Raw genomic sequence first — 128,960 nt, 5'->3', positions numbered from 1 at the left:
GCAATCCTTAGTCCATCTAAAAGCAAACTACAAAACAAGACTAACTAGGGTAAAAACATATTTAGTCTATGTAATAGCTACCTAGAATTTTAGCAGAGTACATCCCCTGTTTGATATCCTGGCAATCGTGACAAAAACCAACTTTTGGGCACAACTTTAAATGCACTAAAATTTGGCCTACCTTTTTTTATAGTCATTTTTACATGCAGTGAGATGGGACATAGAGCCTTATCTCAAGTAAGGCGGGGCTCATAAATCTCAAATACTATAGTTCTGAAGCTGATCTTTGCTGCTTTTTTTGTTGTTTTTTTTTTTTAAACATCATTTTACAAAGCCTACATGAATTGTTGCTCAAGTTCACATGAATATTATCACATCTAAAACATTAATTAAAGAAAGGCTGAAAGCTTTTAACCTTTTGTAGAAAAGTAGCAAAGTACTTTTGTGTTTTGCAATAAAACCTTTACATAGATTAGGCTCTCATTAACTTAAAAATACATTTAAATTGTATCTCAGTGTAAAAAGTAACATGGAACTTTACATAACTTATTGATAATAAGTACAGTTATAGAACACAAATGATATAAATGAATTTCCAACATGTTTTTCTTTTAAGCCTAAAATTACCATACACTTTTAGAATACCAGCTTGATATAATGTTCTTTTTAAAGCTTCTACCTTACAGACTTGTATACCTGGAAAATATGAACACATTAATGGCACCAATTACATTGATGTTTTTATATTAACCAAATTTAGCTTTTAAAGAAATAACATAGCATAATTCTTTAAAACGACAGCACTTGTTTAACCAGTTGCTTAATGTCTTTAAGATTACTTGCTCAAAAACTTACACAGACCTTTTTTATATCATTTACTTAAACTTTTTTAATTACTTAATCATATAGACTTTTATCCAGAAATCTAGAACCTTTTAGTTTCTCTTTTTACCTGTTAATCTCCTTCTGTTCACATTTTGAAACAATACTTGTAAATTTTTGAATTTAAGCAGATTTAACATTTTATTAAGGCCTTTTTGAACACCTAGAAAAACTTATAAGCTTAATTCTAAAGACATCTTTACTTTTATCTGTTTACCCAATTTAAATTGAACCATTTGAATCACGTGAATCAAAGATATTTGGATCCATTTTTAAATTTTCATGAGCGCTCCTCATCTGTTAATTGTCATATCACTGCAGGATATATGGACATACACACAGACATACAGACATACAACACGCAACACAAGTGTAACACATAACACAAAAGGCAAAAGAACTCCAGTTGATCAAAAATAGAACTTATCAGAAAAACATTAGCTTGTCTGTAGAATAAAAATCATGAGCTCAAAAAAACATAGAATCTAAGAAAAGGCAAAAGTCCTAGAGAAAATTGACCGGCCAGTAATTAGTAAATGTCATACAATTTACTCTTTGTTTTAATCTGGTTTGAGTTCCCATAAAAAGACATTTTTACCTTTTTTTTTTTTTTTTTTCCTTGGGCTTCAGATCTGTCTCTTACTGAGTGTTCCAGGCTTCTTTTATTTGCATATCAATTTAAGTCCTGGCTGAGGTCTGGAAGGAACTGGGAAAACTGGAATTTTGAGCAGAAACTTCATGTCTAAGGCATTTTAACCATAAGTCACAATTTTCAGGTTTGGAAGTTGAAAACATGGTAAAAGTTTAAGATACATGAATTATCTGAAATCACAAACTAAACAATTAAACCTCAACTTTTAACTGCAAAATTATGTAAATGAAAGACCCATATTAGTTTCAGTCAGAAGGAGGAAATAAAGGGTTAAGACAGATACAGCAGAGTTTCAGTCAGAAGGAGGAAGTAAAGGGTTAAGACAGACACAACAGTTAAAAAGACTGAACAGAGAGAGAGAGAGAGAGCTGCGCGTTGCCGGCAGAAACCGAACCGAAACCGAAACCTGACAGTTCAAGGGGGAGCCGGCATTCCCCCCCTTTACTTACTTACGGAAACAGTGTTTCCCTTGGAAACACTGGGGTCCCAGAAAAGAAAAACAAAAACAAAACAAAAAAAATGGACCCTACAGACCCCTGGGACGTCTCCCAGGGCGGCAGGCAGGGGAGAAGTCCGAGTTCGTCAACTCCTTCTCAAGCTGCCTCAGAATACAGAGCGATTACGCGTAATCGTACAGTCGCTGCGCAAACACAGACACAACACAACACAACACAACACAACACGACACAATAGCTCGAGCTGGCCAGCTTACCTCCCAGTGATGCCAAGAGTTCCTCCGGACAGGGATCTGGAGGGGGGGAAAGCTGATCCCGGACGAGCCCCCAAATGAAAGACCCCCGGACCCTCAAATCCCCCGTCCAAAAGAACTAGCGTCACACTGGCTGCAAAAGCAAGAGGCAAGTTTATTAATACACAGGCGCCTGCGGGTGCACAGCAAAACCTCAGCCGAAGCTTTGGTGAACTGGCACACCGGGCTTTGGGGTACAGATCTTTTATAGGGAAAAAGGAGTTGTTTTCCACCTAGCACAATAACAGGTATTTTTGAATCCAGCATACACGTCACTTATAGGGTAAACTTGTTTTTCACTATGATAAACTTGTTTTTCACTATGATAAACTTATTTTTCACTATAGTTTCCCGAAAAACTCATTAATCTCACAGGTTTACATTGTGTTTCCTCCCTGTTCCCGCTTATGATCCCAGTTTGCTCAAGCATGTCCTGTGATGTGGTCAGGGTGCCCTTTCTAACAGGTCATGTGGTGAGCTCACCTGTTTACTACATACTTTCTACTTTTTATAATCAAGCCTTAGGTTATGGGGCTGGGGTCTTTCAGTACATATACACAATATTACTCAGGCATAAAAAAATGAAATTATGACATTTGCTGGTAAATTGATAGAACTGGAGACTATTATGCTAAGTGAAATAAGCTAATCCCCGCAAACCAAAAGCCAAGTGTTCTCTCTGATATGTGAATGCTGACTCACTACAGGTGGGAGGGGGGAAGTTCTCTGGAATGGACTAGAGGGAGTGGGGAGAAGGGAAGGGAGATGGGAATGGGAAAGACAGTGAAATGAATCGGACATTCCTTTCCTATGTTCATATGTGAGTACACAACCAGTGTACCTCCACATCATGTACAACCACAAGAAGGAAAGTTATACTCCATGTGTGTTTGAGATGCCAAAATACATTCTACTGTCATGTATAACTAAAAAGAACAAACAAACAAAAGAAAGGCAACACCTTTTCTCAGTTAGCCTCTCTGAGCAACACTGGAAGGAAGAGGTATAGGTAAATTAAAAGAAGTTGTAACAAATGAAAAACAAAAAAGAAATAAATAATTATTTGTTGTTAATCCTAAAATCAAATTGATCTGTCCTGTGAGATTTATTGGCTAAACCTGGCAATTCTATCCAGGGATATGTAGTAAAACTTGGGCACATCTGCATATTACAGTTCTAAATAAATAAAAAATGGGTTTGCCATGGGCATGTAACTCAGTAATAGAGTGCTTGTCTCACATGTGTGAGATCCTTGGTTCAATCCTATGTGGGGGGAGGGGGAGAAGGAAAGACTATGGTTTACCATAATAAAGATAATGGAATTTACATAATTTTAAAATTTTAGTAGTAATATTAACTTTATTTATTTATTTATTTTTATGTGGTACTGAGGATCCAACCCAGGGCTTGCATGTGCAAGGCAAGTGCTCTACTGCTGAGCCATAACCCCAGCCCAATATTAACTTTTTAAACTGAAAACATGTGATGGGTGGTACATGCTGGTAATCCCAGCAACTCTGAAGGCTAAAGCAGGAGGATCACAAATTTGAGGCCATTCTCAGGAATGGGGATGTAGCTCACTGGTAAAATGTCCCTGGGTTCAATCTCCCAATACCAATAAATAAATAAATAAATAAATAATCATGTGTTATGAAATAATAAACTTTGTGGTCAAGGTATCTGCATCATAATTATAGTGTGTTCTTACAAAATCCTGAATTTCTTTTTTTTCAGTGGTAGGAATTGAATCCAGTTCTTAGTGCATGCTAGGCAAGCACTCTTTCATCTGATACTTTGTTCATAACATAATCATGGCTTTGTGATTCACCATCTTCAGTGGAACTGCCATTAACATGCAGATTTTCAAAAAACTCTTATGTGGAAGCCCTTCATTCCCCAGGTTGTTGAACCTTCTGATAAAATAAATAGAAAATGTAGACATCTTTCAGGATAAGGTAGCCTTTCTTCCTGATTAGCTAAGACTGATTTTTGGTGGCAAGCAATTGGAAGGTAGATGTGCTTTGTCTGAGAAAAGCATTAGGAGTCTAGACACACACACATCTTTTTTCCCCCCCTTCCCCTGGTGCTGTGGATTGAACCCAGAACCTTGTAGACATTAAGCCACACTTCATCTTCTATTGGGACTTGTATTGGTTGTCTGACCCATTACTTCAACAAGCCAGAAAACAAGTCATTGTGCATGGGTTAAAAAAAAAAAAAACATTAAAAACACACAAAAAAATGAAAACAAGAACAAAAAACCACAGCAATAATAACAATAACAAAACAACCATGGTTGGTATATTAGTCAGCTTTCTGTTGCTTTGACATAATATCTGAGAAGATCAAATTAAAAGGAGGAAAGGTTTATTCTGACTCATGGTTTCAAAGGTTCAGTTCATGGTAAGTTGGCCCCATTGCTTTAGGTCTGTGGTGGGGAGTGAGTGGTGGTATAAGCTGTTCATCTCAAGGTGGCAAAGAGTGAGAGAGTAGGAGACTGGGTCCCACTATCCCTTTCATGGCCATATCTCTGGTGACCTAACTTCCTTCCAGTTGAGTCCTCACCAGCTCCCAATAGTGCCATCAGCTAGGGACCAAGCCTTTAACACATGAGCCTTTGGGTGACATGTTAGGTCCAAACCATAACACATGGCATTTAGAACTTGAAGTTATAAGCTCAAGTTAATGAAAATATTGCTCAGATAAGCTATTTGAGCAAGTACACTTGAAACAATAAAAATAGTTTCTGTTAGTATTATTTACATAAAAGAAGGAACTTTTACTTTAGTCATTATTAAAAAATAACTGTATCTGCATCTTACCACTCTACCTCAGCTCTACCACTGAGGATCCAGGAACTTGCACATACTAGGTAAGAGCTCTACCACTGAGCTATATCCTCAGCCCTTTTAAAATTTGAGACTGATTCTGGCTAATTTGCCTGATTAGTCTCAAACTTGTGATCCTCCTGGCTCAGCCTCCAAGTAGTTGGGATTATGGGAGTGTACCACCAAATTCACTGTAACTTGAATTTTTTATTTTTTTTTTATTTTTTAAAGAGAGAGTGAGAGAGGAGAGAGAGAGAGAGAGAATTTTTAATATTTATATATTTTTTTAGTTCTTGGCGGACACAACATCTTTGTTTGTATGTGGTGCTGAGGATCGAACCCGGGCCGCACGCATGCCAGGCGAGCGCGCTACCGCTTGAGCCACATCCCCAGCCCCTTTATATTTTATTTTGAAACAGTCTTGCTAAGTTGCTCAGTGCCTTGTTAAATTGCTGAGGCTGGCTTTGAACTTGTGATCCTCCTGCCTCAGCCTTGAGAGCTGCTGAGATTACAGGTGTGTGCCACCTTGCCTGGCTGATATTTTGTTCTTAGAGTTAAAAATCAAGGTTTTGCAATCTTACCATCTGCGATGGAACTGCCATCATATTGTGTACAGTGGTGTTCACTCCTAATGTAAACATCTGTTAGCAGGCACAGTGCTGATATTGACCTTTCACGGTGTATAGCCTGATTCTGTGTAATGTTTAATAAAGAATTTTACCAATAGCTTGTTATACTTTCTTTAAGCTAAATATTTGTTTTTAACTTGTAGCTATTTGTACAAATATCTCTGTAACAAAATGACTTCTACCAACTTTTTTTTTTTTCTATAAAGAATGTAAACTTCATCTCTTTTATCCAGAAAATTCATTCATGTCATGCTAGGAAACATCGTTTTGCATTTTTTTTCTGAGAAAATAAATTTTACTCAGTAGAGAAGTTGTATTACATTTTGTTTTAAAAAAATGTCTTGGAAGCATCAATGGTTTGCTTTTTATTTATTTATTTATTTATTTATTTTAAAAATTTTTTAGTTGTAGATGGACACAATACCTTTATTTTATTAATTTATGTGGTACTGAGGATCGAATCCAGTGCCCCTGCATGCAAGGCAAGCACGCTATCACTGAGCCACAACCCCAGCCCCAATGGTTTGCTTTTTAAATTGGTGCTTTAAAATTATGCATAAGCCCGGTGCGATGGCACACACCTGTAACCCCAGTGGCTTAGGAAGCTGAGGCAGGAGGATTGCCAGCCTCAGCAATGGCAAGGTGCTTAGAACTCAGCGAAACCCTGTCTCTAAATTAAAAAAAATACAAAATAGGGCTAGGGGTGTGGCTCAGCAGTCAAGTGCTCCTGAGTTCAATCCCTAGTACCTCACTCCCAAATTATACATAATAGTGGAAACAGTTATATTTGCACATACACAGAACATAATTTGATCACTCTCATTCCTCTATACCCTCTATTTTCCCTCCCCTATGTCCACCCACTTATGCTTCAATGGTTTTTCACATCATTGACTGACAAAATTTTCTAATAGGGAAAGTGCAGCAGGCAAAGGACAAATGGATTGATTGCTAGTCCAATAAAATCCAATTGTTAGATATTCATAGTTGTACTTCTTAGTTACCTTAAAATTTTTGGCTGCTTTCATGATCTTACCATATTTATTTTTTTCAAATATTTTTTGTTTGGGCTGGAGTTGTAGCTCAGCAATAGACACAATACCTTTATTTTATTTACTTATTTTTTTGTAGTCCTGAGGCTCAAAACCAGAGCCTCACCTGTGCTAGGTGAGCACTCTACCACTGAGCTACAACCCCAGCCTGAACTTACCATATTTAAGACACACACATTCACATTCTATATCTGCACTGGAGTCTTTCTTAATTAAATTCAATTGTAATTAATTTTTTTAGATGGACACAATACCTTTATTTTATTTGTTTTGATTTTTATGTGGTGCCGGGGATCGAACCCAGCACCTCAAGCATGCTAGGCAAGTGCTCTACCAATGAGCCACAACGCCAGCCCCTCAATTATAATTTTTTTGTTTGTTTGTTTTTTTGGTCTTTTTTGGAACTGAGGGTTGAATCCAGGGCTTTGCTAATGCAAGGCAGATGCTTTGCCACTGAGCTACATCCCAGCCCCCCCCCCTCAATTGTAATTTTCAATTGAAGTATTTAACTTTTTTCATAATATTTCTATGCCTTAGTGTACTTCTTTCCATATTTTTATTTTTGTAGGTATTGGAGATTGAACCCAGGGGCACTTTACCACTGAGATATACCCCTAACTCTTTTTCTTTGGAGACAGGATCTTAGTTATTATGTAGGCTGGCCTGGAGCTTTCGATCCTCCTGCCTCAGCCTTTCCAGTTGCATGCACCACTGAACCTATCTAAGTGGATGACTTTTTTTTTTTTTTTCCTATTTGGTAAATTAGAAATATAACAACAAATGGTAACAAAGAATTAAATTTTAACAAATGTAACCCATATGCAAAGTATTCTACAATGTATTGGCTTTTAGCTAAATGAGATAAATGAATCAATGTAATCTTTATAGTACTCGTAAGAATAGCATAATGGGGGGCAGGGGTTGTGGCTCAGTGGTAGAGTGCCTGCCTCATACATGGGTTCGATCCTCAGCGCCACATAAAAAACATCTAAAGAAAGTATTGTGTCCATGTACAACTAAAAAAAAAATTAAAAAAGAATAGCATTATAGGATTTTTTGTTAAAATTCTAATTAAATTCATATTAAACAATTTGTGAAGATACATGAAAAGGTAGTAGTACCCGTAGTGCTAAATCTGTAGAGCTCAGAACAGGGGGATAGGTGGAAAATGTTTCTAGTCTCAGACTCTTTTATTTTGCCTCCCACACCACTACTGGATTTACTTGCTGGATGTCCCTTGATTAACCTCTTTGTTTCTATTTCCTTAGCTGCAAAATGAAAATAACAGTAGAATAGACCTCATAGTGTAGTTGTAAGAATTAAATGAGAAAATACATATAAGTAGTCTAAAGTGCTCAGTGCTTCCTATTACTAGAAAATCAATCTGTGCAGTCAGCATGTGATCACTTCCTTACTGAAAACCTGTCACTTTATTCCTTTTATTGACCAAAGGATGTTATTCTATTCACCTTAATCAAAAATAACTTCTTCAATGCCTCTGGTTTGGGCTGTCACTGTGTCCTTTACCAGATCATAGATGCCCAGATCCTTTTACCCTACCAGATCCATTAGAAGTCTTTCAAAAATTAGTTATTGAACTTTTTTCCACTAGAGGACAAGCCACCTTGTGAGGTATTAGAACACCTAAAGAAGATTTACGAAATAAATAGTCCGCAGGGGAATACCCGGTCGAACTGACTACCAAGTCAAAACTTTTTAGTGAAATGCCCATTTTTCATTGCTTTTCACTGACGTCAACTGGTCACTGACCTCCCTCTGACGCAAAAAAGGCGTGTTTAGGGAGACAGCTGGACTTCTTCCTCGCCCTGCCTTCCAGGGACCGGCAGGCGCCGTCCCCAGCCCTGCCCGCTAGCCACTTTGGACACCATTGGTCCGCTTTCCCAGAGAGGACGGCTACAGTATGGCCCCGCCCATCAGTGGGCGTGGCCTCTCCTCCCCGGGGCCGGGGCGGTGGGGGTTGCTGCGTCCGCCATCTTGGGTTCCGCGGTAGCGGTGGCGGCAGGGGGGCTCCGCTTCTGGGGAGTGGCTCTTCTCTCCCCTCCCTCCTCCGGCTCGGTGGCGGCAGCTCCTCCCACTAGGGGGGTGGGTGGCGCGGCGGCGGTGGCATCTAGGCCATGGCGGCGACTACTGCTAACCCCGGTGAGGAGACGGAGGACTGGGGCTCCCCTCAAGGGGGAGGGGCCGAGGGGCTGACGACTGAGGAGACCCGGGGCTGCGCGGCGGTGGCGGGGCTGACGGCGCGGGGGCGGGCGGGGCACTGGGCGGTGGGGGAGGGGTGCCATGGGGGAGGGCCCGGCCCCGGGGACCGGGGAGTCCTAGCGGGAATTGGGGGTCCGCTGAGTGAGAGTGGCCGCGGCGGCCGGGCAGCCTCCTCTCGGGCGCCGTGCCGGTGTGTGCTGAGGTCGTCTGTCACCCTGCGCCGGCGGCAGCTGCCTGGGGCCGGCTCCGTGGGCGCCGTGGCTGCGCTTACGTCCAGAGTAGTTGGGTTCATAAACACCGGACCACGTTGCTGTTGAGCTGAGGCGTTGCTTTTGGAGTTTAGTTTTCATTTTAAAATTTAAAATTCTTGACGATCTACTCAGGGGTCTCTAGGCTTTCCCTCCCACCACCACCCCGGGCTGTATTTTGAGATTTTCTTTTTAAGTGTTAGGAGGGCCTGTGCTGAGGGCAGAGGTTTGGGTCATGGTGGGGGTTCGGGACCCCAGGTTTAAACTTTATCAGAACTAGGTCGAGACAGTTCCCATTCTTTCAGAAAAAGTTTAGTTCCTTGACGTTTCTCAGTGAACATTAATTAAAGTCTCGCCGGCCACGTCTAGGACATGGAGTAGGGTGTAATGCATATCTAGAGAGTTCAAATCTTCTAATTTTTACTTCCAATCCTTTTTTCGCTATATTACAGTTATTTCTCCCTAGGAAAAAATTTTCTTTTCAATATCCTTGGTCATTGCCTTGCAAAGTAAAATATATCCTTTCCCAGAAATCTTTTTTTTTTTTTTTTTTTTTTTTTTGATCGGGTGTGATTGCACCATAAACTGACACCGGAAAATCACAAGTTCCAGGTTAGCTTCACAATTTATTTTGTCTTAAAAAAAAAAAATGTACTGGTAGAGTGCCCCTGGGTTCGATTCCCAGTACTAAAAAAAAAAAAAGTGGAGTGGGGAATGGAAGAGGAAGAATTCCTTGCTGTCATTCACTGTTGAAATTTAAATTTGAATTTCTTTATGTCTCTGAAAGGCAGGTTTTTTTTTTTTTGAAAGAGAGAGAGAGAGAATTTTTTAATATTTATTTTTTAGTTTTCGGCGGACACACATCTTTGTTTGTATGTGGTGCTGAGTATGGAACCCGGGCGCACGCATGCCAGGCGAGCACGCTACCACTTGAGCTACATCCCCAGCCCCTGAAAGGCAGGTTTTGATACTAAAATTGAAATCACCTGAAATTTACTGTCTTTTTCACAATGCTTCTGAGAGCAGAGCTATTTTTCAAAAATATTTTTTTAGTTGTAAATGGATCTTATATTTATTTATTTATATGCGGTGCACTGAGGATTGAACCCAATGCCTTACACATGCCAGGCAAGTCCTCTACCACTGAGCCACAACTCCAGCCCCCAGGAGAGAACTATTTTAAGATGTTGATATGTCACACATCAATATTAACATTTAATCTTCAAAAAATTTTTATGGGAAAGGTCAATAAAATTAATGGCTAAAATTCTCTTGAAGAAAGTGCTGAGTGATGGAGTAAAACTATTACAATTGGCAAAATGCTGTTAGAGACACCTAACCTTGGAGTGAAATAACTTATCTGTGAACTAGGGAGCAAATAAACAAGATTTTAAGTTGATCACACATTGCAAAATTCTTATATAACCCTAGTCAAATTGCAAAGCATTTCTCTTATTAAGAAGTGGCCTCTGTAAACAAGTCTTAGTGCATATGTCAGAAGCTTTTTTCCAGCTGTGTGGGTGTGGTTGCTTTATTTTGTTTTGTTTTTTTTTTAAACAACACTTACCAGAATGACAGTCTCTTGATGGTATTTTCATTAGCTGACCAATATCAGCTTAAATTTCTAATCAGAAAATAACATTTTTTGGTTCAGGACCCTTTGTTAATGAAACAGATGATTTTATTTATTGTTTTTTGCTTGCTTATGCAATTTTTAGATGTTTCTCTTTAAAAAAAATTTTTTTTTAGTTGTCGATGGACACAATGCCTTTATTTTATTTATTTTTATGTGGTGCCTTACATGTATGAGGCCAGCACTCTACCACTGAGCTACAACCCCAGCCCTTAGATGTTGCTTTTAATGTTAAAAGATTCTTCTGTCTCTTCTAAGTTTATCAATCCCACAGTCAGTACATGATAATTAAATAAGAAAATGTATTTTTTCTTCATTTTTCCCTTTACCCCTTTCTATCAAAAGGAAGATCATAGATGTATGTGTAATGGTTGTTGTGTAATGGTTGGGGTTCGCAACATATCTTTGGTCCAGAACCCCAGGTTTAAACTTTATCAGAACTAGGTTGAGACAGTTCCCATTCTTTCAGAAAAAGTTTAGCTCCTTGACGTTTCTCAGTGAACATTAATTAAAGTCTTGCCGGCCACATCTAAGGCATGGAGTAGGTTGTAATGCATATCTAGAGAGTTCAAATCTTCTAATTTTTACTTCCAATCCTCTTTTTGCTATATTACAGTTAATTCTCCCTAGGAAATAACTAGATGACTTTGGTAGCTTGTTGAATTTTGGAAAATGAGGTCCATGAATGGATGGACATAGGGTAGAAATGTACTGTGTTCAGTGAAAAGAAAGTAAATGAGGGCTGGGGATGTGGCTCAAGCGGTAGCACGCTTGCCTGGCATGCGTGCGGCCCGGGTTCGATCCTCAGCACCACATACCAACAAAGATGTTGTGTCTGCCGAGAACTAAAAAATAAATATTAAAAATTCTCTCTCTCTCTCTCCTCTCTCACTCTCTCTTTAAAAAAAAAAAAAAAAAAAGAAAGTAAATGAATTTTTAGTCAGAATCCCTTGCTGCAACATACCTTTTTACCTTAGAATCCTTTTAGGGACCAAGAAAATAATCCTATTTTTTGAAAACTTTCTACTTTGTGTTTTTGCTGGAGTTGAATACTGGTTGTTTCCCTATAGTCCTTGTTAGTTCTGTCTTATATGTTTTCAAAAGATTTTTTTTTTTTTAATTCACTTTTCAGCTGGATGCAGTGGTACATTTCTGTAATACCAGCCGCTGGGGAGGCTGAGGCAGGAGGATTGATAGTTCAAAGCCAGCCTCAGCAAAACTCAGTGAGACCCTATCTCTAAATAAGATACAAAATAGGGCTGGGGATGTGGCTCAGTGGTGGAGTGCTCCTGAGTTCAATATCTGGTAACACTCCCCATGCCAAAAAAAAAAAAAAAAGAATTCACTTTTCTCTTAAGCTTTATTTAAGTTAATCTTTATTTAGGGTTAATAACAACATTTCATCATGGTAATTGTACTTATTCTGATTTATTTAATATTTAAAGTGCTGGAACTTGAACCCAGGGCTTTGTGCATAATAGGCAAGAGCTCAACTGCTGAGCTACATTCCCAGCCCACTTATTCTGATTTAAAGACTGCTGGTGGGCTGGGGATGTGGCTCAAGCGGTAGCGCGCTTGCCTGGCATGCGTGCGGCCCGGGTTCCATCCTCAGCACCACATACCAACAAAGATGTTGTGTCCGCCGAGAACTAAAAAATAAATATTAAAAATTCTCTCTCTCTCTCTCTCTCTCTCTCTCTCTCTCTCTCTCCCTCTCTCACTCTCTCTTTAAAAAAAAATTAGAAAAAAAATAAAGACTGCTGGTGGCAGTCTTTCTTCATTTTTATCATATCTCAATATGGTGTTGGATCAGAAGAGTATGATATATTTTGTAGTCTGTTATGTTGCAGTGATATTTCTAAGATGATGATGATGATGACTTTTTTGTCTGTATGAATTGGTAATTCTTCATACTTTATTATTCATTAGTTCTACTTACTAGTGGCAAATAGTCTTTTTTATGTATAGATTGCTAACAATTTTTTTGGGGGGGGTTTCATTCACTTTATTATTTTTGTATAAAAACCCTATGTTGTAGCTACAGCTGGAGCCTGGGTCCTCTGTACAGAGACTCTGGTATGGGTTTTCACAAGATGGTCAGTGAATTCCTGATAAGGAGACTTGGTGAACACAGTCTCTTTCCAGAGATCAGGGGTCAAATAGCTGTATGTCTTGGAGATGGCATCAAAGGTGGCCTTGGCAAAATTGCCCAAGGTGGCAGTGCAGCCCCTGGCAGAAGTGTAGCAATCATCAATACCAGCCATCATCAGTAGCTTCTTGGGTACAGGAGCTGAGACAATGCCAGTACCTCTGGGGGCAGGGATGAGCCCTACCAGCACAGGACCACAATGTCCTGTCACCTTGCAAGGGACAGTGTGAGGCTTGCCAGTCTTGTTCCCCCAATAGCCTCTCCGCACAGGAATGATGGAGAGCTTGGCCAGGATGATGGCCCCTGGGATAGCAGTTGCTACCTCCTTGGAGCATTTTACTCCCAGTCCAACGTGACCGTTGTAGTCCCCAATAGCTACAAATGCCTTGAATCTGGTCCGCTGGCCAGCACGAGTCTGTTTCTGTAGAGGCACGATCTTAAACCTCATCCCCAAGAAAAAGTCAGTGATCTCAGACTCCTTGATGGGCAAAGAGAAGAGATAGATCTCCTCCAGGGACTTGATCTTCATGTCCTTGACCAGGCGGCCCAGCTTGGTGACCGGGATCCACTCCTTGTCTTCGGCCTTGCCTCCACGAGCCCCGCGGCCACGGCCACGGCCACGGCCCTGGCCACGGCCTCCGCCTTGGCGGCGGCCCGCGAAAGCCGCCCCGGCCACCCATTCCGGGCCCCCCGGGACCTCCGGGACCTCCAGGACCTCCCGCTGCACCGGCGTCATCCGCCATTAGGTGTTTTTCCAGAGAAGAAAGAGATTGCTAACAATTTTGAGGAACACTTTAAAAAAAATTAAAAAATATTTTTAGCTCTAGATGGACATGATATCTATTTTTTTAATGTGGTGCTGAGAATTGAACCCAGGCCCTCACACATGCTAGACAAGTGCTCTACCACTGAGCCACAACCCCAGCCCAAATTTATTCCTTTTTAAAAAAATGTTACTTTAATTTTTTTATTCTTTTTAGTTATACATGACAGTTGAGTGTATTTTGATATTATACATACATGGAGTGTGACTTCCTATTCTTGTGGTTGTATGTGATGTAGAGTTTTTCATATATGAACATAGGAAAGTTATGTCTGATTTGAGGAACATTTTTAAAATTGGATGTGCAATTTGAAATGCACCAAAGGACTAGTTGGGAAAAGATTAGTTTTCTTTTTTTTTTTTTTTTTTTTTAATATTGTTTTAGTTGTTGATAGACCTTCATTTTATTTATTTATACACAGTGCTGAGAATTGAACCCTGTGCCTCACACATGCCAGGCAAGTGTGCTACCACTGAGCCCCAGCCTCAAGATTAGATTTTGATTTGATTTACAATTTAATATTCAAACATGATATGTGAATTAGTTGGTAATGAGTGTAGGTTTTTCCTCTCTTGATTCTGTTATTCTCATTAGCAGAGAAGTCTTTGTGTTCTATTATGCACAGTTTATTGTGGATGGAAAATATAGCAGAAGGCAAAAGAGAAATGCTGTTTGGGTTTGTAAAGGCTGACATTTAGGGAAAAAAAATTCTTTTAATGTAATTCTCACCAGTATAATTATAGTTTTAAAAAGCATCAATTAACAAAATTCTTATCCATTACCTTTGTTTGCCTTTTTCAGATATAGGAAAATAGTAATTCAGGCAGCATAAAATTAAGATGTCAAGATACTTCTTAAGAGGATTGGGGATATAGCCCAGTGGGAGAGCACTGCCTAGCATGTGTGAAGCCTTGGGTTCAATCCCTAGTACTGCCAAAACAAGCAAAAAACACCAAACTTTTAAAAATATATTAAATTGCAAAGACCGTTCAAAAATTCATTAAGTGTATTTTACTAATTCAACAATTGAAATATAATTAACATTTTGAAAAGAAATCCCAATCTGCCTATCTTTTATGCAGTAGATTAGTGGTGGCATCCTGAATATTCTGTATTTTCTTAGAAATTAAGAAGTAGAGAGGGACTGGGGATGTGACTCAAGCGGTAGCATGCTCGCCCGGCATGCGTGTGGCCCGGGTTCGATCCTCAGCACCACATACAAACAAAGATGTTGTGTCCGCCAAAAACTAAAAAAAAAAAAAAGAAGTAGATACTTCAGCATTCTTGGAACTTTAGTTTTCTTGTTGCTTTGAAATAGTGGTCTCAGCTTAGTTTTTGGCATGCTATTCCCCCTCCGCATTCAAATAGTTTACTAAGAGATGAGAATAATATGTTGTTTTGTGGGTATTTTGAGAAGGTGTTTTGTGTTCTTTGTGTGGACCTTGAGAGCTTGTTTGGAGATTCTAATAGGGGAGGGCAGCTACTTGTATACTATCTATCTATCTATCTATCTGTCTATTTATTTATTTATATTTATATATGACAGTGGAATCGTACAATTCTTATTATACATATAGAGCACATTTTTTCATATCTCTGGTTGTATGCAAAGTATATTCACACTAATTCATGTCTTCATACCATACTCGTATACTCTTGACTGAAGAACAGTCCTCCTGTACCAGGGAAGGTTGTCCTCTTTGACCAAGCTGACAGCTTTGGCAGGATGCATTTGGAGTGGTGACAGAGGAAGGGAACACCCACCTAGCCAGCCAGATCAGTCGAGTCAACCCTGGGGATCGTGGGGTGACAGATGTTGTATCCAGATTGCCCTTACATCCTGTGTTTTCTGTGTGGATGACTTTCTTCTAAGGCAATAACAATAGGAATTTCAACAAGCCAAGTGGTAGTTCTTCAAAAACTAAACTGCAGTAATCAAGAAAATGAAACCAGCTGAGAATGTAGCTTAGTGACTGAAGACTTGGCTAGCATGTGCAAGACCCTGGGTTCTACCCCAGTGCAGCAAAAAAAAAAAAAAAAAAAAAAAAAAAAGAAATCCTTTATTCTTGAGTTAGGTCATAACATCTTGAAGTTGCTTAATTCCAAAACTAATAAAATTAAATCCTCCATTGTGGAAACTATCTTTGGAGCCATCTTTTTCCCCCTTAGGCTAGTCAGAATATTTATTTTAAATGTTAATTCTCTAGCGGTACAGTCCTATAAAGGGGTACAATTCTGTCCAATGTTTCTGTGGTTATGTAGTTTATTTTACTTACTTGTAACAATAAAAGAACACATTTAAGGCCCTTCTGAAAACCACATCTAATGATAGGTACTACTTGTAGTCCACCTGTTTTTAAGAATGTTGTCTCATATCATGGTGATTTCAGTAAGTAGACATCAGTGAATGAACTTTTGAGTTGGAAACAAGACAGTTCTCTCATTTTCAAACAAGATAGTTGTCAAATAAGATAATTCTTTGGTTCATAAGAAAACGGGGGCTGGGGATGTGGCTCAAGTGGTAACACGTTCGCCTGGCATGCGCGGGTCGCTGGGTTTGATCCTCAGCACCACATAAAAAATAAAATAAAGATGTTGGGTCCACCGAAAACTAAAAACTAAAAATTAAAAAATTCTCCCCCCCCCTTAAAAAAATAAGAAAAAGAAAACAAACCCAGGGCTGGTACTGTGGCTCATTGGTAAAGCACTTGCCTAGCACGTTTGAGGCCCTGGGTTCGATCCTCAGCACCACGTAAATAAATAAAATGAAGGTATTGTGTCCATCTACGAATAAAACAATATATTTTAAAGAAAAAGAAAACAAACCCAGAGAAAGGAATGGACACATTTATTAATTTCCTCTGTATGCCAGAGTACACTTTCCTATTTTGTTATTTAGTCTCTACATCAGAAACTTATCTCTGACTTTTCAGATAAATTCTCTTAATTTATGTCTTGTTTTGTCTTTTTTTTCCTTTTGTATTTTTTCTCCACATTTTCACCACAGTTTGAATGGACAAAGTAAGTTTTATGGCTTCAATAATGTAATTGGAACATAAGTTTAATGAGAGCACTTTTGCTTTCCATATTCACCATAGTATGCCAATTCTTACAGTAATGTCTAGTATATAAGACCAGAGTTCAGTGCATGTTTGTGGATTAAATGAATGAATGTAAAACCCAGCATTGGTGGTTTATTCTTTTTTTTATTTAAATAGTTGTACACAATACTTTTGTTTTTATTTTTATGTGGTGCTGAGGAACGAACTCAGGGCCTCGAACATGCTAGGCAAGTGGTCTACCGCTGAGCTACAACCCCAGCCCTGTCCAATGTTTCTGTGGTTATTTATTTTACTTAGATGTAACAATAAAAGAACACACCGGAAACCACATCTAATGATAGGCACTATTTGTAGTCCTATCAACTTAGCAACTTAATGAAATCTCGCAGGATCTCACAGAGTTGCCCAGATTCTCATTAAGTTGCTAGGGCTGACCCTGTCTCATAATATATATATGTATATAAATAAATAATTAATTAAATAAATTATTCTTTATGTTAATATGAAAATACTCTTTGAAGAAGGAACACTGATACAGCCATTGACATCGATAATTCATTTATAATACTTTAGTAACTATTATTAAAGTTTATTAATAGTATGATAGATGTTCTAAATGTATTATTTCAGTCCTCATATGTATTATTTAATTTAATTTAATGTTTTTTGGAGGTAATGGGTTACTGGGGACTGAATTCAGTGCTTTACAACTGAGCTAGTCCCCAGTCCTTTGTTTTGAGACATGTTCTCGCAGAGTTGCTCAGATTCTCATTAAGTTGCTAGGGCTGACCTCACACTTGTGATCCTCCTGCCTCAGTCTCCCAGGTAAGTGGCTGGATTTACAGACATATTCTCACTGCACCCAGCATAGTCAGCATTTTTTTTTTTTTTTTTGGTAGTGCTGGGGATTGAACCCAGGGCCTTGTGCATGCTAGGTAATTACTCTACCAACTAAGCTATGTCCCCAGCCCTAGTCAGCATTCTTAATTGCTAAATTACAAGACCTTTTAAATTATGTCTTGGTATTATTTACTACTGAGATGTACTACAATGGATAGCTTTTGAGAGGAAAAAGGAGGGCAGGGTATTGCTTTTTTTATTTTATTATTATTATTTTCAGTACTGCGGATTCGAACCCAGGAACTTGTGCATGCTAGGCAGGTTCTCTGCAACCATTGAGGTACATCCTGGTCCAGTATCACCTGTTTAGCTGATGAAGAAGATGAAATATCACATCAGGCAGCCTGTAGGACAGTATTACTTGGGATGGAGAAAGAGAGTGCAGGGTGCTGAACAAGGAGCTGAAGGAGTGCAGTTTCCTAAAATCTTTTGTGTAACTTTCTATGTTCTTTTCTCATAGTTCTGTGTTTCAGCTCTTTCAGTAACTTTTAAGGTTTATACTAGAATCCTTCTGAGTTCTTTTACTCCATAATTGAACCTGTTTTGATGAGCTGCTTCTTGAAACTTAGTTTCAGAAACACTGTGCTTTGCCAGGTGTGGTGGCACATGCCTGTAATCCCAGTGGCTCAGGAGCCTGAGGCAGGAAGATCACAAGTTTAACAACTTCGATCACCCCCCTCAGCAATTTAGTGAGGCCCTGTCTCATAATATAAATAAATAAAGAAAGAAGAAATAAAGAAGGGAGCAAGGGCAGGGGCTGTAACTCCTCAGTGGTTGAGCACCCCTGGGTTCAATCCCTTGTACAAAAAGAAATCAGAAAGAAACACTTCATTGCTTGTTCTTTTTGACTGTCTGTACCCTTCTTTATCCCTTTGCCTGTTCATTTTCATTTTCTTGCTCAGTATGCTTCTATTATTATTCTGTCATTCCTTGGGCTAGAACTCCTAACTAGATAGTAAGCCAAGCAGCTTCCTTCATTTCTACCTGTTTGCTAACTTACTTGCCTTCTTTTTTAGTACCAGGGATTGATCCCAGTAGTGTTTAATGATTGAGCCCCAGCCCATATGTATGTATGCCTCAGCCTCCCAATCTGCTGGGGTTATAGTGCCCCTGTGCCCGTCTACCTACCTGCCTTTTTAATTGCTGCTTGCCTTTCTACCTTGTTCAGCATTTACTTTTCTATATTTTTATCTATTTTAAACACATCTCTGTTTGAATAATGTTTAATGTACTACATAGTTCCTCATTAATATTTCCTTTAAAACTCGGCCTTTCCTAACTTTTCTGTATCTTTCCTAACTTTTCTGTATCTTTCATGACAAGTATAGATTTTCTAATTTCCCAAGATGAACAAAGAGCAGTGTTTTTCATCTTGGTTGATATCACATATATATTATTTAAAAATTTATTTTTTAGTCTGGGCATATAACTCAGTTGGTTTTTCCTAGACCAGAGAATCTTTGGTTTATACTGTATGGGAAGTAAATCTTTGGGCACAGTGAGGAAGGGCCACTTGCTCAGGCCAGAAAGAATGGAGGTTAGGATCAGAATCCACATCTCTCCTGAACACTGTGATTAATTCTCCTTTTAGCTTTCATTCTCACTGCCCTGCACACCCGCTGGTACCTGGAACTACCAGCTTTAGGGTTTAGGGAATTCTGTAGTGTAAATTAGGTTGGTTTTCTGCCTTTTCCATTGTTGTTTTAGAATTCAGTTCTTGTGGGTCTACTAAGGCAATGTTCTATTTGATCTCTAGTTTCAAACTTGACTGCTCCTCTTTCCATCCTTGTGGTTTTATGTCATAAATTCTTTCCTTTAAAAATATATGTGTATATATATATATATTTGTTGTATGTGTGAGGAGATGAGGGAGTAAAAGTAGGTGCATATATTTAGTCTACTATCTTATTCAGAAATCACATAGTTTAAAATTTTAGCTGGCTGGGGATGTGGCTCAAGCGGTAGCGCGCTCGCCTGGCATGCGTGCAGCCCGGGCTAGATCCTCAGCACCACATACCAACAAAGATGTTGTGTCCGTCGAGAACTAAAGAAAAAAAAAAAATTAAAAATTTTCTCTCTCTCTCTCTCTCTCTCTCTCCCTCTCCCTCCCTCCCTCCCTCCCTCTCTCCTCTCTCACTCTCTTTTAAAAAAAAAAATTTTAGCTGGGCGTGATGACACACGCCTGTAATATAAGTGCCTTGGGAGGCTGAGGCAGGAGGATTCCAAATTTGCGACCAACCTCCTCAAGTTTCGAGACTGTGTCTCAAAATAAAAAAAGGACTGGGGATGTAGGTTAGTGGTAAAATTTGATCCCTAGAATAAATGAAAGAATGAATGAACAAATAAATAAAATTTATTTTAGAGGTATCTTTATCTTTTCATCTTGTTATTCTCATTTTGGCCTTTATTGCTTCATTTTTTATGAGTCTTAATTCATCCACATACTTCTGTAATTTACATTTAAATCTTGTTACCACTAACGCGTCAGATCTATAAGGGTTGGGATTTTTGTCTGTTCTATTTATTGATTTATCTCCAGAGCTTGTAATAGTACCTGGCATAGTAGGCACAAATAAGTATGAGACCTTTCAGACTTTGGTTATGAATATAATATATTAAAAATTATATTAATATACTTTTCTGTAATTTTGTTTTTGTTTTGGTGCTGAGGATTGAGCCTTTATCACTGAACTATAGCCTCAGTATTTTTCATTTTTTTTTTAAAGAGAGAGTGAGAGAGGAAGAGAGAGAGAGAGAGAGAGAGAGAGAATTTTTTTTTTTTTAAATATTTATTTATTTATTAGTTATTGGCGGACACAACATCTTTGTTTGTATGTGGTGCTGGAGGATCGAACCCGGGCCGCACGCATGCCAGGCGAGCACGCTACCGCTTGAGCCACATCCCCAGCCCGAGAGAGAGAATTTTTAATATTTATTTTTTAGTTCTCGGCGGACACAACATCTTTGTCGGTATGTGGTTCTGAGGATCGAACCCGGGCCGCAAGCATGCCAGGCGAGCGCGCTACCGCTTGAGCCACATCCCCAGCCCTTTTCATTTTTTAATTTGAGACAGGGTCTTGCTGTGTTCCCAGGCTGGCCTCAAAATTGGGATTCTCCTGTCTGAGGCCTCTCAAGTTGCTAGGATTACAGCATACACCACTGTACCCAGCTGTAACTTGTTTTTGCCATGGTCATATATGTAGTGGATATCCTATCTCATTAATATTGAACAACTTGGAATTTTTTGTTTTTGTTTTATTTTGTTTTTAGAGATGCAGTCTTGCTATGTTGCCTCAGGATGGACTCAAGCTTGCAATCCTCCTTCCTCTGCCTTCTGTGTAGCTGGGATTATAAGTGCATGCCACCACACTTGTGTGGCGCGCGTGCGTGCGTGCGTGCGTGCGTGTGTGTGTGTGTGTGTGTGTGTATTCCCCCCTGTACTGTGGATTGAACCCAGGGCCTCATGCATGGCAGGTGCTCTACCACCGAGCTACATCCTCAGTCCTTTTTATTTTTTTAAGATAGGGTCTTAACTAAGTTGCCAAGGTTGACCTGGACGCAAGCTTGTGGACCTCCTACCTCTGCCTCCTGAGTAGCTGTGATTCCATGTGTGTCCACATGCCTGGCTTTTATTTTATATTTTTTATATATATATATGTATATATGTATATGTATATATGTATATGTATATATGTATATATATAAGCATATGTGCATATTTATTTAAAATTTTTTTATAGCAGAAAAATACACATAGTGAAATTTATCTCCCTAACCATTTTTAAATGTATAGTGTTTTGTTTTGGTTTTGGGTACTGGGGATTGAATTTAGGGGCACTTGACCACTGGGCCTCATCTATAACCCTATTTTGTATTTTATTTAAAGTGAGGGTGTTGGTTGCTTAGTGCCTCACTTTTGCTGAGGCTGGCTTTGAATTTGTGGTCCTACTGCCTCAGCCTCCTGAGCTGCTGGGATTACAGGCTGGCTGTAATCCATTGAGCCTGGCTGCAAGTATATAGTTTGATGGCACTGAATACATTTATATAGCTGTACAACCATTACCGCAGTTTACCTCCAGGTCTTTTTTTCATCTGAAACTCATACCCATTAAACAGTAGCTCCCCATTCCTCCTCCTCCTAATCTCTTGCAACCACCATTCTGTTTTCTGTTTCTAGGAGTATGAAATGATGTAGGTACCTCATATAAATGAAATTATACATTGTTTGTCCTTTAGTAACTGGTTTGTTTCATTTAGCATAATATCTTTAAGGTTCATCTATGTTGTTTATGTGTCAGAACTTCCTTTTTGAGGCTGAATGATGTTCAATTGTATGTCTAGACTACTTTCTCTTTATCCATTCATCTTCATCCCCATATTTGGGGTTTTGATACTATTTCCAAGAATTCTTTGCCAAATTCAATGTCATGAAGGTTTCCCTCTGTATTTGTTTTTTATTTTTTTTCCTCTACCTTTAGGTATTTGATCCATTTTGATTCAGTTTTATTATATGGAGTAGGGTCATTCTTTTGCATATAGATATCCAATTTTCTCCCCACTATTTGTTGAAAAGACTGGTCTTTTCTCATTGAATGATTGTGGCACCCTTGTTGAGAATTCATTGACCATATTTGTGAGGTGTTTTCCCTAGATTCCTTTCTTTGCTCTGTTCTATTCCATTGATCTATATATTTATCTTTATGTGAGCACCATACAGTGTTGGTGATTGTAGCTTTACGATGCCTCATTATTTGGGGGGCATGTAGCTCAGCAGTAGTGTTTATCTAGTATGTGTAAGGTCTGGGGTTTGATCCCAGTGCTGCAGAAAAAGAAAAAACAAAAACCCCCACACATACAAAATTACAGACATATCACTATTTTAATATTGGCATTTCAGTGTGTTCCCTCCCTTCTCCCTCTCTCTGTGTATCTTTCCTCTCTCTGGTGCTGGAGATCAAACCTGAGGCATGGTAGACTGAGCTACATCCCCAGCCTTTTAAGTATTCTCTATCCAGTATTAAAGTGAATATGTATTAAAGATAATTATATGTGCTTTACTCTTGTATTAAAGACATGTATTTTGTGTTCAGCATTTGATACAGTTTGTTATAATTTGTAGGAAATTGTTTTTTCTTTTTTTTTTTTTTTTTTTTTTTTTTGGTACTGGGGATTGAACCTAGGGGCACTTTACTACTGAGCTAAATCCCCAGCCCTTTTTATTTTTTAAATTTTGAGACAGGGTCTCACAAAGTTGCTTAGAGCCTTGCTAAATTGTTAAGGCTGGCTTCAAACTTGCAATCTTCCTTCCTCAGCCTCCTGAGTCACTGGATTATAGGTGTGTGCCACTATGTCCAACAATGGAGGTATATTTTTAAAAATAAAATTTGAAAAAAAAATTCCTAAGTGGTTCATTTGTTATACAAATTAGGCATGTCATGAGTCATTGCTACCATCATTTCTTTTTGAGCATTTTATTATCTGTTAGTTTTGTAATGCTTCCTTTATCACTCCTGTTTTTGGTGACTTACATTATTTTTTTCTGTTTCAGAAAAGCAAGTTTTATTTTTCTTAATGGCTATTTTTTTAATATAATTTTTTATTGTTGTTTATTTTTTATGTGGTGATGGGGGTTGAACTCAGGGCCTCATGCATGCTAGGCAGGTGCTTTACCACTGAGCTATCTGCCCAACCCCACACAGTATCTTTATTTTTATTTATTTATTTTTATGTGGTGCTGAGGATTGAACCCAGTGCCTCACGCATGCGAGGCAAGTGCTCTACCATTGAGCTATACAACCCCAGCCCAAGTTTTTGTTTTTTTTTTAAGAGAGAGAGAGAATTTTTTAATATTTATTTTTTAGTTTTCGGTGGACACAACATCTTTATTTTTATGTGGTGCTGAGGATCGAACCCAGCACCCTGTGCATGCCAGGAGAGCGTGCTACCGCTTGAGCCACATCTCCAGCCCCCAAGTTTTATTTTTTAAAAAATATTTTTAGTTGTATGGGGCTGGGGATGTGGCTCAAGCAGTGGCGTGCTCGCCTGGCATGCGTGCGGCCCGGGTTCGATCCTCAGCACCACATACAAACAAAGATGTTGTGTCCGCCGAATACTAAAAAAATAAAATATTAAAAAAATTTTTTAGTTGTAGATGGACACATACATTTATTTATTTATTTTTATGTGCGCTTTTGATTGAACCCATTCTTTTTTTTTTAAGTAAGTATTTATTCTTTAGTTGTAGTTGGACACAATACCTTTATTTATTTTCATGTGGTACTGAGGATCGAACCCAGGACCCTGTGCAAGCTAGGCGAGCGCTCTAAGGCTGAGCCACAATCCCAGCCCTGAACCCAACTCTTTTTATTTTTTTAAGTAAGAGTGAGAGAGAGAGAATTTTAATGTTCATTTTTTTTTTTTTTTAGTATTTGGTGGACACAACATCTTTGTCTGTATGTGGTGCTGAGGATCGAACCCGGGCCACACGCATGCCAGGCAAGGGCGCTACCGCTTGAGCCACATCCCCAGCCCTGAACCCAACTCTTCACACGTGCTAAGCAAGCACTCTACCACTGAGCTACAACCTCAGGCTTCAGAAAAGCAACTTATATTTAGAAATAAGTTTATAAATTTGGGAGAATATGTTGAGTGATTAAAATCTGTTGCTTTAATTTCTGTCAGATTGTGTGTGTGTGTGTGTGTGTGTGTGTGTGTGTATGTGTGTTTGGTACTGGGAATTGAACCCAGGGCACTTTACCACAGAGCTACAATCTCCAGCTCCTATTTATTTTGACTCAGGGCTTTTATAAATTGCTGAGACTGACCTTGTACTTCCGATCCTCATGCTTCAGCCTCCCAAATTGCTGGGATTAGAGGCATGCATCATGGTGCCTGGCTAAACTGGTTTTTATAGAAGGTACTTGAGTTCAGCATACTAAAAATACTCCTTAACCTTGTTACCCTTGATGTCACAATAAGTTTCTCTCCAATTTTAATGGAGTTAATCCATCTGTGGCCGTGGTTTTGATCTCCAGAATGAATGTATGAATACAATACATAGAACTAATCTTAGCATACCAAATCTAGCAGTTTATTAAATGAACCATACATTGTTATTGTGTAGTTCCCCAAGGTTGCTAAAAGAACACAAATTGGAAAGATTCTCTTGCAGTTCTAGAGTCTCAAGATCTGAAATGAAGATATTGATAGGGCTGGTTCTATATGAAGGCCTTGAAGGAGACACCGCTTCCTATCTTCTAGGTTATAGATCAACCACTCCCAATTTCTTTGCCTCTATCTGAATATTCTTCTCTCTCTGTCTCTCTTTTTTTTCCCCCTTAGACAACAGTCTTTGGGTCTAGAGCCCCTAACCCCCAATCCATTGTGACCTCAAGCTTAACTAATTGCATCTGGTTTTTTTAATATTTGTTAATTGACATTTATTTATTTATATGTGGTGCTGAGACTCGAACCCAGTGCCTCATGCATGCCAGGCAAGTGCGCTACTGCCAAGCCATAACGCCAGCCCAACTAATTGCATCTTGAGAGACCTTATTTCCAAATAAAAACACATTCTGAGGTTCTGGATGACATGCATTTTTACAGGATGCAACCCATTACTATTTTCAAGTAGGGTTGTTCCAGGAACTAAAAAATGGTTCCGAGTAGCCAGCAGTTGTGGTACATGCCCGTAATTCCAGTGACTCAGGAGGCCGAGACAGGAGGATGCATATTTGAAGCTATTCTCAGACTTAGAGAGACCCTGCTAAAAATTTAAAAAGTGAAAAGGGCTGGGAGTGTTTCATGTCATTAGCAAACTAAAGGGAAGATATGATTTTATTAACAGATGTTTTATAGAAGTATTTATTTCTGATAAAATATCATATTTGCTTTAAAAAATGAGAATCAAGTCCAGAAAAAATAATAAACAAGGTGAAGATTTCCATATTCATTGTGGAAATTCTCTAGGTCGTTTTTTTTTTTTAATATTTTTTAGTCGTAGATGGGCACAATACCTTTATTTTATTTATTTAATTTTATGTGATGTTGAGGATGGAACCCAGTGCTTCACATGTGCTAGGCAAGCACTCTACCACTGAACCACAACCCCAGCCTCTAGATCAAGTTTCTTAGTCTTTGTATGCTATGAACCCTCTTGGTAGTTTGGAGACACCTATGGAACTCTTCTTACAATGTTATTTAGTACATATAGCAGGGTGCAGTGATGCATGCCTGTGATCCCAGCGACTTGGGAGGTTGAGGCAGGAGGATTATGAGTTTAAAGCCAGCCTCAGCAACGTAGGGAGGCACTTAGCAACTCAGCGAGACCCTGTGTCTAAATAAAATATAAAAAAAGGACTGGGGATGTGGCTCCATGGTTAAGCACCCCTGGGTTCAATCCCCAGTACAAAAAACAAAAACAAACAAACAAAAAGAATGTTATTCAGTACATAAGATGATAGTGTATCAATCGATTTTTCTTTTTATTGCAATGGTAATGGCATGTTTGTTTAATCATTCCTCTGTTGAAAGATATCTTTTTTAAAATCAGTTTTTGGTTATTACAAATAAAACTGCTATGAACTTTTGTGTACACTTTTTTTAAAAAAATATTTTTAGTTGTAGATGGACATAATACCTTTATTTATTTTTATGCGGTGCTGAGGATTGAACTCTGCCTCACATGTGCTAGGCAAGTGCTCTACCACTGAACCACAATCCCAGCCCCTTGTGTACAGATTTTTGTGCAAAGGTAGGTCTTCCATTTTCCTATGAAAAAATGCCTGGGCCAGTCATCTCGGTACCTGCCCCTAATCCCAGTTATTTTGGAGGCTGAGACAGGAGGATTACAAGTTAAAAGTCAGCCTCAGCAATTTAGTGAGGACCTAATGAGCTTAGTGAGACCCTGTCTCAAAATTGAACAACAATGACAACAACAACAAAAAGTACTGGGGATGTGGCTTGGTGATTAAAGTCAGAATGAGATGAAACTAGATTCCCCACATCACCAATTTTCCTTCTGGGTTATTGTCTTGAAATCCACGTACAATAAAGGAAAGGAAGAATAAATAAAGTATGATGTATTTACATGAGAAGAGAGAATGAGAGGGGACCAGATAGCAGATAAACCCATTTTTGTGTGCTAACTTAGGGGCTTATGTGGTTTGGGGTAGAGCATGGAGCTAAATCTGTGTTAAACAGGCATTGAAAAAGTATCAAGGCTATTGGTTGTGTCCTTCTACCTGAATTTTAATCACCTCTCATTTGGGTTTACCCCCACCTTCTATTTTCCTCAAAAATGTAATGTTCTTTAGTCTGAATTTTAATCCTTCTTGTAACTCCGTTTGGGTTTTTTCCCATCTTCCATTTTCCCATGGTTGTACATGATGTGGAGTTTCACTGGTGGTATATTCTTGTATGAACAGAGGAAAGTTATGTCCAGTCCATTGTACTGTCTTTCCTATTCTCATTTTCTCTCCCTTCCCTTCATTCCCTTTTGTCTAATCCAGTGAATTTCTGTTCTTCCCTCTGCCCCTAACTTATTGTGTTAGCATCCACATGTCAGAGAGAACATTTGGTCTTTTTTTTTTTTTTTTGGATTGGCTTATTTCACTTAGTATGATAGTCTCCAGATCTCTCAATTTACTGGCAAAAATTATAAAGTCTTTCTTTTTTATGGCTGAATAATATTTCATTGTGTATATATACCACTTTTTTTTTCCAGTCATTTGTTGAAGGCACCTAAGTTAGTTCCATAGCTTAACTATTGTGAATTGAGCTGCTGCAAACATTGATGTGGCTCCGTAACTGGAGTATGCTGATTTTTAAGTCCTTTGGGGGATACACTGAGGAATGGGATAACTGGGTCAAATGTTGGTTCCATTCCAAGTTTTCTTAGGAATCTGCATACTGCTTTCCAGAGTGGTTGCACCAATTTGCAGTCCTACCAGCAATGTATGAGTGTACCATTTTCCCCACATCCTTGCCAACAATTTATTATTACTTGTATTCTTGCTAATTTCTATTCTGACTAGAGTGAGATAGAATTTCAGTGTGGTTTTAATTTGCATTTCTCTAATTGCTAGAGAAGTTGAACATTTTTTTCCTATATTTGTTGATTATTCATATTTTTTCTGTGAAGTGCCTGTCCAGTTCCTTTGCCTGTTTATTGTATTATTTGATTTTGTTGTTGTTGTTTTTTGGTGTTAAATATTTTTGGGTTCTTTATATATCCTGGAGATTAATGCTCTGAGTTGCAGGTGGCAAGGATTTTTTCCCATTCTGTAGGCTGGCTGTTTATGTTCTTGATTATTTCCTTTGCTGTGAAGAAGCTTTTTAGTTTGATAATCATTTCTTTATTGATTCTTGATTTTACTTCTTGCGCTTTAGGATCTTGTGTAGGAAATCGGTTCTTAAGTTGACATGATGAAGATTTGGGCCTACATTTTCTTGTAGTAGGTGCAGGGTTTCTTGTCTAAGGCCTAGGTCCTTTATCCACTGTGAGTTGAATTTTGTGAGAGATAGGAGTTCAATTTCATTCTGCTACATATGGATTTTAAGTTTTCTCAGTGTCATTTGTTGAAGAGGCTATCTTTCCTCCAATGTATATATATGGTGCCTTTGTCTAGTATGAGGTAACTGTATTTATGTGGGTTTGTTTTTGTGTCTTCTATTCTGTCCTGTTGATTTTCATGTCTGTTTTGGTGTCAATACCATGCTGTTTTTGTAACTATAGCTCAGAAGTAGAATTTAACATCTGTTTTTGTGATGCCTACTGGTTCACTTTTCTCACTATATCTTTTCATGACTTTTGCCCATGTTATATTTGAACTGTTTGCTTTTTTAGTGTTGAGTTTTGAGAGTTCTTTTTATACTTTGGATATTAGTTTTTTTGTGGATATATGATTTGCCAATGTTTGCTCATCTCTGTAACTTGTCTTTTCATCCTTTGATGGGTTCTTTTTTTTTTTTTTTTTAGTTTTCGGCAGACACAACATCTTTGTATGTGGTGCTGAGGATTGAACCCGGGCCGCATGCATGCCAGGCGAGCGTGCTACCGCTTGAGCCACATCCCCAGCCCGTTTGATGGGTTCTTTTGCAGAGTCTTTTAGGATCTGTATACCTTTTATTTCCTTTTCTAGAATTTTTGTTTTGGCTATAACTTCTAACTTCCCACACTGTTTAAATTGTGAAAGAAGACATTCTTGCACATTTTCCAGTCTCAGGTGAAAAACAGAATCCTGTATTTTATCGTGAGTACAATATTAGCTGAATTTTTTTTTTTTTAATGGCCTCAGATCTGGTCTACCTTGGCATATTTTTCAGGGACACTTGTATCTCCAGATGTGTTGATACATGCCTATAATTCCTGGAATTTAGGAGGCTAAGGCAGGACTGTTGTAAGTTTGATACCAGCCTGGGCAATTTAGCAAGACTCTGTCTCAAAATGAAAAATAAAAAGGATTTAGGATGTATCTTAGTGGTAGAGCACTCCTGGGTTTAATCCCTAAAACCACACCCAAAAGAAAGAAAAGAATGTGTATTTTCTGTTGTTGGTATGTTTCTATAAATGTTAATCAGAGCCTGTTGGTTGATAAAGTTGATTTCCTCCATTTCTTTATGGATTTTCTTTTCTTTTCTCTTTCTCTCTCCATTTCTCTCTTTTTACTATTTTTAGTTGTAGATGGAAACAATACCCTTATTTTATTTATTTTTATGTGGTGCTGAGGATTGAACTCAGTGCCTCACACATGCTAGGCGAGTGCTCTATTACTGAGCCACAACCAGCATCCCCCCCCCCTTTTTTTTGAGGTGATGGGGATTCAACCCCTAGCCATCTTTGCTGATTTTCTAATTGTCATTTGTTCAGAGGGGCTTTCAAGTCTCCAACTATGATTGTTTTCTCCTTTCAGTTCTGTCAGTTTTTGTTTTGCATATTTTGCACTTTTCTTGTTTGGTGCATGCCGATTTAGAATTGCTGTATTTTCTTTTTCTTTTTTGGTACCAGGAATTGAACCCAGGGATGCTTAACCATTGAGCCACATCTGTTTTATTTTGAGACAGGGTCTTGCTTTGTTGCTTAGGACCTTGCTAAGTTGCTGAGGCTAATTTGAACTCAAAATCCTCCTGCCTCAGCCCCCCGTGCTGCTGAGATTACAGGTGTGTACCACTGTGTCTGGTAGCTGTGTTTTCTTGGCGAATTGCCTTATTATTTTAATTTTTTATAATTTTTTAATTTTTTTAAACATTTGTTTATTTATTTATTTATTTGAAATCTTTGGTGGACACAACATCTTTGTTTGTATGTGGTGCTGAGGATCGAACCCAGGCTGCACGCATGCCAGGCGAGCGCGCTACCGCTTGAGCCACATCCCCAGCCCTGCCTTATTATTTTAAAATCTCTTTTATCTAATAAATTTTATTTGCTATTTTATCTGATTTATTTATAATCAGTTTTATCTGCTTATTGCTAAATATAGCCACTCCTACTTTCCTTTGATTAATATGTACATGATATATTTTTCTATCTTTTTACTTATTACTTGAAGTGAGTTTCTTAGGGTTTTTTGTTTGTTAGTGCATTGCTGGGGATTGAACCTGGGGTCTTGCACATGCTAGGCAAGCACTCTACCACTGAGTTACACTTCTAGCCCTGAAATGAGTTTCTTGTACATAACATGTATTGTTGGGTCATGTTTTCTGATTCACTCTGCCTATCTTTGCCTTCTAATCGGTGTATTTAGACCATTTACACTGAATAAAATTATTGGTATGTGAAAGCTTAAGTCTGCTACTTTATTTTTTCTTTTCTCTTTGTTTTGTTTCTCTGTTTTTTTTCTTGCCTTTCTGTAGGTTAATCTTTTTTTTTTTTTTTTTTTAATGACAGGCACCGGGTATAAACTGTGCCATTGTGTTCTTTTTTTTTTTTTTTAATTTATTTTTTTTTAGTTCTCAGCAGACACAACATCTTTGTTTGTATGTGGTGCTGAGGATCGAACCCGGGCAGCACGCATGCCAGGCGAGCACGCTACTGCTTGAGCCACATCCCCAGCCCCTGTAGGTTAATCATTTTACCAATAGTGTTTTATAGTATACCTAATTGGATAGCCTTCTAGTGACTGTTTTAGGCATTACACCATATATAAACTACATAGTCCAGTGATGTCTTCATTTTACCATTTTGAGTAAAGTGTAAAAACCTTACCTCCATTTGTATGTATAACCCTCTTATAAAATTATATTAAGTATATGGGCTACATATTAGAAACACATTGGACAGTGTTGTAGTTTTTACTAAACATAATTTAGAAAACACAAAATAAGTGAAACTATTGATTTTTACCTGAATTTTGCTTACTGTGGTCTTTCTTCTTTTCTGATGTTGCAAAATTCCCTCTTTTATAATGTCCCTGGTGTTTAGATGACTTTCTCTAATCAGTCTGTCAGGATAGGTCTGCTGTTGGCAAATTCTTTGTAATTTTCCTTTATTGGAGAATGTCTTAATTTCCCCCTTATTCCCTAGTGATATTTTTACTGAGTGTTAGGATTCTAGGTTGGCAGTTCTATTCTTTCATACTTAGAAAAAAATGTCATCCCACTTATTTCTGGCCTCCCATGATTATTGATGAAAAGTTAAATGTCATTTGAATTGTTTTCCCCTTGTAATTAAGGTGCCATTTTTCTGTATCTATTTTCAAGATTTTTCCTTAGTTTTTACTTTCCAGAAATTTAATTATGATGTTGTTTTAATGGATTTTTTGGGGTTCATACAACTTCTTGAATCTGTAGGCTTATATCTTCCACTAGAGTTGGTAATTTTCCAGATGTTATCTTTTCAGCCCTGCCTTCTTTCTCATGTCTTTATAAGATTCCAGTGACAGAAATGTTAGATGTTTTTGTTTTAGCACCAGGGTTCCCTAGGCTCTGTCAATTTTTTTTTCATGTCTATTTTTTCCTACAGTCTGTTTTCTGTCATTAAGATTAGGTAATTTCTAGTGTTTTGTCTTTCATTTCACGGATTATTTCTTTTATGTCCTCTGTTCTGTTGCTGAGATCATCATGAAGTTTTATTTCAGTTATTATATTTTTCAATTCTAAAATTTCCATTGAGTTCTTTTTTTAAAAAAATATTTATTTGTTTGTTTTAGTTGTTGATGGACCTTTATTTTTTATTTATATGCAGTGCTGAGAATTGAAGCCAGTGCCTCATGACATCCAAGGCAAGCACTCTACCACTGAGCTACAACCCCAGCCCTCATTGAGTTCTTTTTATAACCCCTATTTTCTTGCTGAAATTTTTTTTCCCTTCATTTATTTCAACTGTGTTTTTAGGTGCTTTTGAAGCATTTTTATCATACATACTTAAAAAATGTTTGTTAGTTAATTGTAACATTGTCATCTCAGTGTTGGCATCCATTCATTCCATTTGAGATCTTTCTATTTCTTGGTATTACAGGTAGTTTTTTAAATTAAAACCTGGAAAATTTTGTGTTGTGTGATGTTGCATGTTTAAACCTTCTTTTTTTTTTTTTTGCTGCCTTTCATTGACATGACTTTGGCAGGAGAAAGGGAAGCATTATATAGACTGCTAGGTAGAGATAGAATTTGAGGTTCCCACTTTGCCTTTTTTTTTTTTGGTACCAGTGATGATTGAACTCAGGTGCGCTGAACCGCTTAGTCCCATCCCTACCCTTTTTATTTTTTTAAAAAATTTGTGACAGGATCTCACTAAGTTTCTTGGGGTCTTGCTAAATTGCTGAGGCTGGATTTGAACTTGCCATCTTCCTGCTGCAGCCCTCCGAGTTGCTGAGATTATGAGTGTGTACCCCCGCACCCAATCTCATTTGCCTCTTTTGACACCTGAGGTGAGGACATCTTGTTATGCTGAGTGATGATGGGAATTACAGATCATCCCTCCCATATACACGTGGTAAAGGGTAGGTCCTTATTTCTGACCAGGGAAGATGAAAGTTCTGGATCTCTACTTGGCCTTCTCTGATGGTGCCCTATAGGTATGTTGAGGTGCCTTGTTGTAGCTTTACAAGTGCAGAAGTCTACACTCCCCACTCAGCTTTTGCTTATATAGGTAAGACTGGGGTCATAGTTTTTCCTGTCAAAATTGGCAGTTCCCTAAGTATTATCTTGTTTTGAGAAGGTGTCCCTTTTTCTGATCCTTTGGTTAGAGAGAACAGGCTTTTGAGGGGCTATTTTTGTCTTTGCCCCTTGGCATTTCTAGGTTTCTGACTTCTTCAGCCCCATGTCTGGAACATAGGAGATAAAAAGAGAATTCTGGGAACTTATCTCTATGTCATTCCTCTAATCATGAGGTCTCTAGCTGTTCTGCCTTTCTCACCAATTTTCAAAGTACTCATATTTGTTTTATATAACGCACAGGATTTTTGTTGTATTTAGCAGAAGGAATAGGGAATGGTATATCTACTTCATTGTTCTGGAAGCAAAAGTCAGTGTGTGACACTTAAGAAGAAAATGTTATAAAAAATGGGGAATACAGTTTTTCTATTAGGTGATTAGGATATAATGTAAAGCTGATATAATCAAGTGTTTAGTACTGACATAGGATTAGAAAAATACATTAATGCAAAGTGCAAGTGTAGAAAGACACCAAATGTCCACGGCCATTTAATGTATAATAAAGGATATACTTTTAAATAAGTGAGGAAAAATGGAATATTAAGCAAACAATGTTGGTATAATTAGTTGTACACTTGGAAGAAAATAGTCACGTTGCTTAATAACAGGATAAATTCTGAGAAATGCATCAGTTGGTTTTGTCATTGTGTGAACATTGTAAAGTGTATTTACAATCTCTGATGGCTATGATATCATTAGGTGATATAATCTCATAGACTATCATATGTAGTTCATTGTTCACCTCAACTATTAAGCAGCACCTGACTGTAATTAGCATCCCATAAACCATATCCAGTAAATTCCAGATGAATTAAAGATCTAAAATGTGAACAAAAATGTATTAAGAAAATGTAGAAGAAAGCCAGGAGGTAGGTGAACTTTCCTGAGCAAGGCAGAAGTCTAGGAACTATTTAGAAGAACATTGGTAACTTTAACAACGTAAAAATGAAAACTGTGGGCTGGGGTTGAGGCTCAGTGGTAGAATGCTAGCATGTGTGAGGCATTGGATTTGATCCTCAGCGTCAATAAAAATAAATAAATAAGTTGGGTGCGGTGGTACATACTTGTAATCCCAGTGGCTTAGGAGGCTGAGACAGGAGGATTGCGTGTTCAAAGCCAGCCTCAGCTATGGTGAGGCACTAGGCAACTCACTGAGACCCTGTCTCTAAATAAAATTCAGAATAGGGTTGGCGATGTGGCTCAGTGGCTGAGTGCCCCTGAGTTCAATCCCTAGTACCGAAAATAAATAAATAAATAAATAAAGTAAAATATTATGTCCGTCTACAACTAAAAATATTTAAAAAAATTTTTGTTGTTGTTGTAGATGGATAGAATGCCTTTATTTTATTTGTTTATTTTATGTGGTGCTAAGGATTGAACATGTGCTAGGCAAGTGCTCTGACACTGAGCTACAGCCCCAGCCCAACAACTAAAAATATTTAATAAAAATGAAAACTGTATAGTAAAGGTAATATAGATGGTGATAATATTCTTTTTAAAAAATATTTATTTCTTAATTTTAGGTGGACACAATATCTTTACTTCATTTTTTTTTTTTAACGTGGTGTTGAGGATCGAACCCAGTGCCCCATGCATGCTAGGCGAGCACGCTACCACTTGAACCACATCCCCAGCCCAAGAATATTGTTAGTACATAAAAGACAAAGGGCTTAATCTTTTTTTTTTTTTGCTGGGGTGGGGGTGGTGGGGGTGGTTACTGGGGATTGAACTCAAAGGCACTCAACCACTGAGCCACATCCCCAGCTATTTTGTGTTTTACTTAGAGACAGGGTCTCACTGAGTTGTTTAGCATCTTGCTTTGCTTAGGGTAGCCTTGAACTTGTGGTCCTCCTCTCAGCTCCCTAGTCACTGGAATTACCACGCCTGGCTTAATCTTTGCATACTACAAATTTATCAGAAAAGGAATAGTCTGCTTTATGTTGCTTTAATGAAATACCTGAGGTAACTAATTTATGAAGAGAAGAGATTTATTTAGTGATAGTTCTGGAGGTGGAAAGGCATGTTGCCTATATCTGCTCAGTTTTGTTTAGGGCTGTGGATGTTAGTGCGTGTATGGGAGTTAGTGCATTGTGAGCCAGAAGACAGAGGGAGGAGGAAGTAAAGGAAGAAACATGATGGGTGAGTTTCTACAATCCCTTTCAGGGGTATGACCCCTATGACCTAGGGACCTTCCATTAGACACCACCTCCCAAAGGTTCAAAAACACTTCCCACTAGTGCTGACCTGATGATCAAGCCTTTAACAGTGGACCTTTGGTGGACACTCACATTAAACAGTTAAATGATATCGAAGCCATAGCACACATTATTCATCATAAAAATATGAAAACTATGAAGAGTCAACTCTTATTTCAGATGACTTCCAAATCTAAAAGGAAACATAATGTTAGGGAAAACAAATGTATCATTTTTACCTTTAAGATTTGGTAAAAATAGGGGCTTGGGTTGTGGCTCAGTGGCCTTGCACTTGCCTAGCACTTGTGAGGCACTGGGTTTGATCCTCCAAAAATAAACAAATAAAATAAAAGTATTGTGTCTATTTAAAAAATGTTAAAAAAATTGGTAAAAATAAAAAAGACTTAGTATCCCTTATCTGAAATGCTTAGGACAAGAAGTGTTTTAGATTTCAGATCTATATCTATATCTATATCTATATATATATATCTTGTGGATGGCATTCAAGTATAATCACAAAATACATTGTTGTCCTATACTTTATTTTATTTTTTTTAGTGAGAGAGGAGAGAGAGAGAATTTTTATTTTTTATTTTTATTTTTTAGAGAGAGTGAGAAAGGAGAGAGAGAGAGAGAGAATTTTTAATATTTATTTTTTAGTTCTCGGCGGACACAACATCTTTGTTGGTATGTGGTGCTGAGGATCGAACCCGGGCCGCACGCATGCCAGGTGAGCGTGCTACCGCTTGAGCCACATCCCCAGCCCGAGAATTTTTTTTTTTTTTTTGAGGTTTTAATTCATTTTTATAAAATCCGAGCTGGCTGACATTCAGGGTACAGCAGCAGCTCAGGGAAGAGTGGGATTATCTGCTGGTCCCCGTCTCCCCACGTCGGGGAGAAGGAGGTTTCAAGCCAACAGCTGCAATTCCTCTCAGTTCCCAGTCAATGCTCAAGGCTCAAGCACGGGGGAGGGGTTGGGCATGGAGGGAGAGGGAAGCTCCTGAGGCTCACACACTGCTTGCTTCTCCTTCTCCCCATTCCCTTCTCTTCCCAGCAGAGCCTAGCTACCTGGCTGGCCTGGGGCAGGGCAGAGGCCCAGGAGCAGTGGAGGGAGGTGGACAGGAACAGAGCACCAAGGGGAAGGGGCCCTTGGCCCAAGGGGGGGCAGGGAACTGGCCCTCCCCATTAGAGCTCCCCCACTGAATTCACAGCACAAAACACCTCTAGTCCAACAACTCCACATGGAGGTATACTGAGTCCAGGGTCCAAAGGGGCAGGCAGGTGAGATGGGAAGGGGCAGTGAAGACAACAGCAGGCTCAGGAGGGAAGGCGGCAGAAGGCAGAAACTTCCTCCTACCCATGGGAGGAGACGATGGGGCGACTGATATTGCTGTTGGTGGTCATGGCATTCAGCTCCCACCTGATGTCATGGGGCAAACAGGACTGGTCCAGATTATACTGAATCACCGCAAGTTTGCACAGAGTCTTCAGACTAGGGCTAAAGTCCAAAATGTGTAAATCAGAGTGATCTATGAGGTCAAATTCATCTCCCAGGCCTTCCTCAGGAGACGGGCTGGTACCCCCAAAGAGGACAATCTTGTCACCAACAATGCAGCAGCACTGGCGCCGGCGGGGACATGGCCCCTTCCCCTTCTGTTCAATTTTTTTCCAGGTAAAAGACACAGGGTTAAACTTCCAGAGATCATGGAAGTGCCGGTTCAGCCTTGCATTATAGCCACCAAAGATGTACAGCTCTCCATTGTAGCCAAAGGCTGAGTGGCTTCGGCGTCCCTCAGGCAGCACTGGAGTGGGTGGGCAGTCCAGCCAGGCCTCAGTTCTGGTGTCAAAGACGCGAATACGGTTGCAGTAAATCTCATTGTTAGAATGGAATGGCCCAAAGCGGTCAGCACGGCCTCCAAAGACATACATGTGATTGCCCAGCATTGTGGCTGAGTGGAAGTCCCTCCAGCGTGCAGGATTGCCCTTTGTACAAACAAGGGTCCATGTCATGGTGCTGGTATCCAGCTTATGAATGTCATTGGAAAAGCAGTCCGCTGACATCAAAGGCATAGAGTACGTTGCAGGCCCCTTCGGTGTCATTCCGCCCGCCCCAAAGGAAGACTGTGTCATCGATGAGAACGGTTGAGTGTCCATACCGCATGTAAGGTACCACAGGAGCTTGCCCACGGATGGCAGGCCTCACTGGAGGCAGCTTTGTCCAACGCAAGGACACTGCATTGAAAATGTGCACATCTATCTGACGCAGTGTCTCGTAGTCTTCACCAGAGCAGTAACCCCCGAAGGAGTATACCCGATGCCCAACAGCCACTGCAGCATGGTTCACCCTGCGGGGCCCGCCCTCCAGATGCACCGTCCACCGTAACATCCCCTGGGTCACTGGTTACAGCAACATGCCCCCCCCCGCACGGCCTGCTGCCTCTGCTACCTGCCAGGCCGGGCCGGGGCGGGGCCGCGTGTCAGAATTTTTAATATTTATTTTTTAGTTCTCGGCGGACACAACATCTTTGTTGGTATATGGTGCTGAGAATTGAACCCGGGCCGCATGCACACCAGGCGAGCGCGCTACCGCTTGAGCCACATCCCCAGCCCCTGTTTCCTATACTTTAAACATATAGTTTAAAGCAGGGCACAGGTGCACGCCTGTAATCCCAGCAACTCAGGAGGATTTTGTGTTCAAAGCCAACCTCAGCAACAGCGAGATGCAGCAACTCAGTGACACCCTGTCTCTAAAAAAAATACAAAATTGGGCTGGGGATGCCGCTCAGTGGTTGAATGCCCCTGAATTCAATCCCTGGAACTCCCTGTACCCCCAAATATAGCTTAAAGGTAGTTGTGTTTTGACTTTAGCCCATTACATTGAAGTCAGGTATGAGATTTTCTACTTGTGCTCTCATATTGGCACACAAAAAATTTCGGTTTTTTTGGAGCATTTCACATTTCAGAATATATATATATCTGTATATATAGTTGTCGATGGACACAGTACCTTTATTTTGTTTATTTATTTTAATGTGGTGCTGAGGATTCCCGGTACCTCATATGTGCAAGGCAAGCGCTCTATCACTGAACCACAGCCCCAGCCCCACATTTCAGATTTTTTTAAACTAAATTGAATGCCAATGAGTGAAATAGGTTTTCTGATACCGGGTTAGTTTAGGTATGTCGTGTTGTGGTCTTTTTAGAATGTAATTTAGTAGTAACCATCAAAATTTTAAGTGCTTGGGGTTAGAAATGATGGTGGAATATGATGGACATTATTATGCAAAGTACATGTATAAAGATACGAATTGGTGTGAATATACTTTGAATATAATTTTAAATTAAAATTTTAAATTAAAATTTGTTACTGCAGGAAAAAAAAAAGAAAGAAGTTAACATTGTGCAAAGAATGGGTCTGAACACCCCCAATGAATATTCATTGTAAATGGAAATGTGAATCATTGCTCAATGGTTTCTATGTAGAAATATGAATCATTGCTCAATGGTTTCTATGTTCTCATTTACTAATCACTTTATAAAAATGTGGGAAATAATGTGAAACTGTTTTCAAGTAATTTTACTAGCAGTTATTAAAAATTTAATAATATCAAAAATTTTAAGTGCTTATATGCTTAGAAACAAATTTCACTTTTAGAAATACATCCTAAAAAGCAAGAGTACTTAAAGCTTTATATGTAAATGTATATTATTTATAATAATGGTACATTATTTATAATAGTTAAAAATTGGGAATAACCTTAATGTCAGTCAGTTGGAGAATGGTTGAATAAAATATGATACATTTGGAGGCCTGCAGTGTCAGACAGAATGAGTTGACATAACCAAAACAGACCGGAGCTACTGCTGTAGCCATGGCCCATGGTAAACAGTGTGAGCCCATCCCAATGTGAACAAGCAGTACAACTCTGAGGGTAATGGTCCAGGTGATGGGTTTCTGCTGCTGCCCACATAAGCAAAGGGACTTGGAGATCATGCTGCTGAAGCAAACATAGGCAAACAAGAAGGAGCCCAAATAGCTTTGTGTCCAATTCCTTTGCTCTTTGCCTATGAACTTGGAGTCAGCCCCACCATGCTCATGATTCCTTGTGTATTGCTTAGGTCCCAGCATTGATGGCATTCCCTTTACCTTGAGTCTGTAGGAGGTCCCTTTCATGTTTCCATACTTCAGGTAGCCTCTCTTTTCCCCTGGACCACTCCTGGGACTGAGAGGTTACTTTATCCTAGTGTTTTTGTTGTTGTTGTTGTTGTTTTTTATCCCTGTGGGACATATCCTAAAATATTAAAATTTGCTCTGTAATATAAAAAATTCCAAATACATACATACATACATACATACATACATGGTACATAGTTAAACAATATGAATCAAATAACATGAAGTCATAAAAAAGAATGAGGTAGGCTGGGGTTGTGGCTCAGTGGTTGAGAGCTTGCCTCGAATGTGTGAAGCTCTGGGTTCCATCCTCGGCACCACATAAAAAAATAAATAAATAAAAGAAAGATATTGTGTCCATCTACAACTAAAATAAAATGTTTTTAAAAAAGAATGAGGTATATGTGTGATTGTATATTATTTATAATTTTATATTATGTATAATACACATACAATATCTATGATATATATTTAAATGACAAAAAAGAAGTTGCAGAGCAAAATTTCATTTTTACTATGAAAAGAGGTATCTGTTTTTTATTCCAAAGATAAGTTTATATAAACTTAGAGAAAATTGATAGAGAGATAAGATGTACCTGTTAGCAGTAGTTACTCCTGGTAGATGGAATTGAATTGGAAGGAGAGGTGAGTTGTTAGAAGCAGGCAAGAAAGACAAAGTGAGGGACTTTCAGTTTTACTCTGTTTCTTCCTTTTTTTAAAAAAACTTTTATTTACTTTTCAGTACTGAGGATTAATCTAGGAGCACTCTACTATTGAGCTACAGTCCCAGACCTCTTTATTTTTTATTTTGAGACAGGTGTCACAAAGCTTCACAGGTTGGTCTTGAACTTAATGATCCTCCTGCCTTTGCCTCTTGAGTAGCTGGAATTACAGGTGTGCAGCACCCAGTAGCTTGCTTACTTGCTTGCTTGCTTGCTTATTTATTTATTTATTTTTGATACAGGGTCTCACTGTATTGCCTAGGCTAACCTTGAGCTCACAGTCCTCCTGTTTCAGCCTCCCAGGTAGCTGGGTGTATAGGTTTGTGCCAACATGCCCAGCTTCAGTTTTACTCTATATAATTTTATTTTAAGTATTTGAATTTAGGTTATTATTAGTATCAGGCTTTTCAGTTTGCTTTTCTAATTAAAATATATAAAAGTAGTTCAGTTACATTTGTTGCATGAATAAATGTATAAACCAATATGCATTTTGTGTATGAGTTTGTTTTAAATTAATATTATGTCACTGTTAAAAGCTTATTATGATCTGGGTGCAGTGGCGAAAGTTTGTAATCCCAGCGGCTTGAGAGACTGAGACAGGAGGATTATGAGTTCAAAGCTATCAGCAAAAGCAAGGTGCTAAGCAGCTCATTGAGACCCTGTTTCTAAATAAAATACAAAATAGAGCTGGGGATGTAGATCAGTGGTCAAATGTCCCTGAGTTCAATCTCTGGTATCCCCCCAAAAAAGCTTATTATGGCTCGAGAGCCTGAGGCAGGAGGATTGTGAGTTCAAAGCCAGCCTCAGAAACTTAGTGAGGCCCTAAGTAACTTAGCGAGACCCTGTCTCTAAATAAAATGCATAAAGGCCTGCGAATGTGGCTCAGTAGTTGAGCATCCCTATTCAATCCCTGGTACCTAAATAAATACATAAAACTTTTTAAAAGTGAAGGCTACAGAATATGGTACTCCATATTCTAAACTTTACTAAATGGGGAAAACTGAAATATGGTAAAACCATTTCCCAATGTGAAAATTCAAGGAGACCAATATGGATATGAATATTTGGCAGTTCTAATAAATAACCGAGATTTTATCTATAGCTTGAACCTTTCATAGACCCAAGCAGAGATCTTATTTTTTTAAATGTTTTTCTATGACAGAAATGACATCAGATGTACCATCATTAGGTCCAGCCATTGCCTCTGGAAACCCTGCCCCTGGGATACAAGGTGGAGGAGCCATTGTCCAGAGAGCTATTAAGCGGAGACCAGGGTAAGTTTGAGTATAGTGTCATGAATATTTCTCCTATAAACAACACTGATTGAGTTAGTTGATCAACCCACTTAGCTATTCCTAACTGTCTCACTTCAACTACTTACTTAGTATACTATGATCATATATCTCCTTAGCACCTGGATTTTTCCTTTTATAGAATTGATGTTTTTATCTAAATTTCTTATAAGTAATTTTTTTAAAAAGCGAAAACCTACAAGATGAAGGACTGTGGCTAAGCACAGAGATTTCACTATTGCTGAGAAAACTATTGGCTGCTTTCATTAAGCTTTTAATCTGTTCTCAAAATCATTTTGATAAGCTTCTTTTTTAATATTTATTTTTTAGTTATAGGCGGACACAATGTCTTTATTTTACTTTATATGGTACTGAGGATTGAACCCAGTGCCTCATGCATGCTAGGTGAGTGTTCTACCTCTGAGCCATGACCCCAGCTCGATGCTGAACTCTGGAATATTTCTTTTCTAAGTTATTGATTACTTTTTGTGATATGGAACACAGAGCTCATTTCAGTTCCAAAAGTATTTATTAAGTGCCTCATTAGTATATGACATTGTACTGATTGCTAATAGGATCCAATGATAAATGAGATATACTCCTTGTTTCCTAGTTGCTTGAATTCTGACAAGGCTAATCATTGCATATATAAATAAATATAAGGGGGGGTTGGGGATGTGGCTCAAGCTGTAGCGCGCTCACCTGGCATGCGTGCGGCCCAGGTTCGATCCTCAGTACCACATACAAAACAAAGCTGATGTTGTCCGCCAAAAACTAAAAAATAAATATTAAAATTCTCTCTCTCTCTCTCTTAAAAAAAAAATATATATATATATATATATATATATATATATATATATATATATATATAAAATATAAGGGGGGACTCAGCGGTAGAGTGCTTGCCTAGCAGGTGCAGGGCCCTGGGTTTGAGTCTCAGCACCACATATAAAAATCAGTAAAATAAAGGTATCATGTCTAACTACAACTAAAAAATAAATTTAAAAAATATAATACAAGGTAGATTACACCAAGTTTTATAAGAAAGAAACGAGTATAGTGCCTTTAATGTATGAAAATACTGCATTTAGTTGGTAAAAAATGGGAAAAGCCTAAGAAAGGAGGTTGCTTTAAACGGGCCAGGAATGATGGATAGTATTGTGTCCGTTTTAAATATAAAATTTTCCTTTTTTCTTCGTGTTTTTTTTTTTTTTTTTTTTTAAATAATGTAGTTAATAGCCAGGTGCAGTGATGCATGCCTGTAATCCTAGTGGCTTGGGAGGCTGAGGCAGGAAGATTACAAGTTCAAAGCCAGACTCAGCAACTTAGCGAGGCCCTAAGCGACTTATGGAAACCATCACTAAATAAAATGCAAAAAAAAAAAAAAGGGCTGGGGATGTGGCTCAGTCCTTAAGTGCCCCTGAGTTCAATCCCTGGTACCAGGAAAAAAAAAAAAAAGTAGTTAATATTATAACTAGTTGCTATCAGTAGTAATGCAAGAATGATCCTTGGGTCAAGTAATGAAATGAATAACATATTAAGACTTGTTATATGTACAAGAGTTTTATAAATTTTAACTCATTTACTGAGGCATGAGATGAATAAGTAAATTTCTAACCAAAGTTAGTAAGTGTCAGGATATCAATCTAGGATGTGAATCTTAGGAGTTTAGCATTAGCTTTCACTCTCTAAAACAATGTGTTGTAGTTACGTATAGTAGCAAACAATCAGAAGAAATGTAAATATCAAAATCAGGGCATCATTTGAGAAAGTTATATATAACTTATATATATAAAGTTAAATATATATATATATATATATATATTTTTTTTTTTTAATATTTATTTTTTAGTTTTCGGCGGACACAACATCTTTGTTTCTATGTGATGCTGAGGATCGAACCCGGGCCGCACGCATGCCAGGCGAGCGCGCTACCACTTGAGCCACATCCCCAGCCTGAGAAAGTTATATTTAAAAATGGAATACTGTATAGCTATTAGAATTGACAAATATATATCAGTACAGGAACTTTCATATATTAAAAGAAGTAATAATATATGTAATATTTCACTGTCAGGAAAAACAGAATGTGTGCATAGTGAAAAATTAAAAGAATACTTATCAGATTTCTGGATAATGGGGTTATGGGTGACTTATTTTCTTTTGTTTTTCATTATTTTCCAGATATTCTGAAATGAGTATATATTATTATTAATCAGAAAAATATATTGTCTTTTAAGTATTTTTTTTAAAGAAAGACTAGAAAATATAGAAGTTTAGAAAGAACGATAAGATGGCCGAAGTCAGCAGTCATAGATTTTTTAGTGTATTTCCTTCAGTCTTTTTTTTTTTTAAGTTTTTTAGTTGTGAGTGGACAACAATATCTTTATTTCATTTTTATGTGGTTGCTGAGGACCGAACCCAGGGCCTCACGTGTGCTAGGTGAGCACTCTACCACTGAGCCACAACCCTGCCCTCCTTTAGTCTTTATATGTAAATATCTTAAGATAATTATATAGTTTATCATAACCCAATCTTTTCTCCTACCATAGCCTTTATTTTCATATTGTTACATATTATATATTAATGTGATTTTTCATGTTTTTGTGGAAGATGTGCTGAATTCCTATTATGAGACACTTAAATTGTTTTCAATATTTTTCTATTATGTATAATACCACAGTAAACTTATTTGTACATAAAACCTCCCACATCCCAATTTTAAGTTATTTCTCTAAGATAGATTCTTAGAAATGGAGTTATTAGGTAGATTGATAGGATTTTTAAGACACAATACTGTTTTTTTTTTTTTTGTTTTTTTTTTAAAGAGAGGAAACTGGGGGGGAGAGAGAGAGAGAGAGAGAGAGAGAGAGAGAGAGAGAGAGAGAATTTATTTATTTATTTTAGTTCTCGGCGGACACAACATCTTGGTATGTGGTGCTGAGGATCGAACCCAGGCTGCACGCATGCCAGGCGAGCGCGCTACCGCTTGAACCACATCCCCAGCCCCACAATACTGTTTTTTAAATTCTTATTATTTATTTTTTTGTGGTGTTCAGGATTGAATACAGTGACTCACAAATGCTAGGCAAGCACTCTATCACTGAGCTGCATCTATAGCCCCGAATGATAGGATTTAAAAAAATTTATTTTTTAGGTGTAGATGGACACAACACAATGCCTTTATTTTTAGGTGGTGCTGAGGATCGAACCCGCCCGTGCTAGGAGAGTTCTCTCTGCTGAGCCACAATCCCAGCCCCTGATAGGATTTAAAAAAAATTTTTTTTAATATTTATTTTTTAGTTGTAGTTGGACACAATATCTTTATTTATTTATTTTTATACGGTGCTGAGGATCGAACCCAGGGCCTCGCATGTGCTAGGCGAACACTCTACCACTGAGCCACAACCCAGCCCCTTTAAAATATTTTTTTAGTTGTAAATGGACACAGTACTTCTATTTTTTTTTTATTTTTAAATATATATTTTTTAGTTGTGGATGAACCTTTACATTTATTTATTTATTTTTATATGGTGCTTAGAATTGAACCCATTGCCCCCCATACACTAGGCAAGCGCTCTACCACTGAGGCACAGCCCAGCAGTACCTTGTGGATGAACCTTTATTTTTACTTATTTCTTTTTATATGGTGCTGAGGATCTAACCCAGTGCTTCACTCATGCTAGGCAAGTGCTCTACCACTGAGTCACAACCCCAGTACCCCAAATGATAGGATTTTGACAGATGATCAGGGAAGGAAGAGGAAAAAACACTTAGAATTAATGCCATGTACTTCATATGTATTCCATCTAGAGATCTATAATACCAGGTTATCCCACTAGTAGAGATGCTAAGAGTGAGGGTTGGGGATATAGCTCAGTGGTACAATGCTTGCCTAGCAATCAGAAAGGTCCTGGATTTGATCCCCAACACCACACACACACACACACACACACACACACACACAATTCATGTAGATATGTCAAGAGTGATAACTGGGTTAAAGTTGTAACATGAGCAATGTTTTAGTTTTAAGAGTATGGAGATTAATAAGAGATTGGCCTACTCTATTACCCATAATCTTCTCTAGTCCCTTAAAGTGAAAGTTGCTTCTTTCACTGAACATCCATAGCATGCATATATATATATATATATATATATATATATATATATATATATATATATATATATATATGTGTGTGTGTGTGTGTGTGTGTGTGTGTGTGTAATATTTATTTTTTAGTTGTAGTTGGACACAATACACTTATTTATTTATTTATTTTTATTTTGTGCTGAGGATTGAACCCAGGGACTCGCACATACTAGGGGAACACTCTACCACTGAGCCACACCCTAGCCCCAAGTCTTTGTTTTTTTTTTTGTACTGAGGATTGAACCTAGGGCCTTGTGCATGCAAAGCAAGCACTCTACCAATTGGGCTATATCCCCAGCCCCCAATAGCATATTGATTGTGTTCCTCAGACAGCATTTTTCCATTCTCACTTGTTTTATATTTGTATTTGTCTAGACAAAAAGCCTCTTCAGGGCAAGGTTTTTGTTTTTACCTCCCTCAGCTCAGTATCTTGAGCATAATGTACATTATATGTTTAGACTAACAACTTCTTGTCTTATATCACTCCCTTATGTAATATTACTGTTTCGAAAGATGTTCAGAAAGCTGTTAAAATGGCTTAGAATAGGCCATAGAAATAAAAAAATAGACCTGAGGCACAAGTTGTAGCCTCGTGATAGAACACTTGCCTAACATGTTCAAGACCCTGAGTTTGATCCTTAGGGCTGCACCAAGAAAGCAAAACAAAACAAAAAAGACCCAAATAAACCCAGAATTATTCATATATTAATTTAAAAAATTGTTTTATTTGTTCTGCTTAGTTGTACATGACAGCAGAATGCATTTCAATTCTTTTGTACACAAATGAAGTGCAACATTTCACTTCTGTGGTTGTACATGGTATAGAGACATACCATTCATGCAATCACACATGTACCTAGGGTAATGATGTCCATCTATTCCACCATCTTTCCTATCCTCATAATCTCTCCCCATGCTCCCTTTTGTCATATTAATTTTTTCTTGTCCTTTTTGAGTGGATTCCTATTCCTTTTTTCCCCCTCTCCTTTTCTGACAGTACTGGGGATTGAACCTAGACATCTTGCATGCTAGGCAAGCTCTACAATTGAACTACCCCTCCAGTCCTTCTTATTTTATTTTGAGATAGTGTCTTGCTAACACGTTGCCTTGGCTGGCCTCTAACTTGCATATTCTTGCTTTAATCTGAAGCAGCTAGGATTACAGATTTGAGCCACCATGCTGGGCTCCTATTCCTTTTGTAGAGGTTGTACTCTGATGCAAACCTGTGGTAAAGATAGGCTGCTACTCCAGGGAGGTGTTGAGGTAGTAGTAGGTACCCTTTTTCTATTGTCCAGCTTCTTTGCCCAGTTTGGCAATATGAGAAGGTAACGTAGCTTTGTTTGACTTCTCACTTCCTTTTTTTTCTCTATTTGAATAAGTGTATAGGTAGGTATATTGAGAAATATTAATTTCTTAACGTTTTGTGTGATAACTATTGATAAATAGGCTTATAGTATTTCTTGTTGGCTTTCCCTAGGCTGGATTTTGATGATGATGGGGAAGGGAACAGTAAATTTTTGAGGTAAGAGTTTGGAAAATTTTATCTAGATTTCTGATGCTAAAAATTAGTTGATGATCTTTATAATTCTGACTTGTAATATTTTTGTTTTTTGGACAAATGAAAGTATTTCATCATAAAACTATACATTTTCATATTTATAATGTCCAGAATATTTTCAGGAATTCTGTTAGTAATTTCAGAGGCATGCCCTCAGAAGAGTTCAGAGGATTTACAAGACCCTCTATTGATGCATAGTTTAAAAGAACAAAAATTAATTATGTCCATAATTATGTGTATTGACTGCATGGTTATTCTACTGATGTTGCCTAGACTTGCTCATAAGACTGCATTCAGCCTGTTGGTCAGCTGAGAGACTCAGTTGGGATGCCTGTGTATTTTTCTGTTGTCTTTTGCCTTCAAAGAGGTGAGACTGAGTTTCTTCGTGTGGTGATGGCTATAGTACAAAGGGCAATTTCCAGGGTGATTAACAAACCTCTGCCTCTATGACATTTACTGATGTCCCATTGGCCAAAACAAACCATATCTTCATGTTGAATCGATGTTATTCATTTACAAGGAAGTGAATATTGGGAGGAATAATTTGTTAATGTGCTGGTCTGTCATACCCTCTGAATCATTGAAAGATGGACTTTTTAATACGTTAATGAAGGGGTTCTTCCAGAAAGGAAGGATATTCTTGCTGAATAGTAATTGCTTGGCTTGTTTTCATTTAAAGAAGCAGTAAGACATAAAGAAAGGAAGATAACCATGATTGAGTCTTCGTTTTTTTCTTTCTGAAGTTGAAAATATTACCTTGATAGTTTCTACATTGTCAAATAATAGGTGCTAGACAAGTAAATTAAAGGAGCTGTGTTTAAAAAAAATTATATGGCTATGTGGCTACCCAGATTTCATTTATTCATTTACTAGTTTGTTTTATTAAATAAGTTTTTTAGTTGGAAAAGTAATATATTTATTGCAGAATTGCAGATGTTAACATACAGTAAAAGTACACCATCCTTTCACTTGACCCTCAGACTTCTTCCCCTTAGATTTTTAAAAAATCTTTAATAGCTAACTTTATTTTTTATATTTTTTATTCTAATTTGTTATATATGGTAGCAGAATATATTACAGTTCATATTACATATAATAGAGCACAATTTTTCATATCTCTGCTTGTATGCTTTGTGTCTTCATACATGTACTGAGGGAAGTGATGTCCATCTCATTCCACCATCTTTTTTTAACCCCCTTGCCCCTTCCCTCTCCCTCCCTCCCCTTTGCGCTTTCTAGAGTTTGTCTAAGCTTCCCATGCTCCCCCTCCCAACCCCACTATGAATCAGCCTCCTTATATTTGTGAAAACATTCGGCATTTGTTTGTTTTTGGGATTGGCTAACTTTACTTAGCATTGCACTCTCCAGCTCCAGCCCATTTACCTGCAAATGCCTTGATTTTATTCTCTTTTATTGCTGAATAATATTTCATTGTGTTTATATACCACTTTTTCTTTATCCATTCATATAGTGAAGGGCATCTAGGTTAGTTCCACAGTTTAACTATTGTGAATTGTGCTTCAGTAAACACTGATGTGGCTGTGACCCTGTAGTATGCTGTTTTTAATCTGAAGAGTGGGATAGCTGGGTCAAAAGGTGGTTCCATTCCCAGTTTTCCAAGGAATCTCCATACTGCTTTCCATATTGGCTGCACCATTTTGCAGTCCCACCAGCAATGTATGCGTGTACCTTTTCCCCCACATCCTCGCCAACACTTAATTCTTCCTTTTAGATTTTTATAGTTATTGAGTATCCTTCTGGAAATAATGCATATACAAGCATCTGGAAGTGAATATGTGTGCACATACACACATCATTTCCCCACTTTTTATGTATTCATTTACTTATTTTAAATTTTTTTTGTAGTTATAGATTAGCAGCATGCCTTTATTTTGTTTATTTTTTAAAATATGTTTTAATTGTAGATGAACACAATACCTTTATTTTATTTATTTTTATGCAGTGCTGAGAATTGAATCCAGTGCCTTACACGTGCTCGGAAGTGCTCTACCACTGAGCCACAACCCCAGCCCCTATTTTGTTTACTTTTATGTGAACTAAGGATTGAACTCAGTGCCTCACCTGTGTTAGGCAAGCACTCTGCCACCGAGCTACAGCCTGAGCCCCATCATTTTTTATTTTTATGCAGAGGATGTTTGTATTGTGAATTGTTTGCCCTTGTTTAGTTTTATAATGTTTAGTATAGCCAGTAACATCCGTATGTTACTTTATAGTAATGTTTAACATTAAGATTTACATTTCTAGTTTTGACTGGATGATGAACCTTGCTAGATCCTCTTGAAAATAACTGACTTGGTCCCTCATAAAAAATACTTAACAAATAAGAGTAATTCTCCAAGAGGTCTCTTTGAGAATTAGAGGGTTTCAATAAATGATAGGAAGGGAAGAAATTTCAGGGTTTTTTTTGCCAATGATAGACTTTTTCAAAGATCTCTTGAGAATTCTTAATTATAATGATAGATGCTATTAGTGGAATTGTGTTCATGAATGGTATATAGGTAATCACTAAAATTTATTTATACCGATCAATTAGATATAATCCTGAATTGTTGATTCCATAAAATCCACTAGTACAAAACTACAGTCATGTGCTTTGCATAACATTTTGGTAATCAACAGACCACTATATGACAATGGTCCCATGAAATTATAATAGAGCTGCAAAATTCCTATCACCTAGTGATGTTGTAGCCATTATAATATCATGCTTAAATGTTTGTGGTACTACTAGTATAAACATACTGTGCTGTTAGTTGTGCAAAAGTATAGCACATGTAGTTATGTACAGTACATAACACTTGATAATAAATGACTGTTATGTGTTTATATATTTATTTTTAATTTTTTTTAAAGAGAGAGAGAGAGAATTTTAATATTTATTTATTTATTTTTAGTTATCGGCGGATACGACATCTTTGTTTTGTATGTGGTGCTGAGGATCGAACCCGGGCCGCATGCATGCCAGGCGAGCGCTCTACCGCTTGAGCCACATCCCCAGCCCCTATTTTTACTTTTTATTTTTTTATGTTTGCAGTACTGTGGATTGAACCCAGGGATGCTTTACCACTGTGCTACATCCTATTCTTTTTTATTTTATTTTGAGATAGGATCTTGCTAAATTGCTGAGGTTGGCCTCAGACTTCTGACCCTCCTGCCGCAGTCTTCCAGGTTCCTGGGACTATAGGCATGCACATCTGGCTTATTTTATTTTGCTGTGCCAAGGATTAAACCCAAGTCCTCTTGTATACTAAAGCCCTCTACCACTAAACTATATCCCTAGCCTCTATTATTATTTTAAAATGTGCCTTTTTTTTTTTTTAAAACCCTCTGTACTGAGGATTGAATCCAGGAGTGCTCAATTATTGAACTACCTCCAATCCTTTTTAAATTTTTTTTTTTTTAAAGAGAGAGTGAGAGAGAGATTTTTTAATATTTATTTATTTTTTTTAGTTCTCGGCGGACACAACATCTTTGTTGGTATGTGGTGCTGAGGATCGAACCCGGGCCGCACGCATTCCAGGCGAGCGCGCTACCGCTTGAGCCACATCCCCAGCCCTCCTTTTTAAATTTTGAGACAGGGTATCTCTAAGTTGTACAAACTGGCTTGAAACTTGCAATCCTGCCTCAGCTTCCCCAGTAGCTGGCATTATAGGTATGTACACTAAGCATAGCAGAGTGTGCCCATTATAGAGGAAAAATGGCTGGGAATGTAGCTTGGTAGTACTAGCCTAGCATGTGTGCTCCCTGTGTTTGATCCCCAGTACCACAAAATAGAGAATAGTGTTTTTGGAGTTAGGTGTTTCTCCCTCAGTATATCTTTGTATAGTAGAAAAGAGGTTATCTATCTATTAAATAGTTGGGATGAATGGAATGAGTTTTCTTGGTCAAGGAGAGAAAAATGTGTTATTCAAATCATAATTTAAAACTATCTTTTAAAAACTCCTGTACATCAAAGGAAGCAATCAGCAGAATGAAAAGATAGCCTGTGGAATTAGGAGATACACTTGCAAGTCATGTATCTTAGAAGGAATAACATCTAAAACACTTAAAGAACTCCTACAATTTAGCAATAGCAATAAAAAAAAAATCTTGATTAAAGAACAGGCAAAGGGCATGGTGGTGCATCTGTAATCCCAGCAGCTCTGGAGATGTAGGCAGGAGCATCACAAGTTCAAAGCCAGCCTCAGCAATTTAGCGAGGCCGTGAACAACTTAGTGAGATTCTGTCTCAAAAAATAATATGAGCTGGGGATGTGAGATATGGCTCAGTAGTTAAGTACTCCTGGGTTCAATCCCTGGTACCAAAAAGGGGCAGGGGAAGCAGGTCAAGGACTTGAACAGATATTTCTCTAAAGAAGAGATACAAGCACATGAGGGATATTCTAGTAATTATTGGAGAAACACAAATCAAAACTATAATGAAAAGTCATTTTTCACTTATTAGGATAGACACTATTTAAAAAAGCAAAACAAGTACTAGTGAAGGTGTGCAGGAATTAGAACTCTTGTACACTGTTGGTGGTAATGTAAAATTATGCAGCCATGATGGAAAAACAATATGGTGATGCTTCAAAAAATTAAACATAGAGTTAACCATGATTCCTTAATGCCACTTCTGGTATATATCTAAAAAGAATTGGAAGTGTTTTTTTGTTTTTTTTTTCCTTTTTTGAGACAGTGTCCCTTGCTAGGTTGCCCAGACTGGCCTCCAATTCATGCGCTTAAGTGATCTTCCTGCTTAAAGTAGGATCTTTAGGAGTTATTTGCATACCCTCATTCATTGCCCTATTTTTCACAATAGCCAAGGGGTGGAAGCAACTCAAATGTCCATCTATAGATGAATGGGTGAGGAAAATTCTTGGTATCAAAAGACAGAAAACAACAACAACAAAAAAAAAAAAAAAAAAAAGAAGAAGAAGAGGAGGAGAAGAAAGAAAAATTTTTAATTTTTTTTCTTAGTTATAGATAGACACAATACCTTTATTTATTTATTATATGGGGCTGAGAATCAAACCCAGTGCCCCTGACATGCTAGGCGAGTGCTCCACCACTGAGCCACAGCCACAGCCCGAGCAATTTTTTTTTAAAGAATTTAACATCTAGGGCTGGGGATGTGGCTCAAGCGGTAGCACGCTCGCCTGGCATGCGTGCGACCCGGGTTCGATCCTCAGCACCACATACCAACAAAGATGTTGTGTCCGCCGAGAACTAAAAAAAAAATAAATATTAAAAATTCTCTCTCTCTCTCTCTCTCTCTCTCTCTCCCCTCTCTCACTCTCTCTCTCAAAAAAAAAAAAAAAGAATTTAACATCTATCTATCTATCTATCTATTTATTTATTTTATGTGATGCTGAGGATTGAACCCAGGGCCTCACTTGTGCTAGGCAAGTGCTCTGTCACTGAGCTACAACCCTAGCCTGAGTTAGTACATTTTATGTGGATTTTTTTTTTTAACAACAATTTTAAAATAAACAAAAACCTACCTATCCCTAACTTTAGAGTGATGCTGGCATGGCAGTCAGCTGTATCTTCATGAGATCATCTTTTTATTTTTTTGGTACTAGGGATTGAACCCAGGGATGTTTAATCAGTGAGCCACATCCCCAACCCTTTTTATTTTTTATTTTTGAGACAGGGTCTTCCTATGTTGCTTAGGACCTTGCTAAATTACTGAGGCTGGCTTCTAACTTGGTGATCCTCCTGCTAAGGCCTTCTGAGCCACTCAGATGACACCCACCACACCCAGCAGTCCGTATCTTGTTCTTTGTAAATTTTTTATTTTTGTAATTGTAGATGGATAGCATGCCTTTATTTTATTTGCTTATTTTTATATGTGGTACTAATGATCAAACCCAGTGCCTCACACATGCTAAGCAAGCGCTCTGCCATTTCAGCCCCAGCCCCCATCATCTTGTTTTCGTGTGTCTGATAAGTTAAGGGTAATGAAGCCATTGGAAACCTTAGAAATGTAGTCACAGGTTTTTTTTAAGTTCTGTGGGATGCTGTTATTAATTGCCATTGCTTCACAATTCTTTTCCATTGGCTTTTTTTTTCCTGTTTAATATTTTTATTTCTTCTTAGTTTTCATTTCAGAAATAGATGTAAAACAAGTGTATTGAATTAACCCATTTTTTTCTACTTCAGGTGTGATGACGATCAGCTGTCTAATGATAAGGAGCGGTTTGCCAGGTAATGTAGTAGATTATTTTGTTCCTTGTTTTAGGAGTAGGCAATCCAACTATACTGAGTTTTCATTTAATCTGGATGAGAGTGAATTTCCTATTCTGAAAGATTCAGCTTCAAACCTAATGGTATATTTTATACGTTGCTTTTCTATATATGTGATAGTTATAGGAGTGTTTTTGCTAGGAGTCCACAAGAACACAAACTATGGATTTATATGAATTTATTATTAAATTAGTACAGACACTAGAAAATCTGTATAGATAAATGTGTTTTATTCTTTAAGAAATTATGATAGAAGAAGATTGTGGCTCAGTGGTAGAGCACTTGCCTAGCATGTGTGAGGCACTGGGTTCAATTCTCAGCACTGCATATAAATAAATGAATGAAATAGAGGTCGATCAACAACTAAATATATATATATATACATATATATGTGTTTGGGCCAGAATTATAGCAATAGGGAAAAAAAATGAATATAAGAGGTTTTTTAAGAAGAGTTTATTTGGGCTGGGGCAGGGGCTCAGTGGTAGAGCACTTGCCTAGTAAGTGTGAGGCACTTGGTTCCATCCTCAGCACTACATAAAACTAAATAAATAAAGGTATTGTGTCCATCTACACCTAAAAATTTTATTTAAGAAAATGAATGATTTATTTATCAAACCTACTTGAAGGGCCGGGGCTGTAGCTCAGCGGCAGAACATTTGCCTAACGTTTGAGGCCCTTAGCCCTGCAAATAAATAAAACATTATTTTAAAAAAACCAAAAAACCTACTTGAAATAGCTAATTATAAAGTCTAGAATGTGAACCACTTTTTTTTTTTTTTTGTACTAAAGATTGAACCCAGGGGCACTTTAACCACTAAGCCACATCCTCAGCCCTTTTTAAAAATATTTTATTTAGAGACATGGTCTCGCGAAGTTGCTTAGGGCCTCACTAAGTTGCTGAGGCTGGCTTTGAACTTGTGATCCTTTTCCTCAGCCTCCCAAGTTGCTGGGATTATAGGTGTGCACCACTATGCCTGGCTGTGAACCACTTATAAAATGAGAAGCTAAACATAGATGTTTGAGGAATCGTTTTTCAAACTGCATTAAAAAAATCAAGCCATCTGTAATACCAGCAGCTCAGGAGGCTGAGGCAGGAGAATTGTGAGTTCAATCAATCCCTGATACTAAAAAAAAAAAAGTCAAGCCATCAATTAGTATATATGGTATAGGTCCATATTCTGTTGATTGAAATTCTCAAAAGCCATGAAAACATGAACTGAACTATTTTAGTTTTCATTTGTAGTGCATAATGTGAATGTTTACATATTCATATATCTTATTCACAAATATTAGAGTACATAAAGGATTACAGTTCTGTAGTAATAGGAGTAGTAATAGGAATTTACATGTTTATTACAAACACTTATTCCTTTAAGACATGATGTGTTAAGGTAGTTAACCTCACATATCCTTGGGAATTCAATAAAGAGTCTTGAAAGGCTGAACAAGTATGAATTTTCTCAACTTCTTGAAAAAAAATATAGTTTGTTAAGGAACTATGTAGAGATAATAACTCAAGGACATAAAACTCTAAAATTTTTAATAGCATATAGAATTGATTTTATATATATATATATAAAATCTTTCCCTCATCAATATATACAGTTTTTGCATGCTTCTTATTATTACTCTGTTAATTTGTATATCGTTTGTTCTACTGACCATCTCATTAGAAATTTCCCCATATATTCCTAAAGTCATTGCGGCCTTTTTTTTTTTTTTTTTTTTTTGAAATGAGGTTTTGCTATGTTGCCCAGGCTGGCCTTGAACTCCTGGGCTCAAAGGCTCAATTAATCTTGGTACCTTAGCCTCCTCAGTAAGAGTGGGTTACAAGTGTGTATCATAGTTATAGTCATTTTTAATAACTAAAAATTTAAGCCTATTAATATGCAATATTTAGACATTTTGCTTGAGGATTGTCTATCTGAAATAGAGTTGAGTACAGATACACTGACCTGCCAATACCCTGATATTTTTTCAGTGGCCATTCACTCTTTTTTTTTTTTTTTTAAGAGAGAGAGAGAGAGAGGAGAGAAAGAATTTTTTTTTTTTAATTTATTTTTCAGTTTTTGGCGGATACAACATAGTTGTTTGAATGTGGTGCTGAGAATCGAACCCGGGCCGCACACATGCCAGGCGAGTGCACTACCGCTTGAGCCACATCCCCAGCCCGGCCATCCACTCTTAACAGTGACTGTTTTCTGGAAAAATGTAGTGATAATCCTTTGTCCTCCTCTAGGGGAGGAAGAGTTGATACTGAGGATCCAGCCATGTTATGGCTATTCCACAGAAAATGGTAAAGTGACTGAATTATAAGTAAGAATTACTTTAGGAACATATCAGTGATAAAGGATATGCCAGAAACTTAGGTCTTGGTTACATAATTTCTCCACTCAAATATGGTTGGTTATTCTGTCCAAGTGTATGTGTGTGTGTAGGGGTTGACTATTTGAGGTCACTTGTTTTGACAACCCTTCTTCAATTTACTCTGTCTTTAATTTTTTTTTTTTATTATAGAATAGCTCCTATGGGTATAATTTTCTTTCCAGATTGGGAGCAATATTTGAGAAGCATATTCCTGAATTTCCTTTGTTATTTTTTGTTTAAGTTCTGTATATCTTTGGTCTCTAAAGAGATTGATTAACAAAATGCTTTCTGTGTTCAGATCATGTTAATTTACAGTATATATTGGCTTTGCTTTTATTTTGACATTTATCTTGTAAGTTACTTTTTCTCTTACCTAACAGATGGTTTTGTAGGCAAGGTTCTGGTGCATATTTCCATTTCCTCCACTTCTCTACATGTGTTTTGTTTCTTTTTTCTTTTCTCCTTTCTTTCCCTTTTCCATTCCTCCTTCCTTCTTTTTTCTTTCCTTCATTCCTTTTTTCCATCCATCCTTTTTGTTTTAATTTTAGCTTAGTTCATTAATTCTGTTTTTAGGTCGGATGATGAGCAGAGCTCTGCGGATAAAGAGAGACTTGCCAGGTAGGAGAACAGTGTCTTTAGCATGATGAAGCGGATGATGCTGCTTTCCTATCCTTTTTCTTACTCTATCCTTTCTTCCCCTTTCTCTTTGTATTTTTTCCTTATCTGTGGCAAGAGAGGACAAGATTTTTTAGAAGTTTGAGTGTAACAGGAACTTTGGCTTCCCCCATCAGAAAGTGGGTGAGTTGAGGGAATTTTACCTAGGAATTTAATTGCTATGAGTTTTAAGTTTTCTCTTTTCTTCTTTATCTCAGCACAAAATTTCACAGAATCAAAAGGATTTAGAAATAATTCAGTTGTGCTAGTTGGTTCTTTAGCAGGGAATACTTTTTTTAAAATCAGAAAACCATAAACATACCTGTATTTGTAGTTTCTTCCCAGTATACGCCTCAGCATTTACTCTTGTCTCTCTAGAAAACTCACTTGTATTTTCCTATGTAGATTCACAGCCTAGATTACTATGTCACTTACTGGTGTTGCTTTGGTGATCAAATTCTTACTGTGATTTCCCAAAAAGTTTTAACTTCCTTGTGCCTATTTAGATAATCAAGTTTCTAGACTTACTGTCAGAAATCTTTTGGATACAGGGAAGACTTAGAATCAAATTTTAGGTATCTCAGGCAAAGTAACTAAAAGTGGACCTAGCTGGGTGCAGTGCCACACGCCTGTGATCCCAACAGCTTAGGAGACTAAGGCATGAGAATCTCAAGTTTCAAAGCCAGCCTCAGCAACTTAGCAAGACCCTGAGCAATTTAGCAAGACCCTTTCTCAAAAGAAAAAAAATTTAAAAATTTGCTCTGGGGATGTGGCTTTGTCTGTTCAGACCATGTTAATTTACAGTATATATTGGCTTTGCTATTGTGTGACCTTGGGTCCAATCCCTGGTACCTCCCCCCAAATAAACAAATAAATAAACAAACCTATGTGGTGAAACCTTTTTGCCATTTGGAAAGAAAATTCTAGAGTTCTCTTTTGAGACTATTATCTATAACATAGAAATACTGCAGAAGATATGTGCTCAAACTTTTCTGTTCTGGTCTCACTTGGGATGCCTTAGTAAGAAATACATCATTGATACAAACACTTATTTTTACAATTTTTCCCCTTCTCTCATTTACCTATAAGAGCTGTGCCACAAGCTCATTTTGCTACCATTTCAACCCATGCTTCCTACTAACACTTTCAATCTCTAGAAAACTGATTCAGCATGATGTGGTGAGGAAAGCACTGTGTTGGGACTGAGGGCTGCCCTGGGAAAAGTCACTTGACTTCAGTTTACTCGTCTCATAAAAAAGAAATTTTTTTGGATTAATAGGCTGTTTTTTCTTTTCTTTTTTTTGGACAAAGAACTGCTGTTCAAGTAGAATCCTGAAGTGGTAATAGAAGAATTTAAAGGTGATTAAACAAAGCTGCTCAAGTAGAAGCAGATAAGTAGTATGTAATTCGGTCTCTCCTTGAGTTATCTCCATTGAGGACGCTGAGAAACCTCCTGGACTTTTCAGAATTCCTACTTGAAAACTACTGAGTTATTCCTCTTGACAGTGATATCATTCTGTCTCAATTTTGAGCTGAATCATTTTTTAGAGATGTGGTGTACTTATCATGGTGCGATCCAAATTGTCTCCAGGCCTTTAAGCACCCCCTTTTCAACTCACTTAGTCCCAGATGGGGATCCACTTGGTATCTGCCAGTGTCCTAAGTTCAGTGCACTGGCACCACACCCAGAAGATAGGACTTTTGTGCATAATGGGACAAATAAAACTTCAGATATTTCAATTTTGCCTTCTCATGTTTTAAGAGAGTAGTGTACAGCAAAGTAACATTTTATAGACCCTTGACATCTATGCTATTATTTTTTATATCAGCTATTGAGCAATATACTTGAGTTAGCAAAAATTGGTCATTTTATTTTCTATCCTTTAAAAAATTAAATTAGGAAATATTTAATCAGCCAAGCTGAGATTATTTGTCATTTGGGAACTTAAGTGAGTGAAACTAACATTTATAAATACTATCATTTCTTAAAACACTTTTGTTCTAAGGAGTGGTAGTTTACATAGGATGTAATGTTCCCAGGAGATGGAGGGAGGAGTTTGATATCTGCTTATTCTCTGTAAATTCTCTTCCATGCTTGCTCTGCATGAGGTTGGCAAACCTTATTTTAATTTCTGAGACTTAAGCATTATTAAACTAAAATATGCCATTCTTCAGCAGCTCACTTGGTATCCACATTACTTTCCCTGCTACCAAATGACTAGATGTGATCACCTGGATGGGGCTTCTCCTTTCTTTCTTCATACAGGGAAAATCATAGTGAAATTGAACGGCGACGACGGAACAAGATGACAGCTTACATCACTGAACTGTCAGACATGGTACCCACCTGTAGTGCCCTGGCTCGAAAACCAGACAAGCTAACCATCTTACGCATGGCAGTTTCTCACATGAAGTCCTTGAGAGGAACTGGCAACACATCCACTGATGGTTCCTATAAGCCGTCTTTCCTCACTGATCAGGTCTCTGGGATTTAGAACTGTGAGAGTCTGGAATCTGTTTGAATCTGTTGAAAGTTTTGATTCATTTGGACAAGGAAAAATTCAATCATGGAAAAATTCAGACCATGGGAAAAAGAGTTTCAGTACTTGGCTATAGCATTAGTAAGCATTGGGGTGATAAAAAGCAGAGAAGAGTTGTGAAAATTATTTAGCAAGTTTGTAGGTATTTTATTTCATTTTATGTACTGGGGATTGAGCCCAGAGGTGCTTAACCATAGATCACATCCCCAGCCCTATTTAATATTTTATTTAGAGACAGGGTCTCGCTGAGTTGCTTAGGGCCTTGCTAAGTTGCTGAGGCTGGCTTTGAACTTGTGATACTCCTGCCTCAGCCTCCCAAACCACTAGGATTACAGGTGTGAGCCACCATATCCAGCTTTCTAGGCATTTTAGAATTCAACTCATAAATACAACCTGTAATTTAGAAGAACAATACAATCCCAAAAAGAAGAGATTACCATGTCCATGGAACCAATTGTTTTTAGGGTTATTGAGGATGAAAGAAGTAATAGGAAGAGTCAGATAATTGATTTTTTTGTTTGTTTGTTTTTGATTTGGTACCAGGGATTGAACCCACAGTTGCTTAACCACTGAGCAACATCTCTAGCCCTTTTTTATTTTTTATTTTGAAATAAGGTCTTGCTAAGATGCTTAGGGCCTTACTAATTTGCTGAGCTGGCTTTGAACTTGCAATCCTCCTGTCTCAGCTTCCCCACCCACTGGGATTATAGGCATGGGCCACTGTTTCTGGCTAGGCAGTCATTGCTACTCAGGGATGTGCTCTCACATTTGATGCAGTATGAGAAAAATAAGGCAGAAATCCTTCCTGCCTTTAAAGAACTCAGTCTGAATATAAATATGTGAGAGTCAATAAGCACACACAAGTGGAACATGATAGGAAGATGCATACAGAGAAAAAAATGGTCTTTTTTTCTTTGGTAATAATTTTTGTGTGGGCTGGGGTTGTGGCTCAGTGGAAGAGTGCTTGTCTCACATGCATGAGGCACTAGGTTAGATCCTCAGCACCATATAAGTAAATAAAATAAATAAAGGTATTTTGTTCATCTGCAAATAAACATTAAAAAAAATAATTTGTGTGTGTGACTAGATAAATACATAATGGAGGGATGGCTAAAGTGATAAGAATGGCCAGATTTGAATGAGGGTGGTTAAGGAATATATGATCTTTTTTTTTTTTTTTTTTAACATTTGTTTTAGTTATAGGTGGACACAATAACATTTACTTTATTTTTATGTGGTGCCGAGGATCGAACCCAGTGCCTCTACTGCTGAGCCACATCCCCAGCCCCAATATGTTCTATTTTGATTATTAAAAATAACCAGTGAAGGCTGGGGTTGTGGCTCAGCGGTAGAGCGCTTGCCTAGCACATGTGGGTTCGATCCTCAGCACCACATACAAATAAATAAAATAAAGGTATTGTATCCAACTACAACTAAAAAATAAATATTAAAAAAAACCCAATGATCATTTTGGAAAATACAGGAAGTATAAATAAGAACAAATTCACCTGTAATGCCAATGTTAAAAACCGAAGAATTAGAAAAAGTGAAGGAATGTTTGGGAGAAAGGAATTAAGAATCCTGCAAACAGGGTGGCCAGTTGGAAAGCACATATAGCTAAATTTTATACTGTTCATTAAAACAGGTAATTTGCTCTGTCAGTACACAAATACTAGTAGTTTGCAAATATCAGTTCAGCACACCTTTTGTGGGCAAGCCAAGTGCTTTGTACTGTGAGAAATACAAAGAATGATAAAAGATATAGTCACTGTTGGATATAGATTTGTAAATAAATACATAAACACAAAGTCTGTTCTATAATAAAGGTATAATAATGAGGATTGTAGAAATGAGATAAAGAAAATGAGAACATGGGGAAAAGTATTATAGATTTTGGGAATAACTTGAACAAAAATTTAGAGGTGTGAAAGTGAGTTATTAAAGGAAAATCAAGTAGTTTAGATTTTGGTAGGCTTGGACCTGATGATGGAATATTTAGGTTTTAAAGAATTTAGATCTTAATTGTTAGGCAGTGAGGAGCCATTAAAAAATGTGTTAATATACCTATAGCATTTTAAAGATGGATTGGAGGGAGTAAAATTTTTGAAATCATGTCATTTGTCTTAGCATAAGATGATTAGGACAGTGACATAGTATTGGAAAGCAGAATTGAGAAAATTGGAATGGGAGGGAGAGAGGTTAGATTTCTAGCCTAGGAGGATGCTGTTAAGAAAGGGAATGCTGGAAGAACACAGATGATTATATTTTGGACATAGATATGATTGTGGTTTTGAGATGTTGACATTGAGTTGCTGTTACAGTGCCTACTTGGAAATATATAACAGACATTTGGAAATTAGGTTTACTGAAAGCTCAAGTAAAGAAAAAAAAGGTTTTCTGGGGGTGTAGAGGAGGCAGGGAGGAGTGGATATGATTCCCTAAGAAGAAACAGTGGTATGAATAGAGAATAAAATCTTGGGATTGTCTACATTTAAGATTTGAGCCAAGCATGGTGGTAGGTACATGTCTGTAATCTCAGAGGCTAGGGATGCTGAGGCAGGAGGATTGTATATTTAATTGTTTATTTATTTATTTAAAAAGATTTATTTTTTAGTTATAGGTGGATATAATATCTTTATTTTGTTTTTATGTGGTGCTGGGGATCGAACCCAGTGCCTCATGCATGGTAGGTAAGCGCTCTACCTCAGAGCCATAGCCCCAACCCAGTATTGTATATTTAAAGCCAGCCTCAGCAACTTAGGGGAGACTCTGTCTCAAAATAAAACATCCAAAGGGCTGGGGATGTGGCTCACTGGTTAAGCGTCCCTGGGTTCAATCCCTGGTACCAAAAAAAAAAAAAAAAAAAGACTTGAACAAAGGACAGAGGGTCTGAAGAAACAAAAATTGGAGTGTAGAATTAGAAGCATCTAGGGAAAAATAAAATTTATAGGCTAGAATGGACATCATCAGATTTCTTTGAGAGAGTGAATTAAAAAAATAATAAAAACCCAGGAAAAGGGACTTGAATTGGCCATTAGGAGGTCATTAGTAAACTCCTTCAAAAAATTAATAGGGCTGGGGTTGTGGCTCAGTGGTAGAGCACTTGCCTAGCATGTGTGAGGCACTCGGTTCAATCCTCAGCACCACATATAAATAAAATAAACGTCCATAGACAACTTAAAAAAATTATAATATATTAGTTTAGAGTGATCATTGCAGTGGAATTGAGAAATAATTGAAAGAGAATAGAGTCATTGACTGTAACATTATTTTTAGAACATATAAGGTTGGCAATGAACATTCTGACCAACTTGAGGGAAGATTCATATAGAATTGAGGAAACATCGTGTTAATAGGCCTGAAGGGAAAGAGAAAGTGTGTATATGTGCTGAGAAGATCTAAAAAGAGACCAGAGAAATGAGATCAAGAAGTCATTGGAAGTCATTATTGGGGCTGGGGTTGTAGCTCAGTGGTAGAACACTCGCCAAGCACATGGGTTCCATACTCAGTACCACATAAAAATAAATAAATAAAGATATTGTGTCCATCTATAACAAAAACATATTTTTTAAAAAAGTCAGTTGGGGGCAGGGGATGTGGCTCAAGTGGTAATGCGCTCGCCTGGCATGTGTGGGGCGCTGGGTTCGATCCTCAGCACCACATAAAAATCAAATAAAGATGTTGGGTCCACCGAAAACTGAAAAATAAATATTAAAAAAAAAAAAGTCAGTTGGGCTGGGGTTGTGGCTCAGTGATAGTGTGCTCACCTAGTCCGATTCTCAGCACCGCATAAAATAAATAAAGGGTATTAAAAAAAAGTAGGTTATTGTTGGTGGTAACCCTTTTTGTTCCCCTCTTGAGTCCTGAGATAAAGAGGAAGAAAGAGGTGTGGATAGCAACATAGAGAAGTAGTAGCAACAATTGAAGAAGTAGCTATTGAAAAAAACTTTGTTGTCAATGAAGGTAATTTCATTTAGGGTGGAAACCTGTGGCTGTGAATCAGGTATGAGTCAGCAATTGCTTATAGAAGTATACATACGGCATGAAGGATCTTATTTTTCCCCCCTCTATAGAAATATTTGTTTTTCAGAGTTCAATATTAACTTTATTTTAAATATTAAAATATTGATTTTTTTCCCTTGGTTAGGAACTGAAACATTTGATCTTGGAGGCAGCAGATGGCTTTCTGTTTATTGTCTCATGTGAGACAGGCCGGGTGGTATATGTCTCTGATTCAGTGACTCCTGTTTTGAACCAGCCACAGTCTGAATGGTTTGGCAGCACACTTTATGATCAGGTGCACCCAGATGATGTGGATAAACTTCGGGAGCAGCTTTCCACATCGGAAAATGCCCTGACAGGTGAGAGTTAACAGGGATGTGAAATGAATGAGAATTTTTTCTTATTTTTCTGAGGCATCACAGGTATTTAAAGCTCTTAAATTTATTTGTTGGATCTGGCAAAGCTTCTAGTATTTTCTTCTCTAATGAATATAATCAGTTCTTTTTATCCACATGAAGATTATCTACTTTGTGATTCATCCTTAGAAAATGTTTCTTTAGTGATTATGCTCATATAAAAGTTCATTTTTACCTTAATATTATTGTAAATGAAACAGTAAACTCGATGCTTAAAATATCTTCTTCCATATTAAAAGAGTCATCTATGCTTCTATATCATTTGTGTGAATAATTTCATGGTATTTTTTTCTATCCACTTGTTCTTGGCTTTATGATAGACTCTGTGATAACAGATTTTTATTTTATATGGGAGTTGTTATTGGTCAATGAATAAAGTAGTATTTTGTAGTCCTTGTTTGTATCTGTACTGTTCCCTTCCCCTACATCTGTTCCCCCATTTTAATGCTATTCAGTCCTTTTGTCAAAGTTTGGTTAGAAGGAAAAAAGTCATATTTGTTCCCAAGCAACTGTAGGAAAAAATTTTAAAGTAGAAGCAGATTAAAAACTGCTGGTTAAAATACAGAACAGTCCCCAAACATCTTAATGCTGGTCTTTAGTTTTTTAGTTTTTTTCTCTTTTAAGTATTTCTAGATTTCTTTTTTCTTTTTAGTTCTTCCTTTTCCCCAAACATTGAGACAGATGTATGTTTATGAAGCATATTAAATACATGTTTTTTGGACTGGGGTGTGGCTCAATGGTAGAGCACTTGCTTAAGTTCGATTCTCAACATCACATAAAAATGAATAAATAAAATAATGGTATTATATCCATCAACAACTAAAAAAAATTGTGTTTTTAAACCAATGACGTTTACTTTTTGTGTTTATCTAATCAGGAATGACAGTATAGCTTTGCCTCTTGCTTTCTACTACTACTTTCCACTTCTACCTTCCCTTGCACAGTTATTTTCAGTGCTGCCTTTGAACTTAAATGAGAATTGAAATAATTTAGATTTGAAAAAATTTGTCTTCTGCTTGGTCTATTCTGTTATAAGCAAGGAGGTTGGAGGGTGAATAGGATTTATACTTGCTTTTAGTATTCTGCCCTTTCCCACTCACAAGATTGCACTCCAGATTATTCTTCACATCTTTCTTCAGGGCGTATTCTGGATCTAAAGACTGGAACAGTGAAAAAGGAAGGTCAGCAGTCTTCTATGAGAATGTGTATGGGTTCAAGGAGATCATTCATTTGCCGAATGAGGTAAGTGTTAGGATGAGGATTTCAATTTGGCATAGTCTCAAGAGCTCAGGCTTTTATTTTTTTATTTTTATTTTTTTCTGTCAGAGAAATTAACATTTTAAATCCAAGCTTCAGTTGTATTAATTTTAACTGTACAAGACCTAGGTGAATTATAGCATAGAATAAAGTATTTGGTAAGGGAACTAACATTATCTGAATTATCTGAATCCCTTCTATGCCAAACAATGTGATCATTACTTTATGTCCGTTATAGCATCCCTTCAGCCACCCTATAGGTTAAGATTCATGGTTATCATTTTGCTGATTAAAAAATGGATTCAAAGCAAGATTTCCTGGGAAAAGTACAAAATTGAATATTATATGAATAGTGGTTTAGAGTAGCCTCTAGATTCGAACTGCTGGATTTTGTTCTAATCCAAAGTATTCTGTGGATTTGAATTCTGGCTTTGACCCTACTTTTGAAACCTCAGAGAAATCACCTGACTTTTTTGTGCTTTGATTTTATCATTTATTGGAGGTAATATCAATCTGACCTCATGAAGTTGTTACGAAGATTGTATGAATTAATATATGTAAAGATATTTAGAATAGAGCATGGAACATATTAAACTATGTAAGTTTTGTTTTTATTTTAAAGAAATGAGTGGGAAAGTAGGATTGGAGGTAGTGTCCCAGCATAATGGACATGGCTAATGCAAAGACATAGGCAGGAATAAGATAAAGAGTAATGAATTGTAGTAGATAGATTAGGTTGTGATTAATGAAGAGTAGGAGTCAGCAAACCACAGCCCTTTTTTTGTAAATAAAGTTTTATGAGAACATAGCTATGCCCATTTGTTTACATATTACATATGGTGTCTTTCATGCTGTAGTGTCATAGGTAATTGATTGTAACAGATGTATGTCCCACAAAGCTGGAAATATTTACTATCTGGGTTCCTTTTTTTTTTTTGTACCAGCTATTGAACCCCAGGGGTTCTTACCCACTGAGCCACATCTCTCATCCTCCCACCCCGCCTTTTTTTTGTTTTGTTTTTAGTTGTACATGGACACAATACCTCCATTTTATTTATTTATTTTTATGTGGTGCTGAGGATCAAACCCAGTGCCTCACATATACTAGCTACATTTCCAGTGAGCTACAACCCCAGCCCAAGCCCTTTTTTATTCTGAGATAGGGTCTTGCTGAGTTGCTAAGAGCCTCATTGAGTTGCTAAGGCTGGCTTTGAATTTGCCATCCTCCTGCCTCAGCTTCCTGAGTTACTGGGATTACAAGCATGAGCCACTGTCCCCTGCTACTATCTGGTTCTTTATAGGAAAGCTCTACCAGTTTCTGATATAGAGAATCTTCACATTTGAAGAACATATGACACATTTTTTTTTTAATTTAAATTCTTAGTTGTAAGCTTTAGAAATACCAGACTTGATTTATCTTTATCCATCCTTATTACACTTGATCTTAGCCAAAAGGCCGAGAAGCGATTTTATCCATCCTTATTGTTAAGAGCACTGTTAACTTGTTTTCTGGGGCTGGGGATGTGGCTCAAGCGGTAGCGCTCTCGCCTGGTATGCGTGCGGCCCGGGTTCGATCCTCAGCACCACATACCAACAAAGATGTTGTGTCCGCCAAGAACTAAAAAATAAATATTAAAAAAAAAATTCTCTCTCTCCTCTCTCACTCTCTCTTTAAAAAAAAAAAAAAACAAAAAACTTGTTTTCTGTGTTTGGTTGTATCCAGAGCCTGTTATCCTGCTGTTACTATGGAAAGTTCACTGATCATGCAGCCTGGCTGCTTTTAATCTCTCTGTTCATTGAAACAGGTGTGGCAATAGCGCTGTGGACTCAGTCTCCATGAATAGATTGAGCTTTGTGAGGAACAGATGCAGGTGAGGTCCTAAGTAGTAAAAACCAAAGGGATGACAAAGAGCTTTACTTTTTCACCCAACTTAACTGTAGTCCTTTCTTTAGCAGCCCTTACTCTTCTTCCTCATTTCCCACTTTTTTTGCTGGTAGTAGTTTGCTGAACTTTAAAGGTTCACTTGCTCATCCTAAAACTGGAAGCTGCCTACTTCTTTACCTATTTTCCTCTTGCTGCAGTACCTTTTAATTGTTCTGCTTTGGCAGGGCTTAAAATTATGGTGGTCACTCTTTGGTGAAAAGGTCCAAGCACTTATTATCCTGTTTTCCAAACACTCAAGAGTCTAAATTTAAAGGTACTAAGGGCAGCATTTCCCTTCAAGATTTACTTTGTAAGGTTTTTCTCCTGACTCCTCTAACTCTTTTAGGAATGGACTTGGCTCTGTGAAGGATGGGGAGCCTCATTTTGTTGTGGTCCACTGCACTGGCTATATCAAGGCCTGGCCTCCAGCAGGTAGGAAAATTGGATAGTGATTTCTCCCTTGGTGCGCTTGGTTCCTCAGAGAGTCCAAGGAAATCATCAACATTTACTATATATCTGGTATATGCAGTGTACTTTGCTATAAGTGGAAAGATAATAGGACAGATGGAAAAGACTACTTCTCATTCATCACTGAGTTGATATTCCAGTTGGGGAGAAGAATTACTTAAATTTGAAAATGACTCATTATTTCTATGTTACAGAATATGTTTCATTTTTTTTGAGACAAAGTCTTACTGTGTTGCCCAGGCTGGCCTTGAACTCCTGGGCTCAAGTGATCCTTTTGCCTTAACCTCCTGAGTAGCTAGGACTACAGGTGTGCACCACCATGACCCACTTAAAATGTGGTTTTTGCTTTTTTTTTTTTTTTTTAAGGTATTTTTTTTTTTTTTAGACAGGATCTCATGAAGTTGCTGAGGGACTCACTAAATTGCTAAAGCTGGCCTAAACTTGTGATCTTCCTGTCTCAGCCTCCCAATTACTGGGATTACAGGCATGTACCAGTGCCTCTGGCTTGAGACTGTAGTTTTTATTTTATTTTAGTTGTAGATGGACACAATACCTTTATTTATGTAGATGGATGCAATACCTTTATTTTTTAAATTTATTTTATATGTGGTGTTGAGGATTGAACCCAGTGCACCATACATAGTAGGCAAGTGCTCTACCACTGAGCCACAACCCGATCCCAAGAATGTAGTTTCTAAATGTGCAAATTCATAATAATGTATACTGGATACCTATGTTCTAACTAATTGTTGTAAAGAAACATTGGCATTTCATGTAACTAATTGGGAAAGCTTTGTAAAATAGGTGCAAGACCTTGAGGAACAAAGGGAAAATATAATAACTTATAAAGAGAATGTAGTCTGCAAAGGCTTTAAATCAGACTGTGAGTAGATTAGATTATTTGAATTTGAGGTTAAATGAAATATGACCAAGGAGGTTGGAGTACAAGGATCAGCTTTTTAAATTGACTTGTGAAAGTTTCCAAATCATATCAACCTCATTCCTTCCCTGCCAGATGGGTAGACAGAGAAAAAAGAGAGGCAAGGTGATATATTTGGGAAGAGATTAAACTTCAATTTGGAAAAACTTGGATTTGATTTCTAACATTGTTATTTATTAGCAGTACAACTTAGGGTAAATTGCTTGAATTTTATGTCAGTCTTCTCTCCTATATTGGTTTATTGTGAGGATTAAATTTAATATAAGGAAAGCATCCAACCCAGTGTTTGACATATGGCAGGCACCCAATAAATGCTACTTAATATAATTAAGAAAAATTAATTTTAAGTGATACAAGTAATAATGTTTGCATTTTTTAGTCTATATACTGTATAAATCATACTTTTAAGGTATGTGGTGATATTTCATACTTCTGTGTAGCTATTAAGGAAATGCTAACTTCTTGGATAAATAGAAAATAACCTTAGAAAGAATGGGGGGAAATGTACTCTTCTTCCCTTTCCAGGTAAAACAGTGGCTTCCCTCTTTTCCGAGGGACATAAATAATTATTGGTGTTTGTTACAGTCAATTTTCATTGTTTATTTACTTTAAAAGTCACAGGTAAGGTAAGATATCTGTTCTCTGCCAATGATATAATCACAGAATGGCTGCCTTAATATGTATTTTTTTTTAAAGACTACTTTGGGTGAGACTTGCTTTCCAGTTAAGTATAATTAGTATGGATAAAATATATTAATTAGTAATTACATATATATAAACATTGAAACAACAATTGACATTTATGGTAAATTCTATGTAATTGTGCAACTATTGCTTTATATCTAGATTCTTCATACCTAAATGTATTTTGAATTATTACTCACCTGATTTTTGAAGGCATTTGAGTTTGAGATCTCTAAATCCTTTTTATTTCACCTTCCAAAGGTGTTTCCCTCCCAGATGATGACCCAGAAGCTGGCCAGGGAAGCAAGTTTTGCCTAGTGGCCATTGGCAGATTGCAGGCAAGTATGAGTATATTTTTTTCAAGTGAGAAGAAATCTCCTTCAGTACTTATTCATGTTAATTTTATTTTACTCTACCATTGAGCCAAATTAAGAATTCCATATAATTCCAAAAAATTTAAGAAGTTTGGCATTCCTAATGAACATTATTACTCTTGGATTTAGCAGAAGTTCAAGAGTATGATGGAGCAGGTTATGGTTGGGCTTAGTGGTGGAGCGCTTGCCTGGCATTCGTGACACACTGAGTTTGAGTCTCAGCATTGCATATAAACAAATAAAATGAAGGTCATACCAACAACTAAAATCAATAAATTAATAAACCAATAAATCAATAAATGTGTGTGTACATAATACACACACATACACACACACACACATACACACATATATAAAGGAATATGATGGAGGGAAATCTTTTCCCCTTATGTCTTTTTGTACTTTGTGTGTGTGTGGTGGGAGTGTGTGGGAGTGTGTGTGCTGGGGTTTGAACTCAGGATGTCATGTATGTTAGGTGTGCACTCTACCACTGAGCCATAGTCCCCCAAGCCCTCTTATCTCTCTCTCTCTCTTTTAAATATTTCTCTTAGTTATATTTTTAATATTTCTCTTAGTTGTATTTTTCTGTGGTACTGAGGATCAAACCCAGGGCCTTTTATATGCTAGGCGAGCACTGTACCGCTGAGCCACAACCCAGCCCTATCTCTTTTTTGTTGGTGGTGAGATGGGATCTTACTCTGTTGTCTAGGTTGATCTTGAATTCCTGGGCTTGAGTGTTATTCCTTCATAAGCCTGCTAAATACAGAGACTACAGGCACTTGCCAGCAACCCTGCTCCCTTTATCTTTTTAACTTAAGCTTTATGATGCTGAATTTTCTATTTCCAATTAATTTCCTTTACCCCTGAACAAAAAAGGAAGGATCCTTTTCAATTTATCATTACATGACTAACAATATAGAAATAGAATTGTTTTGATTCTTTTTAAAAGTATAGAATATGTTTGTTAGACCATAATTTTCCTATCTGAATAATGATCACAGCCTAGTCAGCTGAAAGGAAGTGGGTTTTTCATTTTTTCCTTACTTTATTAACTTGGTAGAGTATATGTATTGGAATAGAGCTGGATTCTATGGCCCCTCTGCTATTTTTTTGCTTTCTGGATGCAAGGTAAAAATTTGGAAGTTTGTAAAACTGTGAGTCTCATATCTGTACAATTCCCATGAGGAGATTAGAAATGTGTCTGCAAAGAATGTTATCATTTTACTCAATTTTATCTTTCCACTCATAGGTAACTAGTTCTCCCAACTGTACAGACATGAGTAACGTTTGCCAACCAACAGAGTTCATCTCCCGACACAACATTGAGGGGATATTCACTTTTGTGGATCACCGTTGTGTGGCTACTGTTGGCTACCAGCCACAGGTGAGGAGCTGCAACTGTCACGTCACTGATACTTAGGCCTGTGTTTCCCTTGCCATTGTTGAGGTTATATAGTTATCTTATTCTAGAGACAGCCAAAACAACTCTAGTTCAGAAAAAGAGATGATCCTGTTCTATCAGTAGTTAAATTTATCTTCAGCTTCTTAACAAAGCTGTCTACATCTAGAGAAATATGATTTGTGAAACTGGGAGGGAGCAGCAGGTACAAATATTATTTATCTTTTATTACTGATATTAAACAGATAATAATTCATAAGTACTCATTTTAATTAGCCATATTGTATATTGATCTTTAAATAATTTGTGTAATTATCCAAAGGAATAATAACCCATACAATATACAAATTTAGCACCAGTTAGTACAATTTACTCATTCAACAATCCAGTGAACTATCCCTGAATTGACTTATATACATTTTCAAAGCTGTTGAAATCAGGGAGGTTTTTTTGGCTGTGACTATGTGAAATGGTTAATAAAGAAGAGATATTGAAAACAAAGAACAATGTTGGAGGTTTTCACTACCTGATTCAGAACTTAAAGTTATCAAGACAGTGTAGTGTTAGTGTAAGGATAAACACAGATCAGTAGATACATAGGCCAGAATAGAGTTTATTTTTATATTTAACCATTTTCAGCAAGTGTGCCAAGATAATTCAGTGGGGGAAAGAGGTCTCTCTGACAAAAAGTGATAGAATAATGGGATATCCGTATGATATATCAAAAAAAAAAAAAAAACTCCTTAGACCTTACTTCATACTACCCTCAAATATCAACTCAAAGACCTAAATGTACCAGAGCTAAAGTTATGAATAAACTTCCAGGAGAAAATATTTGTATCCCTGAGTTAAGCAAAGATTTTTTTCATATACTACTAAAAGCATGATTTTACAAAGAACAATATTGATAAATTGAATTCTATCAAAATTAAAATTCACTCTCTTAATAGGAAGTCATGGTGGGGCATGGTGGCGCATGCCTGTAATCCCATCAACTCTGGAGGCTGAGGCAGGAGGATTGTGATTTCAAAGCCAGCTTCAGCATCTTACAAGGCACTTAGCAACTCAGCAAGACCCCATTTCTAAATAAAATACAATAAACAGCTGGAGATGTGGCCCAGTGATTAAGTGCCCCTGGGTTCAATCCCTGGTACCAAAAAAGGAAGTCATGAAGAAGGTGAAAAGATCAGGCACAGACTGGGAGAAAATATTTGCAAATCATATGTCTGAAAAACAATTTGTATTTAGAATATATAAATAACTCTTTAGGATAAGCAGTTAATAAAAGGGACACAAGATTTGATATTTCAGTAAAGAAGAAATATGTATGACACATGAAAATATGCTCAGAATCATTAGTCATTAGACAAAAGGAAATGAAGAGAAGGGAGAAGGGATGGAAATAGGAAAGACAGTAGAATGAATCAAACATGACTTTCCTATGTTCGTATATGAATATATGACCAGTGGAACTCCACATCATGTACAACCTCAAGAATGGGATTCCATTTAGAATAAGTTATACTCCATGTATCTATGGTATGTCAAAAAACACTTTACTGTCATGTATATCTAAAAAGAACAAATAAAAAAATCATTAGTCATTAGTAAAGTCCAAATTAAAATCACAATGAGATACTATCATATACCCCAGAATGGCTATAATCAAAAAGTGTTGATGAGAATGTAGAAAAGCTAAAACTCTCATACATTGCTGGTAGACATATAAATGGTGTAGCTACTTTGCAAAAACATTTTGGCAGTTTCCTAAAAAACTGCATATCTGTACAATACCCACGAGGAGATTAGAAATGTGTCTGCAAAGAATGGTATCATTTTACCTCAATTATATCCTATAATTTGGCAGTTCTACTCTTGGATGTCTACCCAGGAGAAATGAAAATAATTGTTCACACAAAGATGTGTGCATAAATATTCAAAGCTGTATTAATAATAGCCCCAAAATAGGAACAATCTTAATGTGCATTAGTATTTTATGAGTTAATACACAAACTATAGTATATCTGTGTTAGAATAGCACTGAACGATAAAAAGGAATAAAGTACTAATATATGCAATAGTGTTGGTGAACTTTAAAAATATGCTCATTGAAAATAGCCAAACCCCAAACTGCATATTATATAATTCTATTTATATGAAATTTCTAGAAAAGACAAAACTAGAGTTGGAAAGCAGGTCAATGGTTGGATAAAGAGAACTTTTGATGCAATGAACATGTTCTGAAACTGGATTCTGGTAATGATTGTACTGCTATATAAATTTATTAGGAATTATCAAATCATACATTTAGAATGGGTAAATTATAAATGTGAACTGTACGTCAATCTGTAACAAAGGAGAAATGAGCTAGAAGCCAGCTGCTTAGCAGATCCATTGAAATCTTTTTAAATTTTTTCCTTCATACTTATTTTTTTTAAATAAAATGTTTTAATAAAATTTCAATAATATGCTATGTTTAAACAGTAATTTCCATATATGTATAGAAATATTTATCTCGAAACCCATTGGTGATATGCCTCACTACAATTCACAGATCACTATGAATGTACGTCTTATTTGTATTTCATTCTAACCTGAGGGCTTTCCCTTGGAGAGTCTACTTCCTCCTTAGTTCCCCTGTCATTTTGTTCCCTATTTTTTATGCTTCCTACAGGAACCGATTTACATGTTTTATTCATTTCATTTTATTTATGTGTGTGTGTTTTAGAAGAGTCAAAGTTATTTGGACTACCAGTTTCAGAGGTTTGGTTCATGGTCATTAGATTTTATTGCTCTAGGCCTGAGATGACTCAGAATATCATGGAAGAAGAGCATGCTAAAGGACAGCAGCAGCTCAACAAATGGCAACACCAATTAGAGAGAGACCTTCGCTCACCAGGACAAAATATAAACCCCAAAGCACTCCCCCAGTCACCTACCTCTTCCATCCATACCCTACCTTCCTACATTTACCACTCAGTTAATCCATATCAGTGGGTTAATCATTTCACCTCTGAAGCTCATCCCACAATGAAAAATACATTTAGTCCATTTTCTTTTCTTTTTTCTTTTAGGGGTGGGGGTTGGGGGAGGTACTTGGGATTAAATTCAGGGGTACTTAACAGCTGAGCCATATCCCCAGCCCTATTCTGTATTTATTTAGAGATAGGGGTCTCATTGAGTGGCCTAGCACCTCTCTTTTGCAGAGGCTGACTTTGAACTCGTGATTCTCCTGCCTCAGCCTCGAAAGCTGCTGGCATTACAGGCATGCACCAACACACTTGGCTCATTTAGTCCATTTTTTATTTTTATTTTTATTATTTTTATTTTTGAGAGAGAGAGAGATTTTTTTAATATTTATTTTTTAGTTTTCAGCGGACACAACATCTTTGTTTGTACGTGGTGCTGAGGATTGAACCCGGGCCGCACGCATGCCAGGTGAGCATGCTACCGCTTGAGCCACATCCCCAGCCCTAGTCCATTTTTTAAAAAAATATTCTTTTAATTGTAGATGGTCACAATATCTTCATTTTTATTTATTTATTTTTTTATGTGGTGCTGAGGATCGAACCTATGGCCTCACGCGTGCAAGGCAAGCTCTCTACCACTGAGCCACAACCCCAGCCCTCATTTAGTCCATTTTTAAGGGTCCCCATAGTCTTAACATTTCAGCACTACCCAAAAGTTCAGGTTCAGAGTCCTGAGACTCAAGGCAAAGTCTCAGCATGAGCCCCTGTAAAAATCAAAAGCAAGTTACATGTATCTAATATATAATGCTACAGAGTAAACATTTTCATTCCACTTGGAAGAAAATAGGGGCCTAGAGCTGGGCATGGTGACACATGCCTGTTATCCCAGTGGCTTGGGAGGCTGAGGCAGGAGGATCAAAAGTTCAAAGCCAGCCTCAGGAAAAGTAAGGCGCTAAGCAACTCAGTGAGACCCAATCTCTAAATAAAATACAAAATAGGGCTGGGGATGTGTGTGGCTCAGTGGTCAAGTGCCCCCTAGTTCAATCCTTTCTATAAAAACAAACCAAAACAGGGGCATAGAAAGAAAGGATGGAACCTAAACAAGATCAAAATCCAGATGGGCAAGTTCTATAAGTTCCAGGTCCAGCATCTGGGGCACAAGGCATCATGATGTTCTCTTCAAAGGGCTTGTGTAGTTCTTTCCCTATGACTTTGGTGGTTGTAGCCTACATGTCCTTTCTCTTGGCTTGTTTCTCCTCAATTTCTGCAGTTTTCCTCAACAGATATCCCGTAGTTCTGGCATCTCTTAATCTCAGACTTTTCCACTGCAGCTTCCATTTCCTTTATTTATTTATTTATTTTAACATCTTCACACATCAACTTCTCAGGGGCTGGCTGCAGGGACTCTGACTCTTCTACACTTTCCTGACTTCCCAGGCCTTCCTTTGAAACCTTAGTGGAAGCCTCCCTGATCCCCTAATTTTAGCGTCTTGCAGAACCAGCACCACTTGGTTGATGCCAAGGTCTGCAGCCATCTCAAGCAGTTGCCAAGCCTTCTGGAACTCTGCTGCAGTAGCCTCTGCATGCCTGGTGGCTCAGCATGGTGAAACCACTTCCTAGGCCCCTGCTGTAATCAGGGTGCACCCATGGTCTTTTCTCAAAGGAATCTTTACTTTTACCTCCTTCATACTTACATATCATCTTAGGATAATTACAGAAGTCCTAAGTCCAAGTCCTCAGCTGATTGACCAGGAAAGTTAGATGACCATAAAAGTGTGTATCTTACTCTTCTTTCTCCCTTCCAGGAACTCTTAGGAAAGAATATTGTAGAATTCTGTCATCCTGAAGACCAGCAGCTTCTAAGAGATAGCTTTCAACAGGTAATTTTTTTCCTGGTTTGGGTCTGAATATACATATATTTTTTAATCTATATATCACATTACTTGACCACTGATTAGTTGAACACTATAATAGGCATTAGAGTTTTGTGTGCCTTGAACTAACCTGTATTTATTTATTTATTTATTTAGCAGTACTGGGGGTCAAACGTAGGGTCTTGCACATGCTAGGCGAATACTCCACCATTAGTAGCTACATCCCTAGCCCTTACCTGTATTTTTAAGAAATAGAAAGATGTAATACTTAGAAATTATAGCTAGTGTTCAAGGTATTTCTATTTGGTTTTGGTTCTTTACTGTTTTGTATCCAGTTAGCCATCTGTAAGAAACTGTCTTCAAAGTATTTAAAATATTGTAGGTTTACTAATCTCTAGATTGCAGTAAAAAATTTATTTCATAGAGTTCTTTTATAAGTAATTAGAGTTAAACGATTTCTGACTCTTAATATAATTTTTAGGCCTTAGTTCCTTAAAATACTTTGTGAATTTGGACATGGTTTTAGATATTGGTTCTCATTTTATATTGGACAATTAATTTTTTACATTTTAGTGGTGTCTTTATAAAAACATTAGATATTGGTTCTCATTTTATATTGGACAATTAATTTTTTACATTTTAGTGGTGTCTTTATAAAAACATTGTCCATAATAATAGTACTTAATTAAATTCAGAGGGTCTTTGGGAAGATTTTAAAACCAGAAAATACAAATAAGGGATATAGCCCAGTGCCTGACACATATAATTTCAAAATGTTAACTTGCTAATATTGTTACCTTTTTTTATTGTTAGGGAGAATCAAAAGATTATTTTCTATTCCATGAGACTAGAAAGTAAAATAATCTAAAATTACTTTTAATGTTTTTTGGGGGATACTTAACTTTTAAAACACAAGCAAAACAAGACTAAAACAAACTTGGTGTTATATATAGAAACCTTTATTGATATTGTGAAAACAAATTCTCCAGTTTGGGAGGAAAAGCTGGAATTGCAGAATAGTATATAAGCTATATTCAGTGTCATTAAAGTTAAATTTCTGTTGTAGAATTATATAGTAGCTCATTGTATATTTCATGGACTTTTCAAGGAAACTGGGGAAATAGTATTTCTCGTCTGGAAATAATTGTTATTGCTGTTTGACTTGGTCTACTGTGGTTAGATAGCTTGGAACCCTGGGAAGAAATGTGATAAATATATCCCTTATTTAGTAACTTAGTTTTCACTCCTTTGTATTGTTTTAACATTGAAAAAGATGAGTGTTTGAAGGATAACAACAAAAGAACTTTAGGATTATAGAAATGGGAAAATTTGTTTAATTTTCTAAAAACAAATATCTCTGAGTTCTACTGATGGCATGAAAACCTTTTCAGGTAGTGAAGTTAAAAGGCCAGGTGCTGTCTGTCATGTTCCGTTTTCGATCTAAGAACCGAGAATGGCTCTGGATGAGAACCAGCTCCTTTACTTTCCAGAACCCTTACTCTGATGAAATTGAGTACATCATTTGTACCAACACCAATGTGAAGTATGTACCCTTTAGTCCTTTTCTAATGTTGGGATTTCTCATGACCCAGTCTGCTTAGCCTTATAAGATATCTCCTTTTCTTCGTTTTCATAAGTAAATACCATTAATTTGAAGTTTCTGATTTTCTAACTTCTTACAGGATTTGATGTAGTTGATCAAGGTAGAATAAGATTTTTAATAAGCAAAAGTTCAGAGACTTTCATCTTCCAATGAAAAAGTTTATATTTTAATTTTATCGGCCCTTTCCAGAAAGGATTTTGTTTCATACACTAGTTTATTGCTTTAGTCTGGCAGGATTTTGATCACTAGCAGGATTCGGCATACATTTTCTGTGAAGGAACAGATAGTAATTATTTTAGGCTTTGTGGTCCATACAGTTTTTATTGCACCTACTCAATTCTGCTTTTGTTGCATGATGAATGTAGTCATAGAGAAATGATGAAAGAACATGACTGTGTTACAATAAACCTTTATTTACAAAAATCAGCAGTGGACTGATTTGGTCCATGGATCATGGTTTGCCTCAGGGCATAGTTATATTCCATTCTTTCATAAGTTTCTGTTCCTCTCTTTGGGCTTTCTTTCTCAGCTTTTTAAAAACAATTATTGAAATATATTTCACTTACCATATTGTTCACCCATTTAAAGTGTACAATTTTTAAAAAATATATTACACAGTTGTGCAACAATTACAACAATGTTAATTTCAGAACATTTTCATCCCCACTAAAATAAGTCCTGTACCCTCTATCATTCTCTATTCTTCCCCTTCCCTTAAAGTCCTATGTGCCCTCTGATTTGCTATCTCTATAAATTTACCTGTTCTAGACATTTTCATATGGGTAGAATCACAGAATATATGGTTCTTTTGTGATTGAGCTTTCATTTAGTATAATGTTTTCAAGAGTCTTTTATGTTATACCATGTATCAGTATTTCTTTTTATTGTCAAATCATGCTCTGTTGTATGGACTTAACAGGTTTTGACTATTTGTCAGTTGATAGACATTGGGTTGTTTATACTTCTTGGTTATTAAGAACACTGCTGTGAACATTTCTGTACTAGTTTTTGTATGGATATATGTTTTTATTCCTCTTAGTATATACCCAAGAGTAGAATTTAGTATATACCCAAGAGTAGAATTTCTGGGTCATATGGCAATTCTATTTAACCTTCTGAGGATGTGTCAGACTGTTTTTCAAAGGTTTCCCATCATTTTACATTCCCACCAACAAAACATGGAGATTTTAGTTTCTCCACAGTCTTATCAACACTCACCATTATCTTAATATTATAGTCACCCTAATGGATATCAGTTGTCAGATTACTTCTTTTTCATTTAAGCTACTTTTTTTTTTTTTCAACTGGCTTTGAACCTGGCTCTTGAAGAATTTCTAAGTGTACATTATCCCTGGCTATAATAGTATTGTCCAGTTCATTCTGTAGGACTTGTAAAGTTTAATTCTTTGCCAATTAACTTAGTAAAACGGTGGATTGAGTTAGAATATTTTGTAAATTTAAGACTTAATTGTATGTATGGTCATGATTATTACAGGGTTTTTTTTTTGCATCTTTGTATTACATAACAACCATTATTTTGTGTTTCCCTTTTGTTTAAATTTTGAAATATTTTTTTTCCTAAACTTTTTTTGTTTTTGCAATACTAAGGATCAAACATAGGGCTTTGCACATGCTCGGCAAACATTCTACCACTGAACTACATCCCCAGCCCCAAATATTGAAAATTTTATGTCCTTTTAAGGACTTGAGTTTTGAGAAATAATTGCTTTCCCCTCTTTTACATACAATTTTTCTGACCATGATTAATTTCAGTTTTTTATATATATATATATATATATATATATATATATATATTTGTGTGTGTGTGTGTGTGTGTGTGTGTGTGTGTGTGATGCCGGGGATTGAACCCAGGGCCTTGTGCATTCGAGGCAAGTACTCTACCAACTAAGCTATATCCCAGCTCAATATTTTATTTTTAAAAACAAATATTTCTAGTTTTTTCTTTCTGGTAAATATTATTTATAGAAAATTTGGAGGGTACTTGGGGCTGGGGTTGTGGCTCAGCGGTAGAGCACTTACTTCACACGTGCAAGGCTCTGGGTTGGACCCTCAGCACCACATAAAAATAAATAAATAAAATAAAGTTTAAAAATAGAGGAATAATTTTTAAAAAAAGAAAAAAAATTAGAGGGTACTGAGAAATATAGAGAGAAGGAAAAAATATTTCTTGCCCTCTAGATAATTTTTGGTAATATTTCAGTACTTTTGGTTTTTTATCTGAGTTTTAAAAACACAGTGTATGGATATACACATACCCACAACAAGCAAGTATTGAACATGTAAAAGTTACAAACTAAACAGGATGAATTTAACCCTTATGCCTTAGGACTGTTTATATTTATACCATTTGTCAATAATGTGAATATTTTTTTGCTAAAACTGAGGTTATAGGCTACCAATGGGATTAAACTTTAAAGGATATTTATTAGTGATTACCTCACCTATAGATGCATCTATATAACAGAATCATATTTCTTTCTTTCTTTCTTTTTCCATTTTTTTGCTCTTGTCTATTTCCACAGGAATTCTAACCAGGAACCACGGCCTACACTGTCTAACACAATCCAGAGATCACAGCTAGGCCCCACAGCTAATTTAACCCTAGAAATGGGCCCAGGGCAGTTGGCACCCAGGTAAGAAATAGTAAAATAATCGTATTGAGCAGTCACTAAGCTATGGTGGCCACCTGCAACCCCACTTTATTTGTTAGATGGCTTTTTAAAAAAATTCCTTTTCACCAGGTTCTTTTCTCTTTTTTTTTTTTGTACTGGGGATTGAACCCAGGGGTGCTTAACCACTGAGTCACATTCTCAGCCCATTTTATTTTTTGTTTTGAGGTAGTGTCTTACCAAGTTGCTTCAGGCCTTGTTAAGTTGCTAAGGCTGGCCTCAGACTCGGAGATCTTCCTGCCTTAAACTCCTGAGCCTGCCACCAGGTTCTTTTCTTTTCTTTTTTTTTTTTTTTTGGTACCAGGGATTGAACCTGAGGCGCTAAACCACTAGCCACATCCCCAGCCCTTTTCATATTTTATTTTGAGACAGGGTCTCACTAAGTTGCTTAGGGCCTAAGTTGTTGAGTCTAGTTTGAACTTGCATTCCTCCTGCCTCAACGTCCTGAGCTGCTGGCATTACAGGCCTGGGCCACTGCCTAGCAATACCAGGTTATTTTTAAAAATCTTTTTTCCCATTTGTCTCCTCACTGACCTTGAACATATAGGCAGCAGCAACAGCAAACAGAGTTGGATGTGGTGTCAGGACGAGATGGACTAGCCAGCTACAATCATTCCCAGGTGAGTGTGTCTTCTTTCTTGAAGAGGACAGTGAACATTTCCTTAAAAACAAGTCCTGGGTTGGGGTTGTGGCTCAGCGGTAGAGCACTCGCCTGGCACATGTGGGGCACTGGGTTCAATCCTCAATACCACATAAAAATTAATAAATAAACGAAGGTATTGTATCCAACTACAACCAAAATAAATATTAAAAAGAAAACAAAACAAGTCCCCCACTGCCAATTGAATTGTATGTGTATTTTTTATGAGTTTTAGGGTAGTTGAATTGTCATGTTAAACGAGTTTTAGGGTAGTTGAATTGTCATGTTAAACTTTAATGATTATTTTATCATTTTACTCCATAGGTTTCTGTTCAGCCTGTGACAGCTACAGGGCCAGAACATAACAAGCCTCTTGAGAAGTCAGATGGTTTATTTACCCAGGATAGAGACCCAAGATACTCAGAAATCTATTCCAACATCAGTGCAGGTATGCATCTTCCTCACTCCTCTTGTAAATTCTCATTTAGATCACTTACTGATGGGTCTGCTACTGCCTTATCAGTAATCTTCCAACAAATTTCCATTTAATCATAATACTTCATAAGTAAGTAGGAACTTGCTGAACTATATACTACAGCCCCTTGACTGGCCCTCCCCCGACTCCTTTTGGTCTACAGATCAGAGTAAAGGCATCTCCTCCAGCACTGTCCCTGCCACCCAACAACTATTCTCCCAGGGCAACTCATTCCCTCCTAACCCCCGGCCGGCAGAGAATTTCAGGTGAGCCCCATATGTGTGTGCTGCTTTACAGGGCCCTGAGGGATTCATTTGATGAATCCAAGTTTATTCTTCCCTTGCTTTCTCTGGTTTTTTTTTTTCAGACAAAGCAGTGGAGTTTATAGGGCCTAGGGTGAGGCAAAGAAGCTGCTTTTTTTCCTCCTGTTTCTTTGCACCTGTCTTATTGCCATGTTCTAGGTTCCATCTCTTTGTGTCCTGGTCAGTGTGTCACAGCTGTCAGTCTTCCTTGTTTTTTCCAAATTCTGTTATCTAGTTTTCCTTAACTCCAAGGAAGTCAAGGGAATCTAGGAATAGCACTAGATTATCCTTCGATGCCTACCTTATCTGATAAATCCATCCTTTTAATACTTTACTTCATCATTTGTTCACTCCTAGGAATAGTGGTCTGGCCCCTCCTGTAACCATTGTCCAGCCATCATCTTCTGCGGGGCAAATGTTGGCCCAGATTTCCCGCCACTCCAATCCTACCCAAGGAGCAGCCCCATCTTGGACCCCTAGCACCCGCCCAGGCTTCTCTACCCAGGTAAATCTTCTCATCTTTTTGTGCTTATGTGTTCATTTTAGTTTAGATGGGTTTTTTTCCATATGTAAATTTTCTTTTTTCTTTGTTTTTTTTGGTGCCAGGAAATGAACCCAGGAGTGCTCAACCACTGAGCCATATCCCCAGTTCTTTTTAGTTTTTATTTTGAATCAGAGTCTCACTAAGTTGCTTAGGACCTCACTAAGTTGCTGAGGCTGGCTTTGAACTTGCTATCCTCCTGCCTCAGCCTCCCGAGCTGCTGGGATTATAGGATTACCATACCTGGCATACCTTCTGATTTTCTTAAGAGCAGCTAGATAATTAAAACACAGATAATCCAAAAACCTCATTAGCGTCCATAGTTTTCAATTTAAAGATAAAATTGGAATTGTTCATGAAGAACATTTAGAGCAGGTTTGATTTTTAGATTTATTTTGAAGTAAATTCAAATAAGTTTTCTCTTTGTTTAGAACTATATGATATAGGAACAAAGGAGAAAATTGCTAATTTTATATAGTGATGTCTACTTACAAAAAGGAAAAATCCTTATATAATATCCATGGGTATAATACGTAATAAATGTTAAGCCTAAAGCAAATATCCTTTATTATATTATTAGTTTATAGTGTATAATATTTTAATGAAGTAAAAAAAAAAGCATACTCCAAAATTGTTTTTGCATTATAATCTCAACTGTGTGAAAAATGTACCGAAGGCATCTCCATCAGCCAAGGACACTGGTACTGAGGATAATTACTACCGTGGTTTCCAGTACTTTGATGAGACCAAGAAAGCCATGCCTCTGGGATGTCCTATTATTTGAGCATTCATTATCTCCTGAGGGTTGCAGCTCTCTATAAGTTTGCTGTGACAGAACCAAGAAAGATGTATTTGAAGATTTCTATAGATATTGTGACTTCATGAAAGGTTTTGAGGAAATAAAGGCTGGTGTCATGAGTGCAAAATATTTTGGGAATAAATAATCTCTTTGAATTGAGTTTCACAAAGTTTGTCTCTGAACTAGGTGCAGTGGTGCACGCCTGTAATCCTAGCAACTCAGCAGGCTGAGGCAGGAGGATTGCAAAGTTGAGGACCTAAACAACTTAGTGAGACCCTGTCTCAAAAAATTCAAAAGGCTGGGGCTTTCGCTTCATGGTAAAGCACCCCTGGATTCACTCCCCATTACAAAAAAGCAAAGAAGCAGTTTGTCATTGATCTGTTTTCCAGTACTCTGAAACATGAGTATGTGAGCTAAGTAATACTTTCTCTTGATAAATAAACTTTGAACAAATATTTAAAAAGAAAAAGAAAAACTAGAATTATCCAAAAATGTTAACCATGGCTCTCTCGTGGTAGAATTATGATTCTTATTTTGATTAATTCTTACTTTCCTTCTTTTCAAATATTTCACAATGCATGTGCATTACTATTCTAAGGAGAAAAAATTGTTTAGGGCTGGGGAGGTAGCTCATTGCTAGAGCACTAGCCTATCACATAAAAGGCCCTGAGTTTGATCTCCAGCACTCAGAAGGAAAAAAAAATTTAAAAAAAAAGGAAAGAAAAGACATTATGAACAAGTACATGCAGAACAGACTGAAAAATAAAAGGATATAAATTTTTTTTTAGGGGCTGGAGTTGTAGCTCAGTGACAGAGCACTTGCCTAGCATGTGTGAGGCACTGGGTTCGATCCTTAGCATACCTTTATTATTTTATTATTATTTTTTTTAATGCAGTGCTACCCATCTACAACTAAAAAAATTTTTTTAAATGCTTTTTTGTGTGTATGTATGACTTATTAATGACTCATTTTATTTAACTTTACAGTTTATAAAGTGCTTTTATTTAATTTTCACAGCTTTATTAAATGCATTTTTTTTGCAATTTTATCTCAGCTGCATAAAAAATAGTGTCAAGAAGGATTGGGAGTTAAGCAGAAGAAATACACAGCTGAAAATAAGTATGAACTTTATTCAGATGAATGTAGTGATTGGCAGGGTAGTGACTCCTAAGAAATGACATATGTAGGGCTGGGGTTGTGGCTCAGCAGTAGAGCACTTACCTGGGTTTGATCCTCAGCACCACATAAAATAAATAAATAAAATGAAGGTATTGTGTCCAACTACAACTAAAAAAAAAGAAGCAACATATGTAATAATAATATTTCATTTGTTGTTCTCTATGTCTTCTGTCTTTAGCAGGTGGCTACTCAGGCTGCAGCCAAAACTCGTTCTTCCCAATTTGGTGTGGGCAACTTTCAGACTTCATCCTCATTCAGCCCCATGTCTCTTCCTGGTGCTCCTACTGCATCACCCGGTGCTGCCACCTATCCTACTCTAACCAATCGTGGATCCAACTTTGGTAAGTTCAGACCAGAAGAAGGATGACAGAAAAATCATACCACTAAAGAGAAAGAGCGGATTTTGTAGTTAAAAATGGTTTGACTGTGTCCTGGATATACTGACCTAATTACCTACCTACATGAAAAATACGTTAGCACATATAACAAAACCATGCAAAATATAATTTTACACAGATTTTACTATATAATTTTTTAAAAGCATATGCATATAATGGCATGCATATTTAATCTAAATAACCAAAGTGCTCTTTGGAAAGAACTATCTAAAGAAGAAAAGTTAATTGGCGACTGGATTTTGAAATAGAAAAGATATTGTCTCAAGGACAGAAGATAACCCAAGTAAAATTACTGACTTGCGTTTAGCTATGTACTAGTTTTTCTTCTCCAGTAGAAAATTAGTAGATTGAACTTGTTTATTCTTACTGTGTTTCTAGCTCCTGAGACTGGACAGACTGCAGGACAATTCCAGACACGGACAGCAGAGGGTGTGAGTGTCTGGCCACAGTGGCAAGGCCAGCAGCCTCATCATCGTTCAAGTTCTAGCGAGCAACATGTTCAGCAGCCTTCAGCACAACAACCTAGCCAGCCTGAGGTCTTCCAGGTGAGAGGGTGAAGACTTCAGAAAATCAGAAAATGGGTCAAGAAGGAAAGATGGAAAGATGGAGAAGGAAGCATGCCTTGGTTGATGTGTAGGCAGAGGGTGTATGGGAGAAGACAGGGAGGGTTTAGTGTTAGTAATTGAGAACATCTTGAACTTAGTGTGATATCCTTTAAAGAGACTAGACAAAATAGTTATGTGAAGCACCATGCAAAGATGCCAAAGAAAGTTATTTTAGCTCATCCATGAAGATCCATATCTTTATTTCATAGTAGCTTTGGGTTTAAAATAGGCAGAACAATTTTTTTAAGTGTATGAAATGGAATTACTAAATATACCTCTAAAGGTCTATTTCTGCAGAATGAGTGGAGTTTTCAAAGACATGAAATAACATTTCCTCAGCTTCTAAATAAGAATCATACTTCTACCACGAGAGTGCCATGGATAAAATTTGGGGATAATTTCAGTTTTTTTCTCTTTTCTCAATATTTGTTCAGAGTTTGTTTATCAAGAGAAACTATTCCTTAGCTCACGTACTCATGTTTCATAGTACTAGAAAACAGATCAGTGACAAAATGCTTCTTTGCTTTTTTTTTTTTTTTTGTAATGGGGAATGAATCCAGGGGTGCTTTACCAGTGAAGCCAAAGCCCCAGCCTTTTGAATTTTTTATTTTGAGACAGGGTCTCACTAAGTTGCTCAGGTCATCAACTTGCAATCTGCCTGCCTCAGACAAAGAAAGGGTTAATGTAAAGCACAGATTGAAAGAAGGCAAAACAGCTTTTGGTGGAAAACAAATAGGATAAGAGACATTCCGTATATATCTTTAGTGGGTATATGAAATGTGGTAAGCATATTTTTCTCCTCTTGAAAATATTGAAGACTAGAAAAAGGAAAATGTGCAAGTGTAGGGGTAGACAGAGCCTGGACTAGGGAAAAAAGTCTGTAATCTAAAGGAACCAGTTGCTGAGAATAAGGAAGGCTGAAAGCTTAGCACAGCAGAGACCTTTTGGGGTCAGGGATAGAGTACAGAGGAATATTAGAAGGCAGCTCAGTGAATGTAAGGGTATGTAACCCAATCTTAATTTTTTTTTCTCTCCTTAGGAGATGCTGTCCATGCTGGGAGACCAAAGCAACAATTACAACAATGAAGAATTTCCTGATCTAACTATGTTTCCCTCCTTTTCAGAATAGAACTATTGGGGTGAGGATAAGGGGTGGGGGAGAAAAATCACTGTTTGTTTTTTAAAAGCAAAACTTTTGTAAACAGAATAAAAGTTCCTCCCCCTTCCCTTCCCTCACCCCTAAGGGATACCCCTTTCCCTTCTGGGATTTCCTTGCCCTCCCCTTCTCTTGCCTCTCTGAGGTAACAGTTATAGAAGAAATGAAATGAATCCCCAAGGCTTTTATGACCCTTTGAAAATTTGAGGCTAGGCAAGGTTAGAATGCCTTTTATTATGTCTCTTGACCAGAAGTTAAACAACAATGATTGTGCTAGGGTTAAGGTGCAGGTTAGAACCTGATGTCCATTACTTGCCTTGGATACACTGTGGCTTTTTTGGAAAGAAATTCGAGGAGAGGAGAAATGTCCTCATATTTGAGGACATGAAACATGGTAGGTATATGTGGGGCTTTGGGAAGTGAACATAGGCCCTTTCTGCTACCTGTGAGCAATTCCTCTGGAAAGAAACGTGAGATTGAGTGAGTGTTTATGTATGTATATGTGTCTCAGTGTGTGTATATATGTGGTGCACACGTTTCTGTATTTCTTTCTCCCTATTAGGGAGTTATGCAAAATTTGTCAGATTTTTATCTTTGTGCTCTTCAATGAGTTCTAAGAAGATAAATCTTCCAGGTATTTTCACTTAGTATTGCAGCCAAAGAGTGTTTAAATAAATGTCTTTGCTGCACTTATATCTGTGCTCAGCTAATATGCAACTATAGGCAAAGTCTTCTGTTAATATGGTTGGTCTCTCAAACGTGTTCAGTGATAAAGCTGGATTACTCCCGCTTTTGGTGCTCTCACCTTATCTGGAAGATCGGCAGACATTACTGAAATAGGCTGACAAACGCTTCCAGAAACCCCAGACTTGGCCATACAGATAATGCTGCATTTTTCTGTCAGAATCACACGTTATGTGTGTTCTATAGAGCTTATTTTCTGCATGGAAACTCAACTTCTTGGATTAGTCCCAGTGAAAATCCTCACTGTTGGAATGAAAACCAAATACAAAGTCCTATTGTAAAGTAGCCTCTTCCATGTCATCCTCAAAATATTCCATATAATAAGAAACAAATTTAGGTTCCTTCTGGGCCTATAGTTCTTTCCTCTCTGCTCCCTTTCCAATCTTGAGATTGGATTTTGCTTTAGAATGCAAGTATGATAACTCCATGTGTTAGGTGGGGCCTAGACTCCTATCCCAGCAGGATTAGTTGGTCATTATAGCCATATAAAAATAGGCTACTACTCTCACTCTTTGCCTTCCTCAGGTAAGTTATATATATTAGCCTTTTTTGTTTTTTAATTGGCTTCAGTTGTTATCTAAGTGTAAGACGGAAATAAGAAGTGAAGACATATTAAGTGTATTCATAGAGGACTGAGGATCAAAGGTGGCCTTAGAGAGGCTGAGGGAATGTCATTTCCTGGGTTTCTCTCCCTTTTGTCTTCAGTCTGGTGCCAGATGATGGGATGGAAAGGAGACAGTTTATTTTTTTATTCTATGTGCACACATACAGTATACATATATATTTATATCACAATTTACAAAACCAAAAAGTTGAGTTTCCAATGGAATCCTTGTTTTTTAATAATCGACTGTTTTTAAATGTGATCAGGACTATAATATTGTACAGTTATTATAGGACCTTGGGGGAAGGGGAGGGCAGGGAGAAGATGCTCTGGGGGTTTTGTTTCTGCTTTTCCTTCAGGGTTTTATTTTTGATTGTTTTTTTTTCCCCCTTGTTGGCCATTTCTGTATTGCTGGCATCTGTGCTAAGCCTTACAGTGGCAAAAATGACGACATGTAGCAAATATTTTAAAACAAAATATTTTTTCCTTTTGTAAAAATTTCTTGTGTTGTGTGATCTTGATTGCGGCTTTATTATTCCTTTCCGGTCAGAAACCAACAGACACCCACAACTAAAGGGAGCCACTGTTTGAGCTTCAAACACACAAGCATAAAGCACAGTGTGAGTCTTTAATTTCAGGAATCAGAAATCATAGGGTCCTGATCACTCAGCACCCCTCCTCCTCACTTGCCCTCCTGATCTTGACACATTTTGAGTAAAATTTATCAGAGACATTCTGACCACATTGGGTGGGGGTGGAGTTGCCCAAGCCTGTGGGGGAAAGGGGAAGAGTTAGGACTTGAAACCATTAGGGCACATATATGGATGCCTTTTCCAGTATGTCTTTGGGGGGAAAAAAAAAAGTGAGGAATTGGGAAATCTAAACTGTTCAAGTCTGGGCCTGGTTTTTCCCTAGGACCATGTGGTTCATTAGCCACTCTTAAAATCCAGAGGCACAATAAGCCTGAATTCTTAAGAGTAAGTGCGTGGAATCCAGCTAACAACTGAATCTGAATCCCATGAATTATCCTTTCTATTCCAGTGACCCTCTTTCCCCACATCTGTTTATGGAAGAAAATGGATCTTGGGGGTGTGGTTTGGTAACTGAATTAGACTCTTATGATCTGTCACATGCCTGGATTTGGGGGAAGCATTTGGAGAAGCTCATGTGACTGGATTGGGGATTTTAATAATTGAGACATGCTCATCAGACATCCACCATCTGAGAGTTTTAGCAATAGAGTCACATGTGAGTCCATCAGTCCGTTGATTCAAGTGTTATAAATAACTAGGAGTATTGTTTCTGCTGCCTTTTAGAACCAGTTTCATCTAACTTTCTGGGCAGATCCTCCCTCTGCAAAATCACATTAGTCTAGGAAAGCTATTCCCACCTGGAAAACATGATGCCTTTTAATCAACAATGTCATAAAATACAATTTTGAAGCTTATGTCTCTCCTTATGTTATTTATTTCTAGTCTTTTGTGTTTCTTCCATCATCCCAGAGGTTAGGATCAGACACAAATTTGAAAATAGGTTTCACGGTTAGGATTTTAGGGAGGTGGGTCATAACAAGGGTAGGGAACGATGCAATCCCTCGATATTAAAGGATTTTAAAGAAAGGTGAGGGAAGATAAGGGATATACATCCATTTCCCCAGCAAAGGAAAAGGTAAGCCCCTTTACTAGAGTCATGTGTACTGATGTCTTTTCTCTGCCTCCAGAGAGTCGTGTGAAACTCAACACCTACCTAGCAGCTCTCCACCCTAGCACACTACACTGCACACAGAAATGTGCAAATCTGCTTCCTCCTTCCTTCCACCCTAACCCCCCTTTTCTCAACATTTCTATTCCCGCCTCCTTTCCTCATCCAAATTTTCCAGCCAACCACTATAGCTGACTTCCGCAATCCTGATGAAATAAATCTAGCACTCCTAGTCTTCCACCCACATTAGCGACACTTCCTGTCTGAAAGGAGCCCAGACAGCAGATTCCCAGCAGCAGGTAAAATTTTTGACTTTCTAGATTTTTTTAGCTTATCATTTCTGCCACTTCTTTATTTTGAGAGTATTACGGATGTAGTGAGTTGGGGATGAAAGTAAACTGTATAAGCTCTGCATATTGAAAACATGCCCTTCTTAGTTCTCCTTGATAAATAAAATCTGTCTGGAAGTCTTTAGGATTCCTTGTATGATTCGTATATATGCATACATGATTGTTATTAAAAGAAAAAAAATAGGGAATCCTTTACCCATTCTTCAAAAGTAGCTTCTAGAGTGTTTTTGTTTTGCCCAAAAGGGCTAATTGACTACAGAGAATGAGGAGGAGTGGTACCAGTAATTGGGTATTTCTGCTCTGAGATATCCCCAAACCTTTTAACACTCTAGCTATTAAATGCTCTGCTAGAAATTTAACACGGGTTTGTAAAGATTACATAAAAACGGACTATACATTTAGTTCATGCAAGTCTTAGAATTCCTAGAGACTGCAAACTGTTCTTAAAACTGAAAGATCTGCAATTAAGCCAGTTCAAGAAAGGAGTGAAACTTTACTTCTGAAATGCTGTGGATTTAATCATCTTTGAAAATGCTTCTCCATCCTGCACTCTAACTTTGATTCTGATCCTTTTGCACTGTGAGGTAGTCACAGAGATTTTTCACTGTTGGAAAAAGAAAAGAAAACCTACCCACGAACATCTGGTTAAAATTAGGGCAGTTTCCGGTCTATGGAGGGAGGGGGTATGAACAAGGAAGAAGAAATGCATAAGGAGAGTGAGGAGACAGTAAACATCTCATTGTTAAATAAGGAAATGCTATCAACTTTTCCCTTGTCCCCTCCTGATGAGATCTGGAAAACTCAGAATTGAGGCAAGAAAGTAATGAATGCCTTGAAAAAATGGTTAGGAAGCAAAATGTAGCTGGAAGTCTCTCCTATGTGTATTCTCCAACCCATTCTCACTTTGCGCTTAATTTGTCCATCTTCAAACTTGTAGAGGACAATGAAGAAAACAAATGCTGAACCCACTCGTCCAATTTCCACTCCATTTCTGATTGTACAAGTGTGCATGTGAATGTTGGTTGAATCTCCCTATGTCAGAATACTTAGAACTTACATACCAGCACCTGATGGAAACCTAGCCTCTTCTTGTCATTGTTTTATCATATAAAGATCACTCTCAGTTCCTTGCTGACCTCCCTTATAGAGCCAAGTTTCCCTGTGCCACATGGTTCCGAGGAAGGGGTTCTATCTTTGGGTTCATGAATCCCCTAGGATTGTTGTGTGTGCATGCATTTTTCTGGTGAGAGAAACGATTAGGGCCTCAAAGGAGTCATCTATGACTTCTAGAAGGTTAAGCCACCTAGTGGAAATATGGCTCTAGCTATTTTCCACACTCCAAGCCAGGCTGTGAACTTATGCCAAATGGAAGTGTCTCCCCTAATTATTCCCTTCCCCAGGATGTGGGGGCTCAAGCTTCTGCTGTTACCCATGGTGAGCTTTGCTCTGTATCCTGAGGAGATACTGGACACCCAATGGGAGCTATGGAAGAAGACCTACAGGAAACAGTATAATGGCAAGGTGCCTGGGAACCCAAAGGGAGCATGGCAGGAGAACTGGAACCTGAGATTTCCTGTCTTAGCTTCCAGACTCCCTTCTTCAATCTAGTACTTTACTCCAACCAAGCAAACCTGTCCCCTAACTCTTAACATGTGATTCTCATTTTGGTGCCTCAACTCACAATCTATCAAGACCTATCCTTCCTAGCTTTATAGCTGCCTGGCTTCAATTCCCTGTACCACAAGAAAAGAAATGTGACTGTCTTATATTTGTCTTTTGGGAAGACTTGTCAGATTAATGCTATTAATCTGAGTAATATTTCTATAGATTTCTCCATAGCTTTACATTGTACTATTTGATTTGCTCCCATCTTACTGTTTGCATGCTCTTAATAATTCATAATTAGTTCCCCCAACTACATTGTAAACCCCTTGTGATTGTAAGTTGCATCTTTTCACAATATCACCTATATAAATTTGCATACAGTCTATGCAGGTACTGACTATGCTCTGTTTAGGTGGATGAAATCTCTCGGCGTTTAATTTGGGAAAAAAACCTAAAGTATATTTCCATCCATAATCTTGAGGCCTCTCTTGGTGTCCATACATATGAATTGGCCATGAACCACTTGGGGGATATGGTGAGTTGAGTCTCAGCTCTTGGCCTACCTGCCATTTTTGCCTTAGTTACCTGCTAAAGCTTGGCTTCTTTCTTCTTTGTCTCAGACCAGTGAAGAAGTGGTTCAGAAGATGACTGGATTCAAAGTACCCCCATTTCATTCTCAAAGTAATGACACCCTTTACATCCCAGACTGGGAAGGCAGAGCCCCAGACTCCATTGACTATCGAAAGAAAGGTTATGTCACTCCTGTGAAAAATCAGGTACTCTTCTTTTGGGGTATGTGTAAGTAATCTGGCATGATCTGTTCCTTTTTCTCCTGCTTTGTTGTCAAGATAGGAGGACACGATGAAGAGGGGACAAAGAATTAAGGTATATCTCATACTAAGAGAACGTAGCCTGTTTTTTAACTCATTACCTATTTTTGAATATTTAGGTTGCTTCTGAGGCTTATTATAAATAGTGTTGCAATAAACACTCTCATGCGTGTATTTTTGTGCACATGTTAGAAATCGTTATACAAAATAAATCCTAAAATTGTAATTGCTAGGTCACAGTTTTTGGAATCCTTTCCAAAAATGTTTTTACAATTTTATATTCTTATCAGCATGAAAATGTCAGCTTTCCCATAACCTTAACAGAGGATTGTTATCAATAAGATAACACTTGACTTAACACTCATTTACATATACCACCCCCTTGGATCCCATCATAGTGCTGGGCGATAGATTCAAGATGGATAAGACACAAGCTGTGTCCTCAAGAAATTCTCCATTTTAGAAAGAGCAGGAAAGAAGAAAAACTACAACCTAGCAGAAAAAATACTAATAATAACTAGCATTTTTTGAGAGATTACTATGAGTAAGAAACTTCTAAATTATTATATGAGTTAAATCTATTAATCCCAAAACACTTCCATTAAGTATGCTATTATGCACATTTTCCAGATGAAACTGAAGCAATATAGATTTAGTAATTTACCCAAGGTCACATAATTAGTGAGTGCAAAGCTAGGGTTAGAACCCAGGAGACCTACCTCCAAAGCCAGTATGCTATTGTCTCTGTTCTATGGCAGCTAATCATACTGTTATCATAACATCAATAGCAATAGAATAATGCAACAAATGTTAAATGAAGGAGAATAGATAGACCTCACAACAATGGCAATGTTTGTGTCAGAACTTATGAAATGCATGAAATTTCATCAGGCAGGTAGATAGAAGATATAGAATGTGTGACCAGGAATGACTCATAAGTTGCTCTATATGCCCCTCAGGGTCAGTGTGGTTCCTGTTGGGCTTTTAGCTCTGTGGGTGCCCTGGAGGGTCAACTCAAGAAGAAAACTGGCAGACTCTTAAATCTGAGTCCCCAGAATCTGGTGGATTGTGTGTCTGAGAATGATGGCTGTGGAGGGGGTTACATGACCAATGCCTTCCAATACGTGCAGAAGAACCACGGTATTGACTCTGAAGATGCCTACCCATATGTGGGACAGGTGAGACTGCTTGGTACAGTTATACAGCTCTGTAAGGGTTCCTTTTTCCCCTAACATTATTATTATTATTTTTTTTAAATTGGAAACAACTCCAGAAATCTTGTTTTCTTTTGTACTATTCTGCTTTCTTAACTTCTTTTGTCACTTTGGCCCCAGTGTGGAATACCTAAAAAAAACTTAAATATAGCATAAAATATATAATAGTATATAATGATTATATAATAATTTAAGTATAATATAATTGTGTTATAATATAGTGCCTATATTATAATGTTAATATAATAATATAGAAACTCTAGATTATTATTTCTAACCTATTTTAATGCACCTGTGTCAATTTTGTTGAAATATTCACAGAATTGAAAGATTGCAACTTAATGAGTTAAAGGGATGGTTTCCCACAGAAGGCCAAGAAGATTCCCACAAGATGGGAGAACTTTGGGAGCTTAAGATACCATAGCTATAAAAAGAGGATGTTATTCCATAGAACTCTAAGCGAGTCTCTATAACCCTCTGATAAAATCTGCATTCCTACAAATAAACTCACAAACCCACCATGCTATTTTTATGATCATGTGGTTTTAGTTTATATGATCTCAGTGGGGTTTTAAGAAAATTATGTAAGTTAACATGCTAACATATAAAATGAGACAACAAATCAAGTTGCATTATATTTATTTTAGAGATAAAGAATTAGCTCATTTCCTCCTACATGATTCTTTAGTAATAGGAAGGAGATCTTTCTTGCCTAAAAAGGAGGCAATCTGAGGTTTTTTTAAATATTCCTGGGGCTGATAGATAACATAATAAGGGCTTTTGCCATGGAGACTTTGCAAAAAAGATAGCAAGTTTGAACGATGAAAATGATAACTATTATGTGTTAAGCTGTATCCCTAGTACATTTTCTTTTGATCTGCATAAGAGCTCTGTAAGATAGACTTGTTCTCACTTTAACGGTGAGGAATTTAATATTTAAGGAGATGAACCTACTCAAATTCATACCACTAGAATGTAGTAAAGACAAGCTTTATCAGCCAGGTCTTTTATCTGATGTAAATTTTCCTAGATAAGTCTTCCATGCACATGTATAAGAATTTTGTACTGGATAAAGTACTTTGGAACAGAATTGTCTGGGCCTCAGGGTGTGTATATATTTAACTTTATTACATAATGTCAATTATTTTCACAGTACTAAATATTGAGCCCAGAGGTGCTTTACCACTGAACTACACATCCATCCCTTTTTATTTTTTATTTTGAGACAGGGTCTTGCTAAATTGCTGAGGGTGGTGTTGAATTTACAATTCTCCTGCCTGGGATTACAGTCACATACCACCAAGACCAGCTCATAATATCAAATTATTTATCAAAGTATTTGAAAAATGTATACTGTCAAAGAAAGTATTTAAATTGGATTGTGTTTTATCTTTGCTAGTGATTTTTTAAAATTTTAATTTACTTTATATTATTATTATTGTTTGGTATTGGGGCTTAAACCCAATACCAAATAATACCCACTGAGCCACATCCCCAGACCTTTTTTGTATTTGTTTAGAAACAAGGTCTCACTGAGTTGCCTAGGGCCTCACTAAGTTGCTGAGGCTGGCTTTGACCTCATGATCCCCCTGCCTCAGCCTGCTGAGCCACTGGGATTACAGATGTGCATCACCATGCCCAGCTGTTACTGATTTTTATGAACTTCAACAAGATATTTAGATACTGATTCTGTATGTGTTGTAAGTCAAGGTTTGTCTTTTTATTATTTTTATGATGTCTTTCAATCTAGGAAAGTTAATTTTTATGTAGTAAAATTATTAATTATTTCTTTGCAATTTATGTCTCTAAAAAACCTAATGTACCGAGTTTTTTTATTCATATATTGTCATTTGAAATATTTACTGCAATAAAGTGCTCATTTAATATAAATGACTATAGAAACCCATTTTCATGGATCTTCAACAATCTACTTTAATACATCCTCATGAAAATGGCCACATCAAAACAGTGCTTAATTTTGTTGATTTTATTCCATAATCATTCTATGTTATGATTTTTCAGTTGTCAGACATAGAAGGCAAAAAAAAAAATGGAAGTGTACCTGGAAAAGAAAGTCTAAGCAGGGCACAGTGGTGCACACCTGTAATCCTACTCTCTGGGAGGTGGAGGCAGGAGGATTTCAAGTTTGAGGTCAGCCAGGGCAACTTAGTGAGACCCTGTCTCAAAATAAAATTTCCAAAAGGGCTGGGGATGTACCTCAGCATTAGCATGCTTGCCTAGCATGTGTGAGGTCTTAGGTTCAATCCCTAGTATGCCAAATAAATAAATAAATAAATAAATAATGATAATAATAAAATAAAAAGTCTTTAATCCATATATAATTAACAGAACTGATAGTTCTCATCCAAGTCCATATATGAACTTGGACAAAGGCAAAGCATACTAAAGTTACCATAATAGATTAGCTTTTTAATTCTGACTACATCATATCATTTAGTGAGATAACCTGAGCTTGGTCTTAACTTTTTGTTCTCATATGCTATTAAAAAAGAGAAAGGAGTGAAGGAAGGAGGAAAGAAGAAAGGAAAGAAATTCCAATGATTTATGCAGAAAACAAACTTGTTTTTATGATTTTCTGCATCTTTATAATTCACAGCTAATTTAAAGTTATATGTCACAATATTAGAAACAAATAAATACTACCAGAACTAATAGTTCATCCACTGAAAACTTGCATCATTTACATTATATTAATCTGATTGTTAAGAAATGGTTTAATGAATGGCTTGGAGACTCTACCACGCAGCCTGCGCAGTGGTTTCATTAATGAGGTTCTAGGCATAAAGTTAGTTAGAAGAGATCGAAATAAAACACACAGACAGTACCTTATTTATATTGCTAGGTCCGAGACGGCTCACCTCTCTGGTTCCCACCTTTAGCTGCCCAGCAGGGCAGCGAGGATTACTCAGGGCTAGCAGGAGAGAGAGAGAGAGTGAACACGCCAGGGAGTAGCTTTTTATTGGGGAACAAGAGATTCAGGGGAGAATTCCATCCAATGAAGGTTGAGGGGGGGCTGCACTCCAAGGTCAGGGTCAGTGATTGGGTCCCCGGGGTCAGTGGTCAGGCACACCCCCACACGGATGGGCTCTCTCATCAGGAAAGGGTCGGGAAAGCTTCGACACAGCCAAAGCACCTCAGGCCCTTAACGGGAGTCACCCAATCACATGTTAGAATGGCTTCCCACATATTCCCCCTTTCTTAACAATGAGGCAGCAGTTCACTCTCTGGAGTTCCTGGATTCTTGATTGGAAGAATCGCCATCCTATGGTTACAATACAAAAGAGAATTAACAGCAAAGAGAATAATCCAATAATGTACCAAGTGGAGTGTTTAAGAATATTTCCAGGGTTGAATCCATTCAACTCCTTCAATATTTGGTTAGCCAAAGAAGAAGGATCTGAAAAATCAGCTCTGTTATTTTGAATGTCTTGGATATGGTGATGAAGTTCCAGAATATCCAAACTATTATTACTATTTTGCCAAATACCTAATAAATGGTTTTTAACCTTCTCCCAATCCCAGAGAGAAGCATTGTACTTGGTAGCTGTAACACATACATACTTATAATTAGCATGGCATTTAAGCCTTTCCTTAAATTTTAAGGCTGAAAGTTCATTACCTATGTTTACAACAGTCGCCTCTAAGGCGTTTAATTTAGTCTCAATCCTTTCATCAATATTTACTTGATTACGCAGAGCCTTGGAAGTATTTTGAGCTAAATTATTAAGGAATTTTGCATGCTGAATATTCTGAGACAATGTCAGAGATGCAGAGACAGTTGAGGCAATAAAAGAGACCAGTGCTAAAACACCAACAATTATGACTCCAATAGCACACTTAGGTCTTGTTAACTGGGCATGAATTTGCTGCAAGACTTGTAAACCAGCATCAGTATACCATGGCTCTGAAATATTAGCAGGTAATAAAACAAAAGAGGGCTGATGAAGTATTAGCACTCCTTTTCCTCTATTATACCTAGTAATACAATTGGTTAGGTTGCACTTATTACAAGTAACAGCATATCTGTCATCTATCCATCTAACTTTTACATTTCCAATAATTAAAACATAAGGAGATTGGACACAAGCTCTTAAGCCATAGCAAGATCCTTCTTTACAGTTCTTGCCGACAAATTTTGGTAAAGGTTTATCTGTAAAATGTAAATATTCTGAGGCAGCAATTAAACGCCAAATATCTCTTTGAACACCTCCTTCACTATAAGTCAAAATATTACTAACAAATCCTGCAGGTGTCATAGCAGAATTTCTTCACAATTGTCTCTTATCAATTTTTGGAGACCAGTCTAAAATATACCCACTATCTTTAGACACCTTATGTTGTACAGGAAAGGTATTTACACAATCCATCCACTTAGGAAAGGTGCCAATCTCAATTATAGAACTATTTGGACAGTGGGGTATTGGTGGAGGTTTTGCAGAAATGACTGGCTTGTTATGGGAAGGTCCCATCTTAATTACTGATCTAGTATTAGGTTTTAAGTCCCCATAAATAGAATTATTTGTCAGTCTAGGCCTACCAATCGCTGTCTTTTCTTCGAATGATACTTTCAGACAGCCAGCATGTTTATCATGTGACCAACACAAAGGTAATTGGGCACTGTAGCCAGAATAATTAAATCTAGTCACATGATTGGGAGTAATATGAGTATCTGTAAATCCTCCCATCATGAATGAGTCATTAGTAAATACTGGAATAGATTCTCCAGTCCACACAGCTGGGTGTACCAGGGGTGGATCTGGGAAATATGTCCAATAAGTGTCTACTTGATTCCCTTTTACCTGACAGCCCAGTAGGGCAATTACTGTTGTTACCATCAAGACTGGGGTCCTGTTCTTTCCTAGGCGTCGAAGTATTCGGGAAGCCTGGGTTGTTAGCTTCTTCACATCTTTCCACGAAATCAGCTTTTCGGCTGGTTCAATCTGGTCTTTCTTCATCTTTTTCTGATATCTCCTCCTTCTGGGTAGTGGCTCCTCCGGGTCGATCCTCAGTCGCTTGAGTCTGGGTTCTATCTCCTCCATGTCTGATAGCACGTTCAGGCACCCAAATAGGACGGAAAGCACCTTCTGGGAAGATACAGGCATGACCCTTTCCCCACATTATTACCGGGTCTGGGCCCTTCCACTGACCAGTCTGTAAATCTTTCCACAGAACTCTGCCTAAGGGGCCTGTTACTGAGGGAGACATTTGCCTCTCAGCAGCAGTGTGACCTTCTGTGTCACAGTTTAAAAAATTTAAAACAAATAAGGCATGATTAAGGCTATTTTGGGGAGTCACTATCCTATTCCCCCCTTTTAATTTTTGTAATTGAAGCTTAATAGATAAATGAGCTCGTTCCACAATGGCTTGACCTTGGGGGTTATAAGGAATTCCTGTTTTATGATTAATTTTAAACTCTTGGCAAAATTGTTGAAAAGAAGAGCTTACATAAGCTGGAGCATTATCTGTTTTAATCTGCATAGGGCACCCTAAAACGGAAAAAGCTGCTAAGCAATGAGAAATTACATGTTGAGTATTTTCCTTAGTACGTGCTGTTGCAAAAATAAATCTAGAATAAGTGTCCACTATGACATGCACATAACATTGCTTACCAAATTGAGGAATATGAGTTACATCCATTTGCCATATTTGATTTGGTTTTAATCCACGGGGATTTACCCCTGATGGCAGAGATGGAGTGTGAATAACACACTTAGGGCATTGGCTTACAATCTGACGAGCTTGTTCTCTGGTAATATTAAATTTTTTATGTAAGCTAGAAGCATTTTGATGATGTAAGGAATGGGAAGCTAGTGCACAGTCATACGAAGACATCTGTTGACAAAAAGCTACTAACTTATCAATTTTGTCATTACCTAAAACTAGAGGTCCAGGAAGATTACTATGGGCACGTATGTGTCCTATGAAACATGGGTACTTTCGCATTAGCACTGTCTTTTGTAAATTATGAAATAATTTAAATAACTCCTGTGATGAAGTAAACCCAATAACTGAGGTTTCAATATTTTTGGTAACTCCAACTGCATATAAGCTGTCAGAATAGATATTAATAGGCTCATTTGAAAAATAATCTAAGGCACAAATCAGAGCTTGAAGCTCTGCTCTTTGGGCAGAAGTATAAGAAGTTTGTATTACCTCTGTGTGAACACGGCTGAAGAAACCTGCCTTACCGGAGTTGGAACCATCTGTGAACACCGATAAAGCTTCCTCTATTGGATAAGAACGTACAATTTTTGGAAAAATAAGTGACGTTAATGATGCAAATTGTACAATCTTATCACGAGGATAATGGCTATCTATCTGTCCAGGAAAATCTGCAAAGGCTATCTGCCATGAGCTAGAAGTTTGAAAAAGCCAATTAGTATGTTGAACAGAAAATGGAATAATTATAATATCAGGCTCAGATCCAATTAATTATAAAATCCTAGTTCTACCTTTAATTACTAATTGAGCTATAGAATCATGAAAAGGAATTAATGTTTTTTGAGGGGAGTGGGCTAAATAAATCCACTCAATAACTCCTAATCTTTGCCATATGGCTCCTGTTGGGGTATGCTCAGTTGGAAATATTAATAAATACATTATTTCTTTAGGATCTATTTTAGTAAGCTGTGCATTTTTAATCGCAATTTCTACTTTCCTTAGAGTTGTTTTGGCCTCCAGGGTTAGCTGACGTGGAGAGGTTGGAGAAGGATTTCCTTGTAATATCTGAAATAAAGGACTTAACTCAGAAGTAGTTAGTTTTAAGGATGGTCTTAGCCAGTTAATCTCTCTTAAAAGCCTTGAAAATCACACAGCCAAAGCGCCTCAGGCCCTTAATGGGAGTCACCCAATCACAGGTTAGAATGGCTTCCCACAGGAGACTCTAAATAATTTAAATGAAAATTATAAAATACTTCAAACTCTATTTTGGAATGAAAGGAAAATTTGACTTCTAATTTCTGTTTTCCTTCACCCTCAAATAATTTCTTCATAATTTTACAGCAATGTGGAATAAAGTTGGTCTTTTTATCAGTTAAAATGAAGACTTAACCAGACAATTTGTGTGAAGACACAAATTCCATTTTTTCATTGTCTGACTTTTGCTTGGACTTTACAGTTTCTAAAAGCAGTTATTGTCCAAAACCAAAGTAATTTTTCTTCTCAAATGAGCTTGTGAATGAATGGAGGAGAGATTAAAAAAAAAATTAAAGAAGTGATCTGATGGGTAGCAGCCATATAAGACTTTTTTTTTCTGAGAAAAAGAAAAATGAAGGTTTATTGCTTTGCCGGCAAAGGAGAAACACAGGGAGCTCCTGTCCCAAAGGCTGTGATTTTGCCCACCAGGAGAAGCAGGGGTTCCAAAGAAGTGATTCAAAGGCTTCACCCCACGTTCTCAGTCAGAGTTGTAATTCACTTGATAATTTGGGAGAAGGTCATTTCTGAGATCTTCTGGTACCATCCCCAAAGTCTGAATTTCTTTGTTCCTGTGGTGAGTTATCAGGGACAGATAACTCATGTCTAAAATGGGGAAGGAAGGTAATCCTATTTCCCTAAGGGACGAATGGGGAGAGATTAGGGAAGAGCAGGGAGGGAGGAAGAGAAAGAAATATGTCCATTTTTTTTTAAAAGTTGCAGTGGCAGAGCAGCAAGGGCTGTATATAAAACATGAAGTAGACCACTGTTTCATGTGTATCTATTTTCCTAAATAAACCTGTCTAATGCCTTTAAAAAGAAAGAGGGAAGCTCAGTTGGTAGAGTACTTGCCTAGCATGTGTGAGGCACCTGGGTTCAATTCTCAGCACTGCATATAAGTAAATAAAATAAAGGTCCATTGGCAACTAAAAAAAAAATTTTTAAAAGAAAAAGAAATCCCATGTGAAGGAAAAGCAAGGAATGGGAGCTGGGTAAGCGAGAAATGAAAGATGGAGACCAAGCAGAGATACACAGGAGAGTAGATTTGTCAGAGCTGACAAATAAAGGCCATCTCTCTATATGAGAGAGAGGCCCAGAGAAGAATATTTTAAAGGACAATAACAAAGCTATTCCAGTCACAATGCAGATTTTTCTGACTTTAGTGCATCATCACCTGATGTCTTTTGGAGTCTGTGTCAAAATATTCTGTTTTACTTATATATAAATCTGTGTTGTTTTTTTTTGTTTGTCTTTTGTTTTTTGTTTTTGTGATGCTGGGGATTGAGCCGAAGGCCTCATGAATGCTAGGCAAACTCTCTATCAGAGTTACATTCCTAGCCTAATATGTGCAATTTTGACACCAGGAAGCATCATGGATTTGGATCACATGGGAGAGAACAAAGGGCTCTCAATAAATCATTAAGGCAGTAGACCACAGTAATCTTAGAATATCATATCAAATGCTCCCATTACTGTTAATATTTAGATAATACATTCTTTTTATAGATATAACTTAAGATTTTGTTTTTGTTTTTTTTTTTTTAAGAGAGAGAGAGAGAGAGAAGAGAGGGAGAATTTTTTTAATATTTATTTTTTAGTTCTCTGCAGACACAACATCTTTGTTTGTATGTGGTGCTGAGGATCGAACCCGGGCCGCACGCATGCCAGGCGAGCGCGCTACCGCTTGAGCCACATCCCCAGCCCATAACTTAAGATTTTGAAGGAATAGTTTGTAGGAAGATATGTTGCCATTAAACTCCATAATTGTGGCTTGACAATAAAACATATTGCTGGGCTGGGGTTGTCGCTCAGTGGTAGAGCACTTGCCTAGCATGTGTGAGACACTGGGTTTGAGTCTCAGCACTGCATATAAATAAATAAATAAATAAATAAAAATAAAGGCCCATTGACAATTAAAAAAACATTCCTAATTAGATTTGCAAAATATGGTGTTGGGAGGTCATAAACTAAATTGCTGCTGTTAATCTATTTTAGTACTGTGTTATATACTTTTTAAATATCTGTACAAAGGTCCAGCCAAAATTCTGCTTCACACTAGGTTCCCTGATACAGATTCAGAGGTCCCAGATCCTCCTTCTAACTGAGCTTTGGCCTTGGCCTTTTCCCCACAGAGCATCTGGTACCTCTTGTACTCTGAGGCTCACACATACAACACAGCCAGAAGATGATTTGTGCTTTATAAAAAATAAATCTTGGGGCTAGGGATGTGGCTCAAGCAGTAGCGCGCTCGCCTGGCATGCGTGCGGCCCGGGTTCGATCCTCAGCACCACATACAAACAAAGATGTTGTGTCCGCCGATAACTAAAAAATAAATATTAAAAAAAAATTCTTTAAAAAAAATTAAAAAAAATAAATCTTATTTCGAGCTGGGCATGGTAGGTGCACACCTGTAATTCCAGATACTCAAGAGACTAAGCAGGAGGATCTCAAGTTCAAGGCCAGCCAGGGCAACATAGTGAGACCCTGCCTCAAACTCAAAAGAACTGGGGATGTAGCTCAGTGCTAGAGTGTCCCTGGGTTCAATCCCCATATCTCCAAATTATCATCATTATCTTATTTCAGAAATCTTTTCATACCCTGGTATAATAAAAACAGACTCTCTTTCTTAAGTTCTAGGGTTTTTCCTTATGTCTTTAAACTCCCCAGAGTTGATATTTATGAGTGGCAGAAGGTAGCAATCCAGGTTTCATAGGTTTCTAAAATGGTAAAGAGGAACAGACCTAGAGATTCTAGTCTGCTGCCCTTCTTAGTTCATTGACATTACTCAGAACACTGGTTAAGTTTCTCACTCCCCAACTCATTCCCTAATGCTTGGTCCTAGTCCTATTACAAACTGTTTCTTTCCAGGAGGAAAACTGTATGTACAACCCAACAGGCAAGGCAGCTAAATGCAAAGGGTACAGAGAGATCCCTGCAGGGAATGAGAAAGCTCTAAAGAGAGCAGTGGCCCGAGTGGGACCTATTTCTGTGGCCATTGATGCAAGCCTGACCTCCTTCCAATTTTACAGCAAAGGTAAGAAACAGTGCCTATAGAACATTCTCTTTTATGATGGGCTTGGTGACTTCTTAAAGGATCCTGAACATTTTCAATACTTAAGTTTTCATATCCACAGTCTACTAGAGAAAAACTGACAGCTGTCACAATGTAAAGCCATCTCTGTTGTAAACCTTCTTGACTGGGACAGAATCCTAGAATGAGATCCTACTGGGCAACTCTTGGATTGCAGAGTCTCATCTTGGCAGTTTGTTTCCTAGGTGTGTATTATGATGAAAGCTGCAATAGTGATAATCTGAACCATGCAGTTTTGGCAGTGGGATACGGGATCCAGAAGGGAAAGAAGCACTGGATAATTAAAAACAGGTAATGATGGGGACACTATCTCTATCATTAAATCACCCTTATGATACTCAAACTAATCTCCAGCTTCTGGATATTTTTTGATTTCTCCCAAACCAATAGAAAATTATCTCAGGTTCTTTAGTTCTACCTTCTCAGAGATTCTTAATTCTGAAGCTAACATTGAGACAGTAGTGCTAAAATATATGTTGATTACCTGCTCCATATGCAAGATGCTTAGTCCCATGCACAAATGAGTAAATGTCTGCCTTCAGTGACATTTACTCACAACTGAAAAAGAAAGACTGACTTAACTAACCATGACATAAAGCAGCACAAATAACCAGCTCCTTTCCTCAGTAATCTCGTCTGCTCTTGTAGTTTCATCCATCTTATCTTTGGAATTTACTCCCAGTTCAAGATCACTGGCCTCAGTCTTTCTTGTCTCAGTAAATCTAACTCAACTTTCAGTTGATAATTCAACCTGATTTCCAACTACCTTTCCAGACCTATCTCCCACTACACTCTGTCAGGCACTTTGTTTTTCAGTCACTTGATCCTAACACATTTCTTGTCTCTATTATTAATTTCACACCTCCACTGGCAACCCATTCCCACAGGTCCAAATTCTACCCAGCTTTTCAGCACAGGCTCAAATGCCACTTCTTACATCAAACTCTCTTCATCCTCTTGATCAGAAGTAATCTAGTCTACCTTTGGGATGGATAACATTATCGCTCCACTTCTTACTTTAAACTTATCTTTAAAGGTAAAAACCATCTTACTCATTTTTATTTTTGTACGTTGTCAAGTACCTAGTACAATATAGTAAGTGCCTTAAAGAATAACTAAACTGATGGTAATAAGTATTTTTCTTGATTGATCTTACAGCTGGGGAGAGAACTGGGGAAACAAAGGCTACATTCTCATGGCTCGGAATAAGAACAACGCCTGTGGTATTGCCAACCTGGCCAGCTTCCCCAAGATGTGATTCCCACCATACAATCTCATCCTGTTCTTCCATTCCTTCTATGATGGTGCAATATAATGATGTACTTTGGAAGGGAGTAGGTGGACTGTTCTTGAAGCAGATGTGGTGACCCTGAGATTGTCTGTTTAATTATTCTACTCAGTGACAACCCTACTACTTTCTTTCTCTATACGCAAGGCCATTTTATTTGGGCCACAGGAGGAATTTCCTTGGAGGAATGTACATAGGCTGAGATGTGATCACAGCCTGCCTTGACTATGTTGTCTAGAGCTGATGCTGTACTGATAGAGGCTGGTGATCTTTGGGTAGGCTAGATTCTCATTCACTGGGACTAGTTAGCTTTAACCACCATAGGGGACTAAGGTGATCTGACTTCTCAGTTCCCAAGTTCTTTTATATCCTCAAGGTAGAAATTTCTGTGTTTTCCACTCCAGTTCACAAGTCTTTGGTATAAGTTTACATGATATAAAAAGTGTGTTTTCTTTTTCCTTCCTTGTATTTTTGGAATAAAGTATTTATCTCTTGCCTACAATTTAATAAACAGCATTTAGAACACATTCATTTTGTGATGGGTACTGTACTAGGTGCTAGAGACAAAAATATGACCAAAATATGTTCCCAAAATATGTATTCACAGTCTGATTGGAAAAACTATCACATAATTCATTCCAATTCATTTCTTTGTTCATTCCTTTAGCCAGTTTATTGAGTAGTTACTCCATACCAAGAACTGTACTAAATTTCTGGGATTAAATGGACCTGAGGAGAGCTGAGATTGTGGCTCAGCGGTAGAATGCTCAACTAGCATGTGCGAGGCCCTGGGTTTGCTCCTCAGCACCACATAAAAATAAATAAATAAGTAAAGTTATTGTGTCCAACTACTTCTAAAAAAATAAATATTAAAAAAAAATGGACCTGAGGAGATCTCAATATTTAATACTACCTGTGGGACAACCAGATTAAGTGAAACAGTGAAACCCATACCTGAGTCTTGAAAAATGTCTTGAGTCTTTCTGAGATTTGGTACCCTAAACTTTTGCTGTCAACAAAAGAGGGAATCGAAATTCCTTTTTAAATTTTTTTTTCCAGTACTGGGGATTGAATTCAGGGACACTTTACCACTGAGCGACAGTCTTAGTCCTTCCTTTTTATTTTCAGACAGAGTCTCATTAAGTTGCTGAGGCTAGCCTCAAACCTGCTTCAGCCTCCTGAGTCACTAGGATTATAGATGTGTGCCACTGCTCCCAACTGGAAATTGAAATTCCTTACTAATAGTTCCAATCAGTGTTAATTCTAGAAGACTATATCAGCACAACTTGTTCTGCCATTTTTCACAAAATGTTTAATCAAGCATCTGTTATTACCACTAAAATGAGTTTACATTTTCCTGGCCCCATGGCTCATACCTAGAATCCCAGCTACTTGGGAGGCTGAGGCAAGAAATCTCATTTCAAGGCCAGTCTGGGCAACTTAAATAGACTGTCACAAAATAAAAAGAAATGGATATGTGGCTCAGTGGTAGATCACCCATGGTATGATTGTGTTCTAAATGCTGTCTATTAAATTGAGGGCAAGATATAAATACTTTATTCCAAGTATTAATCCTTAGTACTGCAGGAAAAAAGTCCACACTTAGTGAATATTTATTCTGTTCAGGCATTTTTATTTCATGCTATGCAAAGATTATTTATTTTTGTTGGTAAATATTTATTAATATGTATAAAGCAATGTATTGAGACTAGGAGGATGAAAAAATTGGCCCTAATTTCAAGACTAATAGACTACTTAATATGATTTTGTATACCTGTAGTCCTAACTTCTTAGGCAGGAGGACCACTTCTTAGGCAGGAGACCAGCCTGGGCAACCTATTAGAACCCTGTTTCAAACAACAAACAAAATTCTTAAAGACCAGCCATTTGAGACCTGTGTATCATAGCACACACCTGAAATCCCAGCTACTTAAGGCTGATCACAAGTTCAAGACTAGCCTCAGCAACTTTGTGAGACTCTGTTTCAAAAAAATTAAAAAAAGGTTGGTGATGTAATTCAGTGTTTGAGGTCTTGAGTTCAATCTTTAGTACTTGAAAAAAAAAATACTCTGTTAAAAAGTTGAGCAGTTTAAAATGGGTCCTCTGGATGTTTCTAAAACGAACAATAAAATAATTTATAGACACATAGGCATTTAATAGGCATCAAATATTTTTGAGCAAGAATATCTGCATTTTAGTAATGATCCTCCAGCAATGGTGTAAAAAAACAAAGAAGGATAAACAAAATGGAGATGCAAGAAATTGGAGGAAAGTCAACATTTAGGAGGCAACTACACATACTGTATTGCTTCTCAAAAAAAAAAAATAGTGCAGGGGCTGGGGTTGTGGCTCAGTGGTAAAACGCTCACCTAGCACATGCGAGGCCCTGGGTTCAATCCTCAGCACCACACAAAAAAATAATAATAATTAAAATAAAGGCATTTATTTAAAAAATAGAGCTGGGGATGTGGCTCAAGTGGTAACGTGCTCACCTGGCATGCGCAGGGCGCTGGGTTCGATCCTCATCACCACATAAAAATAAAATAAAAATGTTGTGTACACTGAAAACTAAAAAATAAATATTAAAAAATTGTCCCTCTCTCTTCTCTATCTTTAAAAAAATAACAATAGTGCACAGAAGTATAACTCTTTTGAGTATCAGTTTGCAGATAAAAGGGAGAGACATTCTAGACCCAACAAATAGTGTAGGCATGAGAAAGCATACATGTCCAGCATGCTTTTTTTGTCAAACTTTCAGAGGACCAAAGACAAGCTAGAAGGATATCTGATTCCCCATTGGTCAAATCTACACACAGTTCTGTTACTTTGATCTTGTTTTTTTCCCCCTTCTACCTATTTAGTAGTTCCTTTTGTGCATATATGTGGAAAACACGTTTATTCCATTTCTAAACATATTTAGGTTTATTTCAAGGTTTTTTAAAATTCCAGTTCATTAATATGTATAACTAGACTTATGTATTGTTTATTAATTAATGGAGTTTTATAATATGTTTTCATATCTAATAGTCTTCTGGTTATTACTTTCCTTTGCTATAATTTTTCTTGAATTTAAGTTGTCAAATTATCAAAAATCCTGCTTGTATTTTTATTTGGATCACACTAGATTTATCACAACTGAGGAAAATTGATCTCTTTCTACTATTGAATTTTCCCATCTGTTTTAGTCAGCTTTTTCGTTGTTGTGACTAAAGGACCCGACCAGAATAGCTGTAGAGAGAAAAGGTTTATTTGAGGGCTCATTGTTCCAGAGTTCTCAGTCCATATGAGGCTGGCTCTGTTCCTCAGGGCTCAATATGAGGCAGGACATCATGGCAGAAGAGTGTGACAGAGAGAACCATCAGAGAGAGAAAGAGAATACATTCTCCAGATAGAAAATATATATATCCCATAGCCACACCCCAATTAACTATTTCTTCCCGCCACACTCCATCTGCCTCCAGTTACCACTCAGTTAATCCCATTAGGGATTAATTCACTATTTAGGTTAAGACTCTCACAACCTAATAATTTCTCCTTGAACTTTCTTCCTTTGTCTCACATGTGAGCTTTTAGGGGACACCTCATATCCAAACCATAACACTGTTTCAAAACAACACTGCCTCAAGGTGCCCTGAGATCAAAGGAAAAGGCAGACAGATTCAGGATTATACTGAGTGCAGTTTATTGGAACATTTAATGTCTTGGGCAGCAGCAAGATCAGTGGATCCCTGTGATTTGAATCATAAGTAAGAGCATGTTTAATGGTTTGAACAAAGGTGACCTCATGAAAGCCAGAATGTATCTAGTTTATCTCAAGCTATCAAAGGTTTCAGGCACATTCCTGGTGCTGATGGTTCCTAGGTCCAATCCTAAAGCTCCACATACCAGTCTAAGGGTTTTATTTATTTATTGTATGCTGGAAATCATGTGCACGGAAACAGACCAGGTTTAACTTGGGACAATCATCGTGGTTACTACTTAGAGATAACTGCAGTCAGGTCAAACTGAATCTACACACTTCCCTTCCCATCCCTTCACTCCCCTCTACCTAATCTAAGGTAACTATTCTTCCCTAGTACACTACCCCCAACACCCCACCCCACCTTATTGTGAATTAGCATCCACATATTAGAGAAGACATTCAGCCTTTGGTTTTTTGGGGGATTGGCTTATTTTGTTTAGCATGATATTCTCCAACTTCATCCATTTACCTGCAAATGCCGTAATTTCATTCTTCTTTAAAGCTATGTACTCAACTATTTTATCTTTTTTAAAAAAATATATATTTTTAATTGTAGATGGACAATAGCTTTGTTTGTTTGTTTATATGTGGTGCTGAGGATTGAACCCAATGCTTCACACTCGCTAGGCAAGTGCTTTACCACTAAGCTACAGCCCCAGCCCATCAGATATTTTATCTGAAATCCTATTTTTATTTATGTTTTTCATTTCATTCTCTAATTTTTTTTTTAGCATTTAAGTCCATGATACACAGAGCTAATTTTACTCCTTTCTTTCCAGTTTTAACCTCTTATTTTTTTTTTCTTGTCTGTTTGCATTAGATCATTCCTCCAAAATGGTGCTTAGTAATAGAGGTGATAGATCCTCACCTAGAAACCTGATTCTTTTCATAAGTATATGAAATTCTACAGTAAAGATGTTCATAACTGGGGCTTGGGATGTGGCTCAAGCAGTAGCGTGCTCGCCTGGCATGCGTGCGGCCCGGGTTCGACCCTCAGCACCACATACAAACAAAGATGTTGTGTCTGCAGAGAACTAAAAAATAAATATTAAAAAAAAGATGTTCATTAAATGCACATGCTTCTTTGTGTTCTGATATATATAATATTGCATTTATTATTTTTTACCTTTATTTGTTTATTTTTTATGTGGTGTTGAGGATTGAACCCAGTGCCTCACATGTGCTAGGCAAGCACTGTACCACTGAACCACAACCCCAGCCCTTGCAATTAATTATTGATACTTTGACATTAAATTATTATTTTTTAAAAATGTTTTTAGTTGTAAACACAACACCTTTATTTTTTTTAAGAGAGAGAGAATTTTAACATTTATTTTTTAGTTTTCGGCAGACACAACATCTTTGTTGGTATGTGGTGCTGAGGATCGAACCTGGGCCGCATGCGTGCCAGGCGAGCGCGCTACCGCTTGAGCCACATCCCCGGCCCTTAAGTTATTTTAAAACGATTATGTACTCTAATCTGTTGTTATTATTTTTTTTTTTTTTGGTACCAGGGATTAAACTTGGGGGCACTCAGTCACTGAGTCACATCCCCAGCCATATTATTTAGAGATAGGGTCTCACTGAGTTGCTTAGCTTCTCAATTTTTTCTGAGGCTGGTTTTGAACTCGTGATCCTCCTGTCTCAGCCTCCCAAGCCCCTGAGATTACAGGCGTGTGGCACTGTGCCCAGCAAATCTGTTATTTTTTTAATTTTTAAATTTCTTTCATGATATATTAGCTAACATTTATTGATCTTTATAGCCTACACTGTATTAAATGATTTCCACTCTGTCCCCTTGTCATCCCCATTTTATAGATATTAAAAAGCTTACCCAAGGTAACCCAGCTAATAGGTAGCTGAGCCAGGACTCAGACCCATGTTTTTTGTTTGTTTTCCCTTTTTTTCTGAGTTTTATTACTTTAAATTTTGTCTTCTGAAATATTTCAAGCATATGCAGGAAAAGTAGACTTGTATAGTGAAGCACCATGCCATACTCATCACCCAGCTTCAACAGTCATTAACATTTACTTACCTACTAGTTTCATCTGTCCCTCCCCCATTTTAAAAAATATTTTAAGGCAGGCGCTAGGGCTGTGGCTCAGGGGTAGAGCACTTGCCTAGCATGTGTGAGGTACTGGGTTAGATTCTCAGCACCACATAAAAATGAATAAAAAATAAATAAAAATTTAAAGACTATTTTAAGGCAAACCTGAGATTTTTATTTATAAAAATTTCATTGTATGTTCTTTACTGATTGAGTTTTTTAAAAAACTACCATGCCATTAGCACACATAATAAAATCAATACCTGTTTCATAATATTAGTTAAGGTTTATCCACTTTTAATTTTCTCTAGTTGTGTAGAGGTATTTTTTTCACTGTTTGTTTATTCAAGTCTGTATCCAAACAGTTTTACACATTACATTTGATGTTTATTAAGTCAGATGTAGTCTTTAACAGTCACCTTTTCTGTCCCCAAGCTCACATACTTTTTTCCTTTGTCATCAGCTTTTTTTTTTTTTTTTTTTTTTTTTTTAGAGAGAGAGAGAGTTTTGTTAATATTTATTTTTTAGTTTTTGGTGGACACAACATCTTTATTTTATTTTGTTTTTATGTGATGCTGAGTTTCGAACCCAGCGCCCCGCGCATGCCAGGCGAGCGCGCTACACTTGAGCCACATCCCCAGCCCCTGTCATCAGTTTTTCACATGGACTTTTTTTTTGGTCCATTAGGGTGGATTTGTCTGATTACTTCCTCTTTCTGAGCCCAGCATCCTGATGCTTTCAGTTACTTCATTACACTTTTTCTCACTATTCTCCATAGATGTGAGAAAGAAATAAAAACATACAAATGTATGTTTTAGTTATACAGGCATTATTGAAATCCTGGGCAGTTTTATACTTTTATATTACATATTCTTTTGACTGGATTTTCAGATTCATCTGTCATCAAATAGCTTTTCTGAGTTATCAGCAGGCTTCATAGTAACTATAAGCTCAATTTGTCAAGGGCTCCAGAAATCTAGTCCTTCACCTCTGGGTTTTAATACCCTTAAAGCTTGGTTTCCTGAGATGCTCTCTAAGTATAGATTTGGTTGGATAAAGGTGCTGTGCTTGTACGTATGAAAAAATTTATAGAAAAGTCTAAGAAATTAATTGAAAAACTATTGGAACTAACAGAATGAGTCCAACGTATTTGCAGATCAACATATAAAAAATCAATTATTTCTGTATAGTAGTAAGAACCAAACAGAAATTAAGAAGAAACCAACTTCATTTACAATAGCATAAAAAAAAAACCAATAACAAACATAGTTAGGAACAAATTTGACCAAAAAAATTAAAAATTGTACATTCTAAAAACTATAAAATGTTGTTTTAAAAAAACCCCTAAAACCTAAATAAATCGAAAGAAACCCCATATTCATGGATTGGAAGACACTATTAAGATGGTAAACTTGATCTAAAGATTTAACAAAATACTTCTCAAAATCCTAGCTAGTTTCTTTGTAGAAATTGACAAGCTGGCCCTAAAATTCATATGGATATTCAAGGGATCCAGAATAGTCAAAACAATCTTGAAAAAGAACAAAACTGGATGACTCATACTTCACTTAATACAGACCAACAGTACCTACAACAGAGTGGCATAAGAACAGGCATATACATCAGTGGAACAGAATAAAGAGTATTGAAATAAACCCTTACATTTATGTTCAGTAGATAGATATAGGGTGACAAGACAATTCAATGGGGGAAAGAATAGTCTTCTCAATAATGCATATTGGAACAATGAGGTTGGAACACTACCTAACCCCATACATAAAAATTAATTCAAAATGGTTTAAAAAAAAAAAAAAACTTAAGTAGGGGCTGGGATATAGTTCAGTTGGCAGAGTGCTTGCCTAGCATGCACAAGGCCCTGAGTTCAATCCCCAGCACCACCAGGAAAAAAAAAAAGTAGGGTCTAGGTACAGTGACACATGTCTGTGATCTCAATGACTTGGGAGGCTAAGACAGGAGGATCACAAGTTTGAGGCCAATCTTGGCAACTTAGTGAGTTGTCTCAAAAAAAAAGAAAATTAAAAGAGCTGAGGATGTAGATCAGTGGTAAAGTGCCCCTGGGTTCAATCCCAAGTACCTCCCACCCCCAATAAAGAATACCCACTAAAGGTAGGAGCTGGGGAACTCAGTAGCAGAGAGCTTGCCTAGCATGGCTCGGGAGGCCGAGTCAGGAGGAGCATGAGTTCAAAGCCAGTCTTAGCAACTTAGCGAGGCACTTAGCAACTCAGTGAGATCCTATCTTTAATAATAATAACAATATATAATAATATATATTATATATAATATACCTAACTCCATACATTAAAAATCAATTCAAAATGGTTTTAAAAAAAACACTTTAAGTAGGGGCTGGGGATATAGTTCAGTTGGCAGAGTGCTTGCCTAGCATGCACAAGGCCCTGAGTGCATGCTAGGCAATACTATATATATAACTATATATATATTATTATGTATGTATAATTTATATTATATATATGGCTGGGGATGTGGCTCAGTGATTAAGCACCCCAGGGTTTAATCCCCAGTACCAAACAGAAAACTACAGTGAGATACCACTTCATACCCATTAGGATTACAAAAATGAAGTAAAAAACAGAATATAAAATGTACTGGTGAGGATATAGAGAGAATTTGGAATTTCTGAACCCTGCCAAGTGGGAATGTAAAATGACAAAGCTGCTTTGGAAAAGTTTGTTGGTTCCTCAAAAAGTTATACATAGAATTACAATATGATCCAGAAATTGCACTCGTAGATATAAATCCAAAAAAATCAAAAGTAAGGATCCAGGCAGATTCTTAAATAAAAGTGTTTTTTAGAATTTTATATAATAACCAAAAAGTGGAAAAAATCCAATGTCAATCAACAGATGCATGGATAAACATTTCTTTATTTTACTGTAAAAAAAATTCTGATACATCCCATCACATGGATAAATCTTGAAAACATAAGTGAAATAAGCCAAATACAAAAAGACAAATATGTGGTTACACCCACATGAGGCATTTAATATCAGCAAATTCATAGAGACAGGGAGTAGAAGAGAGGACACTGGGGACTGAGAAGGGGTGGGATTGGGGAGTTATCACTTAATGGGTAGAGTTTGTTTCTATTGGGGATGATAAAAAAAAAAGGTTATGTCATAGGAGAGTGTTGGGTGTGTGGGGCAAGGAATATACTGGAATTCTATACTTTACAATTTTGCTGTGAAGCTAAAGTTACTCTAAAAATAGGCTTAAACAATATTCTGGAAACAGTACTACTCAAAATTTTAAACAACATTGTGAGTGTGCCTGGTACCACCGAATTTTACACTGAAAAATGGTTAATGGTAAATTTTATGTGTTTTTACCACATTTGCAAAATAAGAGAAATTCTAGTAACTATTCAAAGCTTTTTTTTTCATCCAGCTATATGATTCTGAATTAAATATTGCTTAATTGTTGTTTGGTTGTTATTCTTATCTTTACTTCTCTTACAGTCCAGATTGTAGTTGGGCACAATGCCTTTATTTTTATGTGGTGCTGAAGCTGGAACCCAGAGCCTCATATGTGCCAGGCAAGTGCGCTAAGCCACAACCCCAGTCCTGAAAACTGTGATTCTAAACAAGGGAGAATGGATGGAAAAGAGCACATGATTCTTCTTGTTTCATATCACATATTCTATCCTGTTGGGCAAGAATATGGAAGAATCCCTCCCTGGAAACAGAGTAAGTTCTTCGACTAGCCAGGAACCTCCCCATTTACCCTCTGTGGGGAATCTTCTTTACCATTCACCATGGTTCCTAGGTCCTCCTAATAGACAAAGAACCTGTCTCTTCTCCAGGGCTATGCCAGAGATGGGCCCAGACCGGGAAATACGCTTTCTATGAACTACTCAACTGTATCAGTGAGACCAGTTGGGAACCAAGGAATACAAAAGACTCTTTCTCTCTGCGTCCTGGCTGTGGTGTCCCAAGCTGCTTTTTCCACCATACCCTTTGGCCATGATGTTCTGCCTCACCTCGGACTCAAAGCTACAGTGTTGGCCAACCATGGACTGAACCTTTGAAACTGTGAACTGAAATAAACTTTTAATTCCTTTGGGGGGGAAAAAAAAGTCAACAAAAGTTTACTTAGGGGCTGAGGTTGTGGCTCAGTGGTAGAGCTCTTGCCTAGCATGTGTGAGGCCATGGGTTCAAGTCTCAGCACCACATATAGATAAAATAAAGGTTTATTTACAACTAAAATAAATATATATATTTTTAAAAGTTTATTGAGAAGACTCCCCCCAACTCAGTTAACTTCATGTTAAAAGTATTTTAACTTTATGTTAAAAGTATCCCCAGTCCCCATTTCTCTTCAGTCTATTAGGTCTTCACCTCACCTTTGTGTATTTCTTGGGAGAAGAGTTAGTAATTTACTAAGTAAGCTGTTACGTTCCCAGCACATTGGTGTAGATTAATAAAGAATGAAACTAGCATCAGTAATCAAATCTAAAATTCAGAGTCATTTTCTTTTAAGTTTAAGTTTAAGTTCCTCAGAAACTTGAAGCAGCTGATTTTCAGGGTGCATGAAGCTAAAAGACAGTGACATTAAGTCTAAGAAAAGACACAACTGTAATAGGCACAAAGCTTCCTTATTCTGCTTTCATTTCCGTTCTCCCACGTCATTCAGGAATTGTTTCCTCATTTTTAAAAAACTTATTTATTTGTTTTTATTATTTCTTACATACATCACATTAGAGGAGTGCATTACGTTCATAATTTTTTGCATTGCAATTCTTAATACACCCTTATACCACAATTTATCAAATCTCTGTTTGTATATAAGGTATGTTGACCCCAAATTCACATCTTCATACATGAATTTTGTATAATGATGAGGGTCTCTTTTCATTATCCATGCTATTCCCCTTTTCCCTCCCTTTCCCTCCCACCCCTATTCCCTATCTAGAGGTAATCTTCCTCCCTTGCACTCCCTCCCAACCCCATTTTGAGTCACCCCCCTTATATCAGAGAAGACATTCGGCATTTGTTTTTTGGGGATTGGCTAACTTCACTTAGCATAATCTGCTCTAATGCCATCCATTTCCCAGCAAATGCCATGATCTTATTATTTTTTAGTGCCAAGTAATATTCCATCATGTATAAATGCCACCTTTTTTTTTATCCATTCATCTACTGAAGGACATCTAGGTTGGCTCCACAGTTTAGTTACTGTGAATTGTGATGCTATAAACATTGATGTGGCTGTGTCCCTGTAGTATGCTGTTTTTAGGTCCTTAGGCTATAGTCCAAAAAGAGGAATAGCTGGGTCAAATGGTGGTTCCATTCCCAGCTTTGTAAGGAATCTCCATACTGCTTTCCATATTGGCTACCCTAATTTGTAGTCCCACCAGCAGTGTATGAGTATACCTTTTCCCCTGCATCCTCACCAACACTTGTTGTTTGTCTTCATAATAGCTGCTATTCTTACTGGGGTAAGATGGTATCTTAGAGTAGTTTTGATTTGCATTTCTCTGATTGCTAGAGATGATGAGCATTTTTTCGTATATTTGTTGATTGATTGTATATCCGCTTCTGAGAAGTGTCTGTTCAGGTCTTTGGCCCATTTATTGATTGGATTATTATTTTTTTGTGCTTATCTTGTTGAGCTCTTTATATACTCTAGAGATTAGAGCTCTATCTGATGTGTGAGGGGTAAAAATTTGTACCCAGAATGTAGGCTCTCTATTCACCTCACAGATTATTTCTTTTGCTGAGAAGAAACTTTTTAGTTTGAATCCATCCCATTTGTTAATGAAATAATGTTAGAAAACTTTCCAGGCATGAAGAATGAAATGGAAATCCAAATCCTAGAACCCTACAGGATGCCAAATGTGCAAAATCACAAGAGATCCACACCAAGACACATTATAATGAAAATGCCCAACATACAGAACAAGGAGAGAATTTTAAAAGCCACAAGGAAACAGATTACATTTAGGGGTAAACCAACTAGGTTAACAGCTGATCTTTCAATACATACTCTGAAAGCTAGAAGATCCCGGAACAACGTATTTCAAACGCTGAAAGATAATGGGTTCCAACCCAGAATCTTGTATCCAGCAAAATTAAACTTCAGGTTTGAAGATGAAATAAAAACCTTCCTGATAAACAAAAGTTAAAAGAATTTGCAGCTAGAAAACCGGTGCTTCAAAAAATCCTTGGCAACACATTGCATGAAGAGGAAATGAAAAATAACAATGAAAACCAACAGTGAGAGGTAGTACAGTAAAGGAAAAAACTAATCAAAGAGGAAAAACAAATCATGTTTCCTCATTTTTGATGTAAGGGTGCCAGTGTTCTAGGTAAGATTTAATATTGTGCTGTTGAGACTTGCTTTGTTTTTTGCTTTTAACTGGATTAAGTTTTGAATAGTAAATGTGCTCAATTTGGGGGGAGTTTACTGTGTAAAAATCTGGTTTACAGCTTTAAAATATTACCAGATGTTTTTGTTTGTTTGTTTGTTTACTGTACTGGGGATAAAACCCAGGGGCACTGCACCATTGAGCTACATCCCCAGCCCTTTTTATTTTGAAACAGAGTCTAAATTGCCCAGACTGGCCTCAAACTTGTAGTTTCCTGTTTCAACCCCCTGATTAGGGAGATCATAGGTGTGCACCACTGCACCCACATAGGATGGCTTTTCAGTTTATAAAATACTTTAAGTGGAAACAAGGATAGATTATCTATTGCATGTTCCTGAAATATATTCAAATACTGTATTTTTTATATGTTTATTTTATTTACTTATTTATATGTGGTACTGAAGATGGAACCCAGTGCCTGGCACGTGCTAGGCGATCACTCCACTGCTGAGCCCCATTCCTGGCCCCTGTATTTTTTTTTTTTTAACAAACTTTAATATACCAGGAAGAGATTAAAAGAAGCTGGGAAACCTAAGGTTAAGAGCTTCAGAAGCCACTGTCAAATGGTAATGAATCAGAAGGAAGGATAAAATATGTAGAATATTATAATCAGGAAAATTAATCCTAGGAATATTTTTTAGTTGTTGCTGAAACGTGTTTAGCTACAGAACAATATGAAGATGAGAAAGATGGGATTCTGTATTTTCAACTTAGCTGGTAAGATAAAATTGTCTTTTGTGATACGAATAGAGAATATGGTTAAAATATCAAAGTAGGATTTGTAAGGGTCACGAAAGTATAGATGGAAGAAAGATGAGTGGGGCCGTCAGGGAAGGGGCCACATCTGCAGAGGCTGTTTTTGAAGTGAATCTTTCAGGATAGAGAGGCCAAGGAATCGAAAAAGCCATTCCCAAAGGAGGAAAGGTGGGAAGCCCATGACCAGCGTGATTACAGGACAGAGTGAGAATAAGAAAAACAAAAACCAAAACTGCTCTAAGTTGAGTAAAATGCTCAAGAAAGGCTGGATTGTGGGGAAGAAAGCTAGAGAGGCAGAACACTGGACTTTCACACAGCAGGCAACGGAAAGCATCTGTAGAAAACGACAGGATAAAAATGTGTTTAGGAAAACAATTTGTCTATGATTTGAAGGATGAGATTGCACAATAAACAGAATTGAAGGCTGTTGAAATAAGTCAGCAAATATTTATTGAGTATAGTATCATTTCATTTTATACTGCAGAAGATAAAAAGGTGAGTAAGATATACATAACTCTGGTTCTTAAAGGGCTAGTGGATGTATAACATGTAAGTCAAAGACACAAATAATTGTACGGGGCAGAAAATTAAGACAATAATTTTTCTGTTTTCAGAGTCATGAGTCTACTAGAAGAAAGCCTCAAAGCACTGTAGAGGCTCAAGAGTGACATCCAGAAGGGGATGAAGGTTTTTTTTCAGAGATGTTTTCTGAGATGGGCCATGAAAGAGGAGGATTTCAAGAGGCAGAGATGAAAGAAGGAAATTCCATGGGCTGGGGTTGTAGCTCAGTGGTAGAGCGCTTGCCTAGCACGCGGGAGGCACTGGGTTCGATTCTCAGCACCACATATAAGTAAGTAAATAAAGGTCAATCAACAACTAAAAAAAAAATTAAAAAGAAAGAAAGAAAGAAGGAAATTCCAGAGGGGGCAGGCAACATGGCACTGATGGGAAACTACCTCTTTTAAAATAGGTTCAATCCCAGGTCAGAGATCAGTTCTGTCCTCTTGGACAATTTATATAATCTCTTAGAACTTTAATTTCTCTTCTGTAAGATGAGGATAATTAGTGTCCCTACTTCATAGAGTTGTGTAACTATTGTGAACAATAATGCAGGAAGAGTATAGCATGTTCACTGGCATATACTGGTCATCCAACAAATGTTAGCTAGGACTGTTATAATAAGGTGAGTAAACAGTGCAGAAGGTAGGCTGGGGCTAGGTCTGGGGCTCGTGGTAGAGCGCTTGCCTAGCATGTGTGCGGCACTGGGTTCCATCATCAGCACCACGTAAAAATAAGTAAATACACGTATTAAAAAAAAGTGTAGAGGGTGATAAGAATAGATGATCTGGGAACATGAAGAAGTTCAGTTGCTTTATGTATAAAATTCATGTGTGAGGGTAGTGAAGTGAGGCTATAAAATACAGGGTGATGCTTTTTTGTTAAAGAATCTGGAATGCTAGAATAAGAACTTTTTGTTGTTTTCTCCTACTGTACATTGAACCTAGGAGTGCTGTGTCACTGAGCTGCATTCCCCCCGCCACCTAAATTATTTAATTATTAAAAAAATTATTTGTTGTTGTTGTTTTGAGATAGGGTCTCACTAAATTACTGAAGCTGACCTCATACTTGCAATCCCCCTGTCTCCACTTTCCAAGTACTGAGATTATAGGTGTGCACATCCACACCTGGTAGGAATTTGTTCTTAAATTAGTTGGCAATGTGGAATCATTGAAGAGTTCTTTTTTTTTTAATTTTAATTTTATTTATTATTTTATTTTGGTACAGGGATTGAACCCAGGGGCACTGAACTACATCCCCAGCCCTTTTTTATATTTTATTTAGAAAGAGGGTCTCACTGAGTTGCTTAGGGACTCACTAAATTGCTGAAGCTGGCTTTGAACTCACCATCCTCCTACCTCAGTCTCCAGAAGTGCTAGGATTACAGGCATGCACCACTGCACCCAGCTTAGTGAAGAATTCTTAAGACAGAAAATATTTTGATCAGACTTCTATTTTTGGAGAAATGATGAAGATTTAGACCTGTTTGTCTGATATAGTAGCCATTAAATACAAATAGCTAGTGAGCACTTAAAAAGTCCAAATTGAGATAGGTTATAAATTTAAAATGTACAACAGGATTTTGAAGACAGAAAAAAAAAGAATCTCACTGATAATTTATTGATTATGTGTACAAATGATAATATTTCAGTTATATTGAATTAAATAAAAATTTTTACTTGCTTTTTTCCTTTCTTTAACCATTTAAATAGCCTACCTTAGAAATTAAAATTGGCTTGCACTATATTTCTATTGGATAGCACTGTTCTACAAGTGGTAGAAGATGATAAAATAGTAAATAGGCATTCAGAAACTTGCCCTTAAAATATAATAAACTAGGTAATTCAGACCCAGCCTGCACATTGAGGGCAAGTAGAAAATTTTAAAAAGCTCTCAGAGACTTAAAAGAGCAATGAGGACTATTTGAGACAGATTAATGGCTTGAATTGTACCTCACTATTATGTATAACTATAATGAATTAATAAAAACATTAAAAATCCAAAAGCTTGAATGGCATTGCAGTTTTGAACAGTGATCATGAGATATTTGATCAGGGGATAGCCAGTACCTCCCTAGATCTAGTAGAAATTTCCATATGGATCTTTCTGTACAATATTTTTTCACTCTAGCTATAGTAAACTTACAAAAATGAATCCTTAAGTTTTCAATAATAATAATAATAATAATTTATTGCTTGTATTCAATCAAGAAATATTTTTAGTATCTCCTCTATACCAGGTTTGGTTTTAGCTAACCCAAACCCTCCCTTCTTCCCATCACCTGTTCTCTTTCCTCTTTTGATCTCCCTTTGATTTTCATGAGATCCCCATCCCCCCATCTTTCTTTGCTTTTTTCCTCTCTAGTTTCCACATATGAGAGAAAACATATGACCCTTGACCTTCTGAGTTTGGCTATTTCCCTTAACATATGGTCTCAAGTTCCATCCATTTTCCTGTGACATAATTTCATTTTTCTTTATTGATGAATAAAACTCCATTGTGAATATATGCCACTTTTTCTTTATCCATTCATCTGTTGGTGGACATCTACAGCCTGGGAAATTTAGTAAAATCCAGTCTCAAAATAAATTAAAAAGAGTTAGGGCTGGGCACTGTGGCACACACCAATAATCCAGTGTCTGGGGAGACTGAGGTAGGAGGATCAAAAATTCAAAGCAAGCCTTAGCAACTAGTGAGGCCCTGAGTAACTTAGCAAGACCCTGTCTCAAAATAAAATATAAAAAGGGCTGGGGATGTGACTCAGAGGTTACGCACCCCTGGGTTCAATTCTTGGTACCAATTTTTTTTTTTTTTAAATGGGGGGATGTGGGCTGGGGATGTGGCTTAAGCGGTAGCGCGCTCGCCTGGCATGCGTGCGGCCCAGGTTCGATCCTCAGCACCACATACAAAGATGTTGTGTCCGCCAAAAACTAAAAAATAAATATTAAAAAAAAAATGGGGGGATGTAACTCAGTAGTACAGTGTCCCTGGGTTCAATCCCCCATATCCCCACCCTGAAAAAGTATCTTTTTGCCTGCCACACCAGCAGCCTCAGGAATCAGTTATTTTTCATATCCTCTCTATTGAATTAAAGATTGATAATGATAAAATCTGGGTGTGTTTTAGTGAAAGACAACATAATATAGTGAATAAGAGCATGAACTCTCATGCCAAACTGCCTAGATTTTTAATCTGCCTTTTCCATTCAACTAGCAGGGTGTTCTTGGGCTAGGACAAGGAAATTGTAAAATACAGAAAATTATAATCTCTAACTCACAGAACTTTTGTGATGATGAAATGAGTTAATATATGTAAAGTACTTTGAACAATGCCTAGCCAGTGTCAGATTTACAAGAGTTTGCTACCACTGTTGTATTCATGAGATTGAAATTCAGATCCAAAATTCAGTCAATTGAGACGGAGTCTAGGGAGCTGAGGAAACATTGAAGTTGAACCTATTATGCTTGGAGTAGCATTTCTTCTACTGTTTTTCGTTGTATAAGTGTAGTTTTCCAGCTGCATTATGGATTAGATAGGTTTTTAAATTTTATTTTAATTTTTAAAAAGTTTGTTCTAAGCCGACGCGGTGGCGCATGCCTGTAATCTCAACTGCTCAGGAGGTTGAGACAGGAGAATTGGGAGTTCAAAGCCAGCCTCAGCAACAGTAAGGAGCGAAGCAACTCAGTGAAACCCTGTCTCTAAATAAAATACAAAAAAAGAGCTGGGGATGTGGCTCAGTGGCCGAGTGCCCCTGAGTTCAATCCCTAGTACCCATAAATAAATAAATAAATTTGTTTTAATTAGTTAAACATGACAGTAGAATGCATTTTGACACATTGTATACACATGAAGAACACCTTCTCCCTCTGGCTGAACATGGTGCTTAGATAGGCTTTTATTGGCATGTCTAATACACTAATCGCAGCATTCTGATACCTCTGTAGGGCAGTGTATTCTGGTCCTAAACAACCTCCTTACAATGTCTTTTAGAACACATTTTTACAAGTTGGAAACTATTGTGTCAACAGGACCTAAAATACACTGAGTTAAAGAAAGGTATTACTGTTCCAGCATTTAAATTTCACAAATAAAATGAAGTTGTTGTCATTCATCTATAGCCTTAAAAGCACTTTAAGGACCTTCCTCTGCCTTTTGGTTTTGCTGATTTACTTACTAGGTTTGGTAAAATGTGAAAAGGAGAAATTATTTAGAGGAAAGTTGGTCTCTCCGGATGGAACGCTGTGCTCATGTGTTCCCGTTTCTAATGTCTGTGTCATAGTGTCCACCTTTCCATCACTTCCTTCCTCAATGATCTTGCCTTTCCAAGTTCCAGTTTCCTCATTCATAGACTAGTGATATCCCTGCTACCACTACTACTTCATAGGTCATTGTAAAGATCAAAAGAAATAATAATGTGTTTGAGAGAGCTTCAGTGACTTGTACTTTGCCTGGTACAGAAGATGCACAATATCTATTTGTAATTCATTAAAATATGCCCACTTTGGCACTTCCCGTTTATATATCTACTGGAAGGTTCCTATTTGCAGGGAAAATAACATTTTGAGAGAAGAAAGCCAATTTAATATGGTTTCTAGAAAGCACTATCAATTTTGCTGCAATTTCTTTTCAAAAAAGAATACTGCCAAAGAGGTTCAACAGCCTTTATTAAATCCAAAAGAAATATACAATAGGGCTGGGGTTGTGGCTCAGTGGTACAGCGCTCACCTAGCATGCATGAGGCACTGGGTTTGATTCTCAGCACCATCTAAATATAAAATAAAGGATACTGTGTCCACCCAAAACTAAAAAATAAATATTTAAAAGAAAAAAGAAATATAAAACATATCCTTTAGACTAGGGATGTGGCTCAGTGGTACAGTGATTACTTAGCATATATGAGGTTCAACCTCCAGCACTGTCATCAAACAAAGTAAACCAATAACACCAAAAATATAACTTCTAAGTTCTTTCCTTTGCTTCTTGAATTAGCACCTTAGACCATTGATTTTCAGCCATTCTTCTTTTCTAATATAATGCATTGAAAAATCTAAATTTCTTTCTAAGCACAGCTTCAGTTGTATTCCACAGTTTTGATGTTATATTTTTATTTTTGTTCAGTTCAAAATATTTTGTAACAATAATGTATATTTCAGAAAGCTAAAATAAATGATTTGTAATGTTTTCATCATGAAGAAATGATAAATGAGGAGACAGATATATTTATCCTGATTTAAACATGAATACAGGGGCTGGGGATGTGGCTCAAGCGGTAGCTCCATAGGCTGGAGTTCGATCCTCAGCACCACATACAAACAAAGATGTTGTGTCTGCTGATAACTAAAAAATAAATATTAAAAAATTCTCTCTCTCTCTCTCTCTCTGTCTCTCTCTCTCTCTCTCTCTCTCTCTCTCTCTCTCACTCACTCTCTTAAAATAAATGACATTTAAAAAAATAAATAAATAAAATAAACATGAATACAAGGGCTGGGGGTGTGGCTCAAGCGGTAGCGCACTCGCCTGGCTTGCACAGGTAGCTGGGTTCGATCCTGAGCACCACATAAAATAAAATAAAGATGTTGTGTCCACCGAAAACTAAAAAATAAATATTAAAAAAAAAAACATGAACAAAAGATGTTCAAATATCAAAACATCATATGGTACCCCATAAATGTATAATTTTTATGCTTTTATGTTTTTAGCAATTTAAAAAATTTTTAAATGTTTTCTAATTGCCATTGTGATTTCTTCTCTGACCCATGGGTTATTAAGCAGTATATCAATTAAATGGGAGATTTTCTAGTTATCATTTTGTTACTGGTACCCCAGGATAATCTCACTGTGGTCAGAGAGTACATACACTGAATAACTTTAATACTTAGTGGCCCCCAGAACATATGTAGACAATTTTGGTAAATATTTCATGTACCTTCAATAAATAAATATTCCTTTGTTGTTGAGAATATACTTTATGTATCTCAATTAAGACAAGTCTGTTGCTGCATGCGGTGGTGCACGCCTATAATCCCAGGGACATGGGGGTCTGAGTCAGGAGGATTGCGAGTTCAAAGCCAGACTCAGTCATTTGCAAGACCCTAAGCAGGGGCTGGGGATGTGGCTCAAGCGGTAGCGCGCTCGCCTGGCATGCGTGCGGCCCGGGTTCGATCCTCAGCACCACATACCAACAAAGATGTTGTGTCCGCCGAGAACTAAAAAAAAAAATAAATATTAAAAAAAAAAATTCTAAAAAAAAAAAATTATCTCTCTCTCCTCTCTCACTCTGTCTTAAAAAAAAAAAAAAAAAAAGACCCTAAGCAACTTAACAAGACCCTGTCTCAAAATAAAAAAATAAAAAGTTCTGGGGGTATATCCAAGTGGTTAAGCACCCCTGGGTTTGATTCCCAGTACCAAAAAAAAAAAAAGAAAAGAAAAAAAAGTTTGCTAATTGTGTCCTTCAGATCTTCTGTTATCTTTTCTGGTTTACTCTACTTACTTGTTCCAATAACTATCAAAATAGGTATCTTGAAGCCTCTGACTATGATTGTAGATTTGTGTATTTCTCCTTTTGGTTTTGTCAATCCTTGCTTTATATACACTGAGGGCTTCTTTTAAGGAGCATACAGATTTAAGATTCTAATCTCTTTATGGGGGTTTATTTTAGCATTATGAAAGTTCTCTTTTTCTTTAGTAATGCTTCTGATTTTAAAATCTACTTTGACTGATATTTGAATAACTATACCAGGTTTTTTATTTTTAGTTGTAGATGGACACAATAAATTTATTTTTATTAATGTGATGCTGAGGATCAAACCCAGTGCTTTACATGTGCTAGACAAGAGCTCTACCACTGAGCCCCAGCCCATATATACCAGGTTTTTGTTGCAGTTAGCATTTATATCTGATAGACCCAACCTGATTTTCTCTTAAAATTGGGAGCCATCTCGCCACAAAGCCATGAAAAGATAATTTCGGCTCTACTATAAATTACTGCAAATTCTGAACCTGCTTGGAATGCCTGTCCGTGCCTTGAACTCACCCATGCCTGGCTCTCTGACCAGATAGCAGCCCTCTCTCAAACTTTTGTGAGGCCTCATTAATCTTGGCCTTCCCTGGCCAGATAACGACCCTCTCTGAGGCTCTAATGACCTTCATAAATTCTGATGTCGGGGCCAGCAAAAATGTAAACTACCATTAGTGTGATGCTCATCAGAGTTCTGTTATCTATAACCCCCCTTTGTGTAACTTTCTGGGCTGTAAATCTGGGCTTCGAGAAAGCTGCAGCTACTGTCTTGTTCCCGAGGTTTTGGGTGGGAGAGGCAGCCCGGCCGGTTGAAATAATAAGCTTGCTTTAATTTGATTTTAATTGGAGTCAGTGGTCTTTTCTTGCATCCTGGTCTAACAATATCATCTTTTACTTTCCTATTATTTTCAGCCTTTCGGTGTTTTGTTTTTGGTACTAGAGATTTAATCCAGTGGCAATTTACCACTGAGCTACATATCCAGACATTTCTTCATTTTTTATTTTGAGACAGAGTCTACTAAATTGCTTAGAGCCTTGTTAACTTCGTGCAGCATTGAACTTGTGATCTTCGTATCTTAGCCTTCCAGGCCACTGGGATTACAGATGTGTGCCACCACACCTGGCATAGCTTATTGTATTTAAGATGTTTTTCTTGTATTTTGCTTTTGTTATTCAGTCTGACAATCTTGTCAAGTCTAGATTTATTTGGTGTCATTTTTTTTAAGATTAAAAAAAAATTTAGTTGTTCATGTACCCTTATTTTTTATTTATTTATATGTGGTGCTGAGGATTGAACCCAGTGCCTCACACATGATAGGCAAGCACTCTGCTACTGAGCCCCAACCCCAGCCCCTATTCGGTATCATTATTGACCCACCTGTTTTATTTCTCCCTCTCTTTTATTGCCTTGTTTTAGAATAGTCATATATTTTTATTTCTTCATTTTCCTCCTCTGTCGGCCTGTTTTATATCCTGTCACTATTCTTCTAATAATTATCCTAAGGATCATAAATTTATCCTTGATTTATCAGAATCTGTTCATCAACTTTCCATCACTGTGACAAAACACCTGAGGTAAAGGAAGGAGGAGTTTATTTTGGTTCTCAGTTTTAGAGATTTCAGTTCATAATGGATCAGCTTCATTGCTTTGGGGCCTGTGGTGAGGCAGTAGTACATCACAAGGCAGAGGAAGCTCCTGGCCTCTTGGTGACCAGGAAGCAATGAGAGAGGAAGGGAAGTAGCCAGGGTCCAAGGGTGTGCCACACCACCCCATGAACTCACTTTCTCAGCAGGCCCCACCTCTTCAAGATTCCAACATTTCCCAACAACAAGGCAGGCTGGTCAAGCCTTAAATACATGTGGACTTTTGAAAAACATTTATCCAAACTGTAGTAGAATCTAACATACATCTTTATCTTTACCACATTCCCAATGATATTAGAAGTGTAGACCAATTTAGCTTCATGTACCCTTTCTCACTTTTTGTGACAGAAAAATAATTGGGGAAGGAGATAGACTTGGTAGTGTTAAGAGATAAACTTTCAGCTAAAGAGAGATCAAGGTTCCTGCAGATTCTTATGCCACCAACTCCTTCTGAGGCTATGCCTAGAATCAGTACTGTGCTAAATAATGCTTAAAAAGTGCATAAATAACAAAAAAATCTTAAGTGTTTGTTTCCTACAATAAACTTGTGTGTGTGTGTGTGTGTGTGTGTGTGTAAGTGGTAGTACTTAGGCCTGTCTCACTTGTAAAGACAGAATGATGCATAGTGGAATGTGGATAAATGAGTGCCATGAATATTTCTATTTCAAATAAATCTCCCAAATGATAGCTCTTGCTCATAACCATCTATTCTTTTTCAGGTTTTATATATGACAGTGGAATGCATTACAATTCTTATTACATATATAGAGTTATTTTTTTTTTAATTTTAGTTGTATGTGGACACAATACCTTTATTTATTTATTTATTTATTTACTTACTTACTTACTTACTTACTTATTTATATGCAGTGCTGAGCATCAAACCCAGTGCTCCTATGTGCTAGGCAAGCTCTCTACTACTAAGCCACAATCCCAACCCATAACCATTTATCTTTTTTTTTTTTTTAAATATTTATTTTTTAGTTATCGGCGGACATAACATCTTTGTTTGTATGTGGTGCTGAGGATCGAACCCGGGCCGCACGCATGCCAGGCGAGCACGCTACCACTTGAGCCACATCCCCAGCCCACCATTTATCTTAACAATAACTACATTATTAGAATCTTGTTCTGCAAAGAGAACACACCTAAGAGTACTTAACTGGAACCATAAAATCTTACCACCTCATGGAGATTTGTAATTATGTTCTGTTGCTGGTGTCTTCCACTGTTAAGCTGCCATAGAGTCAGTATTTCTGAACTACTTAAGGTGTAGGCAAAGTAAGCCAAAGGGATTTTTTGCTCTAGGTCACATAACCAATAAGCAGTATAACCAAGACAAATGCAAAAGTTTTTAAGGGTTTACTCATGATGTGGCAACAGAAAAAACAATAGCAGTTAATATGCCTGCTGTGGTTTGAATATGAATAATGTCCCCCAAAGGTCCAAGTATTAAAGGCTTGGCTCCCCAGGTGGTGCCATTGGGAGGTGGTGGAGCACTTAGGAGTGGGACATAGTCCTTGAGTCATTGGGCTGTGCTCCTGAAAGGGATTATGGGACCTCACCCTTTCTCTCTCTGTTCCTGGTTCATGATGTGAACAGTTTGTTTGTATACATTCTCCCACCAAACTAATGGAGTTGCCCAATCTTGAAACTTGAGTTTTTAAAACCATGTGACCAACAAAACCTCTCATAAGTAGCCTGTGTCAAGCATTTCATTATAGGGACACAAAATTGACTAATGCAATTTCACTTTTTTTTTTCCATAAAAGGAAATTTATTTGCATTCTCCCTGCCTTCCATCAGTCAAACTTTGGTTTCTTTTAAACCCTATACATGAATTGGGTTTAATTCACATGTATATAAATGACATTAATTCACATGAATATCAAAATGAAATAAATGTCCCTTCTCCTCCTCCTCCTCCTCCTCCTCCTCCTCCTCCTCCTCCTCCTCCCCCTCCTTCTTGAAACAGGTCTCTCTCTATGTGGCTTAGCTTGGCCTCCAGCTGTTAGACTCAAGTGATCCTCCCACCTCTTCCTCTTAAGAGGCTGGGATTATAGGTCTGTGTGATCACACCCATATTTTTCTATGTTTATTTATTGAATCCAAAGGTAGGCAGGAAAGAAGTGGCCTGTTCATTTTGGGACCAACTCAACTTTCAGGCTAAATTTATTGTTCATTTATAACTTTAGAAACAAGCCTGGGAGGACATTTAAAGGGAAGTCGCTGCTCTACATTCTGTGAAGAACATCCCTGGGCAATAAAACTGCTCATTTCCGTCCTCACTTGGTACAGGATTTTATGAAACAGCTAGAGGGATAATTTCATACACAATTCTATTTAGGCACTATCCAATAATGGAGGCTGAAGCCTTTTTGCTTTTTTTGTGTGTGTGTGGTTCTCAGAAAATGTTGCCCATTTACCACATTCATGCTCTGCACTAAGCATAGGTTTATAGGCTCTGCCAGGCAGAGAAATAATGTCAAGAAAAACACATGGTTCCTTGTAAAAACAGATGTCTGCAATTTTTATCTTAATGAAAAGAAATTGTTTTATGCTCATTTACTCAATAAAGAAGTTGAACCATTTATATTAGAGGGTACAAATACATATAAATGTATCAAGGTTAAAAAAGCAAAAAAAAAAAAAAAATCAGCTGAAACATCAGATGTGTAAAAGAAGGACACAGAAGACAATCTGAAGTTCTTGAGAGTTCCACAACTTCTTGAGTTTTTTCTGTTCACAGCCTGAGAAAACCACCTTTTCCTTCTGAGACTCAGCCTTTTTTTTTTTTTTTTTTCAAATTCAACACTGCTGTGTGTGTCATTACCGGGCTCATTTATTTGAGTACTATAATTTGTTTAGAACTTATGGAAGGTTCCCAGAATCTCTAAAAGACCAGAATTAGTCAGGCTTGGAAATTAGGTAACTAGGAACCCAAACCTTATCAAGTGGACTGGTTGTTCATCTTATAATGCCACTGAACACACACGATATTGGGGACTAGATGCCAGATCTGCTGCTGGGAGATATCACCCCTGGGGACATTCCTGACCAACAGGAAGAATCCACATGGGTCTAGTTTCTCACATACCCGCTCCAAAAACGATGCCAGGGTCTCACACGTGCAAGGTAAGTGCTCTACCACTGAGCCACAACCCCAGCCCATATATCCTCAGCCATTTTTACTTTTTATTCTGAAACAGTGCGTCACTAAGTTGTTCAGCTCACCTCAAACTTGCAATCCTCCTACCTCAGTCTCCCAAAGAGCTAGAATTCTGTGAAGAACCTGTGCCATGGCACATGGCCACAATGATGTCTTAAAGGTGTGTCTTGTTAAGAAAGGCT

The 128,960-nt window shown here is 37.4% G+C and overlaps 3 protein-coding genes and 1 pseudogene across 11 annotated transcripts; 2 read left to right on the top strand and 2 right to left on the bottom strand.

Moving 5' to 3' along the window:
* Positions 1 to 8,762: 8,762 nt before the first annotated feature.
* Positions 8,763 to 86,272, top strand: ARNT (aryl hydrocarbon receptor nuclear translocator). 7 transcript variants are annotated; one of them, XM_081307011.1, is made up of 22 exons: positions 8,763 to 8,951; positions 41,231 to 41,342; positions 46,991 to 47,035; positions 53,236 to 53,280; positions 56,263 to 56,307; positions 58,610 to 58,823; positions 63,031 to 63,244; positions 64,441 to 64,543; positions 66,364 to 66,429; positions 66,829 to 66,914; positions 68,836 to 68,912; positions 70,198 to 70,332; positions 75,122 to 75,196; positions 76,582 to 76,733; positions 79,337 to 79,447; positions 80,031 to 80,103; positions 80,448 to 80,571; positions 80,762 to 80,864; positions 81,258 to 81,405; positions 83,602 to 83,761; positions 84,197 to 84,363; positions 85,463 to 86,272. In XM_081307011.1, the coding sequence occupies exons 1-22, from the start codon at positions 8,927 to 8,929 to the stop codon at positions 85,550 to 85,552; spliced, it is 2,370 nt and encodes a 789-aa protein (XP_081163137.1). In that variant the 5' UTR covers positions 8,763 to 8,926; the 3' UTR covers positions 85,553 to 86,272. The 7 variants fall into 7 exon arrangements, with proteins under 7 accessions (XP_081163137.1, XP_081163136.1, XP_081163138.1 ...); XM_081307010.1 differs by having other exon boundaries at positions 83,599 to 83,761; XM_081307012.1 differs by lacking the exon at positions 46,991 to 47,035 and having other exon boundaries at positions 83,599 to 83,761.
* On the bottom strand, positions 12,885 to 13,784 carry LOC308657054 (small ribosomal subunit protein uS5-like; annotated as a pseudogene). The gene has a single exon. The product of its transcript is annotated as a small ribosomal subunit protein uS5-like (transcript).
* LOC308655378 (kelch domain-containing protein 3-like) lies at positions 35,950 to 37,627 on the bottom strand. Its single transcript, XM_081305486.1, is given in 2 exon segments — positions 35,950 to 37,228; positions 37,230 to 37,627. Coding segments are annotated over 2 exon segments (1,032 nt in total). The 5' UTR covers positions 37,559 to 37,627; the 3' UTR covers positions 35,950 to 36,525.
* Positions 86,273 to 88,672: 2,400 nt separating the features above from the next.
* On the top strand, positions 88,673 to 104,466 carry CTSK (cathepsin K). Of its 2 annotated transcripts, XM_081307040.1 has the most exons (8): positions 88,909 to 88,927; positions 90,379 to 90,499; positions 90,996 to 91,118; positions 91,204 to 91,359; positions 92,373 to 92,591; positions 102,429 to 102,594; positions 102,837 to 102,942; positions 103,810 to 104,466. In XM_081307040.1, exons 2-8 carry the CDS (start codon positions 90,380 to 90,382, stop codon positions 103,907 to 103,909), a joined length of 990 nt encoding a protein of 329 aa, XP_081163166.1. In that variant the 5' UTR covers positions 88,909 to 88,927; position 90,379; the 3' UTR covers positions 103,910 to 104,466. The 2 variants fall into 2 exon arrangements, with proteins under 2 accessions (XP_081163167.1, XP_081163166.1); XM_081307041.1 differs by lacking the exon at positions 102,837 to 102,942 and having other exon boundaries at positions 88,673 to 88,927.
* The last annotated feature ends 24,494 nt before the right edge of the window (positions 104,467 to 128,960 follow it).

Source organism: Spermophilus citellus (genome assembly GCF_964194105.1).
Source record: "Spermophilus citellus genome assembly, chromosome: 9".
NCBI lineage: Eukaryota > Metazoa > Chordata > Mammalia > Rodentia > Sciuridae > Spermophilus > Spermophilus citellus.
This window is presented reverse-complemented; position numbering and strand designations above follow the sequence as displayed.

Bases quoted from the DNA above. Each gene is read 5' to 3' on its own strand.
- ARNT (XM_081307010.1), top strand. From the start codon at position 8,927: ATGGCGGCGACTACTGCTAACCCCG. The intron at 80,865-81,257 runs GTGAGCCCCATA...GTTCACTCCTAG, and splicing joins CGGCCGGCAGAGAATTTCAG to GAATAGTGGTCTGGCCCCTC. The intron at 84,364-85,462 runs GTGAGAGGGTGA...TTCTCTCCTTAG, and splicing joins GCCAGCCTGAGGTCTTCCAG to GAGATGCTGTCCATGCTGGG.
- CTSK (XM_081307041.1), top strand. From the start codon at position 90,380: ATGTGGGGGCTCAAGCTTCTGCTGTTACCCATGGTGAGCTTTGCTCTG. The intron at 91,360-92,372 runs GTACTCTTCTTT...TATGCCCCTCAG, and splicing joins TCACTCCTGTGAAAAATCAG to GGTCAGTGTGGTTCCTGTTG. The intron at 102,595-103,809 runs GTAAGAAACAGT...TTGATCTTACAG, and splicing joins CTTCCAATTTTACAGCAAAG to CTGGGGAGAGAACTGGGGAA.